This window comes from Canis lupus, chromosome 18 (genome assembly GCF_011100685.1).
Source record: "Canis lupus familiaris isolate Mischka breed German Shepherd chromosome 18, alternate assembly UU_Cfam_GSD_1.0, whole genome shotgun sequence".
Taxonomy (NCBI): domain Eukaryota; kingdom Metazoa; phylum Chordata; class Mammalia; order Carnivora; family Canidae; genus Canis; species Canis lupus.
Window position 1 is genome coordinate 25,402,680 of NC_049239.1, and position 144,179 is coordinate 25,546,858.

At 39.9% G+C, this 144,179-nt stretch overlaps 1 protein-coding gene and 1 pseudogene across 3 annotated transcripts; both read left to right on the forward strand.

Annotated features, from left to right (window-relative positions):
• Positions 1 to 7,650: 7,650 nt before the first annotated feature.
• SEPTIN14 (septin 14) lies at positions 7,651 to 89,122 on the forward strand. Of its 3 annotated transcripts, XM_038562871.1 has the most exons (10): positions 7,653 to 7,785; positions 8,429 to 8,495; positions 36,762 to 36,882; positions 37,250 to 37,445; positions 44,463 to 44,649; positions 46,898 to 47,059; positions 73,204 to 73,300; positions 74,985 to 75,153; positions 78,328 to 78,460; positions 88,708 to 89,120. In XM_038562871.1, exons 2-10 carry the CDS (start codon positions 8,442 to 8,444, stop codon positions 88,885 to 88,887), a joined length of 1,299 nt encoding a protein of 432 aa, XP_038418799.1. In that variant the 5' UTR covers positions 7,653 to 7,785; positions 8,429 to 8,441; the 3' UTR covers positions 88,888 to 89,120. The 3 variants fall into 3 exon arrangements, with proteins under 3 accessions (XP_038418800.1, XP_038418799.1, XP_038418801.1); XM_038562872.1 differs by lacking the exon at positions 78,328 to 78,460 and having other exon boundaries at positions 7,651 to 7,785; positions 88,708 to 89,122; XM_038562873.1 differs by lacking the exons at positions 7,653 to 7,785; positions 8,429 to 8,495; positions 36,762 to 36,882 and adding an exon at positions 43,931 to 44,018 and having other exon boundaries at positions 37,326 to 37,445; positions 88,708 to 89,115.
• On the forward strand, positions 118,543 to 119,481 carry OR4K13BP (olfactory receptor family 4 subfamily K member 13B, pseudogene; annotated as a pseudogene).

The window sequence follows — 144,179 nt, forward strand, 5'->3', positions numbered from 1 at the left end:
TGGAAGTCTCCATCCTTTTCTGTCTTTTGGAACAGCTTTAGTAGAATGAGTATTGTTTCTTCTTTAAACGTTTGATAAAATTCCCCTGGAAGCCATCTGGCCTTGGACTTATGTGTCTTGGGAGGTTTTTGATGACTGCTTCAATTTCCTCCCTAGTTATTGCCTGTTCATGTTTTCTATTACCTCCTGTTCCAGTTTTGGTAGTTTGGGGTTTTCCAGAAATGCATCCATTTCTTCTAGATTGCCGAATTTATTGGAGTATAATTGCTCATAATATGTTATTTCCTTGGTATTGATTGTGAGCTCTCCTTTTTCATTCGTGATTTTATTAATTTGAGTCTTTTCTCTTTTGTTTTTAATAAGGCTGGCTAATGGTTTATCTATCTTATTAATTCTTTCAAAGAACCAACTCCTGGTTTTATTGATCTGTTCCACAGTTCTTCTGGTCTCTATTTCATTGAGTACTGATCCAATCTTTATTACCTCTCTTCTTCTGCCTGGTGTAGGTTTTATTTGCTGTTCTATCTCCAGTTCCTTTAGGTGCAAGGTTAGCCTTGTGTATTTGAGTTTTTTTCAAATTTTTTGTGGGATGCTTTTATTGCAATATGTTTCCCTCTTAGGCCTGCTTTTTGCTGTATCCCAAAGATTTTGAATGGTTGTATCTTAATTCTCATTAGTTTCCATGAATATTTTTATTTCTTCTCTAGTATCCTGATTGACCCTTTCAACTTTTAGCAGGATGCTCTTTAAGTTTTTCTGTGTGTTTGAGTTTCTTCCAAATTTCTTCTTATGATTGAGTTCAAGTTTCAGAGCATTATGGTCTGAAAATATGCAGGAGACAATCCCAATCTTTTGGTAGGGTTGAGACCTGATTTGTGACCGGGTATGTGGTCTATTCTGGAGAAAGGTGCATCTGCACTTGAGAAGAATGTGTATTTAGTTCTGTTTGGATGTAAAGTTCTGTAAATATCTGTGAAATCCATCTGGTCCAGTGTATCATTTAAATTTCTTGTTTCTTTGGAGATGTGCTTAGCAAACCTGTCGATTGTAGAAAGCACTATATTCAAGTCACTAAGTATAAGTGTATTATTATCTAAGTATGTCTTTACTTTGGTTATTAATCGATTGATATACTTGGCAGCTCTCACATTAGGGGCATAAATATTCATGATTGTTAGCTGCTCTTGTTGGATAAATCCTTTAAGTATGATATAGTGTCCATCTTCATCTCTTACTACAGTCTTTGGGGTAAACTTTAATTTATCTGATATGAGGATTACTACCCCTGATTTCTTTTGAGGACCATTTAAATGGTAAATTGTTCTGCAACCTTTCATTTTCAGGCTCTAGGTGTCCTTAGGTCTAAAACGAGTCTCTTGTAGAAAGCAAAAAGATGGGTCTTGCATTTTTATCCACTCTGAAACCCTGCGCCTTTGATGGGATCATTTAGCCCATTAACATTCAGAGTTACTATTGAAAGATATGAATTTTGTGTCATCATAATACTTATTCAGTCCTGTTTTTGTGGATTATTTCTTTGGGCTTCCTCTTTCTTTTACAGGGTCCCCCTTAATACTTCTTGCAGAGCTGGTTTGGTGGTCACATATTCTTTGTTTCTGCCTATCTTGGAAGCTCTTTATCTCTCCTATTCTGAATGAGAGCCTTGCTGAATAAAATATTTTTGGTGCATGTTCTTCTCATTTAAGACCCTGAATATATCCTGCCAGCCCTTTCTGGCCTGCCAGGTCTCTGTGGAGAGGTCTGCTGTTCATCTAATATTTCTCCCCATATAAGTTAGGGATCTCCTGTCTCTTGCTGCTTTAAGGATTTTCTCTTTATCTTTGGAATTTGCAAGATACCTCTCTATTTCTTGGATCTGAAGGCCTGTTTCTCTCCCCAAGTTAGGGAAGTTCTCAGCTATGATATGTTCAAATATGCTTTCTAGTCTTCTTTCCCTCTTGGTGCCCTTTGGAACCCCAATTAAACCTAGACTTTTCCTTCTGAGGCTCATTTATTTCCCTTAGCCTTTCCTTGTGGTCTTTTAATTGTTTTTCTCTTTTTCCTCAGCTTCCTTCCTTCCTATTAACTTGTCTTCTATCTCACTCACTCTTTCTTCTACCTCATTAACCCTCATCATTAGGACCTCCATTGGATTGCATCTCATTTAACTGAGTTTTAATTTCAGCCTGATTAGATCTAAATTCTGCAGTCATGAAGTCTCTTGAATCCTTTATGCTTTTTTCCAGAGCCACCAGTAGCTTTATAATTGTGCTTCTGAATTGGCTTTCTGACACTGAATTTTAATCCAAATCTGGTAACCTGTGGCAGAGAATACTGTTTCTGATTGTTTCTTTTGTGGTGAGTTCTTCTTTCTAGTCATTTTACTCAGTGCAGAGTGGCTAAAAATGAGTTCTACTGGAAAAAGGAAGAAAACAAAAGGAAAAAAATAAAGGAGTATCTTCTGATTCTATATACTGTAAATCCCTTGACTTACCTTGGAGCTTTCCAGTGCTGCTGGGTCAAGAACTTGCTCTTCCCCTATTCTTCCAGCTGGTCTTGTGGGGCGGGGGGGGGGGGGGGGGGGGGGGGGGGGGGGGGGGGGGAGGCGCTGCTGTGCTGATTTTCAGGTTTATGTACCTCAGAGATATGCCCTGACCCCTGCCGGGTGTTGGACTCAGTGGGAGTTGTGTACCCTGTGATGTCCCTGTCCCCTTCCACCCCCCTAGGCAGGGGGTGACACCAGGAGGAATAGCAACACTGCTGGCAGCCAGGTCTCCAGCCCTGAAATCAGCTCCTGCAGTAATACCACAGTCTCCCTGTTCTCACTGGCCTGGATTCTCTGGGGGCTGGGGGATGCTGATCTGCACAGCTTACGGGCACCTGGCAGCAGGAGAGTCCTCGCTGTCCTGGGCCCTCCCCGCTTCCACCTGTCTGGGGGAGCGCAGGATCCTGGACTGTGTCCCGGGGTGCCTTGGTATCCAGGGCCTGCGCTGCCAGAATCGTGCTCCTGGGGCTGTGGTTTCCAAAGGCAGTAGGGCGCAGCCCCTTCTGCCCCCCACCCCCATCCGGAGCTGCAGCCTGAGCTTCTCCTGACGTCCCGCTGGGCGGGCGCTCCAGCCCTTTACCGAGCTTGGCCTTCAGTCTGTGGCGTGCTCTTTCCCAGGGTGCACCTCCTCTGTTAGTGACCCTGGGAGACTGGAGACTCCACTGTCTCTCCTGCGGTTCTGCTCAGTTTTCCTGCTAAGTGCCTTTCCATCCGGTTAGTATCTGGTGTGGATTTTTAAGTCCCCGCTCCTCCAGGACTGGGCTTTCCGGCCCCAGAGGCTTTGCTGCCCGGCTTTAGCCTGGCTCCTCGCGGGGGTCCCTTCCCCACTTGATTCTTTTTTATTTTTCTTTTCTGCCTTCCTACCTTGTTAGAAGTGCAAACTCTTCTCTCTGTACATTCCAGCTGTCCTCTCTTTAAATCTCAGGTCGAATTCATAGGTTTTCAGGATGATTTGAAAGTTATCTAGGTAAGTTTGTGGGGACAGGTAACTTGGGGACCCTACTCCTCCGCCATCTTGCCCCCCTCCCCTTAAGTGGTTTTTAACTACAGTCCCAAAAGCATTCAATGGTAAAGAATGATTTTTCAACAAAGAGTGTTGGGAAATCTGGATATTCATATGCCAAAGAATAAAGTTGGATGCTCACCTTCCACCATTTACCAAAATTAACTCAAAAAGGATCAAATACTTAAACGTGAGAGCTAAAATTATAAAAGTCTTAAGAAACAATAGGGGTATAACTTCATGACATGCTCTTGGAAATGGTTTCTTGCATTTGATATCAAAAGCACATGCAACAACAACAAAAAATCAGATCCCAACATTATTTAATACTTTTGTAGATCAAAGGACACTATTAATAGAGTGAAAAGACAACCAAATGGGAGAAATTACTTGAAAATAATTATATCTGATAAAAGATTAATATCCAGAATATACAAAAACTCCTACAAGTCAACAACAAATAAGAGACAATCAGATTTAAAAGTGGACAAAGGGGGTTGAATAGACATTTCTTTAAACATGGTATACAAATAGCCAATAAGTACATGAAAAAGTATTCAACATCATTAATTTTTAGGGAAATGCAAATCAAAACCATAAGATGCCACTTCATACTCACTAGGATGGCTACTATTCAAAAAACAGAAAGTACAAGTTGGGAATGATATGGAGAAATTGGAACATTAGTGCATTACTAGTGGAAATGTAAATTGGTGCATGTACTGTGGAATACAGTTAAGCAAGTTTTTCAATAATTAAACAGAATTACAATATAATCAAGCACTTCTACTTCTGGGCATATACCCCCTCCCACATTGAAATCAGGGTCTCAAAGAGTTATTTGAGTTTTTATGTTCATTGCAACATTGTTTACAATAGCAAAAATGTGGAAGAGACCCAGTGTCCATTGACAGATGAATGGATAGATAAAATGTGGTATGTGCATGCTATGGAATATCATTCAGTCTTTAAAAGGAAGAAAATTATACGTAATGAGCACTGTTGTAATATGCAACTGATGAATCACTAAGTTTTACCCCTGAAACTAATAATACACTATACATTAACTAAATTTAATTTAAATTAAAAATTTTGTAAAAGGAAGAAAATTCTGACAGATGCTACAACATGGATGAATCTTGAAGACATTAAAATAAGTGAAATAATTCAGTCACAAAAGGACAAATATTGTATGATTCCACTTATATAGGATACCTAGAGTATCCAAATTCTGACATTCACAGTAAATACAGAAATTTGCTAGGGGTGGGGGTTGCAGTGAAGGGGATGGGATGGCCAGTTACTGTTTAATGAGTATAGTCAGTTTGAGAAAATGAAGAGTTCTGGAGATGAAAGGTGATGATGATTATATAACACTGTGAATTTACTGAATACCACTGAACTTAAAATGGTAAATTTTACATTATCTATATTCTAACTTAAAAAAAGGGGAAAGATAAAAGGACAGCTCAATGACTGAATCTGCTTCTACATTCAATCTCTTGAAATATGTTGCTTTGGTTGATGTTTCTGAAGAAAATATGGTTTCATATAGATATGTAGTTGGAAGAAAGGAATACTTAGTTTTTCCACATAATTTTTAAAAGATTTTATTTTATTTATTTATGAGAGACACAAAGAGAGAGGCAGAGACATAGGCAAAGGGAGAAGCAGGATCCCTGGGTGGGGGGGAGCTTGATGCAGGACTCGATCCCAGGACCCCAGGATCATGCCCAGAGCTGAAGGCAGACGCTCAACCACTGAGCCACCCAGGTGTCCCAGTTTTCTCACATAATTGTTAATGTTTTTCTTTGATAGTCCACCAAAATGTGACAAGATTGGCAGCAATGAAGAATCTGAAACCATATTAATTTTTTTGTTTTGTTACATTAAAATTTGTTATTCTATCTCACTCTCCAAATGGATCTTAAACTCATGTATTACTTTGTAATGTAATGTATCAGTCATTTGGAAAATATCTGTTTATTGGGATATGCAACCCAGTGTTTCTTAGCTGGAGGTGATTTTGCCCTTTAGGAAATATGGCAATGTCTGGAAACAGGTTTGGTTGTCACACTCAAGGCTTTCTAATGCTGTCTAACTAAGTAGAGGCCTGAGATGCTGCTAAACATCTTATAGCCCCTTCACAACAAAGAATTATACAACCTCAAATGTCAATAGTTGGAAGACCTAGTCTATTTAATGCTGACATACTTCATTATACAATATCAACATTTTATATTTGTTAATATTATCACTAATATTTGTAAGCATTAAGGAATCTGTCAGGATCATGATGGTATACATAAATTCACTAAAAACTTAAGGACTCAAATTTTACTATTTGCAGTGTGTATTTCCAGTTATTTTCCTTCATGTTACAAAGCACATTTTATCCATTTTCTTTTTTTAAAAGATTTTATTTTATTTATTCATGAGAGACAGGCAGAGACATAGGCACTAGGAGAAGCAGGCTCCCCATGGAGAGCCTGATGTGGGACTCAATCCCAGGACCCTGGGATCATGACCTGAGCCAAAGGCAGACACTCAACCGCTGCGCCATCCAGGTGTCCCCATTTTATTTATTTTCGAGAAAATGTCCTAGATATATTTTAAAAAGTCTGAAAACTAATTATCAGTTGTTTTTTTCAAAGAAAATTGTGTTCCTTGACAAAAGGAGTTATTTCTCACAATCATATAACTTGTTTTACCTAAGACATCCATCATATTTGTATAGTACAAATATTTATGGGTATTCACCTTCTATTTCTTTTCCTGTGAATGTGTGAAGTGACTAACACAATGACTAATAATACAGTTTGGTGCTACTGCCTTGATTAAAGTAGCCGCAGTTTTGCCTACCATTGCTTTAGAACCATCAGTGCAAATGTCAACACATTAGAAAAACCAAATCACCTTCATATCATTAGAAAAAATTTTGACCTTATGAATTCTCTGAAAGAGTGTCAGTGATTCCCAGAGTCTTAGGGAACATACTTTGAGAATTTTTGCTCAAGGCTTATGTGACATAAGTAAGCTCTAATTTGTTTAAGGTTAATTAGGTTTTATAATGCAAGAGAGGGATTCCTGGGTGTCACAGTGGTTTGGTGCCTGCCTTTGGCCCAGGGCGCGATCCTGGGGACTTGGGATCGAGTCCCGTCGGGCTCCCTGCGTGAGGCCTGCTTCTCCCTCTGCTTGTGTCTCTGCCTCTCTCTCTCTCTCATGAATAAATAAATAAAATCTTTAAAAAAATGCAAGATAACTTGTAGTTTTCAAGCCATCTTGTATAGGCTTACAAAAACTTAGCAGTTAGAAATGCTATTTTTCTGAAAATATTTGTCTCTTTTTTTAAGCTTTATTAAGATGTGACTGACAAAAACTATATATTTGAGGTGTACAATATGATATTTTGAGATACATATACATTGTGAAATGATTATCCCTATAAAGCTAATTAACATATACATCACCTCACAGTTACCATTGTGTGTGTGAAGAATACTTAAGAACTACTCTTTTAACAAATTTCAAGTATGCAATACAGTATTATTAACTACAATCACCATGCTATAGAGTAGATCTCCAGAACTTTTTCATCTGCCTAACTAAAACTTGAGATACTTGAATTTATAGTAATTTATTTCAAATTCTGAGGAAGATTAGGCAGAAGAAGTTAAGAAACACTTATTTTTAGTGGTTTAGATATGTGTTGTTGATTGCAGTTAAAGACTGGAAATCACTGCAATACCTATCATTAAAGTTCTGCTAAGTCAGATAGAACCTACATATATACTGGACTAAATCATACCATAAAACAGAACATTATCTATCTGCATTAGAGGACAATATTAGGTATAAAAGAAAAAAATGAGGTTAATATATATACAAAAGAGAAATAATCCTCAGGATTATTAGTGAAGAAACCATGGTACAGAGATATTCTTTGGTTCTGCTTTTCTTTTTCTATATTTGTATATAATATTTCCTTTTAAATCATTCCTCATATTCTTATATCTTTGTGCTGACTCAAAAGTAGGGTAGCATGTCCTTCTCAGGCAGTTCTGCTTAGAAATCAGCACAACATGCACCTTAGTCCTCTCCTCCCTTGTTCCAGGGAGTTGCAAACAGTGTTGCAAACATAATGAATATTTGGTCCATAACTTGGGACAGTAGAAAGAACACCAGCTTTGAAGTCAGTTCAGACCTGTGTCTGCTGCATAGTTGAAATTGTGAGCAAGTAAGTTACTTAATTTTTCTGACTCTGAATTTTCTCACTTGGCATATGGCAACAAAATATGTATATATCTACCTACTATGAGGATTAAAGGAGCTGAAGCACATAAGCACCAGCACAATGCTAGGTGCATAAGAGCTTCATAAATGACAATTATTATTAATTTAGTTCACTAAGGGACTTGTTTAGATTTTATCAGCTCTTCTTTCCCAATTCTTCTTGCATAAGTATCCTGTGGCACCTTAGTCTTCCCTGGTAAGCTACTGTAGAAAGTTAAGTAATTATGTGCTTTCCTGGTTCTTTTAAGCACATTTTAAAGCAAAATTAGCTATTTTGCACCCAGATAGTACTTTAAATAAGAATGCTCCCTGTTGTCTTGATTTCAAAAGAGAGTTTACATTTCTTTGGATGATTTTGCATGTTTATGATTAAATGTATCATATAGAGTGTAAGTTAAATATTACATTTTATTTATTAGATAGGATCCTGTCTAGCAAAACAGCCACAATTTAAAACAGATCAATTGTGTGGACTGAAATTCAAAATCTGAATGTCCTATTAGACTCCCTTACTGATATAAAAATATATTAAATGTATCTAGCATTCTAAAGTAATTTTTAAAAGACTTTTGTTTTTTCATTTTCAGCTTTCAGCCTGGTATGGCAGAAAAACCAATGTGTATGCCCATACAAATACCCCATGATGAAGATATGGTTGAGTATATCTTTCAAATAGAACTTTTCATTTTGTACTTTAATGAGATTGGGTATTTTTAAAATATTGACTCAGTAAAATAATATAAGCATAGATGATAAAGACTCATGTTTGTTGTTTGCACATGAATTAACTTTTATATTGATTGGAGTTAAATATCAATGATGGTTTAAATAACTGTTGCTTATTTCTTGAGTTTGCAGACTGTTTTAGTAGTGCAAAAGAGAACACCAAAGAATAAAAAATTAAAACTCAAGAGCCTCCTCTTAGGTGAAGAGTATTATTTTGATGCGGGTACTTGTAGAAATTTATGTTATGATAATAACTTTTATTTTTATTTTTTTTATGATAGTCACACACACACACACACACACACACACACACACACACACAGAGGCAGAGACATAGGCAGAGGGAGAAGCAGGCTCCATGCACCGGGAGCGTGACATGGGATTTGATCCCGGGTCTCCATGATCGCGCCCTGGGCCAAAGGCAAGCGCCAAACCGCTGCACCACCCAGGGATCCCAATAATAACTTTTAAATGAAATCATTTTAGGAAGTGATTGGGTGATTACTTGTTTATTTCTTTGCTAAGTTTCATTTTAAGATGATCCTCTGTGCCAGGGACAACATATAATAATTCACATAAAAATTTACACTAAAACAGAGAGTAGTATGTCAAAATAGATGAAAACTTGGCTTTAGAATTCTTTTTGAGCAGAATTTCAAAGGTATACATGAGTATTGATCTATGTTAAATAGTGTTCATTTATGTCTTAATAACTAATGCCTCCTTCCTGGTATTTTCTCTTCCTCCAAACATGCAGCTTTCTTTATATCCAAAATACAATGTTTTTCCTTTTCTCCTTCTCACTGATACTCCTTTGGTGGGAATGGCTTATACAATCTTTTTCTATCAGTCACACTTTTAAAATCACAACTGATCCACCTTTCATCTTCACTGCTTTTTAAACTACTGTCAAGTTCATATTCAGAAATGAAACCACTGACATGTCCATTCCATATTATTTTTGGCTACCCTTTTGCATTAAATCATGGTGAACACTCCTTTGTTTACATGATATTAAAATAATAAAATTTTAGAATTAGAAGGGATGCCAAAAGCCAATAGTCAAACTGATAAAATCTGATACATAAATGCTTGTGATACACACTTTAGGAAGTAATCTTACAGTCCATTTTATTTAACGCTTTTGCAATTGGCACCTTAGTTTATTCTCACATTTAAATATTAAAAATATCATGCTCAAACAGTAGGAAAGAGAAAAACTTTTCTCAATCTAGGCTTGTTTGTTTTTTCCTCAGCAATAACTAATTTTTGGACAACTTTTCAGACCACCAAACAGATCAACCTTATTCTTTGCTTTTTGTTTTAGTTTCTAATGAAGTTTAATTTGCAAACATATAGTAAAACACCCAGTGATCACCCATCAAGTGCCCTCTTCAGTGCTTGTCACCCTGTTACCCAACCCCCACCCATCTCCCACAAACTTTTGTTCATTTCCCAGAGTTAGGAGACTCTCAGAGTTTGTCCCCCTCTCTAATTTTTCCTACTCATTCTCCTTCTTTCCCTCATAATCCCTTTCACTATTTTTTATATTCCTCGTATGGTTATATAATGATTGTCCTTCTATGATTGACTTACTTCACTCATCATAATATCCTCCAGTTCCATCCACGTCGAAGCAAATGGTGGTGATTCACCTTTCTCATGGCTGAGAAATATTCCATTTTATACATAGACCACACCTTCTTTATCCATCTGTCTTTCAATGGACACCGAGGCTCCTTCCACAGTTTGGCTATTGTGGACATTGCTGCTGTGAACATTGGGGTGCAGGTGTCCCGGTGTTTCACTGCATCTGTATCTTTGGGGTAAATCCCTAGTAGTGCAATTGCAGGGTTGTAAGGTAGTTCTATTTTTAACTTTTTGAGGAACCTGCACAGAGTATATCAGAGTGGCTGCACTAGTTCACATCCTCACCAACAGTGCAAGAGGGTTCCACATCCACATCCTCTCCAACATTTGTTGTTTCCTGTCTTATTAATTTTCACCATTCTCACTGGTGTGAGGTGGGATCTCATTGTGGTTTTGATTTGTATTTCCCTGATGGCCAGTGATGCAGAGCATTTTCTCATGTGCTTGTTGGCCATGTCTATGTCTTCTTTGGTGAAATTTCTGTTCATATCTGTTGCACAGTTCATGATTGGATTGTTTGTTTCTTTTGTGTTTTATATGTACAGTATCGTATCATCTGCAAAGAGGGAGAGTTAGACTTTCTTCTTTGCCAATTTGAATGCCTTTTATTTCTTTTTGTTGTCTGAATGCTGAGGCGAGGACTTCTAGTACTATGTTGAATAGCAGTGGTGAGAGTGGACATCCCTGTCGTGTTCCTGATCTTAGGGGAAAGGCTCCCAGTGTTTCCCCATTGGGAAGGATATTTGCTGATGGCTTTTAAGATGTTGAGGAATGTCCCTCTATCCCTACACTCTGAAGAGTTTTGATCAGGAATGGATGCTGTATTTTGTCAAATGCTTTCTCTGCATCTATTGAGAGGATCATATAGTTCTTGTCTTTTTTAATTTTCTTGTTGATATAATCTATCCTGTTGTTTTATGAGTGTTGAACCAACCTTGAATCCTGGGTTTAAATCCCACTTGGACATGGAGAATAATCTTCTTAATGTACTGTTTGATCCTATTGGCTAGTATCTTGGTGAGAATTTTTGCATCCGAGTTCATCAAGGACATTGGTCTATAATTCTCCTTTTTTATGTGGTATTTGTTTGGTTTGAAATCAAGGTTATGGTGTCCTCATATACTGAGTTTAGAAGTATTCCATCCCTTTCTATCCTTCGGACCATCTTTTTTTGAATAGGTATTATATCTTCTTTAAACATTTGATAGAATTCCCATGGGAAGCCATCTGGCCCTAGACTTTTATGTCTTGGGAGGTGTTTGATGGCTAATTCATTTCCTCACTGGTTACTGGCCGGTTCATATTTCTATTTCTTCCTTTCCAGTTAGTAATTTGTGGTTTTCTAGAAATGCATCCATTTCTTCTAGATTTCTGTATTTGTTGGCACTAGCTGCTCTTAATACATTTTTAAAATCATTTGTATTTCCTTAGTATTGGTTGTGATCTCTCCTCTTTCATTCATGATTCTGTTAATTTGAGTCTTTCTCTTTCCTTTCATAAGGCTTGCTAGGGGTTTATCTATCTTATTAATTCTTTCAAAGAACCAACTCCTGGTTTTGTTGATCTGTTCTACAGTTCTTCTGGTCTCTATTTCACTGAGTTCTGCTTAAATCTTTATTATCTCTCTTCGTCCTCTTGGTGAATGCCTTACTTGCTGTTCTTTCTCCAATTCCTTTAGATGCAAGGTTAGCTTGTGTATTTGTGTTTTTCCAATTTTTACAGAGTGGCTCATATTGCAATGTATTTCACTCTTAAGACCATTTATGCTGTACCCCAAAGATTTTGAATGGTTGTATCTTCATTTTTATTCGTGTCCATGGATCTTTTTAATTCTTCTCTAATTTTCTGGTTGACCAATTCATCTTTTAGCAGGATGCTCTTTAACTTCCATGTGTTTTGGTTTCTTCCAAATATCTTCTTGAGATTGAGTTCTAGTTTCAAAGCAGTGTGGTCTTAAAATATGTAGGGGACAAGCCCAATCTTTTGGTATTGGTTGATACCTGATTTGTAACCCAGTATGTGGTCTGTACTCAAGAAAGTTCCATGTGAACTTGAGAAGAATGTGTATTCAGTTGCATTGGGAAGGAAATAGAAAACTTTCTGCATACATCTGTGAAATCTATTTAGTCCAGTGTATCAGTTAAAGCCCTGTTTCTTTGGTGATTTTGTGCTTAGAATATCTGTCATTTGCATAAAGTGCCATGTTGAAGTCTCCTACAATTAGTGTATTATTATCTAAGTATGTCTTTACTTTTGGTTATTAATTGTTTGATATACTTGGCAGCTTCCATATTAGGGATATAAATATTCATGATTGTTAGGTCTTCTTGTTAGATCGACCCTTTAAGTATGATATAGTGTCCCTCTTCATCTCTTACTACAGTCTTTGGGATAAACTTTAATTTATCTGCTATGAGGATTGCCAGCCCAGCTTTCTTTTGAGGACCATTTGAATGGTAAATGGTTCTCCACCCTTTCCTTTTCTGTCTGGAGGTGTCCTTAGATCTAAAATGAATCTCTTGTAGACAGCCAACAGATGAGTCTTGCTTTTTTATCGAGTCTGATACCCTTCATCTTTTGATGGGATCATTTAGCCCATTCACGTTCAGAGTAACTATTGAAAGATATGAATTTAGTGTCATTATAATACCTATTCAGTCTGTTTTTGTGGATTGTTTCTCTGGGTTTCCTCTTTCTTTTACAGGGTCCTCCTTTAATATTTCTTGCAGAGCTGGTTTGCTTATCACATATTCTTTCAGTGTCCACCTGTCCTGGAAGCTGTCTCCTTCTATTCTGAAAGACAGTCTTGCTGGATAGAGTATTCTTGGCTGCATGTTCCTCTCATTTAGGACCCTGACTATATCCTGCCAGCCCTTTATGGCTTCCAGGTGTCTGTGGAGAGGTCTGCTGTTAATCTAATATTTCTCTCCATATAAGTTAAGAATCTCTTGTCTCTCTGCGTTAAGGATTTTATCTTTATCTTTGGAATTTGCAAGTTTCACTATTAAATGTGAGGTGTTGAGTGGTTATTCTTGACTTTGGGTGGAGAGGTCCTCTCTATCTCTTGGATCTGAATGCCTGTTTCCTTCCTCAGATTAGCCCAGTTCTCAGCTATGATTTGTTCAAATATACTTTGTGATCTTCTTTCCCTCTCAGCATCCTCTGGAACCCCAGTTATATGTAGATTCTTCCTTTTCAGGCTATCATTTATTTCCTGAAGCCTTTTAATGGTTTATTAATTGTTTTTTTCTTTTTCCTAGCTTCCTTCCTCACCACCAACTTGTCTCATATGTCACTCACTCTCTCTTCCACCTCATTAACTCTAGTAGTTAGGATATTCAGTTTGGATTGCATCTCTTTTAATATATTTTTAATTTCGGCCTGATTAGATCTCAATCCTGCAGTAATGAAGTCTCTAGATTCCTTTTTGCTTTATAATTGTGCTTCTGAATTGACTTTCTGACATCGAATTGAAATCCAAATTCTGTAACTCTGTGGCAGAGGGCATTATTCCAGTTCTTTCTTTTATGGTGAATTCTTCCTTCTAGTCATTTTGTCCAGTGCAGAGTGTCTGTATGAGCGGGATGAGTCAAAAATATGAACCACGACCTAAGTAAAATGCACCCTAGATGATTCTGAAGAGGTCAGAGGCCAGGAGCTAAAAAAGAGAAACAGAACAAAATAAAACAAAAGGACAACTAAAGTGGAAAATAAATTTTAAAACAAAGTAGTAAAACTAAAAGGCCAAAATCCACAAAGAAAAAGAAAAAAGAAAAAGTAAAGGAAAGTGGGAAAAGAGAAAAAAAAGAAACGGGGGCTGGCGAGATGGTGATGGTGAAGTAGTGGTAGTGGAGAGAGAATGTAGTCAATCTGAGAGGTCCTAGAGGGTGATCCTTTTGGTTCAGAGTGTATTTTGTTATGTATGTTAGAAGATGCTCAATCCCAAATTTATATAAACCACCAATACTTATAGAAAGCCCCAACATTGACCACCAAAACATAAACAAGATAAAAGAGGGGAGCAGAATGGGAAGGAAGAGAGAATACAATCTCACAGAATGAATGAGCACAGTGTTCCACTTGGTTCTGGGTGCATACTGGTCATGTTTTAGAAGGTATTAACTTCCACCATTGTAAAACAAAACAAGGCAGAAGAAAAAAAAAAGAAAAACACAAAATAAAAACCCATATCTTGTATATCTACCAAAATTAAATTGAGTATGTTGAAGGGAATCTAGAAGTGAAAAATCTATCTAATACATGTAATTGTAGAAATATGAAAGTCAAAAAGAAAAAAACTTAAAGAGCTGTTAAAATATTAAAGTGAGAAAAGAGAATAAATATTGGAAACTTTTAGTCTGATTAAAAACAAGTCATTATTAAAAAGAAATATAAAAGAAATATAAATAAGGACCCTCTAGTTATATATATTATTTTTCCTCAGTCCTGAAGCTTTCCAGTGCTGTTTGGTCCAGAACTTGCTCTTCCTCTGTCCTTCCAGTTGGTCTTCTGGGGGCAGGGCCTGCTGACTTGCCCAGCTCGGGGGGCCCACAACAGGAGAGTCCTCACTGTCCTGTGCCCTCCCCACCTCTGCTGTCCCAGGGAGAGTGCAGGATCCTGGGCTGTGTCTGCTCGGCACCCGGGGATCTGGGGCCTGTGGGCTGGACCCGTGCTCCCAGGGCATGGCCCCCGTGGCTATTGGGGCTCAGCCACCTCTGTCTGGAGCCCCTGCCTGACCCACTGACTTCTCCCCGATGCCCCAGAGGGCTGTGCACTCCAGCCCTTTACCAAGATGGGCCATAGGTGTGCAGTGAGCTCCCCCCATGCTCCTCCTCTCATAGTGACCCCTGGGGAATCTGGAGACTTCCCTGACCCTCCTGAGGTCCTGACCGATTTCCCTGCTGAGCACTTTTCCATCAGGGAAAATTCCCATGAGGATTTTTAAGTTCCCACTTTTCCAGGGCTGGGCTTTCCTGCTCTGGAGGCTTTCACTCCTCTGCTTTAGCCTCCCCATCTTTTTTCAGTTTATTTTATTCCCTCCCCCACTTTATCCTATTTCATTTTATTTTTATTTTTTCGCCTTCCTACCTTGTTGAAAGTGAAAACTTTTCTCTCTGTAGTGTTCCGGCTGTTCTTTCTTTAATCTCAGGTCGAATTTGTAGGTGTTCAGGATGTTTTGAAAGTTATCTAGGTAAGTTTGTGGGACCAGGTGAATTGAGGACCCCTATTTTTCCACTATCTTCCCCCTCCTCCAACCTTATTCTTCTTAATAGCTCCCTACTTCCAGGTACAGAGCTGTTATGAATGTACTTTTTTTTAAAGATTTATTTATTTATTTATTCAGAAAGAGAGAGGCAGAGAGACAGGCAGAGGGAGAAGCAGGCTCCATGCAGGGAGCTGACGTGGGACTCGATCTCGGGTCTCCAGGAACACACCCCAGGCTGCAGGCCGTGCTAAACCACTGCACCACCGGGGCTGCCCTGAATGTACTTTTCTTCAATAACTGATCCCTTCTAGGTAGCAGTAAGGTAACTTCTGTTTCCACCCCCCCCATCTCCTCATCCTCCTCCTTTCTTCTTCTGAATTCTGTATAATGCTGCATTGAATATCTTTCTATGTGCTTCTTCATGTATATGTTTGAATACTTTGCTACAAATGGAAATGTTGGGTCAGAAATTAAACACAATTTAAAATTTTATCATAATGACCAAATCACTCTATAAAGATATTATGCCAATTTATACTATAACCATCAATATGTGTGAATATCTAGGTTTTTTTAGATTTTATTTATTTATTAATGAGAGACACAGAGAGGCAGAGACATAGACAGAGAGAGCAGCAGGCTCCCTTCAGGAAGCTTCATGTGAAACTCCATCCCAGGACCCTTGGATCATGACCTGAGCCAAAGGCAGATGCTCAATCACTGAGCCACCCAGGTACCCAAGATGCCCAGATTTTAAAAAAATATAATTTCTCTCCTGTATTGGAATTCAAGGCTTAACTATACTCACTTAATAGTTTTTATCAAAGTATAATTAATATAGTGTTATATTAATTTCAGGTATATAATATGATTCAACGATTTGATACATTACTCGGTTCTCAGTTCTCATAATGATAAATGTACTCTTAGTCCCTTTTCCTTATTTCATGTGTTTCCCTACTCCTTTTCTGATAACCACCACTTTTCTCTCTGTACTTAGGAGTCTTTTTTTTTGCTTGTCTTTTTTGTGTGTGTTTTTTTTCTTAAATTCCAAATATAAGTGAAATCCTATCATACATGTTTTTCTCATAATGGCTTATTTCACTTAGCTTTATACTCTTTAGATCCATCCCTGTTGTTGCAAATGACAACACTTCATTCTTTTTCATGGCCAAGTAATATTCTAATATATATAAATAATATATATTCTGCTATATATATATATATCCCATTATATATAAATGATATTCATATATATATCACATATTTTCTCTCTCAAGCTATTATTTAAACTCTAGTTAGTTAACACACAGTTTAATATTAATTTCACATGTAGAATTTAATGATTCAACATTTATGTACAATACTTGGTGCTCATCAAATACAAGTGCCCTCCTTAATCCCCATCACTTATTTATCACATCTTCCCATCCAACTCTCCTCATAACCATCAGTTTGTTCTCTATAGTTAATGGTCTGTTTCCTGGTTTCCTTCACTTTTTTCCCCTTATGTTCATTTGTTTTGTTTCTTAAGTTCCATATGGTATTGTCTTTCTCTAAACTGACTTATTTCACTTAGCATAATACTCTTTAGCTCCATCCATGTCATTGCAAAGGCAAGATTTCATTCTTTTTTTTTTTTTTAAGATTTCATTCTTTTTAATGGCTGAGAAGTATTCCACTATATATATATATATATATATATATATATATATATATATGATGAAGATTGAAAATGACACAAAATATATATACCATTTCTTCTTTATCCATTCATCAGTCGATGGACATCATTTGGGCTCTTTTCATAATTTGGCTATTATTGATAGTATTGTTGTAAACATTGCAGTGCATATATCCCTTCAAATCAGTATTTTGGTATTCTTTGTGTAAATACCTAATAGTACATTGCTGAATCTTAGAGTAGTTCTATTTTTTTACTTTTTGAGTAATCTCCATTACTGTTTATCAGAGTGGCTTTACCAGTTTACATTCCCACTGACAGTGTAAGAGGGCTGCCCTTTCTCCATATCCTCACCAAAACCTGTTGTTTCCTATGTTGTTATTTTAAGCCCTTCTGCCAGGTGTGAGGTGATATCTCATTGCACTTTTGATTTGTATTTCCCTGAAGATGAGTAATGTTGAACATTTTTGCATGTTCCTGTGGTCATCTGGATATCTTCTTTGGAAAAAATGTCTGTTAATGTCTTCTGCTCAATTTTAACTGGATTGTTTGCATTTCAGGTGTTGAGTTTTATAGGTTCTTTATATATTTTGGATACTATCCCTTCATCAGATATTCCACTTGCAAATATCTTCTGTTGTTCCATAGGTTGCCTTTTCATTTTGTTGATTATTTCCATTGCTGTGCAGAAGCCTTTCATTTTGATGAAGTCCCAATAGTTTATGTTTACTTTCGTTTCCTGTGCCTTATATCTAACTTTGCTAGAGCTGATGTTAAAAAGGTTACTGTCTATATTATCCTTTAGGATCTTAATGGATTCCTGACCCATATTTAGGTCTTTCATTCATTTTGAATTTATTTTTGTATATGGTGTAAGGAAGTGGTCCAATTTCATTCTTTTGCATGTGCCTATCCTGTATTCCCAACACCATTTGTTAAAGAGAATGTCTTTTTTTCCATTGGATATTCTTTCCTGCTTTATTGAAGATTAATTCACCATAAAGTTGTTTGTTAATTTCTGGGGTTTCTATTTTGTTCCATTGATCTATGTGTCTATTTTTGTGCTAGTATCATACTGTTTTGATGGCTACTGTTTGTTACATAACTTGAAGTCCAGAATTGTGATGCCTCCAGGTATGGTTTTCTTTTTCAAGGTTGCTTTGCTTATTTTGTGGTTCCATACAGATTTTAAGATAGGTTAGTCTAGTTCTGTGACAAATGCTGTTGGCATTTTGATAGGGATTGCAATAAATGTGTAGATTGTTTTGGGCACAATAGATATTTTAACTATATTAGTTCTTCCAATGCATGATCATGGGATGTCTTTCCATTTCTTTGTGTCATTTTCAGTCTTCTTCATCAGGGTTTTATAGTTTTCAAAGTACAGGTCTTTCACTTCTTTCTTGAGGTTCATTCCTTGGTATCTTATTGTTTTCAGTGCAATTATAAATGAGATTGACTATTTGATTTCTTTCTGCTGCTTCATTATTGGTGAATAGAAATGTAACAGGTTTCTGCTTGTTGATTTTGTATCCTGTGACTACTGATATTGTATGTCAGTTATAACAATTTTTGGTGGTCCTTCATTTTTTCTACACAGAGTATCATATCATCTGCAAATAGTGAAAGTTTGACTTCCTTCATGCTGGTTTGGATGCCTTTTATTCCTTGTTGTCTGATTGCCGTGGTTAGGACTTCTAATCCTATATTAAGCAACAGTTCTGAGAGTGGATATCCCTGTCTTCTTCCTGATAATAGGGGAAAAGCTCTTAACTTTTCTTATCCCATTGAGGGTGATATTAGCTGTGGCTTTTTCATAGATGGCCTTTATTATGTTGAAGTATGTTCTTCCTAAGCCTACTTTGTTGAACCTTTTATCATGAGTGGATGTTAAATTTTGTGAGATGCTTTTTCTGCATCTATTGAAAGGTTAATGAAAAAAAAAGAAAGGCTGATATGGTTCTATTTTTCTTTGATATGGTTCTAATGCTTTCTCCTATTTATGTGATGTGTCACATTGATTGATTTGTGAATATTGAACCACCCTTACAACCATGAATAAATCGCACTGGATTGTGTTGAATGATTCTTTTAATGCACTGTTGGATTTCACTTGGTAGTAATTTACTGAGAATTTTTGCATCTGTATTTATAAGGGATATTGACCCATAGTTCTCTTTTTTAGTGGAGTCTTTATCTGTTCTTGGTACCAGGCTAATATTAACCTCAGAGAATGAATTTGGAAGTTTTCATAGCATTTCTAATTTTTGGAATAGTTTGATAAGAACAGCTATTAATTCTTCCTTAAAAGTTTGGTAGAATTCACTTGTGAAGCCATGTGACCCTGGACTTTTGTTTATTGGGAGATATTTTATTACTGATTTAATATCTTTGCTGGTTATTTGGTCTGTTCAAATTTTCAATTCCTTCCTGTTTTGGTTTTGCTAATTTATATTCTAGGAACTTAACCATTTCAGGTTATCCAATTTGTTGGGATATAGTTTTTCATAATATTCTCTCATAATTGTGTTTCTGTAGTGTTGGTTGTTATCTCTATGCTCTCATTTGTGATAGTATTGATTTGTGTCCTTTGTCTTGTCTTTTTTGGTAAGTCTGGTTAGGGGTTTATCAATTTTATTATTTTTTTTCAAAGAACCAGCTCCAATGATTTCATTGATTGGTTTTATTATTATTATAATTATTTTTTATATCACTTATTTCTGCCTAATCTTTATTCTTTCCCTTCTTCTGCTGGCTATAGGCTTGTTTGTTGTTCTTTTTTGAGCTCCTTTAGGTATAAGGTTAAGTTGTTTATTTGAGATTTTCTTGCTTCTAGAGGAAGACCTGTATTACTCTTTACTTCCCTCTTAGGAACACTTTTGTATCATCCCGAGGCTATGGGCCATTGCGTTTTCATTTTCATTTCTTTCTATGTATTTTTTTCTTCTGTTATTTCCTGGTTTGCCTATTCATTTTTCAGTAGCTTTAATTTCCATGTAGTCTGTTCTTTTCAGTCTTTTTTTGACTTTTTCTTGTGGTTTTCTTCAAGTTTCATAGCATTGTGGTCTGAAAATGTATATGGAATGATCTCCATCTTTTTGTCCTTGTTGAGGCCTGATTTGTGACTAGTATGTTTTTTTTGTTTGTTTGTTTTGTTTTTTATTGGAGTTCAATTTGCCAACATATAGCATAACACCCAGTGCTCATCCCATCAAGTGCCCCGCTCAGTGTCCATCACCCAGTCACCCTCACCCCCTGCCCACCTCCCTTTCCACCACCCCTTGTTCTTTTCCCAGAGTTAGGAGTCTCTCATGTTCTGTGTGACTAGTATGTTATCTATTTTTGAGAATTTCCCATGTGCATTAAAAAGAAAGTGTATGCTGCTGTTTTAGAATGGAATATTCTGAATATATCTGTGAAGTCCATCTGGTCTAGTGTGTAATTCAAAGTCATTGTTTTCTTGTTGATTTTCTATTTAGATGATCTGTCCATCAAAGTGAGGTTTTAAAGTCCCCAACTATTATTGTATTATTATCAATGGGTCCCTTTATGTTTGTTGTTAACTTTTTATATATATTTGGGTGCTCATGTTGGGTGCATAAATACACACAATTGTTATACCTTCTTGTTAGACTTTCCCATTTTATTATGATTTAGTGCTCTATCTTGTATTTTGGTACAGACTTTGTTTTGAAGTCCTGTTTTCTACTAAAATCTTGCTACTCTGCTTTCTTCTGATAGCCATTCATATGATAAATGTTTCTGCATCCTCTCACATTCAATCTGCCAGTGTCTTTACGTATAAAATGAGACTCTTGCCAGAAGCATACAGATGGGTCTTCTTAAAAAATTAATTCTGGGGCAGCCTGGGTGGCTCAGCAGTTTGGCGCCGCCTTTAGTCCAGGGTGTGATCCTGGAGGCCCGGGATCGAGTTCTGCGTTGGGCTCCCTGCATGGAGCCTGCTTCTCCCTCTGCCTGTGTCTCTCTGCCTCTCTCTCTCTCTCTCTTTCATGAATAAATAAAATATTTTAAAAAATTAATTCTGATAGCCTATGTCTTCTGATTGGAGCATTTAGTACATTTAAATTCAAAGTAATTATTGATAGATATGCATTCAGTTCCATAGCATTACTTGCTCTGTCATTGTTTCTGAATATTTTCTCTGATCCATACTTGTCTTTATCACATTTGGCTTTCTAATCAAAGAATCTCCTTTAATATTTCTTGTAGGGCTGTTTTAGGAGTCATGAATTCCTTTAGTTTTTATCTGTCTGGGAAACTCTTCATCCCTCATTCTGTTCTTAATGACAGCCTTGTATATAGAATATTCTTGGCTGCATATTTTCCCATCCAGTCCTTTGGATATGTCATGCAAGTTCCTTTTGGTTTTCTAACTTTCTATACAGAAGTCTTCAGCCAGTCTAATGGGTTTTCCCTTGTAAGTTAAGGACTTCTTTAGTCCTAGTCTATTTCATGTGTCTTTTTTGGAGAAAAGTCCGTTCGTGTCTTCTGCCCATTTCTTGACTGGATTTTTTTTTTTTTTTTGGTTGTTGAGTTTGATAAGTTTTTTTCATAGATTTTGGATACTAGCCCATTATCTGATAAGACATTTGCAAATATCTTCACCCATTCTATAGGTTAGTATTAATTAACTGTTTTCTTTGCTGTACAACAGCTTTTTACCCTGATGAATTCCTGATAGTTCAATTTTTCTTTTATTTCTATTACCTTTAGAGATGCCCAGCAAGAAGTTGCTGCAGCCTAGGTCAAAGAAGTTGCTTCCTGTGTTCTCTAGGATTATGATGGATTCCTGTGTCACATTTAGGTCTTTCATTTGAATTTATTTTTGTGTATGGTGTAAGAAAGTGGTCCACTTTCGTTCTTCTGCATGTTGCTGTCCAATTTTCCCAATATCATTTGTTGAAGAGACTATTTCTTATTGGATGGTTTTCCTGTTTTTTCAAAAATTAGTTGACCATATATGCTAAGTTAATTTCAGGGTTATCTATTCTGTTCCATTGATCTATGTGTCTGTTTTTGCACCACTACCATACTGTCTTGATGACCACAGCTTTGTAAAAGTTTGAAGGGGGAGATTGTGATGCCTACAGCTTTGATATTCTTTTTCATTATTCCTTTGGCTATTCAGGGTCTTTTCTGGTTCCGTACAAATTTTAGGATTTTTGTTCCAGCTCTATGAAAAATGCTGGTGGTATTTTGATAGGGATTGCATTGAATGTATAGATTTCTTTGGGTAGCATAGATATTTTAATAATATTTGTTCTTACAATCCATGAGCATGGAATGTTTTTCCATTTCTTTATGTATTCCTCAATTTCTTTCATAATTGTTCTATAGTTGTTAAAGTAGAGATACTTTGCCTCAATGGTTAGGTTTATTCCTAGGTATTTTAAGGTTTTTGGTGCAATTGTAAATGGCATCAATTCCCTGATTTCTATTGCTTCTGCCTCATTGTTAGTGTATAGAAATGCAACTGAATTCTGTGCATTGATTTTATATCCTGTGACTTTGCTCAATTCCTGTATTAGTTCTAGCAACTTTTTGGTGGAATATTTTGGGTTTTCTACATAGAATCATGTCATCTGTGAAGAGTGAAAATTTGACTTCCTCTTTGCTGATTTGGATGCTTTTTATTTATTTTTGTTGTCTGATTACTGGGGCTAACGCTTCCAGTATTATGTTGAACAACAGTGATGAAAGTGGACATCCCTGTTGTATTCCTGACCTTAGGGGAAAAGTTCTTAGTTTTTCCCTGTTGAGGATGATATTTGCTGTGGGACTTTCATATATGGCTTTTATAATGTTGAGTTACATTCCCTTTATCCTTACATTTTGGAGGGTTTTTATCAAGAAAAGATGCTGTATTTTGTCAGATGTGTTCTCTGCATCTATTAAGAGGATCATATGGTTCTAATCCTTTCTCTTATTATTGTGGTGTATCATGTTGATTGATTTGTGGATGTTGAACCACCCATGCAGCCCAGGGATAAATACCTCTTGGTTATGATGAATAATCCTTTTAAAAGTACTGTTAGATCCTATTGGCTAATATCTTGGTGAGATCTTTGTATCCATGTTCATCAGGGATTTTAGTCTGTAATTCTCCTTTTTTATAGGTCTTTGTCTAGGTTTGGGAACAAGTTAACACTGGCCTCATAAATGACTTTGGAAGTTTTCCCTTCATTTCTATTTTTTGAAACAGTTCCAGAATAATTGAAAGAATAAATAATTCTTTTTTTTTAATAATTCTTTAAATGTTTATTAGAATTTCACTGTGAATCTGGCCCTGAATATTGTTTGTTGGGAGATTTATTTTTATTTTTATTTATTTATGATAGTCACACAGAGAGAGAGAGAGGCAGAGACACAGGTGGAGGGAGAAGCAGGCTCCATGGAGGGAGCCCTACGTGGGACTCGATCCCGGGTCTCCAGGATCGTGCCCTGGGCCAAAGGCAGGCGCTAAACCGCCGCGCCACCCAGGGATCCCTGTTGGGAGATTTTTGATTACTGATCCAATTTCTTTGCTGTTATGGGTCTGTTCAGGTTTTTTATTTCTTCCTGTTTCAGTTTTGGTAGTATAAATGTTTCTAGGAATGCATCCATTTGTTCCAGATTGCCTAATTTGTTGGCATATAGTTACTCATAGTATTCTCTTAGAATTGTTTGTATTTCTTTTGTGTTGTTTGTTATCTCTCCTCTTTTACTAATGATCTTATTTATTTAGATTCTCTCCTTTTTCCTTTTGATAAGTTTGGCCAGGGATTTATTGATCTTATTAATTCTTTCAAATAATCAGCACCTAGTTTATTTGATTTGTTCTACTTTAAATATATATGTATATATATATACAAAAATAAAATTCAATACAGAAAGAAAGCCAAAAAGGATATATCTATATAAAATGTAAATGTAGAAATGAAAGTTAAAAAGACTTAAAAACAAAGAGTTGAGGGGGATCCCTGGGTGGTGCAGCGGTTTAGCGCCTGCCTTTGGCCCAGGGCGCGATCCTGGAGACCCGGGATCGAATCCCACGTCGGGCTCCGGTGCATGGAGCCTGCTTCTCCCTCTGCCTGTGTCTCTGCCTCTCTCTCTCTCTCCCTCCCTCTCTGTCGATCATGAATAAATAAATAAAAATATAAAAAAAAAAAAAGAGTTGATAAAAAAGAAACTATTTGAAAAGAAAAAAAAGAAAAAGAAACAGGAAATTTAAACTGAAAGACTAAAGACGCATGTAAAAAAGACTAATTCTATATACTATTTTCCCCTAGTGCAGGAACTTTTTTCTTTCTTTCTTTCTTTCTTTCTTTCTTTCTTTCTTTTTCTTTCTTTTTCTTTTCTTCTTTTAATATATATATTTTTTAATAAATATATATTTACAATAAATAAATATATTTATATTATAAATAATATATATTTTAATAAATACATACATTATTGAAGTTGTATTTGCCAACATATAGTATAACACCCAGTGCTTATCCCATCAAGTGCCCTCCTCAGTGCCCGTCACCCAGTCATCCCATCCCCCCACCCACTTCCCCTTCCATAACCCTTTGTTTCCCAGAGTTCTGAGTCTCTCATGGTTTGCCTCTAATTTTTCCTACTCATTTTCCCTCCTTTCCCTTATAATCCCTTTCACTCTTTCTTATATTCCCCATTTGAGTGAAACCATATGATGATTGTCCTTCTCTGATTGACTTATTTCACTCAGCATAATATCCTCTAGTTCCATCCACATCAAAGGGTATTCATCCTTTCTGATGGCTGCGTAATATCCCATTGTATACAGAAATCACATCTTCTCTATCTATTCATCTGTTGAAGGACATCTAGGCTCCTCCCACAGTTTGGCTATTGTGGGCATTGCTGCTATAAATATTGTAGTGCAGATGTCCCAGCATTTCTGAATGATCTATAAACTTGGTATTCCACTGAGGATCCTGCTTGTCTTTTCAGGGAGGAGCCTGTTGCACTGATTTTCTGGGGTGTTTGCCTGGGCTGTGTTGTACTTTCCTTGCCAGAGGGCCAGGCTCAGTGTAAGCTGCTTCTGGTTCCTCTTTGTGGCTTTTGTTCCCTGAAGGCTTTCTGGGCCTTTTCGGGAGATGAAAATTAAAATGGCCGCTTTGGATCTCTTGCCCTGGAGCTGAAAGATCACAGCTGGTAGTTCAGTAAACTCTCAGGGATAAGTAGTTTTCACTTGTGTGTGTGCCAAACTCTGGAGATTTCTGTGGTGTGGACCTGCAACCTATCCCACTGGGGGAAAGTGGAGGGCCACTAAGTTTCTGCACTTTGTAGGGCCCCTGCATGGAGAGTGGTTGGATATTCCAACATGCACCTGTGCTGTCCCTCCTGGGATAAGGTGGATGGTCACTATGTTTCTGCCCTTTACAGAGCCCCTACATGGAGAGCAGTTGCCCAATCGCGTGAGGGGTTTTCTGTTTATTGCTAACCAACCCCAGAAACTTGCTCTGATCTCACTGACTGATACTAGTTTCCCAGTCCAATGCTTGGTAACTCTGCTGCATCAGGCATTCCCATTTTTTTTTCTTCTGTGACTGCAGGGATCCTGAAACCACATTTCCCACCTAACATTCTGGCCCACTTTGCCACCTGAGCATCTTTCAGGCAGGGATCTCTCTTACTGGAAAAAAAAAAAAAACAAACATGTAAAAGTTGATTTTCTGCTCTGTGGCTACTTCTCTTTCTGGTAGCTTGTTTCTGGAAAGCCCCCACCCTCCACTCTATATATTCTTATATATCCCCTTGAATTCACTTCTCTGAAACTCCTACCTTGGAAAAAGTAGTCTCTTCAATTCGTAGAATTCCATCAATTCTTTTCTTACATATCAGATTGAATTCATAGGTGTTCAGAATGATTTGATAGTTACGTTCAAGGGATCAGAAGAAATAAGGTCTCCCACTCTTCTGCCATCTTGATTCACCATCAAAGACTTTATTTACTTACTTGAAAGAGAGAGAGCACCAGGGGGATTGGGGGAGTGGCATAGGTAGAGGAAGAAGCAGACTCCCTGCTCATCAGGGTGCTCAATGCAGGGTACAGTCCCAGGACCTGGAGATCATTACCTGGGCTAAAAGCAGATGCTTAATTGATTGAGCCACCCAGGCGCCCCTACAAGCATTTTTTAAAATTCTAGTTCAGACATCTTATGCCCATATTGGTTAAATCGCTGGCAGTGAGTACAATCTGTTCTTTCTTTTGGGGTAAATTTCTCTGTCTTGTCATTTTGTCCAGAAAAGAATACAAGAAAGAAAAAGAAACAACAGTAATAACAACTAGAATAGAAAAAAATAGAAAAAATCAAAAACAAAATAAAATAAGAAAAATTCAGGACGCCTGGGTGGCTCAGCAGTTGAGCACTCCCCTTCTGCCCAGGGTGTGATCTTGGAGTCCTGGGTTCGAGTCCCACATCAGGCTCCCTGCATGGAGCCTGCTTCTCCCTCTGCCTGTGTCTCTGCCTCTCTCTGTGTGTGTCTCTCATGAATAAATAAATAAAATCTTTTTTTAAAGGAAACTTCAAAGAAGAAACAAAACAGAATGAAACAAATAAGTAGATCTTGAGTGTGTTTTGTTCTGCTTATTAAAAGAAACAAGATCCCCAGAAAGGAAAGAAAAACATATATACAAAAATAAAATAAAATAGAGGCAAGATGGTGGAGGAGTAGGGTCCCCACCTCACTTGGCTCCACCAACTTACCTGGATAACTTTCAAATCATCCTGAACACCTACAAATTCAATCTGAGATTTAAGAGAGAATGGTCAGAAGCTACAGAGAGAAGGGTTTTTGCAGACAAAAGTAAAATAAAAAAGAATCAAGTGAGGGAGGGGCCCCGGGAAGAGCCAGGCTAACGGGGTACGGGCGGCAGGAAAGTCCAGCCCAGGAGAAGCGGGAAATTTAAAAAATCAGCACCAGATTCCTCCTGGAGGGAAAAGCACTTAGGGAAATGGGGCAGGACCGTGGGAGGGGCGGGGAAGCCTCCAGATTCCCGAGGTCAGTAAGAGAGGAAGTGCACCCAGGGGAAAGCTCAGCACACACTGCGGGCTGATCTCTGGGAGGCCTGGGCGTGCCGGTGGGGAGTCGGGGAGAGGCCGGGTGGTCAGGTGGGCAGCTCCGGCCGGAGGCGTCTGCACCCCGCGGCCTTGGGAGCCACGGCAGGACCGCGATTCCAGCCCACGGGCCCCAGAACCGAGGGAATCCTGCACACCCCCCCCCCCCCGCACAGCTGAGAGTGGGGAGGACCCAGGGCAGCAAGCCTCCCCTGTCGCTTGGCGCCCTGGAGTGTGCGGGTCAGCACCCCTCCCCGGGAGCACCTGGGCCAGGGCGGACTGGAAGCTGCGGGCGGTTCCCCAGGGGAGCTGGCCTCCGACCGTGTTGGTATTCCTCCTGGTGTCCCCTTGTGCCTGGCGGTGGGGCAGGGACCGGGTCCTCACGGGTACGCAGCTCCCACTGAGCCCAGCACCTGGCAGGGGGTGGGGCATCCCCCCCAGGTACACATACCTGAGAATCAGCAGAGCAGGCCCGCCCCCAGAGACCAGCTGGAAGGACAGAGGAAGAGCAAGTTCTGGACCAAGCAGCGCTGGAAAACTCCAGGGAAAGTTGAGGGATTTACAGTATATGGAACTAGAGGTTCTTCCTTTTTGACTTCGTATTTCTACAATTACAGGTCCTAGATATATTTTCCACTTCTGGAGTCCCTTCAACATAATCAACTTAATTTTGGGAGAAATACAAGATATGTTCTTTTTGTTTTGTGTTTTTTGTTTTCTCTGCCTCATTTTCTTCTACAATGGCAGGAGTTACCACCTTCTAAACATAACCAGCACGCACCCAAACCAAGTGGAATACCATTCTGGTTCATTCTGTGAGATTATATTCTCTCTTCCTTCTCAACTGCCCCCCTCTTTTATCTCATTTATGTTTTGGTGGTCAATGCTGGGGCTCTCTACAGGTATTTCTGCTTTATATAAATTTGGGACTGAGCATCTTCTAACATACAGAACTTAATACACTCAGAACCAAGAGGATCACCCCCTAGGATCCCTCAGATAGACGACATTCTCCCTGCACTACAATTTCGTCACCACCACCATCTCCTAGTAACCCCCTTTTTTCTCCTTTTATATTTTTCTTTTTTTCTCTTTGCTTTTTTCTCTTCTTTTTTCTCTTTTATTTTTTTTTCTTCTTTAAGATTCTTGATCTTTTATTTTTTACCACTTTGTTTTAAAATTTGTTTTTTCACTTTAGTGGTCCTTTTGTTTTATTTCATTCTGATCTTTGTTTTCAATTTCCAGTCTCTGACCTCATCAGAATCATCTAGGTTGAAGTTTACTTAGGTCTTGGTTGATATTCTTGACTCAGCACACTCATACAGCCACTCTGCACTGAGCAAAATGACTAGAAGTACTCACCACAAAAGACAGAATGAGAAAGAGTACTCTCTGCCAGAGTTACAAATTTGGATTACAATTTGATATCAGAAATCCAATTCAGAAGCACAACTATAAAGCTACTGGTGGCTATGGAGAAATCATAAAGGATTCAAGAGACTTCATGACTGCAGAATTTAGATCTAATCAGGCCAAAATTTAAAAATCAAGTAAATGAGATGCAATCCACACTGGAGGTCCTGATGACAAGGGTTAATGAGGTGGAAGAAGGAGTGAGCAATATAAAAGACAATTTTATGGCAAGGAAGAAAAGGACAGCTGAGGAAAAAAATAGAAAAACAATTAAAAGACCATAAGGAAAAGTTAAGGAAAATAAATGACAGTACCAGAAGGAAGATTCTATGTATAATTAGGGTTCCAGAAAACACCAAGAGGGACAGAAGGCCAGAAAGCATCTTTGAACCAATCATAGCTGAGAACTTCCCTAGTTAGGGGAGGGAAACAAGCATTCTGATCCAGAAGATAGAGGAGTCATCCCCAAATCAATAAAAACAGTTCAACACCTAGACATTTATACTGAAACTTGCAAATTCCAAAGAAAGATAAAATCCTTAAAGCAGAGAGAGACAATAGATCCCTAATTTATATGGGGAGAAATATTAGGTTAACAGCAGACCTCTCCACAGAGACCTGGCAGGCTAGAAAGGGCTGGAAATATATTCAGGGTCCTAAATGAGAACATGCAGCCAAGAGTACTCTATCCAGCAAGCCTCTCATTCAGAATAGGAGAGATAAAGAGCTTCCAAGATAGGCAGAAACTGAAAGAATATGTGACCACCAAACCGGCTCTGCAAGAAATATTAAAGGGGACCCTGTAAAAGAAAGAAGAAGTCCAAGGAAACAATCCACAAAAACAGGGACTGAATAGATATTACAATGACACTAAATTCATATCTTTCAATAGTTACTCTGAACGTGAATGGGCTAAATGAACCCATCAAAAGACAGAGTACTGGACTGGGTAAAAAAGCAAGACCCATCTTTTTGCTGTCTACAAGAGATTAATTTTAGACCTAAAGACACCTACAGCCTGAAAATGAATGAGTGGAGAACCATTTACCATTCAAATCGTCCTCAAAGGAACGCTGGAGTAGCAAACCTCATATCAGATAAATTGTTTATCCTAAAGACTGTAGTAAGAGATGAAGAGGGACATTATGTCATACTTAAAGGGTCTATCCAACAAGGAGACATAACAATCATGAATATTTATGCCTGTAATGTGGGAGCTGCCAATAATATCAGTTAATAACCAATGTAAAGAGATACTTAGATAATAATACACTAATAGTAAAAGACTTCAGCACAGCACTTTCTGCAAATGACAAGTATTCTAAGTGCAACATCGCCAAAGAAACAAGAGCTTTAAATGATACACTGGACCAGATGGATTTTGCAGATATATATAGACCTTTGTATCCGAATGTAACCTAATACACATTCATTTCACGTGCACATGGTACTTTCTCCAGGATAGACCACATACTGGGTCACAACCAGGTCTCAACCGATACCAAAAGACTGACTGGGACTGTCCCCTGCATATTTTCAGACCACAATGCTTTGAAACTAGAACTCACTCACAAGAAGACATTTTGGAAGAGACTCGTGGAGGTTAAACAAAATTCTGCTAAAAGACAAATCGGTCAACCAGGAAATTGGAGAAGAAATAAAAAGATTAATGGAAACTAATGAAAATGAAGATGCAACCATTCAAAATCTTTGGGATACAGTTAAACAAAATCCTGCTAAAAGACAAATCAGTCAACCAGGAAATTGGAGAAGAAATAAAAAGATTAATGGAAACTAATGAAAATGAAGATGCAACCATTCAAAATCTTTGGGATATTTCTAAGAGGGAAATAGATTATAATACAAGCATCCCTCAAAAAAATTGGAAAAAACTCAAATACAGAAGCTAACATCACACCTAAAGGAACTAGAGAGAGAGCAGCAAATAAAGCATTCACCAAGAGGAAGAAGAGAGATAATAAAGATTTCAGCAGAACTCAATAAAATAAACACCAGAACTGTAGAACAGATCAACAAAACCAGGAGTTGGTTCTTTCTTTGAAAGAATTAATAAGATAGATAAACCATTAGCCAGCCTTATTAAAAAGAAAAGAGAAAGACTCAAATTAATAAAATCATGAATGAAAGAGGAGAGAACACAACCTAAACCAAGGAAATAAAAATGATTTTAAAAACATATTATGAGCAGCTAGAAGAAGTGGATGCATTTCTGGAAAACCACAAACTACCAAAACTGGAACAGGAATAAATAGAAAACCTGAACAGGCCAATAACCATGGAGGAAATTGAAGCAGTCATCAAAAACCTCCTAAGACACAAAAGTCCAGGGCCAATTGGCTTCCCAGGTGAATTCTATCAAACGTTTAAAGAAGAAACAATACCTATTCTACTAAAGCTGTTCTGAAAGCTAGAAGGGGATGGAGTACTTCCAAATTGTTTTATGAGGCCAGCATCACTTTAATTCCAAAATCAGACAAAGACCCCACCAAAATGGAGAATTGTAGATATTGATCCCTGATGAACATAGATGCAAAAATTCTCAACAAGATATTAGCCAATAGGATCCAACAGTACATTTAAGAAGTTTATTCACCATGACCAAGTGAGATTTATACCTGGGATCAAGTGTGGTTCAACACTCATAAAACAATCAATGTGATAGATCATATCAACAGGAGAAAAAACAAGAACCGTATGATCCTCTCAATAGATGCAAAGAAAGCATTTGACAAATACAGCATCCATTCCTTTTTTTAAAAAGATTTTATTTATTTATTCATGAGAGACACTGAGAGAGAGAGAAGCAGAGACACACACAGGCAGAGGGAGAAACAGGCTCCATGCTGCTGGGAGCCCGACATGGACTCGATCTCGGGACTCCAGGATTACGCCCTGGGCCGAAGGCAGGTGCTAAACCACTGAGCCACCCAGAGATACCCTACAGCATCCATTCCTGTTCAAAATTCTTCAGAGTGTAGGGGTAGAGGGAACATTCCTCAGCATCTTAAAAGCCATCTACAAAAAGCCCACAGCAAATATCATTTTCAATGGGAAAACCCTGGGAGCCTTTCCCCTAAGATCAGGAACAAGATAGGGATGTCCACTCTCACCACTGCTATTCAACATAGTACTAGAAGTCCTCGCCTCAGCAATCAGACAACAAAAAGAAATAAAAGGCATTCAAATTGGCAAAAAAGAAGTCAAACTCTCCCTCTTTGCAGATGACATGAAAGGGTATGTAGAAAACCCAGGCCACTCCACCCCAATATTGCTAGAACTCATCCAGCTATTTGCCAGTGTGGCAGGATTCAAAGTCAATGCCCAGAAATCAGTGGCATTTCTATACACTAACAATGAGACTGAAGAAAGAGAAAATAAGGAATCAATCCCATTTACAATTGCACCAAAAAGCACCGATACCAGGAATAAACCTAACCAAAGAGGTAAAGGATCTGTACCCTAAAAAACTACAGAACACTTCTGAAAGAAATTGAGGAAGATTCAAAGAGATGGAAAAACTTTCTTCAGAGAGTTGGAACATATCATGTTAAGATTTGTATGGAATCAGAAAAGACCCCAAATAGGGGACTATTGAAAAAGAAAACCAGAGCTGGGGGCATCACAATGCCAGATTTCAGGTTGTACTACAAAGCTGTGGTCATCAAGACAGTGTGGTACTGGCACAAAAAAAAAGACACATAAATCAATGGAACAGAATAGAGAACCCAGAAATACCCCCTCAACTCTTTGGTCAACTAATATTTGACAAAGCAGGAAAGACCATCCACTAGAAAAAGGACAGTCTCTTCAATAAATGTTGCTGGGAAAATTGGACATCCACATGCAGAAGAATGAAACTAGACCATTCTCTTCCACCAGACACAAAGATAAACTCAAAATGGATGAAAAATCTCAATGTGAGACAATCCATCAAAATCCTAGAGGAGACACAGGCAACACCCTTTTTAAACTTTGCCACAGCAAATTTATATCTATGAAGGCAAGGGAAACAAAAGCAAAAATGAATTATTGGGACTTAATCAAGATAAAAAACTTATGCACAGCAAAAGAAGTAGTCAACAAAACTATAAGATATCCTATAGAATGGGAGAAGATATTTGCAAATGACAGATCAAAAAAGGGCTAGTATCCAAAATTTATAAAGAACTTATTAAAATTCAACACCCAAGAAACAAGCAATCCAATCATGAAATGGGTAAAAGACATGAACAGAATTTCACCAAGGAAGACATAGACATGGCCGACAAGCACATGAGAAGATGCTCCTCATCACTTGCCATATAAATCAAAACCACAATGAGATACCACTTCACACGTGTGAGAATGGGGAAAATTAACAAGACAGAAAACCACAAACGTTGGAGAGGATGTGGAGAAAGGGGAACCCTCCTGCACCGTTGGTGGGAATGTGAACTGGTGCAGCCACTCTGGAAAACTGTGTGGAGGTTCCTCAAAGAGGTAAAAATAGAGCTGCCCTACGACCCATCAATGGCACTACTGGGGATTTACCCCAAAGATACAGATGTAGTGAAATGCCAGGACACCTACACCCCAATGTTTATAGCAGCAGTGTCCAGAATAGCCAAACTGGGGAAGGAGCCTTGGTGTCCATCGACAATGAATGAATAAATAAGATGTGGTCTATATATATAATGGAATATTACTCAGCCATTAGAATCAACAAATACCCACCATTTGCTTCGACGTGGTTGGAACTGGAGGGTATTATGCTGAGTGAAGGGAGTCAATCAGAGGACAATCATCATATGGTTTCACTCATACAGGGAATATAAGAAATAGTAAAAGGGATTAAAGGGGAAAGGAGAGAAATTGAGTGTGAAATATCAGAGAGGGAGACAAACCATGAGAGACTCCTAACTCTAGAAAACAAACAAGGGGTAGTGGAAGGGAAGGTGGGCAGGAGCATTGGGTGACCTGATGATGGGTTCTGAGCTGGCACTTGACAGGATGAGCACTGGGTGTTATACTATATGTTGGCATATCGAACTCCAATAGAAAATATACCAAAAAAATTAATAAAATAAAATGAAAGGAAAGGAAAGAAAAAAATAAAAATTATAACATATGTGTAAAAAACAAAACTCATCATTAAAAAGTAATTGGAAAAATATGAAAATAACTGAAAAACCGAGAGACTAAAGAATTTAAAAAAAAACAAAACATGAATGCTATATCTGTTTTCTCCAAAACCTAAGGTTTGCATCTCCCTATGTTCAGTACATTGTGTTGGCCAGTTCTTGCTGCTGATGTTCAGGGGGATGGACTGTTGCCTTAATTCTCAGGTGCCCTTGCCTTTGTGGAAAGGTCCCTCCCTTGCCAGGGGGCTGGGGTTAATGTAGGCAGCTCTGCATTGCATTATGTGTTGCTATTTCACTCCTGCAAGCTCTCTACACTGAAGGGCAGCATGTGGATGGCAGTGGCCTGCTCTCTAGCTCTGTAGCTGAAGGTCATGCCCCCACTCCTCAGTGAGTCCTCACAGAAAAGCAGTCAGTCACTCTTGTCTCCTTGGTTTTCATCCAAACTTTGTGTTCACCCAGCCTGTGACCGTTTTTTTTTTTTTCCTCAGGCATGCAACTGAGTTTCAGGTTTCTAAATTTTATAGACTCCTGGATCGTCAACCCATGCCATTTCTCCTAGGGGACAAAGGGGTCTTGCTATGCCTCTGCCTTTTGCTGGGCACCTGTGTGGAAAGCAGTTGTTCAATCATTCAGCTGCTCACAGTTTATGGCAACACAGAGCAGAAAGCTGGTGCAGAAACTCACTGTTTTCAGTGGCCTTCCCCTCTCCTAAGTGTGAGAACTCTGCCACACTCAGGCACACTTGTTCTTTTTGTGACCCTGGGGATCCCAAGACCACGATGTCACACCTGGGATTCCATCCCACACCACCCGAGCACCTTAAGGCAGGCGCATCTCCCACTGTTGCAGACTTCTAAAAGTTCTGACTTTGCACCCTGCAGGTTATATTTTGTGAAAGCCTCCTTAAGCAGGCTCCCTCCCTTTCACCGTATCTTCAGATATATCTTCCTGGATTTAAGTCTCCACAACTCCTACCTTCCAAAAAAGTGGGTGCTTTTCTGCTTATAGAAAGGCAACATTTTTTTCCTCAGATATCTGATTGATTCCACATGTTTCAGAATGACTTGCTAACTCCCTAGCTGTATTCGATGGACCAGTGAAACTTAGGGTCCCCTACTGCTCTGTCATCTTAACTCCACTGGCCTGCTCTACTTGATTTTGATGGGAGTTCTCTGTGCCTCCTGGATCTGGATGTCTATTTTCTTCCTCAGATTAGGGGCATTTTCAGTTACTGTTTCTTCAAATAAAATGTCTGCCCCCTTTCTCTCTCTTCTTTTCTAGGACTCCTATAATATTCATGTTATTACATTTGATGGAGTCACTGAGTTCTGCAAGTCTATTCTTGTGTAATGCTTTCTCTATGCTGTTCAGCTTCTTTAATTTCTGTTACTTTGTCTTCTATGTCATTAATTAATTCCCCTACTTCTTCCAGCCCACTGTACATTGCATCAGGCCGGTTTCCAATCTCATTTATTGTACTCTTCATCTCTGACTTTTTTTTTTTTACTCTTCTCTCTCTGCAGTGAGGCCTCACTGATCTCTTATATTCTTTTTTTTTTAAGCCCAGAGAATATCCTTGTGATTTTTGCTTTAAATTCTCCATCAGACATGTTACTTCTATCTGCTTTGCTTAGATCTCTGGTTGTGAACTTATCTTGTTCTTTCACTTGGGATGAATTCCTCCGTTTGACATTTTATCTAAGGTTTGCCTTATTTTGTATGTTAGAAAAGCCCATTATGTTTCCTGGTCCTGATACTCTCAGGACCCCTGAATGGGTCATGCTGTGTCCAGGGTCTGATGCTTCAGGGAGTGCCTCTGGTTTGTGCTCCATGCATTTGCTTTTGCTCTATTCTTCACACCAGTGGTCTGCAGAGGCTTTCCTTGCCTGCAGTGGGCAGTGCTTGACCCCTGGCCAAAATGGTTTTAACTAAGTGTGCTCTGGTCTGCTTGTTGACTGAGACCTGATACTACTTCCACTAGGACTGAAGTCCTGCAGAACTTTCAGGTCAGGAGACATAGTGTGGGCAGGGTTTCTGCTGGTCTTCTGTAGGTGGAGCCTGCCACATTGTGCTTGAAGCAAGTTTGACTTGGAAGGGTATTCCCACCAGAGTGCAAGGGGTGGGGCTTTGTGCAAGCAAGTTTAGACAACCAGTGGTGGCACTGTGCTGCTTCCAGCAGCTCTGTGTTTATGCTGACTGACAGATGAGGGAAATGTTGCCAGGCAGCTCTTTTGTTCCCAAGATGCATCTGCGAACAATGCCTTTTTGGTCTGTACTTGGAGAAGAGTAAATAATCTGCCCCCTGTGTGCCCTAGGCAATGATCAGAGTGCTATTTCCATGGGATCTGCTACTGAGTTGTTTGCCTGCCCTCTCTCCAGGAGCAGCACAGTGCCCTTGGAGCTCTATCCTAGCCAAGGCAGCTCACCTTCAAAACTGCAGGCTTTAAGCCCCACTGGTTGCAAGAACTCACGAAATTCAGCCCTTCTAGATTTCCAATCCCATACCTTTTGCAAAACATTCTCTTTGTGTGTTCCCCTGTGTGCTCCTCTTTCATTCTTCCCTGCAGCTCTGGCTCTCTTCTTACAGCAGCACCTATGATCTTTTTCTCCCCTCTACCACTTCTCCACATTTCCTGCCTTCTTTGATGTGGCCTGTTCTCTCCCTTTAGTTGTGGAGTTTGTTCTGTCATTCTTCAGATTGATTTCTGGGGATATTTAGGATGATTTCATAGTTATCCATTTATATTGATGAGACAAGATGAGCAAGATGAGCCTAGGTCCTTCTACTCCACCACCATCCTCCTCTTCTTCCTCTCTATTTACTATTTTTTAAGTTGAAGCAAAATTTATGTGTCTGGAAAAAGACTTATTTGCTCACAAATTTGCTTCATTTGAATATTGTCTGAATTATGATAATCAAATGATAACTGTAATTTCTTCAACATGTTAAAATCGTATTTCAAATGATATTACTAATTCTAATTAATACTTTTTCATTTTTATTTTTTTAAGCAAAAAGGAGATAGTGTCCGTTGCTTAACAATGCTTGGTCATTTTGGTTTTGAATGTTTGCCTCATCAATTGGTGAACCGATCTATCCAACAAGGATTCTCTTTTAATATTCTGTGTGTGGGTAAGTGCCTGACTCCTCTTCTGAATTATTAATTTTCTCAAATGCTCATTTCAATTTATCTTAAGTAGTGTAACACTGGTGCTGTTACTTCAAGACTGTGTCTTTTCATCTGTGTTTGTTTCCATCATGTTAGTCATATTACTTAGACTTTTTTCTTTAAATGTTTCAGTGCTCTTCAAAATCTGATGTATCTTTATGTATATATTTTTCTATATTATATTAATGACTGAGTCAAGAGAAGCATGTATACTTTAAAGGACATTATAGTCATTGATGTATTTGAGACCCTTTAAGCCACTTTAAGAGTTAAGAGTGTTACTTCTCAGCCATCTTATGCCCCTAGATAATGTATCTATGTTTATTACAGGAGAAACTGGGATTGGAAAATCAACACTCATTGACACATTATTCAATACTAATTTGAAAGACAAAAAATCCTCGCATTTTTACTCAAATGTTGGACTTAAAATTCAGACATATGAACTTCAAGAAAATAATGTTCAATTGAAATTAACTGTTGTGAGAACTGTGGGATATGGTGATCAAATAAACAAAGAAGCCAGGTTAGTGATTTCTTATTTTGATAATAAAAGATTTTCTTATTTCAAGGAATTTAGTATCTTTGTTGATATTTCCGTGTCTATATCACTCCCTTCTGCCTCTATCTTCACACAGCTTTCTCTGCTACCTTTATATCTCTTTTAAAGACATTTGTTGTTGCATATGAGTACCTAGATAATGCAAGATAATCTTATTTATATACTCTTTACTTTCAAGAAGATTAAGTCCTAGGGTAGCTCTATTTTTAACTTCTTGAGGAACCTCCATGCCATTTTCCAGACTGGCTGTAGCAGTTTGCATTCCCACCAACAGTGTAAGAGGGTTCCCCTTTCTCCACATCCTTGTCAACATTTGTTATTTCTTGACTTGTTAATTTTATCCATTCTGACTGGTATGAGGTGGTATCTCATTACAGTTTTGATTTGTATTACCCTAATGATAAGTAATGTTGAACATTTTTTCATGTGTCTGTTGGCCATTTGTATGTCTTCTTCAGAGAAATGTCTGTTCATGTCTTGTCCATTTCTTGACTGGATTATTTTTGGGGTGTTGCATTGAATAAGTTCTTTGGAGATTTTAAATTCTAGTTCTTTATATGATGTCATTTATGAATACCTTCTCCTATTTCATAGGCTGCCTTTAATTTGGTTTATTGTTTCATTTATTGTTCAACAGCTTCTTATCCTGATGAAGTCCCAATAATTCATTTTTACTTTTGTTTTTCTTACCTTTGGAGATATGCCTTAGAGAGAAATTGCTGCAGCCAAGTTCAAAGATGTTGCTGCCTGTGTTCTCCTCTAGGATTTTGATGGATTCCTGTCTGGATTCACAGTTAGGTCTTTCATCCATTTTATTTTATTTTATTTTATTTTATTTTATTTATTAATTTAATTTAATTAATTTAATTTTTGAAGCTTTTATTTATTTGTGAGAGACCCAGAAAGAGAAGCAGAGGCAGAGACATAGGCAGAGGGAGAAGCAGACTCCCCAGGGAGCCCGATGTGGGATTCGATCCCGGGACTCCAGGATCATGCCCTGAGCTGAAGGCAGACACTCAACCACTGAGCCACCCAGAGGCCCCTTTCATCCATTTTAAATTTATTTTTGTGTATGACATAGAAAGTCACCTTGTTTATTTTATTATTTTTAAAAGATTTTATTTATTTATTCATAAGAGACGAGAAAGGCAGAGACATAGACAGAAGGAGAAGAGACTTCCCTGTGGGAAGTCTGATGAAGGATTCAATACCAGGACCCTGGGGTCATGACCTGAGCCAAAGGCAGATGCTCCACCATTGGGCCACCACGTGTCCCTAAAGATGGTCCAGTTTAATTTTTCTGCATGTGGCTGTCCAGGTTTTCCAACACCATTTGCTGAAGGGAATGTCTTTTTAATTTTTTTTTAAATTTTTATTTATTTATGATAGGCACACAGTGAGAGAGAGAGAGAGGCAGAGACACAGGCAGAGGGAGAAGCAGGCTCCATGCACCGGGAGCCTGACGTGGGATTTGATCCTGGGTCTCCAGGATCGCGCCCTGGGCCAAAGGCAGGCGCTAAACCGCTGCGCCACCCAGGGATCCCGGGAATGTCTTTTTATATTGGATATTCTTTCCTGCTTTGTCAAAGATTAGTTGATCATAACGTTGATGGTCCATTTCTGGGTTTTTTATTCTGTTCCATTTATTTGTGTGTCTGTTTTTGTGCCAGTATCACACTCTTGATGATCATGGCTTTGTAATACAGCTTGAAGTCTGGAATTATGATGTCCCCCAGTTTTGCATTTCTTTTTCAACATTCCTTTGACTATTTGGGGTCTTATCTGGTTCTGTTCAAATGTTAGGATTGTTTGTTCCGGCTCTATGAAAAACGCTGATAGTATTTTGTTAGGGATTGCACTGAATATGTAGATTGTTCTGGGTATGGCCTCTTCCAATCCATGAACAGGGAATGTTTTTCCATCTCTTTGTGCTTTCCTCCATTTCTTTCATGAGTGTTCTGTAGTTTTTAAGGTATAGATCCTTTACCTCTTTGGTTAGGTTTATTCCTAGTTATCTTATGCTTTTGGGTGCAATTGTAAATGGAATTGATTCCTTGATTTCTCTTTCTGCTACCTCACTGTTACTGTATAGAAACGCAATTAATTGGGACACCTGGGTGGCTCAGCGGTTGGGTGCCTGCCTTTGGCTCGGGGCGTGATCCCAGGGTCCCAGGATCGAGTCCCATGTTGGGCTCCCCACATGAAGCCTGCTTCTCCCTCTGCCTGTGTCTCTGCCTCTCTCTGTCTCTCATGAATAAATAAAATATTTAAAAAAACAAAAGAAATGCAACTAATTTTTTTGCATTGATTTTATATACTGTAACTTTGCTGAGTTCTTGTATGAGTTCTAGCAATTTTGGGGTAGAATCTTTTGGGTTTTCAACATAGAGTATCATGTTATCTATGAAGTTTTGTTCTTCTGAATGTCTTTTATTTCTTTTTGTTGTCTGATTGCTGAGGCTAGGACTTCTAGTACTATGTTGAATAACAGTGATGAGATTGGGCATCCGTGTCATGTTCCTGGCCTTAGGGAATGGCTCTCAGTTTTTCCCCATTGAGGATGATATTTTCTGTGGGTTTTTTGTATATGGATTTTATGATATTGAGGAATGTTCCCTCTATCTCTACACTGCAGAGGTTTTATCAAGAAAGGAAGGAATGTTGTATTTTGTCAAATGCTTTTTCTGGATCTACTTAGAGGATCATATGGTTCTTGTCCTTTCTTTTATTAATGTGGTTCATCACATTGATTGATATGTGGATGTTTAACCACCCTTACAGCCCAGGAATTAATCCTACTCGGTCATCGTGAATAATCCTTTTGATGTATTATTGGATTGTATTAGCTAGTGTGTTAGTTAGATTATTTATATCTATATTCATCAGGAATATTGGTCTGTAAATCTTTTTGGTGGAGTCTTTGTGAGATTTTGGGATCGAAGTAATGCTGGCCTCATAGATTGAGTTTGGAAGTTTTCCCTCCTTTTCTACTTTTTGAAGCAGCTTCAGAAGAAGGAGTCCTAATTTTTCTTTAAATGTTTGTTAGAATTCTGCTGAGATGCCATCTGACCCTGGACTCTTGTTTATTGGGAGATTTTAAAAAATATTTATTTTATTTTATTTGTGTATTTTTTATTGGAGTTCGATTTGCCATCATATAGTATAACACCCAGTGCTCATCCCATCAAGTGCCCTCAGTGCCCATCACCCAGTCACCCCTTCTCCCCACCTGCCTCCCCTTCCATTACCCCTTGTTCATTTCTTAGAGTTAGGAGTCTCTCATGTTTTGTCTCCCTCTCTAATTTTTCCCACTCATTTTCCTTCCTTTCTCCTATATTCCTTTCACTATTTCTAATATTCCCTGTATGAGTCAATCAGAGGACAATCATTATATGGTTTCACTCATATGTTGGGAGATTTTTGATGACTGCTTCATTTTCTTTGCTGGTTACGGGTCTGTTCAGGTGTTTTTATTTCTTCCTGTTTCCGTTTTGGTAGTCTATAAGTTTCTAGGAGTGCATCCATTTCTTTCAGATTGCTAAATTTGTTAGCATAGAGTTGCTCATAATATTGTCTCAGAATTGTTTTATTCTTGATTATTGGTAGTGATTTCTCCTCTTTCATTTATGATTTTGATTTTTGGGTCTTTTCTATTTGAAAAGTCTGGGTAGGGGTTTATTTATCTCAATTATTTCAAGGAACCAACCCTACTTTCCTTGACCTGTTTTACTGGCTTTTTAAAAATTTTTTTGATTTTTTTTTTTAAATCGTTGATTTTTTTATTTCTGATCAAAAAAATTCTGATAGATTTGATATCTGATCATTGATTTCTGCCCTAATCTTTGTTATTTCTCTTCTCCTGCTGGAGTTAGGCCTTATTTGCTCTGTAATGTTCTGTTATATATTTGAGACTTTTCTTGTTTTTTGAGAAAGGCCAGTTTTGCTATATGCTTCCATCTTAGGATCACTTTGCTGCATCATAAATGTTCTGAAATGTTGTATTTTCATTTCCATTTGTTTCCATGTATTTTAAAAATTCTTCCTTAGTTTCTTGTTGACCCATCCATTCTTAGTAGGATTCTCTTCCATGTATTTATGGTCCTTCTATGTTTTTCCTGTAGTTGCTTCAAGTTTTAAAGCACTGTGTTCTGAAAATATGTATCATATTATCTCAAACATTTTGTACTGGCTGAGTCCTGATTGTGACCTGATATGTTATCTCTTCTGAAGAGTGTTCCATATGCATTTGAGAAGGATGTGCATCTGCTGGTTTAGGATTAAATGTCTGAATGTATATGTGAAGTCCATCTGGTTCAGAGTGTCATTTGAAGTCTTTGTTTCCTGGTCAATCTTCTACTTAAAAGATCTGTCCATTGCTGTGAGGGAGCGTTAAAGTACCCTACTATTATTGTATTATTATCAATGAATTTCTTTAGGTTTGTTTTCCTTAGCTAGGATCACAAATATTTATGTGTTAGATCTTCTTGTTAGATAGATGCTCTTATTATGATATATTATCCTTTTTCATCCAGGATGGATGACTCTGTGTAAGTGGCTGTATTGTACTATGTGTTGGTGTTTTGTTCCCTGAAGGCTTTCAGCATGGGATGGGATAAAAAAGGCTTTCAGCATGGTGGGATAAAAATGATGGTGTCACAGTAGTCCATGATGGTCTGCTTTTGTTGATTTTGATCCAGTTCTCTGTGCCTCCTGGATCTAGGTATCTGTGCTTTCCCTCCAGATTAGGGAATTTTTCAGATATTATTTCTTTCTCTCTTTTTTAAAGATTTTATTTATTTATTCATGAGGGACACACAGAGAGAGGCAGAAACATAGGCAGAGGGGGAAGCAGCCTCCCCTGTAGGGAGCCTGATGCAGGACTCGATCGCAGCATTATTACCTGAGCCAAAGACAGACACTCATCCACTGAGCCACTTGGGTGTCCCTCAGCTATTATTTCTTGAAATAAATTTTCTGCTTCCTTTTCTCTCGTCTTCTTCTGAGAGTCCTGTACCATGGATGATATTATGTTTGGTGTAGTCACTGAGTTCCATAGGTCTATTCTCCTTTTGCATAATTCTTTTTTTTTTTTTTTTTTTTTTTTTTTTTTGTTCAGCTTGGTGACTTTCTTCCATTACTCTATCTTCTAGGTCACTAATTCATTCCTCTGCCTTTTCTTTCTGCTGTTCATTCTGTCAATCATTAATTTAGTTTATTGTGCTCTTCCTTTCTGCTGTTTGTTCCTTATCTCTTTGTTAAGGTTCTTACTCATGTCTTGGACTTTTCTCAATTCCAGTGAGTCCTCATGCTCATTGCTTTAAATTTTCTATGAGGCATATTACTTTTATCTGCTTCGCTTTGATTGGGTTGTCCTATTCTTCCAATTTGCATAAATTTCTCTGTCTCCTCATTTTGTCTGCTTCTTTGTGTCTGTTTATGTGTGTTAAGAATGTCAGCTATGTCTTTTTCTCTTAAAAGTAGTGACTTTATGAAGAGGAGGTTCTGTGTAGTGTTCCCTGTGCACTGGAACCTGGCACTTGAGTAGAGTATCCTATGTGTGTTGCTTACATCCTGCTTTTGTGTCATAGTCATTTTTCCTTTCAGTTCAGTCACCTGCACTGACTCTTTGCCTGTTGTGGACACTGCTTGTTCTCTGTACTTAGTAGAACCCAGGTAAGGCAACTCTTAGGGGTTGTGCCTGCTGGAGAACTTGGGGGTAGGGTAGTAGTTTTAGCCAAATTTTCTTTGTGCAACTAGTCTTATGCTGGATCCCTTGAAGTGCTGAGGCAATGGGAGTCTTGGCTTCAGTGTGAGAGGATGTGGGTTGCTGGGCATGGTGTGTGATGATAGGTGTGCATGCTGGTTCAGGTGTGCAATGGTGGCTGTGCACCCAGCAGCTGGGCAGGGATTATATGCAGCTTAACAAAATTTTCCCTGAGCTCAGGGCTGAGGCTGGCAGGCTTGGAATGTGGGGGTCCTCAGGAAAACTTGTGGACATGGCACATTGCTAGCAATTTGGTTAGCTACTGTCTGTGCAACCCAAGGTCCTGCAGATGGCCCTGTGTTTATGCTGGGGAATGGGAGAGCAAAATGACACCTGTTGGGTCCTTCATTTTCAGTGACATCTCCTAACATGCTCTGAAATCAGTATAAATGGATATGTCTCCTGTTTGCCCTCAGCACTATGTAAACTACCATATTTTTAAAGATTTATTTATTTATTTATTCATTTATTTATTTATGATAGACGTGGAGAGAGAGAGAGAGAGAGAGAGAGAGAGAGGGAGGCAGAGACACAGGAGGAGGGAGAAGCAGGCTCCATGCTGGGAGCCTGATGTGGGACTCGTCCCAGGCTCCAGGATCGAGCCCTGGGCCAAAGGCAGGCGCTAAACCACTGAGCCACCCAGGGATCCCTAAACTACCATTTTTTATGTTACCTCCATGCACAGGTTGCTGAATCTTTAAGGGGAATGATACAGCTATCACTAGTCCTCTAGGCTTGCCCAGGGTCAAGTCAGTGGGCATTTAAAGCTCCAGGTAGGTTTTAAGCCCCATTGGTTATACAAACTCATAGAATTCAGCCCCTCTGGCTTTAAAAATCAAAAGCTACGTGGGTTTGTCTTCCCTGTGTGAACTCCCTGGCACAAGGATCTGTTTCTCTCCCCTCTCTGCACATGCAGGTCCCTCCCTCTTATGAACAGTCTTCCTCCCCCTTTCTGACCTTCCTAAACATTCAGATGCAGCTTCTTTTGTGTATTAAGTCATGGAATTTGTTTTGCTAGCGTTTGGATCACTCTCTGATTTATTAACTTGGATGTGGGTGATATCTATTTGTAAACATGGGATACAGTGAACTGTGTCCTACTCTGCCATCATCCCAAGCTCCCCCGTATTAATTATATTAATTAAATGGTTAAAAGGCAGAGTATAGGTGTTATTAATCTGTCATGCTAATCTGTTGAAATAATCTTTTTTTTTCAGCTACCAACCTATAGTTGACTATGTAGATGCTCAATTTGAGGCTTATCTTCAAGAAGAATTGAAAATTAAACGTTCCTTCACTGACTACCATGATTCCCGTATACATGTGTGCCTTTACTTCATTTCACCTACAGGACATTCTCTGAAGTCTCTTGATCTATTAACAATGAAAAACATTGACAGTAAGGTGTGTTAGATAAATCCATCAGCCTATTAAGATTTGATAATTATTTTGTGATAATGTATAACTTGAAGGTATTTGAATACAAGAATTTATATGTTAATGTTAAAATATAATTTTTTCTATTAATCTTTAAAGCACTTCTCTTAATTTCCAAAGTATAGCATTGCAACGTACCACAGACTTAGTAGTCTAAACAGAAATTAATTTTCTCAGTTATGGAAAGTAGAAGTCCAATATGAAAATGCCACCAAGGTATTTTTTTCTTTGAAAACCTATTTTTTTTTTTAAATGATAGTTGCCTTCTCACTGTGTCCTCACATGGTGTTTCCTCTGCACATATCTGATGTCTGTATGTCTGTTTCTTACTGGGGGTTTGGGCCTCAACATAGGCACCGGGGTGGGATGATAATACATTCAGCCCATAGCATTTGATAAACTTCAACCTTAGTTTGCTTTCCAGAAAAATTTAATTAGGTATTAGGAAAATAAGATACAGGTTAAAAAATAATAAGATAAAAATTTACAGTTTTTTTGTGATTTAAGATAACAGAGATTGTGGTAATTTATCTGTAATTTTCAAATTGAATTCATTCTACATCACTATAAAGCAATCCCATTAACATTTATCCGTTACCACTGATTATGTGAAACATGAAGTTTTCATGATCTTGGTTAGTGGTCTATCACAGAGGATTCAGAATGCAATATGTATGAATATATTTTTTCCAGTAGAGGGTAAATATATATATATGAAAGAAATTTTTATGCCATGAGTTCTTTTTTATCCTTTATTAGGGTAAAGAGAGAAAAAGTACAAAATCTGGTTTCTTTTTATCAAAGAAGTCTTGGCTTTTGCTCTATATGGTTCAAACTGGAAAGAAATTTTGTATTTTAATGTTACATGTCACCAAGTTTTTAAAAAGAAGTTAGACTTCTAGTTAAAATCAAGAGCTGCCTCAATTTCTTTATTATTAGTATATTCAATTGCCAGGGACACTCAGTTTTATTTTTAATATTATGGGTAGCTCTTATCATGAAGCAATTTCCAGATATAGAAAATTGTTAATTTTTTTTTACAAGAACATACAGGAACAATGGGGTGGGCAATGGTGATTTTGTGTGTCTATTGTCTTCTCTTCTAGGCTGCTCAGTTCCCTTCTGCAATAAGTGACTTTCATTCCTCAAGTCTAAATATCTAAATTATTAACATGGAAATTTTCCATTTATTATATGTTAAGGTTTTACTATCATTAGAAGATAGCTTTCTTAGCAATACAATCCAAGATATTTGAATCTACCTTAGAAGTTGTATGCTTTTTATTGTGGAAGGAATTATTTAAGATTCTAAAATTAGGTAAAAATTTGAACATCCGTGTTATTATTGAAGCCCTAGATTTGTACAAGGATTTTTTAAAATGTGCTTTGAAGAATCTAAAACAAAAACAATACACCTGGAGCTTATTTTTATGCATTCTTACCATATCACAAAACTTGATATTATGTAGCTATGATTTAATAAGATAACTTATCATAATAATAATAAAATGTATCTTAGAATTTTGCAAATTTTTTTATTTCTACAAAGTTTAATTATTAAAATGTAGGAAGAGAGGAGTGATCATATTGTAGAACTAGGAAAAAAGTTTATGAATAAAATTTCAACCTCAAATATACAATATAGAAATAATACCTTTTTACAAATTACAGATATATTTGTGAGCAAAGTGTTATACACATGTATACATGTCGTCAGCCTTCAGAGTATGGTAACAAAAGAAGGGTCTATTATTTTTAGATGGCCTTTGGAAAACACAAGCAAATCTATCTACAAAGGCATGGATTTATGGAGAAAGGGATGCAAATGAATGGCAGGTAGAAGGACAAAATTAATTTAGGGTACAGTTTTGATGAAAGCACTCAGTTTAATAAGACATCAAATTGATAATGAATTAATTGGACTATCTTATTCTACTACTTACATTTTACAAACTCAAATGTGTTGAAAGTGTAAGAAAGCTTGAGAAAAGAAATTTGAAACCTCTATACCTGAATTCTAACAAAAGGTTAATCTTCAAAAGTATTGATGAAAATCAGTACTTGGAAAGCCATTTTGTGAGGAAGGTACAGTAGTAGCCAGTGATTATCTAGTTGTAAAAATTTATTGTCAGAGCTTGTAAGGTTTTGATGTAAAAATTCCAAGATTAACAACAAATCCTCAATGGTAGGATTTTGTTTGCTACCTTATTTACAGGTGAACATTGTACCATTGATTGCCAAAGCAGATACAATTTCTAAATATGATTTACAGAAGTTCAAGTGTAAAATAATGACTGAATTGGTTAGTAATGGCATCCAGATATATCAGTTTCCAACAGACGATGAACCTACTGCTCAGGCGAACTCTTCAATGAATGTAAGTTTTTTTTTTTTTTATGAATGTAAGCTTTTAACTATTGCATATCAATTCTATTTTGTGCAAAAATAAAAATATAATTTATAAGTAACAATATTAGTAATAAATTGTCACTTGTATCTGACAAAGATACTTTAAAACCTATTGCAAAATCTCTTTTCTTTCCTCTCCTCACTTCTCTCTTTCATCTCTCCCTCCCTCCTTTTTCTTCTTTCTTTCTTTCTTTCTTTCTTTCTTTCTTTCTTTCTTTCTTTCTTTTCTTCTTTCTTCCTTCCTTCTTTTTTCTTTCCTTTAGTTATTCTCCTCTACTACCTCTAAGACCTCCTCTCACCAATATAGGCAACCACTAATCATCTTCCCTATTGTAGATGATTTCTCTGTTCTGAACACATCATATGAATAGAATTAATGATACTTGATCTTTTCGTGTACTTATTGGCTATTAGTATATCTTCTCAGAGAAATATTTGCTTGTATTTCTTTTAAAGGTTCTGGAAAATGGAAAAAAAGATTCATTTTTAAGTGAACTTTTGTCTTTTTATCATTGGTCTGTAGATTATTTATATATTCTAGACACAAGTTTCTTATATGTTCCTCAATACAACTTGGAAGTATTTTCTCCCAAGCTGTTGGTCATTTCCTCACTTTCTTTTTACCATCATTTGAAACACAAAAGGTTTAATTTTGATGAAGTCCAATTTATCTGTTGTTGTTGTTGTTGTTGTTGTTGTTGTTTACAGTTTTGGTGTCATATCTAAGACTACCTTGCTAAATCCAAGGTAATAAATTTTTATGTTTTCTTCTAAGAGTTTAAAAAATTATGGTAAAATACACATAACATGAAATTTACCATCTTACATATTTTGCAGTGTACAGTGGAGTGGTATTAATCATTCACAGTTTTGTGCTCCCGCCATCACATCTATCCACAGAACCCTTTTCACAGTGCAAAACTGAAAGCCTGTATGTAACTCCACATTATCCCTCCCCATAGCCCCTGGAAACTACCATTGTACTGTCTGTCTATAAATTTGACTGGTCAGGATAATTCCTGAGAAGAGAATTATGCAATATTTGTCCTTTAATGTTTGTACAACTATTTCTTGGAGTCCTATATTTGATTACTCTGAGTATATTTCAAGAAGTGGAATTGTTAGATTTTATGGTAATTTTATGTTTAATTTTTTGGAGATCTGTCATACTGTTTCCATAGTGTCTGCACTAATTTTCATTATTAACTGCAGTGTGCAAGTATTCTAGTTTCTCTACATCCTAACCAATGCTTGCTCTTTTCTGTTTTTTTTTTAAATAATAGCTAATCTTAATAGATGTGAGGTGTTATCTCACAGTGGTTTGATTTGAATTTTCCTAATGATTACTGATGTTGAACATCTTTATATGTGCTTTTGACATTTGTATATTCTCAATGAAGGAATGTCTAAATATCCATTGTATTTAGTTGTCTCATTTGTTGGTGTGCAGTTGTTAATAGTATTTATTTATTTTTATTTTTGTTTCTGCAAAGTTAGCAGTAATGTGTCTCTTTCATATCTGATTCTAGTAACTTGAGTCTCTTCTTTTCTATCTTGGTTGATCTGACTAACGGTTGTCAATTTTTTCAAAGAATCCATTTTTAATATCTTTCATTTTTCTGTATTTTACTGTTCCTTATTTTTTCTTTTTTTGTATATTTTTATTGGAGTTATATTTTCAACATATAAGACTGAGTGTTCATCCCATCAAGTGCCTAACTCAGTGCCTGTCACCAATCACCCCATCCTCCCGCCCACCTCCTCTTCCACTACCCCTTGTTCATTTCCCAGAATTAGGAGTCTCTTCATGTTTTGCCACCCTCTCTGATTTTTTCCACTCATTTTCTCTCCTTCCCCTATGATCTGCCCTATTTTTTATATTCCCCGTATGAGTGAAACCATAAGATGATTGTCCTTATTTCATTAATTTGCACTTTACCCAGTATATTGCCTTCCTTCTGCCTGCTTTAGGTTTAGAATTTTTTCCTTTTTTAGTGTCTTAAAATAAGTGGTTAGGTTGTGGATTTGAAAATTATCTTTTTTCTTTTGTAAAATTTAAAATTAAATAACAGGGATGCCTGGGTGGCTCAGCGGTTAAGTGTCTGCCTTCAGCTCAGGGTGTGATCCTGGAGTCCCAGGATCGAGTCCTGCATCGGGCTCCCTGTATGGAGCCTGCTTCTCTCTCTGCCTGTGTCTCTGCCCCTCTCTCTCTCTTTCTGTGTCTCTCATGAATAAATAAATAAAATCTTTAAAAAATTAAAAAATTAAATTAAATAACATAGAGTGTATTATTAGTTTCAGAGGTGGAGTTTAGTGATTCATCAGTTGCATGTAGCATCCAATGCACACTAATCAAGTGCCCTCTCTAACATCCATCACCCAGTTAATTGCCCCATCCCCCATCTATTTCCCCTCCAACAACTCTCAGTTTGTTTCTTATAGTTAAGGAACTATAGGAACTATAGAAACTCTTATGGTTTGTTTCCATCTCTGATTTCATCTTATTTTATTTTTCCTTCCTTTCCCTTCTTTTCATCAGTTTTTCTTAAATTCCAACAGATGAGTGAAATCATATGATATTTGTCTTTCTCTGACTGATTCATTTTGCTTAGCATAATACTCTCTATTTCCTTCCACGTCATTGCAAATGGTAAGATTCCATTTTTTGATGCCTGAGTAATATTCCATTGTATACATATCACATCTTATTTATCCATTCATCATACAATACGTATTTGGGCTCTCTCTCCATAGTTTGGCCATTGTGGACATTGCTGCTATAAGTATCAGGATGCATGTACCCCTTTGAATCAGTATTTTTGTATCATTTGGGTAAATACCTAGTAGTGCAATTACTGGATCTTAGGGTAGTTCTGTTTTTAACTTTTTGAGGAACCTCCATACAGTTTGCATTCCCACCAACAGTGCAAGAAGGTTCCCCTTTCTACACATCCTTTCTAATACCTGTTGTTTCTTAGGTTGTTAATTTTAGCAATTCTCTCAGGTGTGAGGTGGTATATCATCATGGTTTTGGTTTGGTATTTCCCTGATGATGAGTGACATTGAATATCTTTTCAAGTGCCCCTTAGCCATTTATATGATCTTTGGAAAAGTGTCTATTTCTGTCTTTTGCCCATTTTTTAACTGGATTATATGTTTTTTTGGTTGTTGAGTTTGAGAAGTCCTTTATAGGTTTTGGGTAGTAACCCTTTACAGATATGTCATTTGCAAATATCTTCTCCCTGTTGGTTGCCTTTTAGTTTTGTTGATTGTTTCCTTTGTGGTGCAACAGCTTTTTATCTTGATGAAGTCCCAATAACTCATTTTTGCTTTAGATTCCCCTGCCTCAGGTGATATGGCTAATAAAAAGTTGCAAGGCTGAGGCCAAAAAGATTTCTGGCTGTGTTCTCTAGGATTTTGATGGTATTCTGTCTCACATTTAGATCTTTCATCCATTTTGAGTTTATTTTTGTTTTATGGCATAGGAAAGTGGTCCAGTTTCATTCTTTTGCATGTTGCTGCCCAGTTTTTCCAACACCATTGTTGAAGAGACTTTTTTCCCTTTGGATAGTCTTTCCACTTGTTTGAAGATTAGTTGATCATAGAGTTGAGGGTCCATTTCTGGGTTCTCTATTCTGTTCCATTGATCTGTCTGTTTTTGTACCATACTGTCTTCTTTTAAAAAAGATTTTATTAAAAGAAAAGATCTTATTTATTTATTTATTTATTTATTTATTTAACACAGAGAGAAAGTAAGAGCACAAGCAAGGGAAGTTGCAGAGGGAGAGAGCCTACAGAAGCAGACTCCCCACTGAGAAGGGAGCCTATTGTATGGCTCAAACCCAGGACCCTGGCATCATGACCTGAGCTGAAGGCATCACACTTAACTGACTAAGCCACCCAGACACCCTAGTATCATACTGTCTTGATGGCTAGCTTTATAAAATAGCTTGAAATCCAGAATTGTGATAGCTCCAGTTTTGTTTTTCTTTTTCACAATCATTTGTCTATTTGAGGTCTTTTCTGGTTCTGTACAAATTACAAATTACAGGCTTATTTGTTCTAGTTCTGTGAAAAAGGTTGGTGGTATTTTGGTAGGGATTGCATTCAATATGTATATTTCTTATGTATGCTAAAATATAGACATTTTAACAGTGTTTGTTTTTTGAATACATGACCATGAAATATTTTTCCATATATTTGTGTCCTCTTCAATTTCTTTCATAAGTGCAGAGATCTTTTACTTCTTTAGTTAGATATATTCATAGGTATCTTACAGTTTTTGGTGCAGTTGCAAATGGGATCGATTTCTTGGTTTCTTTATCTGCTGCCTCATTATTGGTGTATAGAAATGTAACAGATTTTGGAGGAAGACGGTGGAGGAGTAGGGGACCCTAGTTTTATCTGGAATTCAGCTATATAGCTATCAAATCATTCTGAACACCTATGAACTCAACCAGAAATTTAAGGAAAGAATTGTTGCAATTTTTCAGAGAGAAAAGAGACCACTTTTTGCAAAGTAGGAGGTGTGGAGATGTGAATTCCAGGCTATATATTGGAAGATAAATGGGTGGAGGCAGGGGAGGGTACCTCCAAAAGCGGGGTACCAGAAAGCAATATAGCAGCAGAGTGTAAAATCAAAACCTTTACAAGTCTGCTCCAGTGAGGGACATTCCTGCCTGAAAGGCACTCAGGTGGTGAGCAGGTGGAACCTTAAGAGGGACAGTGTGGTCTCAGGATCCCTGGGATCATAAAAAGAACACGGGTGTCTGAGTGTGGCCGAGCTCCCAAGGATTAGAGCAGGGAAGCTAGCTGCAAACATAGAGCCCAGGAATGGGCTTTCAGCTCTGTGTTGCCATAAACCACAAACTGTGGCAGGGTCTGATGACCACTCTCAGCAGGGGTCTAGCAAGGGGCAGAACCATGGCAAGACCCCTAATCATCCCCCAAGAGGAGTGGCACAGGTGCACACCACCAGAGTCTTTAAAGTTTGGAGACTCAAAACAGGTCGCAAGCCTGAGATAAAAGTGCTTGGTCACAGGCTGTGTGAACATGGAGTGTGGATGGAAACCAGGGACACAAGAGTGATTGCTTTTCTGTGAGGGCTCACTGAATATTGGGGGTGCAATCTTTCAGCTCCAGAGCTGGAGATTGGGAGACTGCCATTTTCATTTTAATCCCCTAAAGTGGTATGGGAAGCCTCCAGGGAACAAAAGCAAAGAGAAATCCTGAGCCATTTACACTGAACCTGGCCCCTGACTAGGGCGGTGTAATTCCCACCAGGCAAAGCCACCTGAGAATCAACACATCAGGCCCCTCCCCCAAAAGACCGCAGGAACATCTGGCTAACACCAAGGTTACAGATCACACAGAACTGCAAAACTGCAGCACGAGGGGCAAATGGTATATAGAATTCATGTGTTTTTTACCTCATGATTCTTTAGTCTTTCAGTTTTAATATATTTTCCTTTTTAACTAATTTCTCATTTTATCAACTCTTTTTTAAAAGTTTTGTTGAATTTTCATTTTTACAGTTATATTCTATCTTTTCATTGTATATAATTTAATTTTTGTAAATGTGTAAGTTTTTCTTTCTTTACAATTGCGGGATCCAGTTTTCTTCTAAAAGAAGAAGAAAGAAAGAGAGGGGAGCAGTAGGTATATTTGAGTAAATTATAGCTCATAAATTCCCCAATCTGGGGAAGGAAATAGGCATTCCAGTCAAGGAGGCACAGAGAACCCCCTTCAAAAAATTAGGTCAACACCTTGACAGGTAATAGTGAAGGTTGCAAATTTCAGAGATAAAGAGAAAATCCTGAAAGCAGCTCAGGCAATAGGTCTTTAATCTACAAGGGTAAAAATATAAGGCTGGCAGCAGAGCCATCCACAGAGACCTGGCAGATGAGAAAAGACTGGCATGATATATTCAAGTGCTAAATGAGAAAAATATGCATCTAAGAATACTTTATCCAGCAAGGCTGTCATTCAGAAAGGAAAGAGAGATTAAAGAGCTTCCAGGACAAACAGAAACTAAAACAATTTGTGATCACTATATCAGCCTTGTAAGAAATATTAAAGGGGATCCTTTAAGTAAAGAGAGAGTCCAAAAGCAACACAAACCAGAAAAGGAAAGAGCCTATATCCAGAAACAGTGACTTTACAGGGAATACAATGGTATTAAATTCATAGTTTCAATAGTTACTCTAAATGTAAACAGACTAACTAATCCAATCAAAAGATACAGGGTAGTAGATTGGATAAAAAAAAAAAAAAAAAAAAAGCAAGACCCATTGATATGCTATCAACAAGAGACTCATTTTAGACCCAAAGGCAACTCCAGGTTAAAAGTGCGGAGATGGAAAACCATTTATCATGCCAATGTCCATCAAAAGAAAGCTGCAATGGCAATCCTTATTTCAGAAAAATTAGATTTTAAACCAAAGAGTGCAATAAAAGATGAAGAAAGACACTATATCATAGCTAAAGTGTCCATCCAACAAGAAGATCTAACTATTGTAAATATTTATGCCCCTTAAATGGGAGCATCCAATTATATAAACCAATTAATAGCTAAATTAAAGAAATACATTGATAATAATACCATAATAGTAGGAGACTTTAACACCCCACTCAAAGATTAGAAGATCAACAAAGATCAGAAGATCTAAATTAAAGGAATACATTGATAATAATACCATAATAGTAGGAGACTTTAACACCCCACTCAAAGATCAGAAGATCAACAAGGAAATAAAAACTTTGAATGACACACTGGACCAGATGGACTTCACAGATATATTCAGAGCAGTTCATCATAAAACATTCTTTATGATACACATTCTTTTCCTGAATGCATATGGAACATTCTCCAGAATATGCCACATAATGAGTCACAAATTTCGTTTAAAGTAGTATCAAAGGCCTGAGATCATACAATGCATATTTTTAGACCATAATGTTTTGAAACTTGAACTCAATCACAAGACGAAATTTGGAAGGAATTCAAACACTTGGAGGTTAAAGAATGAATGGGTCAACCAGGAAATTAAAGAAGTTAAAAAAATTATGGAAACAAATGAAAATGGAAAAAAAACAATGGTTAAAAACGCTTGAGATGCAGCAAAAGTGGTTCTAAGAGGGAAGTATATAGCAATGCAAGCCTTTCTCAAGAAATAAGAAAGGTCTGAAATACAGAAGCTAACTTTACACCTAAAGGAGCTGGAGAAAGAATGGCAAATAAATCTTAAACCAAGCAGAAGAAGAGAATTAATAAGGATTAGAACAGAAATAAATGAAATAGAAATTAAAAGAACAATGGATCAATGAAAGTAGGAGCTGGTTCTTTGAAAGAATCAGTAAACTTCTGGCCAGACTTATCAAAAAGAATAGAGAAAGGACTCAAATAAATAAAATCATGAATGAAAGAGGAGAAATGAAAAAAAAAAAAGAAAGAGGAGAAATAACAAACAACACAAAAGAAATACAAATAATAAGAAAAACATATTATGAGCAACTATATGCCAACAAATTAGGTAATCTGGAACAAATGGATTCATTTGTGGATTCATTCCTAGAAACTTATAAACTACCAAAACTGAAACAGGAGGAAATATAAAACATTAACAGACCTTTAAACAGCAAAGAAATTGAAGCAGTAATTTAAAATCTCCCAAAAAAATGAAATTCCAGGGCTGGATAGCTTCTCAGGGGAATTCTACCAAGAATTTAAAGAACTAATACCTATTCTGAAACAGCTCCAAAAAATAAAAATGGAAGGAAAACTTACAAACTCATTCTATGAGACAAGCATACCTTGATCCCAAAACCAGACAAAAACTTCACTAAGAAGGAGAATTATAGACCAATATCTCTGATGAACATGGATGCAAAAATTCTGAGCAAGATACTAGCTAGTATGATCCAACAGTACATTAAAAGGATTATTCACCACAGACATGTGGAACTTATTCCTTGGCTGCAAGGGTGGTTCAACATCCTCAAATCAATCAATGTGATACACTACATTAAAGAAAGGACAAGATGCATATGATTCTCTCAATAGATGCAAAAAAAGCATTTGACAAAGTACAACGTCCTGTTTTGATTAAACAAAAACAGTCCATAGTGTAGGGATAGATAGGTGCAATTGCACCCAAAACCATAAGATACCTAGAAATAAACTTAAACAAAGAGGTAAAGGATCTGTACTCTGAAAATTATAGACACTTATGAAAGAAATTGAGGAAGACACAAAGAAATGGAGAAATATTCCATGCCCATGATTGGAAGAATAAATATTGTTAAAATATCTATGCTACCCAAAGCAATCCACAGATTCAAAGCAGTCCCTATCAAAATACCATTAACATTTTTCACAAAGCTGGAACAGAAATCCTAAAATTTGTATGGAGCCAGAAAAGATCCCGAATAGTCAAAGTAAAGTAATGTTGAAAAAGAAAACCAGACCCAAGGGCAATACAATGCCTGACTTCAAGTTGTACTACAAAGCTATGATCAGCAAGACAGTGTGGTGCTGGCACAACAACAGACACATAGATCAATGGAACAGAATAGGGAACCCAGAAATGGCCCCTCAACTCTATGGTCAGCTAATACTCGACAAAGCAGGAAAGAATATCCAATGGAATAAGGACAGTGTCTTCAACAAATGGTGTTGGGAAAATTGTACAGCCATGTGCAGAAGAATGAAACTGGACCTTTTTTTGTTGCATCACACAAAAATAAACTCAAAATGGATGAAAGATCTAAATGTGAGATGAGAACCCATCAAAATCCTAGAGGAGAATACAGATAGCAACCTCTTTTAGGTTGCTTCCACCAGACAGCAGCTTTTTGCTATACACATCTCCAAAGATAAGGAAACAAAGGCAAAAGGGGACTATTAGGACTTTGAGATTAAAAACTTCTACACAGCAAAGGAAACAGTTGACAAAATCAAAAGACAACTTACAGATTTGGAGAATGGATTTGCAAAAGTTTTATCAGGTAAAGGGTTAGTATCTAAAATCTACAAAGAACTTATTAAACTCAACAGTCTAAAACACATAATCCAATCAAGAAATAGGCAGAGGACTTGAACAGACTCTATTTCTCCAAAGAATACATACAAATGGCCAATAGACACATGAAAATGCTCCACATTACTTGGCACCAGTGAAATACTGATTATTGAATATTAATTTCAAAACTTTGAAAAGATACCAGCTCACATAAGTCAGAATAGCTAAAATTAACAGATCAAGAAATGCTATATGTTTGCAAGGATGTGAGGCGTGGAGAGAAGGGAACCCTCTTATGCTGTTGGTGAGAATGCAAGCTGGTACAGCCACTCTGGAAAACAGTAGCAAGATTCCTCAAAATAGGAATAGAACTACTCTAGGACACAGCAATTGCACTGCTAGGTATTTACCCAAAAGATACAAATGTAGTGATCTGAAGGAGCACATGTTTCCCAATGTTTATAGCAGCAATATCCACAACAGCCAAACTATGGAAAGAGCCCAGATGTCCTTTGACAGATGAATAGATATATATAAATAGATAGGGATATAGATAATAGATATAGATACAGATAGATATATACAGTCAGAGATCCAAAAATGAATCTTGCCATTTGCAATGTTGTATATAGAACTAGAGGGTCTTATGCTACGTAAAATACGTCACTCAGAGAAAGATAATTATCATATGATTTCACTCACATGTAGAATTTAAGAAACAAAACAAAGGATCATAGAGGAAGTGAGGGAAAAATAACACAAGATGAGATCAGAAAGGGAGATAAATCATAAGACCCTTAAGCATAGGAAAGAAACTCAGGGTTGCTGGAAGGGAGGGAGTAAGGGGATGGGTTAAGTGGGTGATGAGCATTAGGAAGGGCCCATGATATAATGAGCACTGGATGTTATATACAACTAATAAACTGAATTCTATCTTGAAACTAATAATACACTATATGTTAATTAATTGAATTTAAATAATAAGAAATGTAACAGAATTCTGCACTTTGATTTCATATCCTGAGGCTTTGCTGAATTCCTATGAGTTCTAGCAATATTTTTGTGGAGTCTTTTGGTTTTTCTATATAGAATATCACATAATTTGTAAATCGTGAAAATTTGACTTCTTCCTGCTAATGTAGATGACTTTCATTTATTTTTGTTGTCTGATGGCTGAGGCTAAGACTTTCAGTAACGTGTTAAGTGATAATCATTAGAGTGGACATTTTTGTCTTTGTACTGATGATAGGAGAAAGACTCTTATTTTTTTATTTTTTATTTGACAATGACCTGTAAAACATTTATTATTGCCCTTTTCATGTCATCTTGATTTATATTTCTACTTAAAAAGAATAACAAACTTCTAAAATATAATACTTCCTTTGATTTGATTTTTTGTATATTTTTATTGGAGCTTGATTTGCCAATATATAGTATAACACCCATGCTCATTCCATCAAGTGTCCCCCTCAGTGCCAGTCACCCAGTCACCCCATCACCTCGCCCACCTCCCCTTCCACTACCCCTTGTTCTTTTCCTAGAGTTAGAAGTCTCTCATATTCTGATATTTCCCACTCATTTTCTCTCTTTTCCCCTTTAATCCCTAATTAAGAATGATATTAGTTGTGGGTCTTTCATATATGACCATTAAGATGTTGAGTTGTCTTCCCTCTATTCCAACTTTGTGGAGGGTTTTAATCAGGAAAGGATGCTGTATTTTTGTCAAATGATTTTTCTTAATCTAGTGAGAAGATGGTGTGGTTCTTATCCTTTCTTTTTTTAATGTGATGTCTCACGTTGATTAATGGATGTTGAACTGCTCTTACAGCTAAGGAATAATCCCATTTGGTTGTGCTGAATAATCCTTTTAATGTACTGTTGGATCCCATTAGCTGGTATATTTGCTGAGAATTTTTACATCCATATTCATCAGCGGTATTGCTCTGTAATTCTCCTTTTTAGTGGAATCTTTAGTTTTAGGTTCAAAGTGATGCTGGCCTCACAGAATGAGTTTGTAAGTTTTTCTTCCATTTCTATTTTTTGGAACAGTTTTAGAACTGGTATTAATTCTTTAAATGCTTGATAGAATTCCCCTGGGTAGCCATCCAGCCCTGGAATCTTGTTCATTGGGAGATTTTTAATTACTGTTTCATTTTCTTTCCTGGCTATGTGTGTCTTCGGATTTTCTATTTCTTCTTGTTTTAGTTTTAGTAATGTGTAAGTTTCTAGCAGTGTGTCTATTTCTTCTAGATTGTCTAGTTTGTTGAAAGATAATTTTTCATAGTACCCTTTTATAATTGTTTGTGTTTCTGTGGTGTTAGTTGCGATCTCTTTCATTTGTGATTTATCTATTTGTATCCTTTTCCTTTCTTTTTGAATATCTGACTAGGTGTTTATCAATTTTGTTAATTCTTTTGAAAAATCACCTGTCAGTTTTGTTAATCAGTGCTACTGTTTTGTTTGTTTGTTCCCATATCATTTATTTCTGCTCTAATATTTATTATTTTCCTTCTTATACTGACTTTAGGCTTTATGTACTATCCCTTTCTTAGGTGCTTTAGGTGTAAGTTTAGATTTTGTGTTTGAGACTTTTCTTGCTTCTTGAGGTAGACCTGTATTGCAAAATACTTCCCTCTTAGAACTCCTTTTGCTACATCCCAGAGATTTTGGGCTCTTGTGGTTTCATTTTCATTTGTTTCTATGTATTTTTAAAATTCTTTAATTTTTTTGTAAACCCATTTATTCTTTTTGAAGATTTTATTTATTTGAAAAGAGAGAGAGTAAGAAAAAGCACAACCAAGGGGTGGTGCTGAGAGAGGTCAAGCAGAATTTCCACTGAGAGATGAGCTTGATGTGTGCTTTGATCCCAGGACCCCAAGACCATGACCTGAGCTAACGTCATATAATCAACTGAGCCACCCATGCCCCAATTCATTTATTATTTGGTGGGATGTTCTTTAATCTCCATGTATTTGAAGTCTTTCCAAATTTTTTCTTGTGGTTGACTTCCAGTTTCATATTGTTTTGGTCTCAAAATATGCATAATATGATCTTGATCTTTTTGTACTTGTGGAGGGCTGATATGTGATGCAGTATGTGATCTATTCTATAGAATGTTCCATGTGCGTTCAAGAAGACTATGTATTCTGCTGCTTTAGGATGAAATGTTCTGAATATATCTGTTTAGTCCATTTGTTTCATTGTGTCATTCACAGCCCTTGTTTTATTGTTGCTCTTCTACTTAGATTATCCATCCATTGCTGTGAGTGGGGTGTTAAAGTCCCACACTGTTATGTGTAATTATTAATGAGTCTCTTTATGTCTGTTATTAATTGGTGTATATATTTAGGTGCTCCCAAGTTGGGGGCATATTTACCATTGCACGTTCTTGATGGGTAGAAACCTTAATTATGATATATTTCCCTTATTCATCACATGTTATAGTCTTTGTTTTAAAATCTAGTTTGGATAGGCAGGGAAAAATGGCAGAAGAGTAGGGGTCCTTAATTCACCTGGTCCCACCAACTTACCTAGATAACATTCAAAACATCCTGAACACCTACAAATTCGACCTGAGATTTAAAGAGAGAACAGCCAGAAACTACAGAGAGAAGGGTTTTTCGCTTCTAGGAAGGATCATCTAGAGTAAAATTTACTTAGGTTGTGGTTGATATTCTTGACTCAGCCTGCTCGTACAGCCACTCTGCACTGAACAAAATGACTAGAAGCAAGAATTCACCACAAAGAAAGAATCAAAAACAGTATTATCTGCCACAGAGTTACAGAATTTGGATTACAATTCGATGTCAGAAAGCCAATTCAGAAACACAATTGTAAAGCTACTGGAAGCTCTGGAAAAAGCATAAAGGACTCAAGAGACTTCGTTACTGCAGATTTCAGATCTAATCAGGCCAAAATTAAAAATCAATTAAATTAGATGCAATCCAAACTGGAGGTCCTAATGATGAGGGTTAATGAGGTGGAAGACAGAGTGAGTGACAGAAGATAAGTTTATGGCAAGGAAGAAAGCTGAGGAATAAAGAGAAAAACAATTAAGACATCATGGGGAAAGGTTAAAGGAAATAAATGACAGCATCAGAAGGAAGAATCTACATATAATTGGGGTTCAAGAAAAGGCCAAGAGGGCCAGAGGGCCAGAGAGTATATTTAAACAAATCATAGCTGAGAACATCCCAATATGGGGAGGGAAACACGTATTCAGATCCAAGAGATAGAGAGGTCTCCCCAGCCAAAAAAAATGAAGAAAACAGTTCAACACCTTGACATTTAATAGTGAAACTTGCAAGTTCCAAAGCTAAAGAGAAAATCCTGAAAGCAGCAAGAGACAAGATACTCTCAACTTATATGGGGAGAATATCAGACCTCTCCACAGAGACCTGATAAGCCAGAAAGCACTGGCAGGATATATTTAAGGTGCTGAATGAGAAGAACATGCAGCCAAGAATACTTTATCCAGCAAGGCTCTCATTCAGAATAGAAGGAGAGAGAAAGAATTTCCAGGACAGGCAGAAACTGAAAGAATATGTGACCACCAAACCAGCTCTGCAAGAAATATTAAAGGGGATCCTATAAGAGAAAGAGGAAGCCCAGAGAAACAATCCACAAAAACAGGGTCTGAATAGGTATTATGATGACACTGAATTCATATCTTTCAATAGTTACTCTAAATGTGAATGGGCTAAATGATCCCATCAAAAGACACAGGGTTTTGACTGGATAAAAAAGCAAGACCCAACTATTTGCTCTCTACAAGAGACTCATTTTATTTATTTTTTATAAACTTACTTTTATTGGTGTTCAATTTGCCAACATATAGAATAACACCCAGCGCTCATCCCAACAAGTGCCCCCCTCAGTGCCCATCACCCAGTCACCCAGACCCCCCGCCCACCTCCCCTTCCACCACCCCTAGTTCATTTCCCAGAGTTAGGAGCCTCTCATGTTCTGCCTCCCTCCCTGATATTTCCCACTCATTTTTTCTCCTTTCCCCTCTATTCCCTTTCACTATTTTTTATATTCCCCAAATGAATGAGAGCATACAATGTCCTTCTCTGATTGACTTATTTCACTCAGCATAATACCCTCCAGTTCCATCCACGTCAAAGCAAATGGTGGGTATTTGTCGTTTCTAAAGGCTGAGTAATATTCCATTGTATACATAAACCACATCTTCTTTACCCATTCATCTTTCGATGGACACTGAGACTTCTTCCACAGCTTGGCTATTGTGGACATTGCTGCTGTGAACATTGGGGTGCAGGTGAAGAGACTCATTTTTAGACCTAAGGACACCTCCAGCCTGAAAATGAACAGGTGGAGAACCATTTACCATTCAAATGGTTCTCAAAAGAAAGCTGAGGTAGCAATCCTCATATCAGATAAATTAAAGTTTATCCCAAAGACTATAGTAAGAGATGAGGAGGGACACTATATCATACTTTAAAGGGTCTATCCAACAAAAAGACCTAACAATCATGAATATTTATGACCCTAATATGGGAGCTGCAAGTATATCAATTAATAACCAAAGTGAAGACATACTTAGATAATAATACATGTATAGTAAGAGACATCAACACACTGCTCTCAGCAAATGACAGATGTTTTAAGCAGAACATCACCAAAGAAACAAGGGTCTTAAATGATACACTGGACCAGATGGATTTCACAGATATTTACAGAGGGAAATAGATTGCAGTACAAGACTCCCTCAAAAAATTGGAAAAAACTCAAATACACAAGCTAACTTCTCACCTAAAGGAACTGGAGAAAGAACAATGAGTAAAACCAACACCAGGCAGAGGAAGAAAGATAATAAAGATTGGATCAGAACTCAATGAAATATAGACCAGAAGAGCTGTAGAACAGATCAACAAAACCAGGAGTAGGTTCTTTGCAAGAATTAATAAGATAGATAAACCCCTAGCCAGCCTTCTTAAAAAGAAAAGACTCAAATCATGAATGAAAGGGGAGAACCACACCAATACCAAGGAAATACAAACGATTATAAAAACGTATTAGGAGCAGCTATACTCTAATAGATTAGGCAATTTTGAAGAAATGGATGCATTTCTGGAAAACCACAACTTACCAAAACTGGAACAGGAAGAAATAGAAAACCTGAACAGGTCAATAACCAGGGAGGAAATTGAAGCAGTCATCAAACACCTTCCTAGACACAAGAGTCCAGGGCCAGATGGCTTCCCAGGGGAATTCTATCAAACGTTTATAGAAGAAACAATACCCATTCTACTAAGACTCTCTGAAAGACAGAAAAGGGATGAAGTACTTCTAAACCCATTTTATAAGGCAGCATCACCTTAATGCCAAAACAAGACAAAGACCCCACCAAAAAGGAGAATAATAGACCAATATCCCTGATGACGTCAGATGCAAAAATTCTCACTATGATACTAGCCAGTAGGCTACAACAGTATATTAAAAGGATATTCACCATGACCAAGTGGGATTTATCCCCAAGATGCAAAGATGGTTCAACACTCGTAAAGCAATCAATGTGATTCATCATATCAACAAGAGAAAAAACAAGACCCTATGATCCTCTCAATATTTGCAGAGAAAACATTTGACAAAATACAACATCCATTCCTTTACCTCTTTGGTTAGGTTTATTCCTAGGTATCTTATGCTTTTGGGTGAAATTGTCAACGGGATTGACTCCTTAATTTCTCTTTCTTCAGTCTCATTGTTAGTGTATAGAAATGCCATTGACTTCTGGGCATTCATTTTGTATCCTGACACACTGCCAAATTGCTGTATGATTTCTAGCAATCTTGGGATGGAGGCTTTTGGGTTTTCTATGTAGAGTATCATGTCATCGGCGAAGAGGGAGAGTTTGACTTCTTCTTTGCCAGTTTGAATGCCTTTAATGTCTTTTAGTTGTCTGATTACTGAGGCTAGGACTTCCAGTACTATGTTGAATAGCACTGGTGAGAGTGGACATCCCTGTCTTGTTCCTGATCTTAGGGGAAAGGCTCCCAGTGCTTCCCCATTGAGAATGATATTTGCTGTGTGCTTTTCGTAGATGATTTTTAAGATGTCGAGGAATGTTCCCTCTATCCCTACGCTCTGAAGAGTTTTGATCAGGAATGGATGCTCTATTTTGCCAAATGCTTTCTCTGCATCTAATGAGAGGATCTTATGGCTCTTGGTTTTTCTCTTGCTGATATGATGAATCACATTGATTGTTTTACGAGTGTTGAACCAGACTTGTGTCCCGGGGATAAATTCTACTTGCTCATGGTGAATAATTTTCTTAATGTATTGTTGGATCCTATTGGCTAGTATCTTGCTGAGAATTTTTGCATCCATGTTCATCAGGGATATTGGTCTGTAATTCTCCTTTTCGGTGGGGTCATTGTCTGGTTTTGGAATTAAGGTGATGCTGGCATCATAGAACGAATTTGGAAGTACTCCATCTCTTTCTATCTTTCCAAACAGCTTTAGTAGAATAGGTATGGCTTCTTCTTTAAACGTTTGATAGAATTCCCCTGGGAAGCCATCTGGCCCTGGACTCTTGTGTCTTGGGAGGTTTTTGATGACTGCTTCAATTTCCTCCCTGGTTATTGGCCTGTTCAGGTTTTCTATTTCTTCCTGTTCCAGGTTTGGTTGTTTGTGGCTTTCCAGGAATGTGTCCATTTCTTCTAGATTGCCTAATTTATTGGCGTATAGCTGTTCATAATATGTTTTTAAAATCATTTGTATTTCCTTGGTGTTGGTAGTTATCTCTCCTTTCTCATTCATGATTTTATTAATTTGAGTCTTCTCTCTCTTCTTTTTAATAAGGCTGGCTAATGGTTTATCTATCTTATTAATTCTTTCAAAGAACCAAGTCCTGGTTTTGTTTATCTGTTCCACAGTTCTTCTGGTCTCGATTTCGTTGAGTTCTGCTCAAATCTTAATTAACTCTCTTCTTCTGCTGGGTGTAAGATCTATCTGCTGTTTTTTCTCTAGCTCCTTTAGGTGTAAGGTTAGCTTTTGTATTTGAGTTCTTTCCAGTTTTTGAATGGATGCTTGTGTTGCGATGCATTTCCCCCTGAGGACTGCTTTTGCTGCATCCCAAAGATTTTGAATGGTTGTATCTTCATTCTCATTAGTTTCCATGAATCTTTTTCATTCTTCCTTAATTTCCTGGTTGACCCTTTCATCTTTTAGCAGGATGGTCCTTAACCTCCACGTGTTTGAGGTCCTTCCAAGCTTCTTGTTGTGATTTAGTTCTAATTTCAAGGCATTATGGTCTGAGAATATGCAGGGGACGATCCCAATCTTTTGGAAATGGTTCAGAACCGATTTGTGACCCAGTATGTGGTCTATTCTGGAGAAAGTTCCATGTGCACTTGAGAAGAATGTGTATTCAGTTGCGTTTGGATGTAAAGTTCTGTAGATATCTGTGAAATCCATCTGGTCCAGTGTATCATTTAAAGCTCTCGTTTCTTTGGAGATGTTGTGTTTAGCAGACCTATCAAGTATAGAAAGCGCTAGATTGAAGTCACCAAGTATAAGTGTATTATTATCTAAGTAAGTCTTAACTTTGGTTATTAATTGATTAATATATTTGGCAGCTCCCACATTCGGGGCATATATATTGAGGATTGTTTTTTTTTTTTTTTTTTTTTTTTTTTTTTTAAATTAACTTTTTTTTTTTTTTTTTTTTTTTTTATTTATTTATGATAGTCACAGAGAGAGAGAGAGAGAGAGAGAGGCGCAGAGACACAGGCAGAGGGAGAAGCAGGCTCCATGCATCGGGAGCCCGACGTGGGATTCGATCCCAGGTCTCCAGGATCGCGCCCTGGGCCAAAGGCAGATGCCAAACTGCTGCGCCACCCAGGGTTCCCTATATTGAGGATTGTTAAGTCCTCTTGTTGGATAGATCCTTTAAGTATCATATAATGTTCCTTTTCATCTCTCACTACAGTCTTAGGGGTAAATTTTAGTTTATCTGACATAAGGATGGCTACCCCTGCTTTCTTTTGAGGACCATTTGAATGGTAAAATGTTCTCCAACCTTTTATCTTCAGGGTGTGGGTGTCCTTCTGTCTAAAATGAGTCTCTTGTAGACAGCAAATCGATGGATCCTGCTTTTTTATCCAGTCTGACACGTTCGCCTTTTGAATGGGTCATTAAAGCCATTCAAGTTCAGAGTTACTATTGAAAGATATGAGTTTAGTGTCATCATGATATCTATTCAGTCCTTGTTTTTCTGGATTGTTCCACTGGACTTCTTCTTAAAGGGGAATTTTAAGAGTCCCCCTTAAAATTTCTTGCAGAGCTGGTTTGGAGGTCACATATTCTTTCAGTTCCTGCCTGTCTTGGAAGCTCTTTATCTCTCCTTCCATTTTGAATGAGAGCCTTGCTGGATAAAGTATTCTTGGTTGCATGTTCTTCTCATTTAGGACCCTGAATATGTCCTGCCAGCCCTTTCTGGCCTGCCAGGTCTCTGTGGAGAGGTCTGCTGTTACCCTAATACTCCTCCCCATAAAAGTCAGAGATTTCTTGTCTCTTGCGGCTTTAAGGATCTTCTCTCTATCTTTGGAATTTGCAAGCTTAACTATTAAACTTCCAGGTGTTGAACGGTTTTTATTTTTTTTAGGGGGGGATCTCTGTATGTCCTGGATCTGAATCCCTGTTTCCCTTCCCAGATTAGGAAAGTTTTCAGCTATGATTTGTTCAAATACATATTCTGGCCCTCTGGCCCTTTCAGCACCCTCAGGAACCCCAATTAAATGTAGTTTTTTCTTCCTCAGGCTGTCATTTATTTCCCTTTATCCTCATGGTCTTTTAATTGTTTGTCTCTTTTTTCCTCAGTTTCCCTCTTTGCCATCAACTTGTCTTCTATGTCACTCACTCATTCTTCCACCTCATTAACCCTTGTCATTAGGACTTCCAGTTTGGATTGCATTTCATTCAATTGATTTTAATTTCTGCCTGATTGGATCTAAATTCTGCAGTCATGAAGTCTCTTGAGTCCTTTATGCTTTTTTCTAGAGCCACCAGTAGCTGTATAATAGTGCTTCTGTATTGGCTTTCTGACATTGAATTGTAATCCAGATTTTGTAACTCTGTGGGAGAGAGGACTGTTTCTGATTCTTTCTTTTGAGGTGAGGTTTTCCTTCTAGTCATTTTGCTCAGTGCAAAGTGGCCAAAAACAAGTTGTATTGGGAAAAGGAGAAAAAGAGAGGAGAGAAAGAAGGAAAGAAAAGAGAAAAAGAAGAAAGGGAAAAAGAGAAAGAAAAAGAAAGAAAGGAAAAAGAAAAGGGTGGTGGAAGCAAACAGAAATCAAAAATCAAAAAAACAAAACACGGGGGAGTATCTTCTGATTCTGTATACTTTAAGTCCCTTGACTTCCCCTGGAACTTGTCCGTCTAGCTGGTCTTCTGGGGGAGGGGCCTGTTGTGCTGATTTTCAGGTGTTAGCACTTGGGGGAGCTGCTCTGCCCCGTGCCTGGTGCAGAGCTCAGTGAGGGTTGTTTACCCAGTGAGGCCCCAGGAGGAACAGTCGCAGTGGCGGGGCCAGCTCTGCAGCGCTGGAGTCAGCTCCCGCAGTAACTCCGGAGCTCTCCGTCTGCAGGGCCTGGAGGCTCCGGGGCGGGGCCGCTGATCTGCTCAGCTCGGGCCAGGAGTGTCCTTGCTGTCCTGGGCCCTCCCGGCCTCTGCCTGTCCCGGGGGGAGGCCGGATCCTGGGCTGTGTCCCAGCGCCCTGTGCTCCCGGGCCTACGCTGTTGGATTCACGCTTTGGCCGCGCATCCCCCTCCGCAGAGCCACCGCCTGAGCCCCTCCGAGGCTCTGGGTCCCGCCGTGCGCGCTGCAGCCCTTCAGGGAGCTCGGTGCACTCGCCCGGGGCGCAGGTGCCTGTTAGTGTCCCAGGGAGCTTGAGGGCATCCCCACCCTCCTGGGGTCCTGCTCTAACTCCCTGCGGGCGCCTTTCCACCCGGGAAGGTTGATGCAGCTCTTTGCTTCTCCGGGAGGGAGCTCTCCTGTCCTGGGGACACTCGCCCAGGCCTCAGCCCGGCTCCTCGCAGGGCCCCTCCCCTTTGGAGGCCTTTTGTTTCTTTATTTCTTTTTCCCCATCTTCCTTCCTTGATAGAAGCGTGAAGTCTTCTCACTGTAGCATTCCAGCTGTTCTCTCTTTAAATCTCAGGCTGAATTTGTAGATTTTCAAGATGATTTGAAGGTTATCTAGGTAATTTGGTGGGGACAGGTGACTTGGGGACCCTACTCTTCCGCCATCTTGCCCCTCCCTCTATAATTTTATCTTCTATATCATTGAATTGTTCCTTTCCTCGACCATCCTTGTTTTTATGGCTTGAATTTGTGTTTGCATCTCAGTTATAGCATTTTAAAATTCCAATGTGACTAAATTTTAATTCTTTTATCTCTGCAGTAAGGGATTCCCTAGTTTCTTCTATGCTTTTTTTCAAGCCCAGCTGGTATCCTTATAATTGTTATTTGAAATTCTCATTCAAACATCTTTTTTATATCTGTTTTTATTAAATCCCTGGCCATTGGTCCTATTTTCTGTTTTTTCTTTTTGGGTGAATTCTTCCACTTTGTCATTTTTGCAGAAAAAAAATAAAACAAAGTAAATCCTATTGTGTTTCAATCTGTTTGTTAAAAAGAAGTTAGATCAACAACAACAACAACCAAGAAGCAGCAGCAGCTAGGTACAAAAAAAAGAAAATTAAAAGAAAGATAATATATAAAAATAGTTTAAAAATAAACGAAAGAAGAATAATAAATAATAAAAATAATAAATAGAAATAAAAAAGAAACTACATCCTATTCCCCCTAGAGATGAGGCCTTACAGCTCTCTATGATCAGTAGACTTGTGTGCAAGTTGTTTCTGCTTGTGTTATGGGGGTGGGGCCTCATGCTGATTCTCAGGTGGAGACTTGCTCAAGTGAAGATGTGCCTGGAGGATGTGGGGAGTCTAGGAGGAGGGAAAGTGAGGGGGGCAGAGCTTGGTGTAGGGTGCTCCAGCCTCCACTAGATAGAGTTTTGCTCTCTTAAACCTTTAACACTGATGGGCAGGGTGAAAATAGTGATACCCTGCTCTCTAGCCCTGGAAATGAGAGTTCACACCCACCATTCTTCAAGAAGCCTTAACAGAAATTCAAACAATCATCCATGACTTGGTGGCAGCTAACTTCTAAAACTTAATATTTTATGTTTTGCTGCTTATACTACCATGTGGAGTCTCTGTAAGAGGGATCCCTCCCCTCCAGAGCCCCTGTAGTTCTTATCTCCCCCAGATCTTCCCTCTGAACTTCTTACCTTCCAGAAAGTGGTTGATTTTCTACTTATAGTCTTGCAATTTTGTTCTTTCAGTCCTTAGAGTGATTTATTTGGTGTTCAGATTGTTTTGATAATTATCTAGCTGTGTTCAAGGGATGGGGCAAATTTAGCTTACCCCTATTTTTCTGTCATCTTAGATCCTCAAATCATACCTGAAAAGATAAACATGGTAGTTAACTTAAATTTCAAAACTACCATCTGTACTTAAAAACCATAGCATGCTTGGAACAAACAATTCTAAAATCTGTATGGAATCACAAAAGACCCCAAATAGTTAAAGTAATGTTGAAAAGGAAACCAAAGCTAGAGGAACCACAATTCTGGACTTCAAGCTGTATTACAAAGCTGTGATCATCCAGACAGTATGTTACTGGCACAAGAACATACACAAAGATCAATGAAACAAAATAAATAACCCAGAAATAGACCCCCAATTCTATAGTCAACTAATCTTTGACAAAGCAGGAAAGAACATCTAATGGAAAAAAAACAGTCTCTTCAAAAAATGGTGTTGGGAAAATTGGACTGCCACATGCAGAAGAATGTAACTGGATCACTTTCTTATACCGTATACAAAAATAAATTCAAAATGGATGAAACATCTAAATATGATTCGGGAATCCATCAAAATCCTAGGGAGCAGAGGCATCATCCTCTTTCAACTTGGCCCCTGCTATTTCTTCTTAGACACGTCTCCAGAGGCAATGGAAACAAAAGCAAAAATAAACTATTGGGACTTCAGGAAAAAAAACAAACAACAAAAACCCAAACCTTTTGTGAAGCAAAGGAAACAACCAAACTAAAAGGCCACCTACAAAATAGGGGAAGATATTTAAAAATGACATACCAGATAAAGGTCTAGTATCCAAAATCTATATAGAAGTTCTCAAACTAAACACCCCAAAAACAAAAAAATCTAGTCAAGAAATGGGTAGAAGTCACGAACAGACTTTTCTCCAAAGAAGATGTAGAAATGGCTAGCAGACACATGAAGAAATGCTCAACATCACTCATCATCAAGGAAATATAAATCAAAACCACAATGAGATACACCAGTCAGAATAGCTAAAATTAACAAGTCAGGAAATAACAGATGCAGAGAGGATGTGAAGAAACCCATTTACACATATGATTTCACTCATATGTGGAATTTAAGAAACAAAGCAAATGACTTTAGGGGAAGGGAAGGAAAAATAAAGTAAGATAAAAACAGAGAGGGAGGCAATTTACAAATGACTCTTAACTAATTAATGAATTCAAGGTTGCTGGAGTGGAGAGGGGAATTATTGGGGTGATGGGCATTAAGGAGGGCACTTGATATAATGAGAATTGGGTGTTATATACAACTGATGAATCCTGAATTCTACTCCTGAAACTAATACACTATATATTAGCTAACTTCAATTTAAACAAACAAAACAAAACGAAAAAAAAAAAAAAAACACGTATCACATATCATCCTATCCACAAATATGAATCAAGGAATTAATAAAATAAAAAGATGTAAAATATAACACATTTAGAATGTAGAGAGGGGAAATAGAAATTTAGCTTTTTAAAGATGGGTTAGTGGTGCACCTGGGTGGGTCAATGGTTGAGCATCTGCCTTCAGCTCACATCATGAACCTGGGGTCCTAGGATTGAGTCCCACATCGGGCTCCCTGTAGGGAGTCTGATTCTCCCTCTGCCTATGTCTCTGCCTCTGTTTCTGTATGTCTCTCATAGATAAATAAATAAATAAATAAATAAATAAATAAATAAATAAATAAATAAATGTAAGTTTTAAAAATATGGGTTAGAACTTAAGTGACCATCATTTTAAAATAAACTACTATACACATAAAATGTTATATGTAAACATAATGAATGATAAACAAAAATAAAAAACCTATAATAGACATAAAAATTAAAAAATAGAAGAATAACACTAGAGAAAAACATGAAACCACAAGGAAGAATGAAAGAGAAGGAGGAACAGAGAAGAAGTATAAAACAACTGTAAAACAACTAATAACTGGCAATAAGTACCTATTTATCAGGATGCCTGGGTGGCTCAGAGCATGATCCTGGAATCCCAGGATCGAGTCCCATATCAGGCTCCCCACGAGGGGCCACCGTCTCCCTCTGCCTGTGTCTCTGCCTCTTTCTCTGTGTCTCTCATGAATAAATAAAATATTTTTTAAAGTACCTATTTATCATTAATCACTTTAAAGGCAAATGTTTTAAATGTTCTAATCCAAAGACATAGAATTACTGAATGGATAACAAAGTAAGACCCATATGTTGTATATAAGAAATTCATTCAGACCTAAAGACACACTCAGATTAAAAGGAGGAGATATGAAAAAAACATTTAATATGTAAGTGGAAACAAAAAGAAAATCATAATTTAAGAAACAAAATAGGAAAACAGTATGTAAATTCCTCAGAAATTTAAAAATAGAACTATCCTATGATCCAGGGGTTACACTATTTGGTATTTATCTCCAAAATACAAAAACACTAAATCAAAGGGATGAATGCACCTCTATGTTTATAATAGTATTATTTACAAGAGCCAATTTTTAAAAAGATTTTATTTACTTATTCACAAGAGACACAGACATAGGTAGAGGGAGAAGCAGACTCCCCGCAGAGAGCCAGATATGGGACTCAATCCCCCAGACCTGGGATCATGCCCTAAGCTGACGGCATATGCCTAACTGCTGAGCTATCCAGGCGTCCCTACAAGAGCCAATTTTTAAAAAGATTTTATTTATTTATTCATGAGAGACACACAGAGAGAGAGGCAGAGACATAGGCAGAGGGAGAAGCAGGCTCCATGCAGGGAGCCTGATGTGGGACTCGGTCCTGGGACTTCAGGATCACACCCTGGACCAAAGGCAGGTGCTAAACCACTGAGCAACCCAGGGATACCATACAAGAGCCAAATTATGGAAGCAGTCCAACTGTCCATCAGTAGATGAATGGATAAAGAAGATGTGGTATATCTATATAATGGAATATTATTCAGTCATAAAAGATGAAATCTTGCTATTTGCAATGGCATGGATATAGCCAGAGAATATAATGCCAAGGGAAATAAATCAGAAAAAGACAAATACCATATGGTTTCACTCATGTGGGCTTTAAGAAACAAAACAAATGATCAAAGGAAAATAGAGAGGGAAGCCAAGAAACAGACGCTTAACTATTGATAACAGATTGGATATGAGAAGGGAGATGGGTTTGGGGGATGGGTTAAATAGGAGATAGGGATTAGGGAGTGCACTTGTGATGAGCACCAAGTGTTGAATGGAAGTGTTGAATCACTATATTGTACACCTGAAACTAATACTACACTATATGTTAACTGATTTGAATTTAAATAAAAACTTTATAAAGGAGTAAAACTATTTTAAAAATCCATAAGATCTTGTACAATTCCTATCCTCCTTGAGGCCGTTAACTTATATACACTATGGGATCACTGATATGGCTATTAAGGCTTCTTGTGAGGTTTAAAGGCCATAATCTTTGCAAAGTGCCTGATACACAGGGTCTAGATACAACAAATAAGTAATAAGTACTAATTCTGTGTCTTTAAATTCTCTTTTGTTATTTTTCATACACCATTTATTTTAAGATTTCACAAACTAAACAGTTTTCTGAATTGAAAAGCTGAGTATTGTAAAATTTTTATTTATTCTTCCATGTTATTTTTTTAGTTTTGTCTTAAAGATTTTGGCCTCTCTAATTGTACCTGTAGGAATTCATAGGGAATACTTTTTATTTTTATTTTTTTAAAGATTTATTTATTTATTTATTTATTTATTTATTTATTTATTTATTATAGACATAGAGAGAGAGAGAGAGGCAGAGACACAGGAGGAGGGAGAAGCAGGCTCCATGTCAGGAGCCCGATGCGGGACTCGATCCCGGGACTTCAGGATAGCACCCTGGGCCAAAGGCAGGCGCCAAACCGCTGAGCCACCTAGGGATCCCCACTTTTTTTTAACCCAATTTAATTAATAAATTAAATACTGTTAATTATTAAATACTTAACATGATGCCTAATAATTTTTATTTTAGATACTTTTTGTATATCAACTCTTCTATTCAGACAATCTATGCAACTTCTGACAGACCATGAATTTATCTTGCATATTTCTGCTGTCTTTACATCCTGCTCAAAGCCTTATTTTTACTTATGATTATTCTTCTTACTTTGCTTATCATCTTCCCAAATCTCCCTTGAGTTGCACATTAATTTTCAAATCTCAGAGTGACCCTTTAGTTTTGTTTAGAATTAACTGAGACATATATAGTACTATTTACTAATATACTCTAATTGTATATCCATTAACTGGTTATTAGAGTTTTTTTCCTTAATACTTCCCATTTTAACTTCTGTACTGGAGTTAAAAGTGGTTTATTTATTCTTTCCTCAACATTTTTTCATTTCAGGGTAAAGATAATATGAAAAATATTGCATCTCATAAAAATACTTTTTATTTGTATTTCCCACAGCAGAACCCCTTGCTTTTGGCTTTACTCAGCAGACAGTTCTCAGTTGTCTGCATGGCTTGATGATAATGCTTGAAAAAATTAATTTGCACATATTTACTACCAAGGCATAAAATCTGTGACAGGGTAGATGCCTTATTGGAATAAACTTATTATGATATTCTTGTCTCTATAGATTTCCAAAACAGAAATAATTAACAGAGTAGGCCATATTGGTATACGGGAACATGATTAAAGTTGTTCTTACTTTTAGGGACAATTACCATTTGCTGTAGTAGGGAGTATGGATGAAGTGAAAGTTGGAAAAAGAATGGTCAGAGGCCGTCAGTACCCTTGGGGAGTTTTACAAGGTAAATGTGATGGAAGTGAGCAGGCTTGCTCAGGAAAGTGTCTGTGTGTGTGTGTGTGTGTGTGTGTGTGTTGTGTGTGTGTTTGTGTGTGTATTCTTAGAGTCTTAAAATATTTTGACTTGAGTCAGCGCTGGTAATTGTTGCTAAACAGTGAATTAAGAGTTACTAATGAAAAACACAAATTCTTTTTCATTTAAGCTAATTCTTACTTTGACTATAATTCATTCTCATAGGAGTTTACTAGGTAGTTCTTTAGACAAAAATTCACAGAGGTTTGCTATAATCTCTTCATTTACCCCAACCTGACATGCATAGTATCTCTCTGTGCATAAATTATTACATTCAGAATGTTGGAAAATGCTTTGAACAAAAGATCTTTGAACAAAATTAAAGCGCAAATACTAGTGTTTAAAACCTGTTACATATATTAATTACTACTTAATTTACAAGACATTTTTAAATGGTCAATAGACAAAAAGTATGGTAAACTATTTTTAAAATAATGAAATGTAATTTATCTTTGGAAAAATTATACTTTTTAAAAAGATTTTATTTATTTATTCATGAGACACAGAGACATAGGCAGAGGGAGAAGCAGGCTCCTCGCAGGGAGCCTGATGTGGGACTCGATTCTTGGACTCCAGGATCACACCCTGGGCCAAAGGCAGATGCTTTTGCTGAGCCACCCAGGCTATCCCAGAAAAATTATACTTAAATATTTATATAAACTATCTAACATTGGGGATCCCTGGGTGGCTCAGAGGTTTAGCGCTTGCCTTCGGCCCAGGGCGCGATCCTGGAGTCCCAGGATTGAGTCCCGCGACGGGCTCCTGCGTGGAGCCTGCTTCTCCCTCCTCCTGTGTCTCTGCCTCTTTCTCTCTCTCTTTCTCTCTCTCTCTATCATGAATAAATAAATCTTTTTTAAAAAACTATCTAACATTGTGATGAGTTGAAATATTTTAACAGGCACTTATCTCTGGTTTATATAATTTTAATGGAAATTACTGGAGATTGGATTATATCCACTTATACTAGTTTCCAAAATGTTGTTTTATTAATTGATACATTAAAAATTAAATTTATGAAACACTTAAAAACAATATATTTTAATTAATATGAAATTTGGTTACAATGTCATGCACAATAAAATATATATTGTGCTCAGTAGCCTGGATATGACACACAGGAAAGAGCCATGCAAATTTATTGATTGATTTTAAATAGTAACTAATTTGGTCTCATAAATATGGGGTATAAATAGTATTTGAGAATGAAAATATGCATAATTTTTGGTGCCTTCATAGTAGCAGGATTAACATTATGAAACTATTTACTTTAGTGAAATTATGTGTTAAACGTTCTTTGTAAGTGCTCTGTGAAATACCTTGGGGGCAGTTGTAAAATACCAACAATTATTAACAAAAAACTATACCATACACTAATATAACATGTTAATTCACTCTTTCCTATTTATTCTTTGGCTAATAAATTTCAGATAAACTTCCTGATCCAAAAACAAACTCTGCTTATAACAGATAAATTACAAAGAATTATATCTATTAATCATAACGATCTCTTAGTTATTACTTTAAACATGTTTCTCATGCATACATTCACTCAAGAATACTTATTGAGTGCCAAGAGTTGATGATAAGTGCTGTTGCTTTCTTATTTTCCTGCCTAGTGGAAAATGAAAATCACTGTGATTTTATCAAGCTCCGGGATATGCTTCTTTGTATAAATATGGAAGACCTGAAAGAACAAACCCACATTCAGCACTACGAATGGTACAGATGCTGCAAACTGAAGAAAATGGGCTTTACTGATGTGGGTCCAGACAACAAGCCACTTAGGTGAGTGGAAGAGATCTTGTCAGAAGAAGCTAACAAGATTTAGAAATCCTGTAAAACCATGAGATTCAATCATTTGGGAAACAGAGTAACTGTACATTTCACATTCTGGTCATCCTGAATTGTATTTTTTGAATCATCATCAGACTTAGATGGAGAGAATTATTAACAGCAATGTAATTCAATGACCCATTTATATGCTCAAATAGGAGTATTCAATATGTGCATATGTTGAAATGTGTATCCAAAAGAAAAATATTACCTTGTTTTTACTTTTGTATTTTATATGAAATAGATGTTCATGAAGGAGATTTTAAATATTGGCAAAGAGGGATCCCTGGGTGGCGCAGCGGTTTAGCGCCTGCCTTTGGCCCAGGGCGCGATCCTGGAGACCCTGGATCGAATTCCATGTCCGGCTCCCGGTGCATGGAGCCTGCTTCTCCCTCTGCCTATGTCTCTGCCTCTCTCTCTCTCTCTCTCTCTCTGTGTGCGACTATCATAAATAAATAAAAATTAAAAAAATAAATATTGGCAAAGATAGATAAAGGCTAGCGGAGGATATTGAGAATGGCAAGGGACATCACATTGAGTGCTGGATGAAGGAAAGAGGAAAAGCAGCAGTAATGTTGGAGAAGTCAAGTGAAAATAGTTTGAGAGCAGATGTATTTAGTTATTTTAAGAGGACTAGGATTTGTACTGCAAAGGATGACAGTGTATACCAGTGATACTGGTATATCAATTTTTTTAGGTATTTGAAGACAGCCAAAAGTGAACTGATTTAAATTTTGAAAGATGCCGGACTTAAATTTTAATTTTAATTTTGAGAGGCAAGAGAGATTGTTTTTAAAGAAAGATGGTAAGAAAAACAGATTTTTTTTCAGTCTTAAAATCATTTTAAAAAGAAGTATAGTTGATACCTGGTATTACAATAGTTTCAGGTGTACACATAATTGTTTTATAACTTTATATATTATGCTATGCTCACCCCAAGTGTTGCTACCACTTGTCACCATACAACACTATTATAATACCACTTACTATATTTCCTATGTTGTGCTTTTCATCTCCATGACTTATTTATACTGTAACCAGAAGCCAGTACCTCCCACTCCCTTTCACCCATTTTGCCCATCTCCCATTCCCCTTCCCTTAGCAATCACCAGTTTGTTCTCTGTATTTATTCTTCTGTTTCTCCTTTTCTTGTTTATTTGTTTGTTCCTTTGCTTAGTTTTTAGATTCCACACACAAATGAAATCATATAGTACTTTTCTTTCTATGTCTGTCTGACATTTCACTTGTGTCATACTCCCTAGGTCCATCCACATCATAAGTAGCGAGATCTTATTCTTTTTTAAGATTGAGTAATATTCTTAACACACACACACACCACATCTTGTTTATCCATTCATCTATTGATGGAAACTTAGGTTGCCTCCATATCTTGGCTAAGATAAATGGTGCTGAAATAAACATAAGGATTTATTTATTTTTTTCAAATTAGTGTTTTCATTTTCTTTTGGAAAATAACCAGTAGTGGGATTACTGGAACGTATGGTATTTCTATTTTTAATTTTTTAAGGAAACGTCATGATTTTTTTCCACGGTGGCTTCACCAATTTACATTCTACTCAAGAATGCATGAGAGCTCCTTTTTTGCCACATCCTCACCAACATTTTACGTTTTTATTTTTTTGATTCTAGCAATTATGTCAGGAATAAGAGGATATCTCATTGTGGTTTGATTTGCATTTCCTGATGATAGAAATGTTGAGCATTTTTTATGTGTCTGTTGGCCAGCTGTATATTTTCATCAGAAAAATGTCTATTCACTTTCTCTGGCCATTTTTTAATCAGTTTTTGGGGTTTTTTTAGTGTTGAGTCATAGTCATATAAGTTCTTTATATATTTTGGTTATTAACCTTTTATCAGAGATATCGTTTGCAATTTTTTTTCCATTCAATAGATTGCCTTTCATTTTCTTGATGGTTTACTCCACTGTACAAAAGCCTTTTATTTTGGTGTAGTCACAATAGTTTATGTTTGCTTTTATTTCTTTTGCCTGAGGAGACACAGGTAGAAAAATGATGGTCAGTGTCCAAGAGACCACTGCATATGTTCTCTTCCAGAAGTTTTATGGTTTCAGGTTTCACATTAGGGTATTTAATTAATTTTGACGTTGTTTTTGTGTATGGTATAAGAAACTGGTCCAATTTCATAATTTTGCATATAGCTGTATAGTTTCCCAGTACTATTTTGAAGAGACTTTTTCCATTGTATATTTTTGCTTCCTTTGTCATAAATTAATTAATCATATAAACCTGGGTTTGTTTTTGGGTTCTCTACTATGTTCCATTTTTATATGTGTTCCATTTATCTATGTGTCTATTTTTGTGCCAGTACTATATGATTTTGATTATGATGCTTATTATTATAATTGATAATAATATTATTATTATATTATGGTGCCCAACATTATTTTTTAAAGATTTTTTTTAGATTTTATTTATTTATTCATGAGAGACACACACAGAGGCAGAGACAGAGGCAGAGGGAGAAGCAGGCTCCATGCAGGGAGCCTGATGTGGGACTCGATCCTGGGTCTCCAGGATCATACCCTGGGCTGAAGTCGGAGCTAAACTGCTGAGCCCCACAGGCTGCCCTAAAGATATTATTTATTTATCAGAGAGAGACAGAGCACACAAGCAGGAGGAGCAGCAGAAGAAGAGGGAGAAGCAGGCACCCTGCTGAGTAGGGAGCCCAATGTCAGCCAGATCCCAAGATCCTGGGATCATAACCTGAGCTGAATGCAGCCTTTTAACCTACTGAGCCACCCGGGCACCCTGCCTGGCTTTATTTTAAATAAAAACCTTATAAAGTAGAGGTTTTCCCAAGTTTTATTATCAAAAGTTCTAAAGAAGTGTGATATATTGAAAGGTGGTGGTAACAAGCAATCACTAATATCGTTTCAAAATTCTAGTATTCTTTAGGCACACTGTCTATATATTCTACAATATTGTACCTCACTTTTTTTATACCTCATGATATAGAAATTTCTATTCAATACATGAAGAAAATGTTGGTAAATGCCCTCACGTGGGACTTAACCTACAGTATATATTTTTACTGGGTTATTTATATTACCATTTTAATATGAGAGTAATAACATATTTTTTATAGTTTTCAAGAGATCTATGAAGCCAAAAGACAAAAGTTCTATGATCAATGTCAGAGGGAAGAAGAAGAATTGAAACAAAAATTTATGCAGCGAGTAAAGGAAAAAGAAACAACATTTAAAGAATCTGAAAAAGAGGCAAGTTCACTAGTCTGGTATAATTTGTATTCATTTGTAGGTGTGTTTTTAGTTTGGAGTTTTAATCTCAAGGGTTTAGTTGATGAGTTTGGAGAATATTTGCTATTTTTCTAAAGATAGCTATTTACAATATGGATTTAGAATATAAGCTTTAAAAATTATTGCCAGCAATTTTATTTTTTTAGAACGTATAATTTTATTTTTTACATTTATTTTTTATTGGAGTTTGATTTGCCAATCAAAGATATAGATGCAGTGAAAAGCCAAGACACCTGCACCCCAATGTTTATAGCAGCAATGTCCACAATAGTCAAACTGCGGAAGGAGAATTTGCCTTTTAAAAAATGAAAATAATTTTGTAAATCCTATTTGCTTTTATTTTATAATTGGAATTTTCACATAAATTTTAATTTATAACAAATTCAAGCTATTAACTTCTGTGAAGAGTCATTACTTTCTTTTTTAAGGTTTTACTTATTTGAGAGAGAGAGAAAGAACACAAGCAGGGAGAGAGGGAGATAGGCAGAGGGAAAGGAAGAAGTAGACTCCCCACTGAGCAGAGAGCCCGATGTCTCAATCTCAAGACCCTGAGATCATTTTTTCTCCTTTCCCCTTTATTCCCTTTCACTATTTTTTATATTCCCCCTCCAAAAAATGAGTGGGAAATATCTGAAAGGGAGACAGAACATGAAAGACTCCTAACTCTGGGAAACGAACTAAGGGTGGTGGAATGGGAGGTGGGCAGGAGGTGGGGGTGACTGGGTGACAGGCACTGAGGTGGGCACTTGACGGGATGAGCACTGGGTGTTATTCTATATGTTGGCGAATTGAATACCAATAAAAAATAAATTTATAAAAAAAAGACCCTGAGATCATGACCTGGGCCAAAGGCAGATGCTTAACTGATTGAGCCACCCAGGCACCCCAAGAGTCATTACTTTCTAACACTACTACTGAAAATTTTTCTTCCCTTTATAAATAAGTTAGTGAATGTTGACTAACACAAGACTTATTTAGAAAGCTTTTGGTTGGTGAACTATGTTAATTTCTTTTTCATTTCATTCTTTTATGTTTCCAAAGAAATGGGAAAAGAAGACTACTATAGTCTTTTTATGGTCTATACTATAGTGTTGATTATTTGCACCAATACCTTTTTAACAAAAAAATATGCTTGGAATCATAAATATCATTCTCTCAAGTGGATGTGGTTTAACTTAAGAATTTAGTTTTGAGCAGAAATAAGTAAATTGAGACATCATTTTTTCTTTTATTTTTGTAAAGATTTTTTTTATATTTTTGTAAAGATTTTATTTATTCATGAGACACACTGAGAGAGGCAGAGATATAGGCAAAGAGAGAAGCAGGCTTCCTGCAGGGAGCCCAATGCGAGACTTAATCCCAGGACCGCAGGATCATAACCTGAGCCAAAGCAGATGCTCAACCACTGAGCCACTCGGGTGTCCCAAAACATGAATTTTTTTCAATAAAAGCAAAATAGTGACTAGGTGTTGTATACCAGATGTCTCAATCATGGACATCTTGGACATTTGAATCATGGACAATTGAACTATAAGTAATACAAATTCTAGCAGCTTAGGTATAAAGGTTAAGTTTTGAAAGTATCCAAGGGTTTCATATGGAATCCAAGAATAAGAAGCATAGCTGGGTCTCCTGATAACCTAAATCCAGAGTAGGAAGTGACCAGAAACCAAATCAATCATGTAAATTCTCCTCTACCTTATTCCCTTTGGTTATGGACCTTATCTATGTACATCTGCTTCATTTTTGCTCTCTGGACATCAGTTTTTCTTCTATTCTTCAGTTATATGTTCCCTCAAGAAAAACCAAAAACAACCTAAAATTGGTTGTGCAAAGTGATGAGTAGATGAAATTCTTTTTTTCTTTTAAGACTTTATTATTCATGAAAGACACACAGAGAGAGGCAGAGACATAAGCAGAGGGAGAGGCAGGCTTTCCGCAAGGAGCCTGATGTGGGACTCAATCCTAGACCCAGGATCACGGCATGAGCCAAAGACAAATGCTCAAGTGCTGAGCATCTGTGTAGCTGAAATTCTTAACAAAGACTAATAAATGACTTTAGAAAAAATGCTGGTAGAAATAAAATGACCAAGATTGTAAAAGCATCCACACAGGACAAAGTGACAGGAAACAGATGTACAGGCTTTCTCAGAAAAGGAAAAACTTAATTATTGAAAATATGATAAGTACGCAGCAACTAGGATTAGCTGACAAGGAAAGTGGAGGCTCACAAGTAAACTTTTAAAGCACATCTAGCCGATAGATTAGTCAGAATTCAAAATTACAACTTTACAATTTTCAAATACTTAAAAACTGAGACGCTTGTACATTTCCCACATTACTAGAGATCATCTTTCTTTTCATTTTTTAAAGTCTTTTATTTTAATTTCAGTCAGTTGACATACAGTGTTATATTATTTTCAGGTGTACAATATAGTGATTCAACACTTCCATATGCCACCCTGTGCTCATCACAACAACTGCAATCCTTAATTCCCATCACTTATTTAACCCATCCTCCCCAGTTCTTCCCCTCTGGTAAATATCAGTTTGTTATCTATAATTAAGAGTCTATTTCTTTCTTTTCTTCAAAAAATTGTTAGTTAACATAGAGTGCAATATTGGTTTCTGGAGTAGAATTCGGGGATTCACTATCTACATGCAACACCCAGTGCTCATCACAGCAAGTGTCCCCTTTAATAGCTATCGCTCATCTAGCCCAATTCCCAACTACCTCCATCCATTAACCCTGTTCATTCTAGAACATTAAGAGTCACTTATGTCTTGTTTCCCTCACTCCCTTTTTTCTTTTCCCTTTTCCCATATGTACATCTGTTTTTTTTATATTCCACATATGAGGGAGATCATGTTACCTGTCTTTCTCTGACTTAATTCACTTAGCATAATACACTCCAGCTTTATCTAACTCATTGCAAATGGCAAAAATTCATTCTTTTTGATGGCTGAGTAGTATTCTATTGCATGTATATACCACTTCTTTATCCATTCATGAGTTGATAGATATTTGGCTGCTCTCTGATTTTAGCTATTGCTGAAAATACTGCTAAAACACCAGAATTCATGTAACCCTTTGAGCCTGTATTTTTTTCTTTTGGGTAAATACTGAGTAGTGCAATTGCTGGGTCACAGGGTAATTCTATTTTTAACTTTTTGAGAAAACTCATACTCTTTTCCAGAGTGGCTACACCAGTTTGCATTTCTGCCAACAGTGCAAGAGGGTTCCCCTTTCTCTGCATCCTCACAACCTCTGCATCCTCTATTTTCCAGAATTCCTGCACCAGTGTGGATTCTTATCAAAACTGTAAAAGGGGGGATCCCTGGGTGGCGCAGTGGTTTGGCGCCTGCCTTTGGCCCAGGGCGCGATCCTGGAGACCCGGGATCGAATCCCACATCCGGCTCCCGGTGCATGGAGCCTGCTTCTCCCTCTGCCTGTGTCTCTGCCTCTCTCTCTCTCTGTGACTATCATAAAATAAATAAATAAATACCTTAAAAAAAATTAAAAAAAACTGTAAAAGGGTTCCACTTTCTCTGCATCCTTTCCCCATCTCTTATTTCCCAGGTTGCTAAATTTATCCATCCTGAATGGTTTGAGGTAGTATTTCATTGTGGTTTTGATTTTTCTCTAATGATGAGTGATGTTTCATGTCTGTTGGCCATTTGTATGTCTTCTTCGGAGAAATGTCTGTTCATGTCACTTGCCCATTTCTTGACTGGATTTTTGTGGGTTTTTTGGCTTTGAGTTGATAAGTTCTTAATAGATTTTGGATAATAGACCTTTATCAGATATATCATTTGCGAACATCTTCTTCCATTCTGTAGGTTGCCTTTTAGTTTGGTTGATTATTTCCTTTGCTGTGCAGAAGCTTTTCATCCTGATGCAGCCCCAATAGTTTTTGCTTTTGTTTTCATTGCCTCTGGAGACATGTCTAGGAAGAAGTTGTTGCAGCTGAGGTCAAAGAAGATGCTGCCTGTGTTTTTTTGTAGGATTTGATGGAATCACATTTAGGTCTTTCATCCATTTTGAGTGTAAATTTATCTTTGTGTATGGTGTAAGAAAGTGGTCCAGTTTCATTCTTATGCATGCGGCTGTCCAATTTTCCCAACACCATTTATTGAAGAGACTGTCTTTTTTTCCAGTGCATTTTCTTTCCTGATTTGTCAAGGATTAGTCGACTATAAATTTGAGGGTCAATTTCTTGGTTCTCTATTCCATTCCATTGATCTATGTGTCTGTTTTTATGCCAATACCACACTGACTTGATGATCACAGCTTTGTAATAGAGCTTGAAGTCCAGAATTGTGATACCTCCAGCTTTGGTTTTCTTTTTCTACATTCCTTTGGTTATTTGATTCCATACAAATTTTAGGACTGTTCTTGCTCTGTGAAAAATACTGGTGGTAATTTGATCAGGATTACATGGAAGGTGTAGATTGCTTTGGGTAGCAGAGACATTTTAACAATATTTGTTCTTCCAATCCATAGCATGGAATGGTTTTCCATTTCTTTATGTCTTCCTCAATTTCATTCATAGTGTTCCATAGTGTTCAGAGTACAGAAATTTTATCTCTTTGGTTAGGTGTAATTCCTAGGTATGTTATACTTTTTAGTACACTTTAAATGGCATCAATTGCTTTATTCCCCTTTCTGTGCTTCATTGTTGGCATATAGAAATGCAACAGATTTCTGTACATTGATTTATATCATGCCAGATTACTGAATTACTGTATCAGTTCTAGCAATTTTTTTTGGTGGAGTCTTTTGGGTTTTCTTCATAGAGTAAGTATGATGCCATTTGTGAATAGTGAAAGTTTGGCTGCTTCTTGGCCAATTTGGATGTCTTTTATTTCTTTTTTGTTGTCTGATTGTTGAGGCTAGGACTTCCAGTATTATGTTGAACAACAGTTGTGACAGTGTACATCCCAGGCATGTTCACGATCTTAGGGGGAAAGCTCTCTGTTTTCCCCATCGAGGATGATATTAGCTGAGGTTCTTTCATATATACCCTTTATGATGTTAGGTTATGTGCCCTCTATCCCTATTTTATAGAGAGTTTTAACAAGAAATTATGCTGTAGTTTTTCAAGTGCTTTTTATGCATCTTTTGAGAGGGTTATGTCACTATTATCCTTTCATTAATGTGGTTTATCACATTGATTGATATGTGGATGTTGAACCCCCAATGCAGCCCAGGGATAAATTCTACTTAGTTGAGGTGAATAATTCTTTTATTATACCATTTGATCCAGTTAGCTAGTGTCTTGTTGAGAATTTTTGCAACCATGTTCATCAGGGATATTGGCCTGTCATTTTCATTTTTAGTGAGCCCTTTGTTTAGTTTTGGGATCAAAATGATGCTGGTCTTATAGAATGAGTTTGGAAGCTTCCCATACGTTTCTACTTTTCAGAACAGTTTCAGAAGTATAGGTATTGATTCTTTTCCTTTTTTTACATTTTTTAATTTGAATTCAATTTGCCAAACATAAAACAGTGCTCATCATACCAAGTTCCCACCTCAGTTCCTGTCACCAGTTACCCAATGCCCACCCACCTCACCTTCTGCAACCCTTTATTTGTTTCCCAGAGTTAGGAATCTCTCATTAGTTGTCTCCCTCATTAATTATTCCTATTCAGTTTTCCTTGTTTCCTTTATAATCCCTTTCACTATTTCTCATATTACCCATAGGAGTGAAACCATATGATGATTGCCTTTCTCCAATTGACTTCCTTCATATAGCATAACACCCTCCAGTTCCAACCATGTCGAAGCAAATGGTGGGTGTTCATCCTTTCTGATGGATGAGTAAAATTCCAATGTATGTATAAACCACATCTTCTCTATCCATTCATCTGTAGAAGGGCATTGAGGCTCCTTCCACAGTTTGGTTATTGTGGACATTGCTGCTATAAACATTGGGGGGGGGCAGGTGTTCTGACGTTTCAATGCATCTGTATCTTTGGGGTAAATACCCAGTAGTGTAATTGCTGGGTCATAGGGTAGCTCTATTTTTTAACTCTTTGAGGAACCTCCACACTGTTTTCCAGAGTGGCTATATCAGTTCCCATTCCCACCAACAGTGCAAAAGGGTTTCCCTTTCTCTACATCCTCTCCAACATTTATTGTTTCCTGTCTTGTTAACTTTTGCCATTCTCACTGGGGTGAGGTGGGATCTCACTGTGGTTTTGATTAGTATTTCCCTTATGCCAAGTGATGCAGAGCATTTTCTCATATGCTTGTTGGCCATGTGTAGGTCTTCTTTGAAGAAATTTCTGTTCATGTCTTCTGCCCATTTCATGATTGGATTGTTTGTTTTTTGGGTGTTGAGTTTGATAAGTTCTTTATAGATCTTGGATACTAGCCCTTAATCTGATATGCCATTTGTAAATATCTTCTCCCATTCTGTAGGTTGTCTTTTTTAAAATTTTATTTATTTATGATAGTCACACAGAGAGAGAGAGAGAGAGAGAGAGAGAGAGAGGCAGAGGGAGAAGCAGGCTCCATGCACCGGGAGCCCGACGTGGGATTCAATCCCGGGACTCCAGGATCGCGCCCTGGGCCAAAGGCAGGCGCCAAACCGCTGCGCCACCCAGGGATCCCTGTAGGTTGTCTTTGAGTTTTGTTGACTGTTCCTTTGCTGTGCAGAACCTTTTATCCTGAATAAGTCCCAATAGTTCATTTTTGCTTTTGTTTCCCTTGCCTTCATAGATGTCTTTTGCAAGAAGTTGCTGTGGCCAAGTTCAAAAAGGGTGTTGCCTCTAGGATTTTGATAGATTCTTGGCTCACAGTTAGATCTTTCATCCATTTTTAGTTTATCTTTGTGTCTGGTGAAAGGGAATGGTCCAGTTTCATTTGTTTGCAGGTGGCTGTCCAATTTTCCCGGCACCATGTATTGAAGAGACAGTAACTTTTTAGTGGATAGTCTTTCCTGCTTTGTTTAATATTATTTGATCATAGAGTTCAGGATTCATTCCTGGGTTCTTTATTCTGTTCTATTGATCTATGTGTCTGTTTTAGTGCCAGTACCACACTGTCTTGATGATCACAGCTTTGTAGTACAACCTGAAATCTGGCCTTGTGATCCACCAGCATTGGTTTTCTTTTTCAATATTCCTCTGGCTATTTGGCATCTTTTTTGACTCCACACATATCTTAAGATGATTTGTTTCAACTCTCTGAAGAAAGTCCATGGTATTTTGATAGGGATTACTTTGAATGTGTAAATTGCCCTGGGTAGCATTTGACATTTTCACAATATTAATTCTTCCAATCCATGGCATGGAATATTTTTCCATCTCTTTGTGTCTTCTTCAATTGCTTTCAGAAGTTTTCTGTAGTTTCTTTTAAAGATTCTATTTATTTATTCATGATAGACAGAGAGAGACAGAGAGAGGGAGGCAGAGGAGGAGGAGGAGAAGGAGGAGGAGACACAGGCAGAGGGAGAAGCAGGCTTCATGTAAGGAGCCCGATGTGGGACTCGATCCTGTGACTCTGGGATCATGCCTTGGGCTGAAGGCAGGCGCTAAACCACTGAGCCACCCAGGGATCCCCTGTGCCCTAGTTTTTAAGGTATACATCTTTTACCTCTTTGGTTAGGTTTATTCCTGGGTATCTTATGCTTTTGGGTGCAATTGTAAATGGGATTAACTCCTTAATTTCTCTTTCTTCAGTCTCATTGTTAGTGTATAGAAATGCAACTGATTTCTGGGCATTGATTTTGTATCCTGCCACACTGCCGAATTGCTGGATGAGTTCTAGTAATCTTGGGGTGGAGTCTTTTGGGCTTTCTTGTTCTTGTACAGTATCATGTCATCTGTGAAGAGGGAGAGTTTTACTTCTTCTTTGCCAATTTGAATGCTTTTTATTTCTTTTTGTGGTCTGATTGCTGAGGCTAGAACTTATATGCTATGTTGAATAGCAGTGGTGAGAGTGGACATCCCTGTCTTGTTCCTGATCTTAGGGGAAAGGCTCTTAGTTTTTCTACATTGAGAATAATATTTGCTGTGGGCTTTTCGTAGATGGCTTTTAAGATGCTGAGGAATGTCCCTCTATCCCTACACTATCAAGAGTTTTGATCAGGAATGGATGCTGTATTTTGTCAAATGCTTTCTCTGCATCTTTTAGGAGGATCCTAAGGGTCTTGTTTTGTCTCTTGTTGATATGATCTATTACGTTGATTGTTTTATGAATGTTGAACCAGGCTTGCATCCCAGGGATAAATCCCACTTGGTCATGGTGAATAATCTGAATGTACTGTTGGATCCTATTGGCTAGTATCTTGTTTAGAATTTTTGCATCTGTGTTCATCAGGGATATTGGTCTATAATTCTCCTTTTAGGTGGAGTCTTTGGTTTTGGAATCAAGGTGATGCTGGTCTCATAAAATGGGTTTAGAAGTATTCCATCCCTTTCTAGCTTTCGGAGCAGCTTTAGTAGAATAGGTATTTTTTCTTCTTATATGTTTGATAGAATTTCCCTGGGAAGCCATCTGGCCCTGGACTTTTGTGTCTTGGGATGTTTTTGATGACTGCTTCAATTTCCTCCCTGGTTATTGGCCTGTTCAAGTTTTCTATTTCTTCCTGTTCCTGTTTTGGTAATTTGTGGATTTCCAGAAATGCATCCATTTCTTCTAGATTGCCTAATTTATTGGCATATAGCTGCTCATAATAAGTTTTTTTAAATCGTTTGTATTTCCTTTGTATTGGTTGTGATCTCTCCTTTTTCATTCATGATTTCATTAATTAGAGTCTTTTCTCTTTTGTTTTTAATAAGGCTGGCTAATGGTTTATCTATATTATTAATTTTTTCAAAGAACCAACTCCTGGTTTTATTGATCTGTTCTACAGTTCTTCTCATGTTTAAGTGAAGGCTTTTCTCATTGATTTTACCCTTATTTATACATACCACACTCTCATATCCCCAGATCTTTCACTTGTGTGTAGATATTCATTTCCTTCTCAGGCATGAAAATGTAATTAAGAGACATGCAGCTTCAGCAGAGGAAAAATAATTTTTATTTAAAACCATGGATCTCAAACTTTGCTGCACATTAGTCACCTGAGGAATTTCTAATAGTGGTGATGCTCAGGTTTCCACTCCAGAGAGTGTGATGCAACTGACCTGTGTGCATCCTATGCTTTGGGAAACTTGCAACCTTACCAAATTATTATAATGGCCATTTAGAGTTGAGAACCACTAGTCTTAACATGCTTGTGTTCTTCACAGCCATATAAGCCAGCTAATTAATATTGTGGCAGTTTAAACTCCTAGTCTGTTTCTCAAAAAGTTAACTGAAAATAAGTTTTCCCTCATACTTTTTATGCCATACTAGCCATAGCTTTAAAAATCATACTTCCTCTGATGTATACAAGCAATCTTTTTTTTAAAGAACCCTGATTTTTTAAAAAAATTTTATTTACGTTTTCATGGAGACACACACACACAGAGAGGGAGAGACACAGGCAGAGGGAGAAGCAGTCTCCATGCAGGGAGCCCGATGCGGGACCTGATCCCGGGGATCCAGGATCACGCCCTGGGCTGGAGGCAGTGCTAAACCCGCTGAGCCACCAGGGCTGCCCACAAGCAATCTTTATATTGAATGAAGTCATGCTAAAAAATCCAGGGCTTTCTTTAATGGAAACTAAGATGATATTATCTGCTTCTTATAGTTAATTAGGCTCATTTTAAGTCCCAAAGATTATAAAAGCAAATAAAAGTAACTGAATGAGGTTTTTGTTTCTTCCTATAATTATGCTAACCTTACTTAACTGAGGAAATTATCTGACTTTCTTTCAAAATACCTTCACCAAATAAAGTGTCAAGAAATATTTTATATTCCATGTCATATTTTAATGTATGTATTTTTAGTGGACATGAATCTATCAAATTTTACTCAAAGAAGTTTATGGGAAATTGTAGAGTTAAAAATATATACCTCATTAGGAAATTTTTCTACAATTGAGTGTTTTTCATAACTGTGTTTTATTACATTTGGTTCAATGGTTAAAATTAAAAGTAAGAAGGAAATTCCATATCTAATTTTTTACTTTAAATATGAAAATTTGAGGCAATTAAGATCAAGCTCTATTCTAATGACTAGGTTATGTTTGATAACCAGTAGGAAAGACAAGCATGTTCCTGGGCATGTTCTACCATAGTGTGCTTTGAGTCACAACTGCACGTTTGTTTCACAGCTACAGAAAAAGTTTGATCATCTTAAAAGAGTCCAACAAGAGGAGACAATGAAACTTGAGGAGGAGAGAAGACAACTGGAAGAAGAAATAATAGATTTTTATAAAATGAAGGCTGTTTCTGAAACATTACAGACTCAAGTGTGCACCAACATAAAGAAAGAGAAAGATCGTAAGAAATAGTCCTCTCTTACTATTCTGTGCATTGTAGAACCCTATCATGCTCAGTTCTACATTCCTATGAGATTACCTTCATAGTACTTAATTGTACTAATTTTTAAAATTTGTATTCTTATTGTATATATTCCCCAACTAGAATGTTAACTCCTCAAGAGCAGGTACCCTGATCATCTTGTTGGATTCTGTATCCTCAGTGTTTACAATAAAGTTTCCATTCAATAAATATTTGCTAAAAAGAAAAAAATAATCATTTTTAAAGACTATTTATTTATTTATTTATTTATTCATGACAGACTCAGAGAGAGAGAGAGAGAGAAAGAGAGAGAGGCAGAGACACAGGCAGAGGGAGAAGCAGGCTGCATGCAGGGAGCCTGACATGGGACTCGATCCTAGGACTCCAGGATCATGCCCTGGGCCAAAGGCGGTGCCAAACCATTGGGCCACAGGGGCTGCCCAGAAAAAAAACAATCAAAAGAATATATAGCACAGTGTAAGTAATGTAGATTAGCTATGGGATTTTTTTTTTACCATAACTCCGGCTATGATTCCAGTGCACACTTTTTAACATATCTAAATATACAAGTAGGAGATTTTTTAAAAAAGAAGTAGGAGATTTGTTCATGAGCCATATGCATAAAATATGGTATAAAAAGCTAATCTTAGGAGAGAGTAGTTAAGATGGTGAAGAAGTAGGGAGATTCTGGGCTTTCCCTGTCACTTAAACACAGCCATATTGAGGTCAGATCACTTGGAATACCCAGGACATTGATCCGAGGATTGGAAGAAGGATCTCCACAGTTTGAGGGAGACAGCATGGCAGGTGAGAGGTACATGGAAGTGAATTAGGGAGATAAAAACTTTTGTGCTGCAGAGGAGACAGAACTGTTTCCACAAAGAGAGAAAAGGGAGAGTGAGATAGAGGAATTAAAAGAGTGAGGTATTGGGTTCTCACAAGAAGAAAACCTCTTGGACCAAGACTGAGGAGCTTGGAAACTGAGTGGCATTAATGTTTCACAGTGTGTGGAGCTCACACTCAGAGGTTTTGAAAGCATGTGACTTTCATAGGAGCAGACCTGTAACATGCACTCCGGAGAGAAGGAGGGCTCTGGTCTTGGAATGCACACAGAATGGTGTAGGGATCACCAGGGTAACAGAGATTGTTCCCCCTCCTGCAGTACATTTGGAAGAGGGTATATTGCTTCTCCAAGGAAAAAGATCCTGCAGGTACCAGCAAATGGCCTTTCATAAGCAGGGGACAAAGGCGAGGGCAGAGGGTGGATATTCTGGTCACTGCTTTTTGAGGTGGACATATCATAGCTTCTGAGCACTATAAAGGCAGAAGACTGATTTTCTGGGGCAAAGGGCACTAGTCAGAGCACAGCTAAGCTCTAATCCAGAAAAAGGAGTAGATCTGAGTGGTTGGCTCCTTTAAGATTTGGAGTTTTGAATCCCAGCCCTGCCAAAGATAAAATGCAGAAGTGGGCTCTGGGTGTGCTAACAGCTTTCACTCTTCTGTGATGGCTTCCTGAACAGCAAGCAATGTGTGATCCCATCTGAGGAAGAGAGAAGGGAATTTCACCATTTTACTCCTGCTACCAACACAGACATCAGAGAGCAACAAAGTGGCCACCAGTGGAGGTGGGAGCTGCTTATATCAATCCCAACTATCCCCCCATCCTTTCTTGGCAACTGTTTTGTTTTTTTTTCTACAAGGGCAGGATTGACTCTGAGCCAGCACAGAAGGCCTCTCCTGCAGAAGACCAAACAGGCAGCAGGCCACATGCACCGAGTCTATTAATCATGCAGTGCTTCAAAGCATCCCTTCAATTCTGGTAGAAATAGCCAGACTGTGTGTGTGTGTGTGCATGTGTGCGTGTGTGTGTGTGTGCGCGCGCGTGTGTGTGTATTATATAAAGGGCTGTATATATATATATATGTACACACACACATATATATTCTTTTTACTAATTCTTTTGTCTCTTCTCTTTGGAATCAGGCTTATAGTTTTATGTGTGCTTGTTAGTCTGTGTTTAAATTTCTTTTTCTCATTTTTCTTTGGATCAGGCTTCTTTTTTTCTTTGCTTTATTTTTCCTTTCTTTTTCTTTGGAATCAAGCTAATTGTTTTGATTGTCTGTTTGGTTTTCTTTGTTCTCTTTCCTTTCCTTTTTTTGAGCAGGCTTTCCTTTTTCTCTTTTATCCCTCTCTCTCTTTTCTTTCTTTCCAGGATTTTTTTTTCAACAAACAAATCAAAGTATACTTACATAAATTAAAGGTCCAAGAACTCTCCATTGCAAATGAGGAAGAACTCTGCAGAGGACTGACCAAGTTATCAGCTAGGAATACTTCATACAGCAAGGCCTTCATTTAGAAGAGAAGGAAGATGAAGAGTTTCCAGGGCAAAAAGAAACTAAATGAGTTCATGACCACTAAGCAAGCCCTGCAGGAAATTAGAGGGGACACTTTGAACAGAAAGAGAGACAAAAGGTAACAAAGACAAGAAAGGAACAGAGACAATCTACAGGAACAGGGACTTTACATGTAATACAGTGGCACTAAATTCATATCTTTCAATAATTACTCTGAATGTACATGGACACAATATTCCAAGCAAAAGACACAGGGCATCAGAATGGATAAAAAAATAAGACTACTTTCCATGCTGTTTACAAGAGACTCATTTAGACCCAAAGACACCTCCAGATTGAAAGTGAAGGGACATGGGCAGCCCAGGTGGCTCAGAGGTTTAGCGCTGCCTTTGGCCCAGGGCATGACCCTGGAGACCCAGGATCAAGTCCCAAATCGGGCTCCCTGCGAGGAGCCTGCTTCTCCTTCTGCCTGTGTCTCTGCTTCTCTTTCTCTCTATGTCTCTCATGAATAAATAAATAAAATCCTTAAAAAAAAAGTGAAGGGGCAGAGAACCATCTATCATGTTAATGGACATCAAAAGAAAGCTGCAGTAGCCATCCTTATACCAGGAAAACTAGATTTTAAAACAAGGACTGTAATAAGAGATGAAGAAGGGCACTATATCTTAATATAGGGTTATTTCCAAAAGGAAGATATAACAGTTGCAAATTTTTATGCCCCTAACTTGGGAGCAGCCAAATATATACAGCAATCTAATAATTCATATTAAAAAATCCATTGATAATAATACAATAATAGTAGAGGACTTTAACACCCTGCTCACAACAATGGACAGATCACCTCAGCAGAACAACAAGGAAACAAGGGTTTTGAATGCCACACTGCACCAGATGGACTTAGCAGATATATTCAGAGCATTTCATCCAACATCAACAGAATACACATTCTTTTTGAGTGCACATGGAAAATTCTCCAAAATAGATCACATCTTGGGTCACAAATCAGGACTCAACTGGTCCAAAGAGATTGAGAGCATACAATATGTAGTTTCAGACCGTAATGCTATGAAATTTGGAGTCAACCACAAGAAAAAAGTTGGAGGGATCACAAATAACTGCAGGTTAATAAACATCCTCCTAAAAAATTAATAGGTCAAAAGTAAATTAAAGAAAGACATAAAAATACATGGAAGCAAATGAAAATGAAGAAATGATATTCCAAAACATTTGAGGCATGCAAAGGTGACCCTAAGGGAGAAGTATATAGCAGTACATACCGATCTAAGAAGCAAAAGAAGTCTCAAATACACAACGTAATCTTACACCTAAAGAAGCTGGAAAAAAACAGCAAATAAAGCCTAAATCCAGCAGAATAGGGGACATAAAAAAGATTTGAGAAGTAAACAATAATATAAAATTTTAAAAGCCAGTAGAACACATCCACCAAACTAGGAACCAGTTATTTGCAGGAATTAACCAAATTGACAATCCCCCCTAGTCACACTTATCTAAAAGAAAAGAGAAAAGGCCCAAATAAATAAAATCACAACCACACCAAAGACATACAATTGTGGGAGAATACTATGAGCAAATGTATGGCAACAAATTAGGCAATCTAGAAGAAATGTATGCAGTCCTAGAAACATATAAACTTCTAAAACTAACAAAACTCAAACAAGTAGAAATAGAACAGCTGAACAGATCCATAAACAGCAAAGAAATTGAAGCAGTCATCAAAATTCTCCCAACAAACAATATTCTAGGACTGGATGGATTCCCAGGGGAATTCTACCAGACATTTAAGAAAGAATTAATATTATTTTTCTGAATATATTCCAAAGAACAAAAATGGAAGGCAAACTTCCAAACTCATTCTATGAAGCCAGCATCACCTTGATCCTGAAACTAAAGACCCCACTTTAAAGGAAAATTGCAGTCCAATATCCCTGGTGAATATAATTCAAAAATTCAGAACAAGATTCTACCTAATATGATGCAACAGTACATTAAAATGATTATTCATCACGATCAAGTGGCATTTATTCCTGCACTGCAGGTGTGGTTAAACACCAACAAAACATTCAGTGTGACACACCACATCAATAAAGAAAGGAAAAGAATCATATAATTCTCTCAATGGATTCAGAAAAAGCATTTGGCAAAATACAGCATACTTTCTTGAAAAAATTCAGTGTAGGGATAGTAGGAACATATCTCAACATTATAAAGGTCAGATGCAAAAGACCTTCAGCTAATATCTTACTCAATGGGGAGGAACAGGATAAGGATGTCCACTCATCACTGTTGTTGAAGTTAGTACTTGGTGACCTAGTCTTGGCCATTAGACAACAAAGAGAAATCAAAGGTATTCAGAAGAGGAGAGAAGTTAAAATTTCATTCTTTGCAGATGACATGATACTCTATGTAGCAAACCCAAAAGATTCCACCAAAAAATTTCTAGAACTGTTAAAGGAATTCAGCAAAGTCGCATGGTATAAAATCAATGCACAGAAGTCTGTTGAATTTCTATATACCAACAATGAAACAGAAGAAAAAGAAACCAAGGAATTAATCCCATTTACAATTGCACCAAATAACATGAGATACCTAGGAATAAACCTAACCAAAGAGGTAAAGGTGTGCTCTGAAAACTGTAGAACACTTATGAAAGAAATTGAGGAAGATACAAAGAAATGGAGAAATATTCCATGCTCATGGATTGGAAGAATACATGTCCTTAAAGTTTCTATGCTACCCAGGGCAATTTACACGTTCAGTGCAATCCCTATCAAAATACCAGTAGCATTTCTCAAAGAGCTGGAACAAACAAGTCTAAAATTTGTATGGAACCAGAAAAGACCCCAAGTATCCAAAGGAATGTTGGAAAAGAAATGCAAAGCTATGGGCATCACAATGCCTGACTTCAAGCTGTCTCACAAAGCTGTGATCATCAAGACAGTGTGGCACTGGTACAAAAACAGACATGTAGATCAATGGAACAGAATCGGAACCCAGAAATGGACTCTCAACTCTATGGTGAACTCATTTTCAACAGAGTAGGAAAAGATCCAATGGAAGAAATCTCTTCAACAAATAGTGTTCAGAAATCTGGGCAGCCATATGCACAGGAAAGAAATTGGTCCACTTTCTAACACCAAACACAAAAATAAACTCAAACTGTATGAAAGACCTAAACGTGTGACCAGAATCCATCCACATTCCAGAGGGGAACACAGACAGTAAACTATTTGCCCTCAGCCGAAAAACTTCTTCCTAGACACGTCTGCAGAGGCAAGGGGAAAGAAAGCAAAAATTTAAGTATTGGGACTTCATAGGGATAAAGTCTTCTGCACGGCAAAGGAAACAGTCAGCAAAACTAAAAGGCAGCCTACAGAATGTGAGAAGATATGTTCAAATGACATATCAGAAAAAGGGCTAGAATCCAAAATCTATTAAGAACTTATCAGACTCAACACCCAAAGACAAGAGGGCGGGGCAAGATGGAGGAAGAGTAGGGTCTCCAAGTCTCCTGTCCCCACCAACTTACCTAGATTACTTTCAAATCATCCCAAAAACCTACGAATTCGGTCTGAGAGTTAAAGACAGAATAGCTGGAACGCTACAGAGAGAGGAGTTTGCACTTTTAACAAAGTAGGAAGACTGAAACAAGTAAAAATAAATAAAAAAGAATCCAGTGGGAGAGGGGCCACCGCGAGGGGCCGGGCTAAAGGCAGGCTGCGAGAGCCTCCAGGACAGGAAAGCCCAGGCCCAGAGGAGAAACTTTAAAAATCTTCCCAGATGGAAAGGCGCCCACAGGGAACTCGGGCAGGAGCCCAGGAGGGGCAGTGGAGCCCCCAGGTTCCCGGAGTCCCTAACAGAGGAGGGGCGCCCCCGGGAAAAGCAGCCACATGCCGCAGGCCAAGCTCCCTAAAGGGCTAGAGTGCGCCCTTCAGGGCCCCGGGAGCGGCTCAGGGGGTGGTTCCGGATGGAGGGGCTGCGCAGCTGCGGGAGCCCGATTCCAGAAGCACAGGCCCTGGATACCTGGGCTCTGGGGGACATAGCCCAGGATCCTGCCTCCCCCAGAACAGGTGGAGACCGGGAGGGCCCAGGACAGCGAGGACGCTCCAGGCTGTGCAGATCAGTGTCAAGCCCCCGGAGCATCCAGGCCAGTCCGGACTGGGAGACTGTGGTAGTTACTGCTGGAACTGACTCTGAGGCTGGAGAGCTGTCTGCCGCCACTGTTGTTTCTCCTTTTGTCACCCTGTGCCTGAGACTGAGTGGGGCCGTGAGGGAACAGATGTTGCACAGGATAAACATCTCCCACTGAGCTGTGCACCTGGCAGGGGGCGGAGCAGCTCCCCCAGGTGCACACACCTTGAGAATCAGTAGAGTATCCCCTCCCCCAGAAGACCAACTGGAAGGACAGGGAAAGAACAAGTTCTTCACAGAGCAGTGATGGAAAGCTCCAGGGGAAGTTGAGAGATTTACAGTATATAGAACCAGAGGATAGAACTCCTTGTTTTGTTTTAGTTTTTGCTTTCTGTTCTTTGCTTTTTTGTTTGTTTTTTCTCCTTTGTTTCTCTTTTTTTCTTCCTTTTTCGAGTACAACTGGTTTTTAGCCACTCTGCACTGAGCAAAATGACTATAAAGAAGAACTCACCACAAAAAAAAAGAATCAGAAACAGTACTCTCTCCCACAGAGTTACAAAATTTGGATTACAATTCAGTGTCAGAAAGCCAATTCAGAAGCACAATTATAAAGCTACTGATGGCTCTAGATAAAAGCATAAAGGATTCAAGAGACTTCATGACTGCATAATTTAGATCTAATCAGGCCAAAATTAAAAATCAATTGAATAAGATGCAATCCAAACTGGAGGTCCTAATGACGAGGGTTAATGAGGTAGAAGAATGAGAGAGTGACATAGAAGAAAAGTTGATGGCAAGGAAGCTAACCGAGGAGAAAAGAGAAAAAGAATTAAAAGAATATGAGGAGCACATGAGAAAATGCTCCGCATCACTTGCTATCAGGGAAATACAAATCAAAACCACAATGAGATACCACCTCACACCAGTGAGAATGGGCAAAATAAACAAGGCAGGAAACCACAAATGTTGGAGAGGATGCGGAGAAAGGGGAACCCTCTTACACTGTTGGTGGGAATGTGAACTGGTGCAGCCACTCTGGAAAACTGTGTGGAGTTTCCTCAAAGAGTTAAAAATAGATCTGCCCTAAGACCCAGCAACTGCGCTGCTGGGGATTTACCCCAAAGATACAGATGCAGTGAAATGCCGGGACACCTGCACCCCGATGTTTATAGCAGCAATGTCCACAATAGCTAAACTGTGGAAGGAGCCTCAGTGTCCATCAACAGATGAATGGATAAAGAAGATGTGGTTTATGTATACAATGGGATATTACTCAACCACTAGAAACGACAAATACCCATCATTTGCTTCGTCATGGATGGAACTAGAGGGTATTATGCTGAGTGAAATAAGTCAACCGGAGAAGGACAAACATTACATGGTCTCATTCATTTGGGGAATATAAAAAATAGTGAAAAGGAATAAAGGGGAAAGGAGAAAAATGAGTGGGAAATATCAGAAAGGGAGACAGAACATGAAAGACTCCTAACTCTGGGAAACGAACTAGGGGTGGTGGAAGGGGAGGTGGAGAGGGGTTGGGGGTGACTGGGTGACAGGAACTGAGGTGGGCACTTGACGAGATGAGGACTGGGTGTTATTCTATATGTTGGCAAATTGAACACCAATAAAAAATAAATTTATAAAAAAAGAATATGAGTAAAGGTTAAGGGCAATAAATGACAGCCTCAGAAGGAAAAATCTACGTTTAATTGGGGTTCCCAAGGGCATCGAAACGGATAGAGGACCAGGAAGTGTACTTGAACAAATCATAGCTGAAATCTTCCCTAACTTGGGCAGAGAAACAGGCATTCAGATCCAAGAGATACAGAGATCGCCCCTAAAATCAATAAAAGCAGTTCAACACCCCGACATTTAATAGTGAAACTTGCAAATTCCAAAGATAAAGAAAAGATCCTTAAAGCAGAAAAAGACAAGACATTCCTAACCTTTATGGGGAGAAGTATTAGGTTAACAGCAGACCTCTCCACAAAACCTGGCAGGCCTGAGAGGACTGGCAGGATATAATCAGGGCACTAAATGAGAAGAACATGCAGCCAGGAATACTCTATCCAGCAAGGCTCTCATTCAGAATAGAAGGAGAGATAAAGAGCTTCCAAGAAAGGCAGAAACTGAAAGAATATGTGACCACCAAACCAACTCTGCAAGAAATATTGAGGGGGACTCTGTAAAAGAAAGAGGAACTCCAAAGAAACAATCCACAAAAACAGGGACAGAATAGGTATTATGATGACACTAAATTGATATCTTTCAATTGTAACTCTGAACGTGAATGGGCTAAATGATCCCATCAAAAGGTGCAGGGTTTCAGACTGGATTAAAAGCAAGACCCATCTATTTGCTGTCTACAAGAGATTCATTTGAGACCTAAGGACACCTCTTGCCTGAAAATTAAGGGGTGAAGAGCCATTTATCATTCAAATGGTCCTCAAAAGAAAGCAGGGGTAGCCATCCTTATATCAGATAAAGTTTATCCCAAAGACTGTATAAGAGATAAAGAGGGAAACAATATCATATTTAAAGGATCTATCCAACATGAAGACCTAACAATCATGAATATTTATGCCCCGAAAGTAGGAGCTGCCAAGTATAACAATTAGTAACCAAAGTTAAGACATACTTAGATAACAAACTTGTGGTCATCAAGAGAGTGTGGTACTGGCACAACCAGACACAAATCAATAGAACAGAATAGAGAATCCAGAAGTGAACCCTCAAATCTATGGTCAACTAATATTCAACAAAGCAAGAAAGTCTATCCACTGGAAAAAAAGACAGTCCCTTCAATAAATGGTGCTGAAAATTGGACATCCACATGCAGAAGAATGAAACTAGACCACTCTCTTGTGCCAGACACAAAGATAAACTCAAAATGGATGAAGGATCTCAATGTGAGACAAAAATCCATCAAAATCCTAGAGAACACAGGCAACACCTTTTTTGAATTTGGCCACAACAACTTCTTGCAAGATACATCTGGGAAGGCAAGGGAAACAAAAGCAAAAATTAACAATTGGGACTTAATCAGGATAAAAAGCTTCTGCATACCAAAAGAATGTCAACAAAACTAAAAGACAGCCTACAGAATGGGAGAAGATATTTGCAAATGACAGATCAGATAAAGGGCTAAGATCCAAGATCTATAAAGAACATATTAAACTCAACAGCAAAGAAACAAACAATCCAATCATGAAATGGGACAAGGACATGAACAGAAATCTCACAGAGGAAGACATAGACATGGCCAACAAGCACATGAGAAAATGATCCACATCACTGGCCCTCAGGGAAATACAAATCAAAACCGCAATGAGATATCACCTCACATCAGTGAGAATGGGGAAAATTAACAAGACAGGAAACAACAAATGTCCAAGAGGATGTGGAGAAAGGGGAACCCTCTTGCACTGTTGGTGGGAATGTGAACTGGTGCAGCCACTCTGGAAAACTGTGTGGAGGTTCCTCAAAGAGTTAAAAAAGTTATGCCGTATGACCTAGCAATTGCACTATTGGGGCTTTACCCCAAAGACACAGATGCAATGAAACACCGGGACACCTGCACCTCGATGTTTATAACAGCAATGTCCACAACAGCCAAACTGTGGAAAGAGCCTCGGTGTCCATCAAAAGATGAATGGATAAAGATGTGGTCCATATATACAATGGAGTATTACTCCGGCATTAGAAATGACAAATACCCACCATTTGCTTCAACGTGGATGGAACTGGAGGTATTATGCTGCATGAGGTATGTCATTCGGAGGAAGACAAACCTTATATGGTCTCATTCATTTGGAGAATATAAAAATTAGTGAAAGGGAATAAAGGGGAAAGGAGAGAAAATGAGTGAAAATATCAGTGAGGGTGACAAAACATGAGAGACACCTAACACTGGGAAACGAACAAGGGGGAGTGGAAAGGGAGGTGGGAGAGGGTTGGGGTAAGTGGGTGACAGGCACTGAGGGGGGCACTTCATGGGATGAGCACTGCGTGTTATGCTATACGTTGGCAAATTGAACACCAATAAAAAATAAATTTTTTTTAAAAAAAGAACGAAGCTAGTTAAAAGCTGGCTTCAAGACATAAAATGAAAACCCAACAAATTAGAAAGAAATATGTAAAATCAATGCTATTTGCAGATACACAATACCCTATATATACAAAAAACTAGACTCTAGAAAAATAAGTGAAAACTAATAATCTAATAAAGTTGCATGATACAATATTTTTTTAAAAAGACATACTTCGATAATAATACACTGGGAGGCTTGAACACGGCATTTTCTGTAAATGACAGATATTCTAAGCACATTTCCAAAAAAACAAGAGCTTTAAATGATACACTGGTTTAGATGGATTTCACAAATTTTTACAGAACTTTATATCCAAACACAACTGAATACATATTCTTCTCAAGTGCACATGGAACTTTCTCCAGAATAGACCACATCCTGGGTCACAAATCAGGTCTTAACTGATACCAAAGATTGGGATTGTCCCCTGCATATTTTCAGACCATAATGCTTTGAAACTAGAACTAATTCATGAGAAGAAATTTTGAAGAAACTCAAACACGTGGAGTATATCCCGCTAAACACGTGGAGTATATCCCGCTAAAATATGAAAGGGTCAACCAGAAAATTAAGGAAGAATTAAAAAGATTCATGGAAACTAATGAGAATGAAGATTCAACTGTTCAAAATCTTTGGGATACAGCAAAAGAAGTCCTGAAAGGGAAATATACCACAATACAAGATCCCTAAAAAACTAGAAAAAACTCAAATACAAAAGCTAACCTTGCACCTAAAGGAACTGGAGAAAGAACGGCAAATAAAGCCTACAACAATCAGAAAAAGAGAGCTAATAAAGATTCGAGCAGAACTCAATGATACAGAGACCAGAAGAACTGTGGGACAGATCAGCGAAACCAGGAGTTAATTCTTTGAAAGAGTTAATAAGATAGATAAACCATTAGCCAGCCTTATTAAAAACAAAAGAGAAAAGACTCTAATTAATAAAATCATGAATGAAAAAGGAGAGATCACCACCAATACCAAGGAAATATAAATGATTTTAAAAAATATGAACAGCTATACGCCAATAAATTAGGCAATCTAGAAGAAATGGACGCATTTCTGAAAAACCACTAACTAACAAAACTGGAACATGAAGAAATAGAAAACTTGAACAGGCCAATAACCAGGGAGGAAATTGAAGGAGTCATCCAAAACCTCCCAAGGCACAGAAGTTCAGGGCCAAATGGCTTCCCAGGGGAATTCTATCAAACATTTAAAGAAGAAAAATACCTATTCTACTAAAGCTGTTCCAAAAGCTAAAAAGGGATGGAATACTTCCAAACTCGTTCTATGAGGCCAGCATCGCCTTAATTCTAAAACCAATGACTCCACCTAAAAGGAGAATTATAGGTCAATATCACTGATGAACACAGATGCACAATTCTAGGATCCAGCAATACATTCAAAAGATTATTCACCATGACCAAGAGGGATTTATCCCTGGGATGCAAGGCTGGTTCAATACTTGTAAAACGAAGTGATGGATCATAAAACAAGAGACAAAACAAGACCCATAGGATCCTCTCAAAAGATGCAGAGAAAGCATTTGACAAAATACAGCATCCATTCCTGATCAAAACTCTTCAGAGTTAGTGAGAGAGGGAACATTCCTCAGCATCTTAAAAGCCATCTATGAAAAGCCCACAGCAAATATTATTCTCAATGTAGAAAAACTAAGAGCCTTTCCCCTAAGATCAGGAACATGACAACAGGGATGTCCAATCTCACCACTGCTATTCAGCATAGTACTAGAAGTCCTAGCCTCAGCAATCAGACCACAAAAAGAAATAAAAAGCATTCAAATTGGCAAAGAAGAAATAAAACTCTCCCTCTTTGCAGATGACATGATACTGTACATTGAAAACCCAAAAGGCTCCACCCCAAGATTGCTAGAACTCATCCAGCAATTCGGCAGTGTGGCAGGATACAAAATCAATGCCCAGAAATCAGTGGCATTTCTATACACTAACAATGACACTGAAGAAAGAGAAATTAATTAATTAATCCCATTTTCAATTGCACCCAAAAGCATAAGATACCCAAGAATAAATCTAACTAAAGAGGTAAAGGCTATATATGCTAAAAACTACAGTTCACTTCTGAAAGCAATTGAGGAAGACACAAAGAGATGGAAAAATATTCCATGCTCATGGAATTAAGAATTAATATTGTGAAAATGTCAATGTTACCCAGGGCAATTTACGTTTAATGCAATCCCTATCAAAATACCATGAACTTTCTTCAGAGTTGGAACAAATCATCTTAAGATTTGTGTGGAATCAGAAAAGACCCCAAATAGCCAGGGCAATATTAAAAGAAAACCAGAGCCGGGGGGCATCACAATGCCGGATTTCAAGCTTTACTACAAAGCTGTGATCATTAAAAAGATGTGGTCCTGATACAAAAACAGCCACATAGATCGATGGAATAGAATAGAGAATCCAGAAATGGGCCCTCAACTCTGGTCAACTAATATTTGACAAAGCAGAAAAGACTATCCACTGGAAAGGAACTCTCTTAAGTAAATGGTGTTTTAATTTTGGCTTACATAGTTTTAATATATAATTATTAATTCTTGCTTTCCATGCTGTCTTCCATAATATCATTTTCTTGTTTTATGGATATATTGTTGCCCTCTTACTTCTCTGAAAGGATCATTTATTTTTCTTTTGCCTATTTCTTTTGATTCAACACATCGATTTCCTAGGAGCATGCTCAATTAGAATGGAGCTAAGTTCGAACTGCCATACATGAGAGGCTACTTGAAATCTGTACCAAGGCCTACTTTCTTCAGATAATTGAGCTCATCACAGCACCCTCCCAAATCCTGAATACCTCTAGACTTAGCTCCCAACATCCTTATGTTCAGAAAAGCATGTGAAAGCTGCAGACCCAGGCGCCTTGTGTTTCTGATTCAACAAAGCGATTTGCTAGTAGTATGCTCAGGTTGAAGGGAGCAAGGTTCTAACTGCCATACATGAGAGGCTAGTTGAAAACTGGCTTCCAGGCCTTCTCACTTCTGAGAGTTGAGCAAACCTGCTGTCCCTAGCAGGACCACACTGCCGGGGGATTTACCTTCTAATATGCTCATTTTTGAAGAGTGTCAGAAGCTGCGTGACAGGCAAGCAGCAAGCTGCTGCCCCAGAAGGCTTGTGCCTCTGAGTGGAGTAGAGCACTTTGCATTGAACCTCCTCACCTAGAAGAGTGCAAGGGCCTAAGTCCATTTTGAAGGAAGCTAGTTGAAAACCAACTGCAAGACCTACTTATTTCTGAGTGTTGAGCAAAGCGCCCATCCCTCTCAGTTCCACACTGCATGTGTACTTAGCTACAAACTGCCTTCTGTTACGTGAGTGTCAGAAGGTGTGGGACGGGCAAGTGGCAAGTTGTAGAAAACGAAGGCCTTTTTCTCCTCATTCAGGACAGCGCATTCCGAGTCAACCAGAAATTAGAAAATAATTCAAAAGATTAATGAAAACTAATGAAAATGAAGATAAAACCGCTCAAAATCTTTGGGATACAGCAAAAGCAGTCCTAAGAGGGAAATACATTGCAATACAAGCATCCTTCAAAAAATCGGAAAATAACCTAAAACCAAGCTAACCTCACACTTAAAGGAACTAGATAAAGAATAGGAAATAAAACCTACACCAAGCAGAAGAATGGAGTTAATAAAGATTCGAGCAGAACTCAATGAAATATAGACCAGAAGAACTGTAGAACAGATCAACAAAAGCAGGAGTTGGTTTTTTGAAAAAAGTAATAAGATAGATAAACTATCAGCTAGCTTTATAAAAAAAAGAGAAAAGACTCTAATTAATAAAATCATGAATGAAAAAGGAGAGTTCACCACCAATACCAAGGAAATACAAACAATTAAAAAATATTATGAGCTGCTATATGCCAATAAATTAGGCAATCTAGAGGAAATGAACACATTTCTGGAAAACCACAAATTACCAAAACTGGAACAGGAAGAAATAGAAAACATGAATAGGCCAATAACCAGGGAGGAAATTGAAGCAGTCATCAAAAACCTCCCAAAAAACAAAAGTCCAGGGCCAGAGGACTTCACAGGGGCATTCTAACAAACTTTAATGAAGAAACAATACCTATTCCACTAAACCTGTTTGGAAAGATAAAAAGAGTATTCCATGTACTTCCAAACTCGTTCTATGAGGCCATAATCACCTTAATTCCAAAACCAAATAAAGACTCCACCAAAAAGGAGAATTATAGACAAATATCACTGATGAACATGGATGAAAAAAATTCTCAGCAAGATACTAACCAATAGGATCCAACAATACATAAGGAGATTATTCACATGACCAAGTGGGATTTATTCCCGGGATGCAAGGCTGGTTCAACATTCGTAAAACAATCAATGTGATTCATCATATCAGCAAGAGAAAAAACAAGAACCCTAGGATCCTCTCAATAGATGTAGAGAAAGCATTTGACAAAATACAGCATCCATTCCTGATCAAAACTCTTCAGAGTATAGGGATAGAGGGAACATTCCTCAGCATCTTAAAAGCCATCTATGAAAAGCCCACAGCAAATATCATTCTCAATGGGGAAACACTGGGAGCCTTTCCCCTAAGATCAGGAACATGACAGGGATGTCCACTCTCACCACTGCTATTCAACATAGTACTACAAGTCGTAGCCTCAGCAATCAGGCAACAAAAAGAAATAAAAGGCATTCAAATTGGCAAAGAAGTCAAACTCTCCCTCTTTGCAGATGACATGATACTGTACATAGAAAATCCAAAATACTCTACCCCAAGATTGCTAGGACTCATACAGCAATTTGGCAGCATGGCAGGATGCAAAATCAATGCCCAGAAGTCAGTGGCATTTCTATACACTAACAATGAGACTGAATAAAGAGAAATTAAGGAGTCAATCCCATTGACAATTGCACCCAAAAGCATAAGATACCTAGGAATAAACCTAACCAAAGAGGTAAAGGATCCCTAAAACTATGGAACACTTCTGAAAGAAATTGGGGAAGACACAAAGAGATGGGAAAATATTCCATGCTCATGGATTGGCAGAATTAATATTGTGAAATTGTCAATGTTACCCATGGCAATGTACACATTTAATGCAATCCCTATCAAAATACCATGGAATTTCTTCAGAGAGTTGGAGCAAATAATCCTAAGATTTGTGTGGAATCAGAAAAGACCCCGAATAGCCAGGGGAATATTAAAAAAGAAAACCATAGGGGATCCCTAAGTGGTTCAGCGGTTTGGTGCCTGCCTTTGGCCCAGGGCATGATCCTGGAGTCCCGGGATCGAGTCCCGCATCGGGCTCCCTGTGTGGATTCTGCTTCTCCCTCTGCCTGTGTTTCTGCCTCTCTCTCTCTCTCTCTCTCTCTCTGTCTCTCATGAATAAATAAATAAAATCTTTAAAAATAAAAAAAAGAAAAAAGAAAACCATAGCTGGGGGTATCACAATGCCAGATTTCAGATTGTACTACAAAGTGTGGTCATCAAGACAGTGTGGTACTGGCACAAAAACAGACACATAGATCCATGGAACAGAATATAGAATCCAGAAGTAGACCCTCAAGTCTATGGTCTATAGTATTCGACAAAGGAGGAAAAATTATCCATTGAAGAAAAGACAGTCTCTTCAATCAATGGTACTGGGAAAATTGGACATCCACATGCAGAAGAATGAAACTAGACCATTCTCTTACACCAGACACAAAGATAAACTCAAAGTGGATGAAAGATTAAATGTGAGACAAGAATCCATCAGAATCCTAGAGGAGAACACAGGCAACACTCTTATTGAACTTGGCCACAGCAACTTCTTGCAAAATGCATCCATGATGACAAGGAAAACAAAAGCAAAAATGAATTATTGGGACTTCATCAAGATAAAAAGCTTCTGCACAGCCAAAGAAACAGTCAACAAAACTAAAAGACAACCTACAGAATGGGAGAAGATATTTGCAAATGATCTATCAGATAAAGGACTAGTATACAAGATCTATAAAGAACTTATCAAACTCAACATCAAAGAAGCAAACAATCCAATCATGAAATGGGCATAAGACATGAACAGAAATTTTACCAAAGAAGACATAGACATGGCCAACAAGCACATGAGAAAATGCTCCATGTCACTGGCCATCAGAGAAATACAAATCCAAACCACAATGAGATACCACCTTACACCAGTGAGAATGGTGAAAATTAACAAAACAGGAAACAGCAAATGTTAGAGAGGATGTGGAGAAATGTGGTAAAAATGTGAACTGGGACAGCCACTCTGGAAAACAGTGGGGGTTCTTCAAAGAGTTAAAAATAGAACTACCCTTCGACACAGCAATTGCACTGCTGGGGATTTACCTCAAAGATACAGATGCAGTGAAATGCCAGAATAACTGCACCCCAATGTTTATAGCAGCAATGTCCATATCCAGACTGTAGAAGGAAACTTGGTGTCCATCAAAAGACGAATGGATAAAGAAGATGTGGTCTATGTATACAATGGAATATTACTCAGCCATTAGAAATTACAAATACTCACCATTTGCTTCCACATGGATGGAACTGGATGGTATTATGTTGAGTGAAATAAGTCAATTGGAGGAGGTCAAACATTATATATTCTCATTCATTTGGGGAATATAAAAATTAGTGAAAGGGAATGGAGGGGAAAGAGAGAAAATGAGTGAAAATATCAGTGAGGGTGAGAAAACATGAGAGACACCTAACTCTGGGAAATTAACAAGTGGAAAGGAGGTGAGCAGGGGATTGGGCTGACTGGGTAGTGGGTACTGAGGGGGGCACTTGGTGGGATGAGCCCTGGGTGTTATGGTATATGTTGGCAAATTGAACTTCACAAAGAAAAAGGGAAAAGGGAAAAACTGGAACAAGAAGAAATAGAAAACTTGAACAGGCCAATAAACAGGGAGGAAATTGAAGCAGTCATCAAAATTCTCCCAAGACACAAAAGTCCAGGGCCAGATGGATTCCCAGGGAAATTCTATCAAACGTTTAAAGAAGAAACAATACCTATACTACTGAAGCTGTTCCAAAAGATAGAAAGGAACGGAATACTTCCAAACTCGTTTTATGGGGTCAGCATCACCTTAATTCCAAGACCAGACAAAGACCCCACCTAAAAGGAGAATTATAGACCAATATCCCTGAGGAACACAGAAGCAAATTTCTCAACAAGATACTAGCCAATAGGATCCAACAATACATTAAGATGATTCTTCACCATGACCAAATGGGATTTATCCCCAAGATGCAAGGCTGGTTCAACACTTGTAAAGTAATCAACGTGATAGATCATGTCAACAAGAGAAAACATGAGAACCATAGGATCCTCTCAATAGAATTACGAATTATTATTAAATTTTAAAATGTCATATTTTAAATATATTCTTATAACATTTTATTGAAAATTATTCACCCACATACAGTTTTCATACAAATCTCAGAGAAACATAGATGTGTTAATGTGTCAAGAGTGCTTACACCTGGTATATTAGCTCATAGGGTTAGTGCAGATTCCAATTTTTATAAATCAAGTTCTGTAAAATTTAATAAAATGGAATTAGATTCCAGCCCTGGATGAATGCTCCCCCAAATGTAGTTGGTATTTAGCTAGCTTTGAATCAGAAAATCATTTATGTTACATGGAGCCATTAAGAAACTTACAAAATAATGTGTAAATAACCTGCAGCTTGTGATAGTAACAGGCTATACTGGTTTATCATTTACTACCTAAAACATTTAGAGTTGCAGCAGCACTACATTTGATGTTATGGATTTGGCAACCTATTATAGATAGCCAGGATTGGAAGTACATTCTAAGTCATATACCCACTAGAGACAAAGCAACTTCACCAAGAAAGGTGGGAAGATGTCTTCCACCCTCTTTTCCCACCAGCCCTTCCAAAGAGTCCTCTGAAAATTCTTAGGAAAACTAGAAAAGGAGAACAATGAGGGAGACAAGTCTATTCATATTAAATTGTGTTATAGAGCTAGGGAAGTGGAAAGATACTTTACCTTCCTAAGAATAGACAGAATAATAAATAGATATAAAAAAACTAAGACTTAGGCAGCCCCGGTGGCGCAGCGGTTTAGCACTGCCTGCAGCCTGGGGTGTGATCCTGCGGACCCTGGCTCGAGTCCCACGTCAGGCTTCCTGCATGGAGCCTGCTTCTCCCTCTGCCTGTGCCTCTGCCCCCCTCTCTCTCTGTGTCTCTATGAATAAATAAAATCTTTAAAAAACTAAGATTTTAGTGAAACAGTCATATACTGAAAATATACTGCTTAGGATAAAGTCACAGTTACTTAAGAATGCTTGGGCTGGTGAGTTACATTGTCTTGAATAAAAATGAATTCAAATACTCTAAATAATAACAGTTTAAGCAATAAAGGATAGAACTATAGAAGTGAATCGCATGCTTTGTGGTATTTTATAATATTGGCTTATGATCATGACAAAGGCAGAAGCCATGGAAGTTCAGGTTACTCTATTTTATTCAGTGAAGATGAGCAAGCTCTCTATTAACTCAAAAACATATTCTAATTCTAAGAGGCAAAAGCTGAACTGGAGAAAAATAGCCAAGTATCTAATATTAATATTCCTTAATATCAAATTCTTATAAACTGTTATGGAAAATTTCAAGAGCCCTATATAAAAATAAGCCAAGGTAAAATACAAAATATTTAAGAAAAGATATGAATAATGGTTGAATATGTGAAAAAGAGAGTATATTTCAGTAAAATATAGCCTGAGGTCACACACATCAAAGAGTTTCAGTGTTTATTTTGGGTGGCATAATTATACATCTGGTGTATATTTTTCTCTATTTTTATCGTATTATCCCAAAAATTGTATATTAAACATATTCTACATTTGAAATTGGAAATTTTTAAATAAATAATTTATTTAATGAAATGCAAACAGAAAAATCTTTAGCTTTTCTTCTCCATACCTTTTCCTTGCTCTTGGAGTTGTGACTGAAAGTCCCTACAACTCCTTCACTTGCCCCCACTTCCTTCCATGTTCCTTTTCTGTGTCCTGTTCTAAGGAAGTAGCACTCTCTTTTATTTTGGAACTGCAGAAGACAACATGAGGAATTTGTCAATTAATGACCCTGGGAAAACCTTGCATCTTATAAATGAATTCCCTCAGCAATTAAAAGCCATACATTTGGCAAGCTAGATTAGTTAGGGTCTCTCATTAGTGCATAGCTTTTCCCCATAAAAAAAGATACAGAAAGAAGGCCTTACCAAAATATTCATGTTTCCATGAACAGACACAGATATACAAACTGTGTGTCTCTTTAAAATGTAGATAACTTTGAATTTTCAAAACTCCAATGTAAGAAGAATTTAGAAACATAGAGATAAGATTCATTTATAATATTTCATTTTATTGTAGAAAAATTCCTGTAAAACTTTGATGGTCACAAAAACCTGTTTCCATAGTACTATCATCTGAATAAGGGTGAAGAGAAGAATACCATTTACTTGGAAAAACTGGAGATAACTGATTCCTAAGAGGCATGTATCTCTGACACTTTTCTAATTTTCCTCTATAATTAGTTCCTCTTGGATTTGCGAGCTCTGTTGTTATTGCATTGTGCCAGAATATTTCATGATTCAAATGATGCCAATTTGCCTTTGTTCATTTGATCTCTTCCTTGTTAAGCAATAGCTAATAATTTCTTCTCTCTCACATTGGGCTGCCTGTGTTTATGTAGTCAACAAAAGGCCTATTCAACCAACTATTTTGTCTAATTGTCTATTTTGCTAGTATTTCAGTGAACATCTTGGTCAGCAGTATCTAAAACCACATTATTTTTGTCATATCTGAATTTATTATTTCACCCATTGATTACTTCATACATTTGTAGCTCAGACACTTAAGAAAATAACATATTTATTAATGGAGTTCCTGTATTATTTCCACAGCTGCTATAGTCATTCTTGTATATTACTTAGGGGCATAATCACTCAGTAGTATTAGATATATAACTTGGAGTAGAATTACTGGATCATGGGGTAGATGTGTCTTTTAGAAAGTGCCAGAAAGTTGCACATAGTTGTACTGATTTTCACTCCCACTAGCAGTGTAAAGAGTTCTGGTTGTTCTACATCCTTACCAGATTTTGGTATTCTGAAGCCTTTTTAATTTGAGCATTTTTTTTAGATACATGCAATCTTCATAGTGGCTTAATTTATATTTCCCTGATTATTCATGATGTAGAACATCTTTTCATATAGTTATTAACTTTCTGAATATTTCCTGTTGTAAAGTATCTACTAACCTCTTTGTGTCCAAAGCTTGTGAGTACTTGCCAAGAGAGAGGCAAACCAAGAAACACTCTTAACTATAGAGAACACACTTATAGTCACCAGAGGAGAGGTACATGGGAGGATGATTTAAATAGGTGATGGGGATTGAGGAGTGTACTTGTTGTGATGAGCAATTGATGTTGAATGGAATTGTTAAATTATTATATTGTACACCTGAAACTAATATGACACAGTATATTAACTAATTGGAATTTAAATAAAAATGTATATAAAAGGAAATGAAGAGGTGATATGTACCAAAGAAAACATTTCAAATACAAACTTCCAACAATGTTCATATTTTAAAAATATATTAAAATATAATGTAATACTCATAATGTATGGCAGAGTTTCTTAACCTTGGCACCATTGACGTTTTAGGCTTGATGATTCTGTTTTGTGGAAGATTGCCTTGAGCATAGTTTGATATTTAGCAGCATTCCTGGCCTCTATAAATACATGACAAGAGTAGTCTCTATGAGTGACATACAAAAAGTCCTCAGATACTGCCAAGTCCCTTGATTGGGAACTACTGATATGTCCCATTAAATCAATAATAAATACAAGTATAAATATTTAAATATTAAATTTAAAAATATGAACAGAATTTTAAATATGAAGTATTAATAATGATTGCAAGAAAAGTTATGACCTATAACCAAGAGAAAAATAGCCAAGATAACCATATTTAGAAATATTTAGATGATGGAATTTTAAAATTCTAAAAATCCATATCTTTAAATAGTCAGAAATTTATAAGAAAAGATAAACATTAGAGAAAAAAATACAAGATGTAAAAAAAAGAGTGAAATGAAATTTTTAGGGCTATAAAATACAATACAGAAACTGAGAAATTCCATTTCAAAGACAAAGAGAAACATTAGTAAGAGAAATATCTGGAAAGGAAATAGGAACCACTTAAGCTAAAGCAAAAGCACCCCCCAAAAAATGTGGAAAAAAAAACAGAGCCTTGGTGACCTAAAAAAAATATCAAGTGATCTAACACATTATGGTACTGAATTCAGGGATGACAGAAAAAGATATTTGAAGAAATAACATTTTAAAAATTCTATGAAAAGTGTAAATTCACAGAACAAAATTAGGTTTGAATGCCTTAGGGAAAAAAAGGAAAATCACTTCAAGACATAAATGCTGAAATTGAGCAATTTATAAAATCTTAAATCTGTCAGAGGAAAAAATACCTTATATACAGAAGAACCAGAAATTGACAGCTCTAGACTTTTTTCAGCAACTATGTACACTATCTTTAAAACACACACACAAAAAAACCCTCTCAAAGTAGAATTCTATACCGAAGTTCTTTTCAAACTTAAGATGAAATAAAGACATTTTGAGTAAATAAAAGATTAAATATTTAATTGCCATCAGAAATGAAGCTGTAATGACAATTTATTACATTTGTAATACGTACAAATAAAAGTATGACATGACAATACAGTAGGAGTAAGAGGGTAGAGAACTTTAGCATGTTACATGTGAAATGGTATAATATTATTTGAAGAGACTAGAATGTGATCATTTAAAATTTCATAATATAAACTCTAGAGGAACCATGAAAAAGAGGAAGTGGGTTGGAATGATAGAATAACAGAATGAAAGGAGGAAGGAAGGAAGGAAGGAAGGAAGGAAGGAAGGAAGGAAGGAAGGAAGGAAGAAAGGAAGCAAGGAAGGAAGGAGAGAAAGAGTGAAGGAAGGAAGAGAAAGAGAAACAAAGAAGTTTCTAAAATAATCATGCCTGTCCAGTGGCTACTAACTTGGACCTACCCCAGGTTTAAATCACTTGGTCCTTTCCTGGTCAAATAAAAACACACTGCTTGGTTTTTGGTATAGTTTCCAAAGTGAAGGCTGTTGTTCTTTATAAATCAGCCCCAGGAAGGCCTGAAGCCAGTCAAGAAGGTGAATTCCTCCTTACTTCATATTCAAGGAGGAATCAGGCTCATGGCTCAATGAAACCTTTAGATGTTGAGAGTCACTTAAGCCAGGGGTCTTGCCGTTCGGGCAAGTAAATTGGCTGTAGGTAATTGGAAAATAAACCCCCCTCATTTCATACATTCAACCTTGCACACACTTATGGGAATGTAGAGGAAGATTAAGACAAGTCATGTAGGAACCACCCAAAAAAGACATGGTACTAGGCAGGAGGTTGGAATGCTAAGGTTTTTGTCAGATTTTAGGGATTCCTGAACCATCTGCAAGGGATGATGAGATAAGATAACATGGAAACATCCAAACAGAGAAAAGGTGGGTGTACTTCTCTCAGACCCACTAAAGCCACTCGTCTGCACACTGTGGACTTATCTCAGTGCCATGGAGAGAAGTCACCTGATGATGATTTTAGGCATATTTCTCTGAAGACAAGGGCCTGCACAGAAGCAGCAGATGGATCATCTGGACCCCTTGCAGAAACCCCAGGGATCTAAAAATGGGAATTCAATGGAACTGACACCTATTCAGCTCTAGGACTTGCTAATGCTCTTCTTAGCAGGTCTTCTTGCTGGACTCTGGACCCTGACAGTTATCTCTTATTGCACTTCCCTGAGGCATTGACAATGAGGGAAACATTCCATCCTCCAGACCAAATCAGCTCCATCTCATAGCAATGGAGTGCCTAGAAGACCCCCTCCCCAGGTCCTCTTCCCTGCTCATGACCAGGGCTAAACATGTACCGACCTCTACCTGGGATCATGTGCTCCCTGCCTGTTCTCTTGCAGATTTCCTCCTAAACTTCTCCTAGAAAACTGTAGGCATCCATCGTGCAGGCAGAGGGGCCTGTTGTGAAGGCTAGAGCTTGCCACCTCACCCAGCTGCAGCACCCAAACTAAAGTCTTCCCTCTCTTCCATACCCTTATCTCTTGAGCTATGGCTTCTCTTGCCATGAGTTCATCTGAATTTGTTTGGCAGTAGTGTTGGCAAACCCAGGCAGGATCTATGCTCTCAATTTGTGCAACCCTGTCAGGGTTCCCTGGGACAGAACAGTTGGCCCCATCACGACACTGGTCTCATCTGTTCATTTCCTGAGTCAGTGGCTGTGATACATGACTCCATAACAGTTTTACAGAAGCAGCGCCAAGAATACAGGGAAAGGTTTATCATTGTATTTCAGGGTGTCTATCATTGTATTTCACATGCAGTAATTCCTCTGATCAGGAAAGGCACTTGACTATTGCTGATCCACAAAAAGGACCCAAGAAACATCAGGTTAGTTGATTATATTGCATGTCTTGTCACTCTTGGAGAAGTGGTCTCACTGAAAATGGTACAGGCAATTTTAAGTTACATCAAATAGAAGTGGAGAGTCATGAACGTCCAGCTAGTCATATTGGGTAAATGTATTTCTCAATTGGATATGGAAGAGAGTCCAGGGGATACTCTGCAGCAAATACATTGTTTCCCGGAACTGGAAGTGGGATTAAGGAAGTGATGGGACTACAATTCCTGGCTTGATATCTTTGTCTTTCCTGTTTTGATAGGCCCAGTTATGCTTACAGTAGTGCCAGTCCTAAGGTTAATATACAGTAAATGTAGTTATGTGTTTGTGATTGGTCCTTCGTAATATTCTTCAAGTAATTTCCATATCAGAGCACTGCAAACCTGATAGTGGTTTCATATTTCCTTGATAAAACATATCAATTTTGGTAAGTAGGCCATGCCAGAAAAAGTTTTCTTTGTTGTAGTACAGGCAAAGCAGCATGGCATCTTTAATGATTCCCATTGGTGTTTGATCATCAGTTGGGTATTGTTGGGTCCCAAAATACGTCATTTCTTTATTACCACCTTCTCAATATATATATATATATATATATGACTTATTTTAGAGGAAATATTCCTATTTGTCATTATTTCCAGGAAATACCATTATTTTTGGAAAAAGAAGCTCTCCAGATTTTAGTGTGTCTGACTCAAGGAATGTTCTGAAATGCTGCAGAACTGGTAAGTCATAGGGGAAATTTTAGCATACATTAAAACAATATGGAACCATTTCTAGGTAGTGGCATTTAATCCCATTGTTCATAGCGTAGAATCAAATGTGAAGAGTCCTTTAGAAGCTGTACACTATAATAACATTAGAGAGTTCTGGAAGGCATTATTCTAGTCGTCATATAAACACAGCATCTTCTCATTGTAAAGGTGGTAACGTGGATCAAATCAAATATTGAGCACAATTTGTTACACTTCATTTCATTTTCCATCTGCCAATGAGTTTCCATGTCAAGCTTCATGATGTCAATGTCATTCCCAATAAACATTCAAGAGCATTTCCAATCCATGCGAGGGGCTCCTCAGGAAGTAAGTGGCTGAATGATTCTTTGTTTTCAAAGAAATGGATTATTCCTTGTGCTTATAAACCTCCCAGACCTAATACTTCAAGCTATCCTGTTCTGGTCAACAGGCAAGCAAACGAAAATCATCTAGTTGACCAGTGTAATGTGGACAAGAGCATTATTTTTGGCAAGTCAGACCTAAGCCATAATTGCTTTCATTTCATATTCTTCTGTATTAAGATTACAAGTGCTTTTTAGAAAATACATTTTTATAGTCTAAACCAATCCTTTTTTCTTAAGTAGTTGGATGGATTGTTCCTGTAGAAGAAGCAACTAGTACATCAATCATGATTTGTCTTTTTTCTTCATAATTTTGATTCATATGATCTCCTGTGAGTAAATTTCCACTTCTAATAGTTTAACTGCTGTCACTCCCCTCTGTGTGTGTGTGTGTGTGTGTGTGCTCTCTCTCTCCCTTAAATGAATGAATGAATGAATCTTTGAATAAAGAAAAAAGGAAGTGTGATGTAAGGGAAAATTATAGATTAATACAAAATATACTATCAAAACAAACAAAACATGAAAAGCAGAAATAAATTCTTTAAGTTTCAATAAACCTATTTCATAGTTATATATCACTAGTATCTTATCCCAAAACATTTTTGGAATAATAATGATAAAGTTAACATTTCTATTGTTGCTAACAAACTTTATCTTTATTTTTTTTAAAGATTTTATTTATCCATTCATGAAAAACACACAGAGAGAGAGGCAGAGACACAGGCAGAGGGAGAAGCAGGCTCCATGCAGGGAGCCTGACATGGGACCTGATCCCGGGTCTCCAGGATCAGGCCCTGAGCTGAAGGCAGGCGCCGAACCACTGAGCCACCAGGGATCCCCCAAACTTATCTTTAGAACAGTGTTAGATTTACAGAAAAATTTCATATAGAGGAGAGGGAGTTCCCATATACCTTGCATCTAGTAGGCAACTAATGAATTGGTATTGATACATTATTATTAACTAAAGTCCACACTTTATTCAGATTTCCTCAGTTTTTACTTAATGTCCTTTTCTCTGTTCCAAGATCCCACCCAGGATACCACATTACATTTAGTCCTCATGTCTCCTCAGGCTCCTCTTAGCTGTGACAGTTTCTCAGACTCTTCATTTTTGATGACCATGAAGGTATTAAGTGTTACTGGTTGAGTATCTTATAAGATGCCCCTGCTTTGGAATGCGTCGATATTTCCTAATGATTAGACTGGGGTTATAGATTTTGGGAAGACCACAGAGATAAGTGCCATTTTATCCTATCAAGGGTACTACTGACAGAGAGATTAACCACTGTTGCTAATGTCGACTTTTATCACCTGGGTGAGGCTGTATTTGTGATGCTTCTTCACTCTCAAGTTAACCTTTTACCTTCCTATTATACTTTCCTTTGAAAGGAAGTTATGTACAGGAAACACTTAAGGAGTGGGGTGCTAGGCTTCACATCTTTGAACTCGAAATATTTACATAAATTATTTGAAATTCTCTTTCATGGGAAATTTTTCTCTTCTCCACTTATTTGTTGGATTATTTATTTATACCAGTGTAGACTCATGAACCTTTATTTTACACTCTGGGTTATAATCCAATGCTACTTTATTTATTTGAATTACCCAAATTGTTCCAGCTTTGTCACTTGGGAGTTCTTTTAGTTGGTTCTTATGTCCCTTTGACATGTCCCATCACTGTGTTTTGTTTTCTTTTGTTTTGTTTTAAGCGACCTGTTTGCTTTTTTATAGATTTTGTTTGGTCCAGTAGTAGGTATAAATAATATTTAGCTTCATTATTCTGTGAGCATTTCTATTTTCCATTATTAAAGTAATAGACAACAATGAAGATTGAATGATAGATAAAAGTAGAAAGAAAATGTGCAATTCATTTTTTTTTTAAATGTGCAATTCAATCTTCATTACTTGAGTGTGTTCTCTTGAAGTGCCCTCTTTTTTCTTTGCATACTCTTCACCATTTCTTTTTTTTTTTTAATAGGTCTAATCATTCTTTGTGAATAATTTCATATTTAGGATTTTTCTATTTAACAGTACATTATGAACATTTTCCTGCCTCACTAATATATATCACTTAAAATGTTCTACATAGGCCAATTACTCTTTCCTTTTCATTGATTAAAATTGGTCCATAAATATCTTCAGTGTATTGCATAATTCTGGATGCATAGCAGGTCTTTAACATAGAGATGGAATAAATTAGCTATTTAGAAAGTTTCTATATTTTTAAATTATAAATAGTGATGAAAGGAGTGTGTTTGTGTATAAGTCACGTAAGTACTTTTACCTGTTTAAGATTTCTAGTAGTTGAGCTGAGTCCAATAATAGCTTCAATATTTTTTAAAGATTTTATTTATTTATTCATGACAGAGAGAGAGAGAGAGAGAGAGAGGCAGAGGGAGAAGCAGGCTCTGTGCAGGGATCCCAACATGGGACTCAATCCCAGGTCTCCAGGATCACAACCCAGGCTGAAGATGGGGCTAAACTGCTGGGCCACCAGGGCTGCCCAATATTTTTGAAGCCCTTAATTCATGATTAGATTTATAATATAATTGTATAAAGCTAACCCAATGAAAGAAAGAGAAAAATATTAATATTACATACTTAATAAGACTCTGCATCAATCTAAAGTTTTTAGAATAGGGAATTGACTAGAGGTTATGTGAACATAGGGAAAAATAGATCCCTCGTTGGAAAAATTTACCCATGGGATTGTCTCAGAGAAAGAGTGTTCAGCATCACGATGCTTCTTCCTTATGTTTCTGATGTTTGGAAATATAAATCACAGGAAATGAATGGGTATATAGGAAAAGGAGATACAAGGCTATTCCTGGGATTAACATGAGGCATTTTCCCATGAAAATATTTTCTCCACTCTGGTAATTATCAATGGCACAAAAGGAAGGCTAAACTTTATTTACTGCTTTATAAGAATCTAGATAATTGAGAAACCATTAGTGATGACAAAAATTTTTTAGAGCAAAACCAGTAAAACCATTGTTGTTATAAGCATGGGGTGATGGGAAAGTTATGGCACAAATTTAGATCACTATATTGAAAAAACTGTATTTCTGTTAACCACATAAATCAGTTACCTCAAGCTATCTCATTTTGTCATTTTGAAGCTTGTGATGAATAAAAATGTGCAATCCAAACAGCAATCCTCTTTTTTATAAGATTTTATTTATTTATTCATGAACAACACAGAGAAAGAGAGAGGCAGTGACACAGGCAGGGAGAGAAGCAGGCTCCACACAGGGAGCCTGATGTGGGACTCCATCCCAGGTCTCCAGGATCACACCCTGGGCTGCAGGTGGCGCTAAACTGCTGCACCACCGGGACTGCCCAGCAATCCTCTTTATAGCCATAAATAAGAGAATGAATGAATACAAACAGAAAATGAGATAAGTTCAGTTCCATTTGGCTGTGGACTTGTGCATCCTTGGTACTTTCTGCTTAAATCCTAAAAGAGATATATATTAATATATTATAATAGTTAATATTATTAATATAATAAATATATTATTTATATATAAGTATATATTACAATATATGTAATATTTTAAATAGATTTTATATTATATTAAATAGATTATATATTATTATTTTAAATAGATTATATATTATTTACATATTATATATGTGATATATATATGTATATATAATTACATTGTTTGACTCTACAAAGTGTGCAATGACCATAACTGATGCTACTATGAGCTGTGAAAGATTAATGCAAGAATGGAGCATAGATTTCTCATGACCTAAAAGCTTAGAAACAGAACTTAATTTAAGGCTTAATTAATAGTTCTTTAACAGAATCACTTTGAAAATATGGGTCTTTAGAATTCTTGCTGTATTTTCCACATTTATCATTTCTAGGTTAAGAAACTCAATGTTATTCTGTGAATGTAGAACCCACCATGATCATTATCTTATTTATGGAGATTTTTATAAAACACAAAGAGACATTCAGTATCATGTGTTTTACTGAGGAGGAACCTTAACTCTCAAAAGGAGATACTTGTCCTATGTTGCCCCAGTTAGTAACTGCAGGTAGGTATTATATCAAGATCTTTGGACTCCAAGTTCACAACCTATATGATTGCTATTTCACCTGCTGTTTCTATTTTTATCTTTCAGAAATATATATTCTGAAGTCTCCTTGCTATTTGGTACACTTATCTGGGCCATATCAGAAATCACTGACCAACAAAATCTCCCAAAAGTGAGAGGTGCTTAAAGTTCAGGTACCCAGTCTAAATATCAAAATTAGACACCAACATGAGCCATCCTTTCTGTATACATAACTTTTCCACCCATGATTCTCACTCAATTTGATTATGATTGGGATAATTTGACAACATGGAAAGTGCAAACCATTCAGTGGTGTCTGAATTCATTTTGCTTGGACTTTACAAATCTCAGAACCTTCAGATTTTGTTCTTTGTAGGATTCTCTGTGGTCTATGCCGGGATTGTGTTATGAAACCTCCTTATCTTGGTCACTGTGACCTTTGACTCACACCTTCACACACCAATGTACTTTCTGCTTATCAATCTGTCCTGTATAGATATGATCCTAGCTTCTTTTGCTACCCCTAAGATGATCATGGACTTCCTCCGAAAACAGAAGACCATCTCTTGGTGGGGATGTTATTCTCAGATGTTTTTCATGCACCTCCTAGGTGGAACTGAGATGATGTTGCTTGTAGCCATGGCAATAGACAGGTATGTTGCCATATGCAAACCCCTCCATTACATGACCATAATGAGCCCACGAGTGCTTGTTGGGCTGCTGTTATCTTCCTATGCAGTTGGCTTTGTGCACTCGTCTAGTCAAATGGCTTTCATGTTGCATTTGCCATTCTGTGGTCCCAGTGTGGTGGACAGCTTTTTCTGTGACCTTCCCCTTGTGATCAAACTTGCCTGCGAGGACACCTACCTGCTACAACTGCTGGTTATTGCTGACAGTGGCCTCCTGTCTCTGATCTGCTTCCTCCTCTTGCTTGTCTCCTATGTGGTTATCATATACTCAGTCAGGCACCGTGCTGCTGGTGGTTCAGCCAAGGCCTTCTCCACTCTGTCAGCACACATCACAGTTATCACTCTCTTCTTTGCCCCATGTGTCTTTATCTATGTATGGCCCTTTAGCAGATATTCTGTAGATAAAATTCTTTCCGTGTTTTATACAATTTTCACACCTCTCTTAAATCCTATTATTTATACATTAAGGAATCAAGAAGTAAAAGCAGCCATAAAGAGGATAAGAACTCGACATATAAATTCAAAACACACTTTGTAGATGATGCTTCTGAAGAAATAACCTCTTGTATGGATATTTTAAGAAATAAACTTTTAACCTGTTTCAAGTTCTCTAAAAGGAAACTGTAGGTATAGTTGTTAAAGAGCAAATCCCATTTTTGTCACTGTCAATGGTTAAAGGCATGACAAGTACAGTCTAAAAGACATGCGTTTAAATAATCTCTTTACTACTTCTGAAGTAACTTGAAAGAATGAATAAATTCTCCTTAAGTACTTTATTTATCTACAAAAATTTATGTGTTTCTTTGTTATTTTGGCGTGGTTTTCATTTTTATAATTATTATTACTATTTATATTATGCTTGAAGTTATTATTGCTGCTATTATAGTTGTAGTTATTATTGGGAATCTATATGTAGGATGTGCACACAGATGAGATCTCACATAACCATTTAGCTGAGTATCTGATTAACTGTTGTTTGCTACTAGAAAATACATTTTGTAGATAATCCCTAGTTAATGTATATTAACATTTTTTTACTAGTTGCCCCAGACACAGTCCTCCAACCATTCCTCACATATTTTGTGAGCCCACAATGTGCCAGAAGGTATATCCAGGGTTTCAAGAAGTTTACATGGTTGGAAAGAGTAAACTAAATGTGCAACCACATTGTGGCAGGAACAGTACTATATTACAAGGTTGCATGTCCAGCAAAAGTTTATCAGTAATAACACTAATATTTGTCTCTTCCTTTTTTTCTGAATCCATGGGTAAATTGATTCAGAGCCCACAGAGGGGAAGAGATGATTGCTACTCCTGAGAAGTCTACAGTTAATTCTTAGTAATTAGTATCAAGCTTTTACTTTTATTTTAAAAATAGTTTACAAATTGCAAATAATCTTTATTATTTATTTTTTTTTGAGGGAGAGAGAATGTGTGCATGCATGAATGGTGGAGGGGCAGAGGAGGAGGGAGAGACAGAACCATAAGCAGGCTCCATGACCAGTACACGCCTGACCTGGGGCTTGATCTCAGGACCCTGGGATGATGACCTGAGCTGAAATCAAGAGTCAGATGTTTAACCAAGTGAGGCACCCAGGTGCCCCCAAAATCACTTTCCTTAGTGTAGAATTCTGTGAGTCTTGACAATTGCATGGTCATGTAATCATCACAGTGAGAATATAGGGGAGTTTCATCAACCCTCAAATTCCCCTGTGCTCCTTTGTGGCCCACCTCTCTTTCCTATCTTCTGGCTCTGATAATAGTGATCTGATTTTTATGCCTAGTTGCCTTTTCTAGACTATCACATAAGCAGAATCATATGGTGAGTAGCTTTTTAAAAAAGTTTTATTTAAATTCCATTAGCTAACATACAATATAATCTCAGTTTCAGGTGTACCACGTAGTGATTCAGCACTTCCATACACCAAGTACTCATCACAAGTGCCCCCCTTACTCTCTATCACCTATATTATCCATCCCCATACCCACCTCCTCTCTGGGAACCATCAGTTTATTCTCTATAGACAAGAATCTGTTTCATGGTTTGCCTGTCTTTCTCTTTTTTCCCTTTGCTAATTTGTTTTGTTTCTTAAAGTCTGCATATGAGTGAAATCATGTTATTTTTCTTTCTCTGACTGACTTATTTTGCTTAGCATAATACTCTCTAGCTCCACCCATGTCATTGCAAATGGTGATATTTTATTCTTTTTATGGCTGAGTAATATTCCATTGTGTATATATATCCTTCTTCCTATCCATTCTTCAGTCTATGGACACTTGGGCTGTTTCCATAATTTGGCTGTTACAGATAGTCATGGTATAAATATTGAATTAAGTATGTTTGCCTTCTTTGGATAAATATCTAGTAGTGCAATTGCTGGATCCTAGGGTAGTTCTTTTGTTAATTGAGGAACCTCCATACTGTTTTCTAGAGTGGCTGCACCAGTTTGCATTTCCAAGAGGGTTCCCCTTTTTCTACATCCTCACCTGCACCTATTATTTCTTATGTTGTTAATTTTAGCTGTTCTTGACAGGTGTGAGGTGGTATCTCTATAGTTTTGATTTGCATTCCCATGATGATGAGTAATATTTGGGATCTTTTCTTTCCATGTGTCTATTAGCCACCTGGATGTCTTCTTTGGAAAAATATCTATACATGTCTTCTGCCCACTTTGTAATTGGATTATTTGAGGTTTTTTGGTTTGAGTTGGATTCCTTTTTCATATATGTTGGATACTAACTCTTTATCAGGTATGTCATTTGCAAATATCATGTCCATTCCATAGGTTGCCCTTTAGTTTACTGATTGTTTTCTTTGCTGTTCAGAGTAGTAAATAGCCTTTTGAGCATGGCTTCTTTCACTCAGCATAATGCCTTTGAAATTCATTCGATAACAAGTTGTGTTTATCATTATAAATCAGTGTTACATTTTAATACCTTAATAGTATCCTCATTGCTATTCTTCCTCAAATTGTCTTGAAACCAGGTCAACTATTCATTGATATTAACTAGAATGATTTTATCAAATGCTATGAATGCTAAGTAATTATATATGCATTACTTTTATACATTGATTTAGGAAGAAATACAATATTGATCTTTTTAATCCTAGAACATGGTTCATTTCTGCATTTATTCAGGCCTTCTTCTTTTATCCCCCAGCAATATTTTATAACTTTTTTCATTAAGTACTTAAAATATTAATCTTATGAATTACTTAATTTAGGGTTTTTTGGAAGCTATTTTTACTTGTAACATTTTGGTATTCATGGAATGTAGAAAATGGATATTTGTATATATATATATATATTTACTTGAAATTAGTCACTAACCTAAATACTAATTCACTGAAATTTTTAGTCAAGTTTTTGGGCTTAGACTATAATGTTTCAACTATGATAATATTATTTTCCTATTATTATTATTTTTAAAGATTTTATTTATTCATGAGAGACACAGAGAGAGAGAGAGAGAGGCAGAGACACAGGCAGAGGGAGAAGCGGGCTCCATGCAGGGAGCCTGATACAGGACTTGATCCTGGGTCTCCAGGATCATGCCCTGGGTCAAAGGCAGCGCTAAACCACTAAGCCACAGGGGCTGTCCTTATTTTCCTATTATTTATGAATATCTTTTTTCATATTTTAGCTCATGATATGTCTAGGACTTAATACCATTTTGAAATTTTTCCTGAATGCCAAAGAACAATATAGATATATGTCATAAAAGGTCTGACACAACCGTACTCTAGTAAGAAGAATTACTTATTTTAATATGTATATATAATATGATGAATATTTTACATATTTTTATTAAAATGACACATATTTTGGATAGTAACAACTACCAATTGCACTTGGATTATTTGACATGGTAAAATCTATGAATTTTAGGGGGCTAATGTTAACATTTCCGGTGGGTAGAGGTAAATCTTTTTTAGTTATAGAAGAAATCTAAGAAAATGAATCCAAAGTTGATTGCTTACCACTCTTAACAAAAACTGGAAAAAGTTTACAAGAAGCTTCCTGCCATCTAGTGGTTGCAGTCTCCCATGTTTTTCCTTGTAGCTTTAGCAATGCCAAGAATTAGGAAGGAGGATTTATAAGAATGGTCTGGAGTCTTTCCAATCCCCCAGTAGCAATCTGTATACAGCCTATACCCTCTAAGGTGGCAGTCAAGGTGATTACCATCTCACCGTTACCAAACATAGACGTTTTCACAAATTTTAATGTTATTCTAAAGGCTTCCTATCTTCTAGTATCCTTCAGCCAAATCCAGAATTCCAGAGGATGTCACACTCATTAAATCATTATTAAGAATTAGAGTATTCTGGAGGAGGGGGCAAGATGGCGAAAGAGTAGGGTCCCCAAGTCACCTGTCCCCACCAAATTACCTAGATAACTTTCAAATCATTCTGAAACCTATGAATTCGGTCTGAGATTTAAAGAGAGAACTACAGTGAGAAGAGTTCGTGCTTCTATCAAGTGTAACTTGTTTTTGGCCACTCTGCACTGAGCGAAATGACTAGAAGGAAAAACTCACTTCAAAAGAAGGAATCAGAAATAGTCCTCTCTCCCATAGAGTTACAAAATTTGGATTACAATTCAATGTCAGAAAGCCAAATCAGAAGCACAATTATAAAGCTACTGGTGGCTCTAGAAAAAAGCATAAAGGACTCTAGAGACTTTGTTACTGCAAAATGGAGATCTAATCAGGCTGAAATTAAAAATAAATTAAATGAGATGCAACCAAGCTAGGGGTCCTAACAACAAGGGTTAATGAGGTAGAAGAACGAGTGAGTGACATAGAAGACAAGTTGATGGCAAGGAGGGAAACTGAGGAATAAAGAGAAAAACAACTAAAAGATCATAAGGATAGCTTAAGGGAAATAAATGACAGCCTCAGAAGGAAAAATCTGCTTTTAATTGCAGTTCCTGAGGACGCCGAAAGGGACAGAGGTCCAGAATATATTTGAACAAATCAGGAAGTTAGAGAAGAATTAAAAAGATCCATGGAAACTAATGAGAATGAAGATACAACCGTTCAAAATCTTTGGGATACAGCAAAAGCAGTCCTGAGGGGGAAATACATCACAATACAAGCATACATCCAAAAACTGGAAAGAACTCAAATACAAAAGCTAATCTTGCACCTCAAAGAGCTGGAGAAAAAAAAAAATAGCAAATAGATCCTACACCCAGCAGAAGAAGAGAGTTAATAAAGATTCGAGCAGAACTCAATGAAATATAGACCAGAAGAAGTGTGGAACAGATAAACAAAACCAGCAGTTATTTCTTTGAAAGAATTAATAAGATAGATAAACTATTAGCCAGCCTTATTAAAAAGAAGAGAGAAAAGACTCCAATTAATAAAAATCATGAATGAAAAAGGAGAGATCACCACCAATACCAAGGAAATACAAACGATTTTAAAAACTTAGTATGAGCACCTATATGCCAATAAATGAGGCAGTCTAGAAGAAATGGACGCATTTCTAGAAAACCATAAACTACCAAAACTGGAACAGGAAGAAATAGAAAACCTGAACAGGCTGATAAGCAGGGATGAAATTGAAGCAGTCATCAAAAACCTCCCAAGACACAAAAGTCCAGGGCCAGATGGATTCCCAGGGAAATTCTATCAAGCGTTTAAAGAAGAAACCATACCTATTCTACTAAAGCTGTTCCAAAAGATAGACAGAGATGGAATACCTCCAAACTCATTTTATGAGGCCAGCATCACCTTAATTCCAAAACCAGACAAAGACCCCACCAAAAGGTGAATTATAGACCAATATCCCTAATGAACACAGATGCAAAAATTCTCAACAAGATACTAGCCAATTGAATCCAACAATACATTAAAAAGATTATCCACTATGACCAAGTGGGAAATATCCCCGGGATGCAAGGCTGGTTCAACACTCGTAAAACAATCAATGTGATTCATCATATCAGCAAGAGAAAAAACAAGAACCATATGATCCTCTCAATAGATGCTGAGAAAGCATTTGACAAAATACAGCGTCCATTCCCGATCAAAATTCTTCAGAGTGTAGGGATAGAGGGAACATTCCTCAGCATCTTCAAAGCCATCTATGAAAAGCCCACAGCAAATATCATTCTCAATGGGGAAACACTGGGAGCCTTTCCCCTAAGATCAGGAACATGGCAGGGATGTCCACTCTCACCACTGCTATTCAACATAGTAATACAACTCCTAGCCTCAACAATCAGGCAACAAAAAGAAATAAAAGGCATTCAAATTGGCAAAGAAGTCAAACTCTTCGCAGATGACATGATACTGTACATAGAAAACCCAAAAGACTCCACCCCAATATTGCTAGAAATCATACAGCAATTTGGCAGTGTGGCAGGATGCAAAATAAATGCCCAGAAGTCAGTGGAATTTCTATACACTAACAATGAGACTGAAGAAAGAGAAATTAAGGAGTCAATCCTATTTACAATTGCACCAAAATCATAAGATACCTAGGAATAAACCTAACCAAAGAGGTAAAGGATCTATATCCTGAAAACTATAGAACACTTCTGAAAGAAATTGAGAAAGACACAAAGAGATGGAAAAATATTCCATGCTCGTGGATTGGAAGAATTAATATTGTGAAAATGTCAATGTTACCCAGGGCAATTTACACGTTTAATGCAATCCCTGGTACAGCCACTCTGGAAAACTGTGTGGAGGTTCCTCAAAGAGTTAAAAATAGATCTGCCCTATGACCCAGCAATTGCACTGCTGGGGATTTACCCCAAAGATACAGATGCAGTGAAATGCCGGGACACCTGTACCCCAATGTTTCTAGCAGCAATGTCCACAATAGCCAAACTGTGGAAGGAGCCTCAGCGTCCATCGAAAGATGAATGGATAAAGAAGATGTGGTCTATGTATTCAATGGAATATTCCTCAGCCATTAGAAACTACGAATACCCACCATTTGCTTTGATGTGGATGGAACTGGAGGGTATTATGCTGAGTGAAATAAGTCAATCAGAGAAGGACAAACATTATATGGTCTCATTGTTTTGGGGACTATAAAAATAGTGAAAGGGAATAAAGGGGAAAGGAGAAAAAATGAGTGGGAAATATCAGAGAGGGAGACAGAACATGAGAGACTCCTAACTCTGGGAAACGAACAAGGGGTAGTGGAAGGGGAGGTGGGCGGGGGGTGGGGATGACTGGGTGACGGGCACTGAGGGGAGCACTTGATGGGATGAGCACTGGGTTTATGCTATATGTTGGCAAATTGAACTCCTTAAAAATATATATAAAAATAAAAATAAATAAAAATATTCCTGTCAGGCTTTAGTTGAAAAGAAAAATATGATAATAATCTATCCCCATGGCAACAAGACTTTTAAGAGTGGTTTATCGTACAATAGTGACCTGTGACAGCTTTTGAAGATGTTTGAGGGTTTGTTTTTCATGACTACCTTGGTGAGAGAGAAAGAATAGAAAGGATACAGAGACGAATATGTGGATTTTTAATTATCAGCTGGGGAAACCTTAACTTCATTATATTCAGAGGTGAACTTAAAAGGTACTCCTGATGATAAAACTGAAAGTCTTTAGAAAGGTAAATTACCTCCTCCATAGGTAAGCTGCCAAACCTCAAACATCATGGATTAGTCTCTGAATAGGAGGCTACATGCAAGTGCTTGATAAGAATAATAAAGGTTTGCAGTTATTTAGAATTCATCTCAAGTCAAAACAAGTTTCCTTGGACCATCTCTTAACAAAGGGAGACTAAGAATTAATCTCAGGTAAAAAGATGTTGCTGTATAAATGGCGGGTTTTATTAGAGAGTGTGCTTCAATGCTGGCTTGCTCCATTTCCCCATGAAAGAGACCTTAATAAGCCAGACTGTAAGATGCCCTTTTGCAGCTCCATGGAATCTGGAGAGGAGTCATGCAGGGGAACTCCTTTTGTGCAACCAGGCTCATCTTCAGGTGACTGTTAGACCAGGTCTGGGGCTCAGTCAATACAAAGGAGGTGACTTTGATGACAAATAAGCACTGAAGCAAGAAAACCAGAGCCCAGACTTCTATTTTAGAATATAGATACATATTGAATGCAACTCAAGACATCCCTTGATTCTTATTATTTTCTGGTTTTAAAGGAGGAAATATCTCTTATTGTTGAAAATTTCAGGATGTACAAAAAAGTATAAGGTAAAAATCATCCATCACCACCAGCCAAAGGTGATGCCAATCTGATTTTGATAATTTTTGGATACACTAGTGACAGAGTTTTAGAAAGGAAAAGTATCTTTAAAGGTTAGGTTGTGGGACCCAGGAAATCTAACAAAAATCCCCTACCCCTGGACAAGCAGAGCAGGACTAACTCCATTCTGTGCTACACCACCCATCTCATGTAAAACCCCTCGCACAACCTGCCTATTGCTTAAGGCACTCCCTCACCCTAGTCTAACTACTAAGCACACTCTTATTGGAAACCAGCCCACATAGGAATGCGGAACCTCTAACCACCAAAAAATATAAACCCCGTCTTTTACCCACCAAACCTGCACGCCAATTTTAACCAAAATGATAGGCTAGTTCAAATGGTTGCTATAGGGTAAATTGTGATTCAACTGGCCACCTGCGTGTGGACCAACATGACTGTGCAACTTTCTATGTGTATTACAATCTCATTGACCACTGTCCCCTATAACACTGCTGTGCTTCTTAGTCTCAGGGTCCAAGTCCCTGCTCTGTTGTATGGAGTATACTTGGACCCAAGCTCAAGCTTGTAAATAAACCCTCATGTACTTGCACTGGCGTCAGCTCCTTGGTGGTTTCTCAGATTCGCAATCTTGGGCAAACAAGATCACCAGCCCCTTGTTTATAGATGAGGATTGTATTCAGGAGGGTTAGCCACTCCTGAGCTCACATAACCAAGGGCACCCAACTTCACAGATTGCTCATCCAGAATGTTCTGCCCAGAGCCATTCTGCCTCTCATGTTCAATTATTTCACTCCTAAGTATTTCAAAGAAAACACTGTACCTTCCAATCCTCAATATTTCCCAGAGAACAACAGCTTGCAGAAAGCAAACTCCTTTATTCAAAGTAACACTCAAAGTCTGAGCTGTTCTAACTGGGATTATCTAAATTCATTTTATAGCTAGGACAGAGTCTTTGTAAAAATACTGATTAATGGCAAAGCTGGACTGTGGAGGCCGAGAAAATTAAGGCCATTCCACTTTAAGTTCAGCGTTAGCACAAGTACAACCATCCCAGGCCCCTGGGAATAAGAGCTGAACTTTACCTTACTTCAGTTACACGAAGAAAACAGTTTACAGCTTAACGTCTTAGAAAGCCCCATATTAGAATAAAAACAGAGCCCTAGCCAAGGGCAGGAAGCCCCTATTAGAATGAGAACAGAGCCCAAGCCAGTGGCAGGAAGCCCCTATTAGAATAAGGACAGAGCTCAATGCCCTTGAAGGCCCCATATCAAAATGTAAACAGAACTTGAGGAATTGCTCCAGCTCTTCTGGAGGTCCCTGAGACCAGCCCTTAAAACTAAGCTGAAAAAAAAAAAAAAAAAAAAAAAAAAACTAAGCTGAAACCCACCTCGGGGTCCAAGTCCCCGCTCCGCTGTCGGGTATACATGGACCCAAGCTCGAGCTTGTGAATAAACCCTCGTGTGTTTGCATCGGTGTCAGCTCCTTGGTGGTTTCTCAGATTCACGATCTTGGGCACAACATTTGGGGGCTCGTCCGGGATCTGAGAAACCCCCAGGACCCCATCCGGAGGGTTTCACGCGTGGTGAGTGCACTCAAATTTTTCCACCTTTTGTGTGCATATTTTCTCAGAGCTCTAAACTGTACTTTTACCTGTAGGAATTCCAATCTGTATTGGGTCGACATTGGTTTAGGCGGACGCGCCAGCAGGCCGTCGACCGGGGGTCTTGAGGAGACATTCCTTGCCCCCACCTGGAGGACTGGGTCCTCATCTGTAAGGAGGACGGGGGTCCTCATCTGTAAGGAGGGCCGGCTGCCAGCCCTTCGGGTTACTTTCTGTTTTGTCTCTGCGGTCGCATTGGAACCTTGGTCTGTGTTACTATGTCCTTGTTAACTGTGCATTTGTCTGTGTTGTTGGGTCCTTGTTAATCATCTTTACTGTCTGTGTCTTGGTGTGGATTGGGGACATAACGGGGGAGACAGAGACCACTCCCCTGTCTCTCATGCTCTCCCACTTCTCGGATGTTAGGGAAAGAGCTCGTATTCTGAGCATAGACATACGGAGAGAGAGATTCCAAATTTATTGCATATCAGAATGGCCAACCTTTGACGTGGGATGGCCCCGAGAAGGAACTTTCCACCTACCTATTATCTTACAGGTTAAGGCCGTAATCTGCAGGGACAAACCGGACAGCCACCCTGACCAGGTGCCCAACATCCTGGCCTGGCAGGACATGACCGAAAATTCCCCTCCTTGGCTAAAACCCTTTTTACCTCCCAAAGCGCACAACTTGGCTGAAGGTAAGGAGAGACCCCGGGTCCACCGCCAGACTCTAGGGGCAGGTCTCCAGGCTGCTGCGTGCAAGCCTGCCAATCTGGTCAAGGTCTATGATGTGAGACAGGGTAAGGATGAGAGTCCAGCACCCTTCTAGAGAGAGTCATAGACTTAGGTCCCTGGAAGGGACCCATAGCCTATCTCTCCAAAAACCTGGACTTGGTGGCTGTTGGATGGCCCCCATGCTTAAAAATTATTGCTGTGGTGGCCACTATGGTCAAGGACACAGACAAGCTGGCCATGGGGCAAGAACTGCATGTTACCACCCCACGTGCCATTGAAGGGTTACTCAAATAGCCCCCAGACCACTGGATCAGCAATGCCCATCTGACCCATTATCAGAACCTGTTGCTAAACCCCACCAGAATTTTATTTAAGCCACTGACAACCCTGAATCCAGCAATGCTACTCCCTAACCCAGACTGGGACCCCCCTCCGCATGACTGTCAAGAAATTTTGGCACAGGTGTATGGAGTTAGAGCTGATCTCCAGGACCAGTCACTGCTGAATGCCGGCACCACCTGGTACATGAATGGCAGCAGTTTTGTCCAAGAAGGAGTCAGATATGTGGAGGCAGCCATAACCACAGAAACGGAGACCGTCTGGGCAGAGCCATTGGCAGCTGGAACTAGGCTCAACGGGCAGAACTGATCGCACTGGTCAAGGCACTGACCATGGGGGTAGGTAAACAAACAAACATCTACACTGACAGCAGGTCCGCCTTCGCCACCGCTCATGTCCATGGACCCCTTTACAGAGAGAGGGCTCCTGACAGCAGAGGGAAAGACTGTTAAAAACAAAACGGAGATTCTTGAACTCCTGAGGGCCCTCTGGCTGCCCAAGGCCCTAGCCATCATCCACTGTCTGGGGCACCAAAAGGCAGACACACCAGTAGCCAGGGGAAACCGGCTAGCCAATTTAAAAGCAAAGGAGGCAGCCCTTTTGGTGACCCAGGTCTTAGCAACCACGCGACCTGATCCCGGGGCACCGACCCTGCCTGACACCCCCAACTATACTGATGCTGATTTACACTGGATCAAACACTTGCCCATGACCCAGTGCTTGCGTGGCTGGTGGAGGGCTGCAGACTCCAGCATCATCCTGCCAGAGGAACTAGGACGGCGAGTCCTATGCAGAATGCATCAGAGTACTCACATGGGAACAAGGTAGATGGAAGACCTCATCCGACATGCAAAGATCACTATTAAAGACTCTGGAGCAAAGATGGAGCAGGTTGTAATGGAGGCCGAGAAAATTAAGGCCATTCCACTTTAAGTTCAGCATTAGCACAAGTACAGCCATCCCAGGCCCCTGTGAATAAGAGCTGAACTTTACCTTACTTCAGTTACACGAAGAAAACAGCTTACAGCTTAATGTCCTAGAAAGCCCCATATTGGAATAAAAACAGAGCCCAAGCCAAGGGCAGGAAGCCCCTATTAGAATGAGAACAGCTCAATGCCCTTGAAGGCCCCATATCAAAATGTAAACAGAACTTGAGGAATTGTTCCACCCCTTCTGGAGGTCCCCTAGACCAGCCCTTAAAACTAAGCTGAAACCCACCTCGGGGTCCAAGTCCCTGCTCCGCTGTGTCGGGTACACTTGGACCCAAGCTCAAGCTTGTGAATAAACCCTCATGTGTTTGCATCGGTCGGCTCCTTGGTGGTTTCTCGGCACAACATGGTGGTTTCTTGGGCACAACATGGACCAAAAAAAAAAGCTATGCACTACAAAGTACATTGGGATGCCTGGGTGGCTCAGCAGTTGAGCGGCTGCCTTTGGCTCAAGGGCATGACCCCTGGGTCCTGGGATCAAGTCCTGCATAGGGCTCCCCTCGGAGCCTGCTTCTCCCTCTGTCTCTGTCTCTGCCTCGCTCTCTATGTCTCTCAGGAATAAATAAAATCTTTTTTAAAACTACATTCATTTTTCTCCAGCTATGTGCTTGATCTCCTGATTTTGGTATTCAAGAGAGAGACCGGGATCCCTGGGTGGTGCAGCGGTTGAGCGCCTGCCTTTGGCCCAGGGCGCAATCCTGGAGCCCCGGGATCGAATCCCACGTCGGGCTCCCGGTGCATGGAGCCTGCTTCTCCCTCTGCCTGTGTCTCTGCCTCTCTCTCTGTGTGTGACTATCATAAATAAATAAAAATTTTAAAAAACTTTTAACAGAGAGGCCATTGGGTCTGCAATAATCAAATAGCCTTTAATCCCCATTACTTATCTTGGGAGATGCCACAGGAACAGTCCTGAGGAATTAGGGACCCACAAATCCTGGAATCTTTTTTTTTTTTTTTATTTCAAAGTCCCATTCTTTACCATATCAAATGTATTTAAATACGTCCACTGTGCATATTACAAATTGTTTTGAGTTATAACATTCATAAAAGGTCTTTTATAAAGTTGAGTGCTGTTAAGGATGCATGGTCTTATTTTTGTGCCCAAGATTGCGAATCCGAGAAACCACCAAGGAGCTGACACCCATGCAAGTACAGGAGAGTTATTAACAAGCTTGAGGTTGGGTCCAAGTGGAGCAGGGACTTGGACCCCGAGGTGGGTTCCAGCTGAGTTTTATGGGCTGGTCTGGGGGACCTCCAGAAGGGGTGGAGTAATTTCTCAAGTTCTGTTTACATTCTGATATGGGGCTTTCAAAGGCATTAAGTTCTGTTCTCATTCTAATATGGGGCTTCCTGCCATTGGCATTGAGCTCTGTTCTCATTCTAACATGGGGCTTTCAAAGGCTTTAAGCTGTTTTTTTTCCCTGTAACTGAAGTAAGGTAAAGTTTAGCTCTTATTCACAGGGGCCTGAAATTGCTGTACTTGTGCTAATGCTGAACTTAAGGTGGAATGGCCTTAATTTTCTAGGCCTCCACATTTCCCCCCCTCAGAGGAATGTAAGGAAGGACCCAATCATGAGTCCAGGTTGCTCTCACAGTGAGCCAGGGGGAATGATTTAACCAGGATTTGAACCAACCTTGTTGCTATTCTTATTCCTATTTACGTCCTAGTGAAGAAGCAACAGCCTACGTTTAAGGCAGCACATAACCCCCACCTTGTTGTAAGAAGACTAAGTCTAATACCCTTCTATTTTGAAGGACAACCTCAGACTAGGGAGTCTTGGAGGTGGGAAATTAGTGAGAACAGCACAGTCTTAGCTTTAGGGGATTGTCCTTGTCTGGTTGGCTTTCCATTCTGGAACAAAGTCCTTGAGTATGGCGAGTGGGTCAGCGGGTCAGATGTGGGTGTAGTGGACCCAGGGAGTAATCCCATTGACCTTGAGAGTGGTGGGAGTGGTCAGGATCACGATGTAGGGTCCCTTCCAGCAAGGTTGAAGCTTCTGGCGTTGGTATCTCCACACGTACACCCAGTCACCCAGACGATATAGATGGGGATCCAGGGGTGGCCCAGTCTCGTAGAGGGCCCTCAGCTTAGGCTACACCTTAGAGACGAATCCTGGTCTATTGTCTGATCCAATCTTAACAGGAAAACTATACCTCGGTAAGATGTCCTCCAGCAGTTTCTTGGTCACGGTCTGTGCCGTTTCATGTTTGGTGGGAAATGCCTCTGTCCATCCTGAAAAAGTATGTATGAACACTAGTAAATACCTGTATCCACATTTTCCAGGTTTTACCTCAGTGAAGTCCACTTCCCAGTAGGCTCCTGGGTGGTCCCCTCAGAGCCAGGTGCCCGGGTTAGATCCATGGGCGGTGGCATTAGTTGACTGGCCTGCGTGGCAGCTTGCCACAATCTGCTCGATCTTTGCTCGAGAGTCTTTAATCTCAGTCTTTGCATGTCATATGAGGTCTTCCATCTTCCTTGTTCCCATATGAATACTCGGATGCATTTTGGATCACTCGCCGTCCTAGTTCCTCTGGCAAGATGATGCTGGAGTCTGCGGCCCTCCACCAGCCACGCAAGCACTGGGTCACAGGGAAGCGTTTGATCCAGTGTAAATCAGCATCAGTATAGTTGGGGGTATCGGGCAGGATCGGTGCCCCCGGATCCGGTCTCCGTTTCCATGGTTATGGCTGCCCCCGGGTATCTGATTCCTTCTCAGACGAAACTGCTGCGTCCGTGTACCCAGGTGGCATCCGCGTTTGGCAGTGGCTGGTCCTGGAGATCAGTTTGGATTCCGTGCCCCTGTGCCAAAATTTCTTGAGAGTCATGCAGACGGGGGTCCCAGTCTGGATTAAGGAGAAGAGAGGCATGGGGTATTGGCGGACCCTGACAGGGTCTGCCCCCAGCTTTAGTTCTATGTATATGGCCAGTCGGTGTCAGGCCAGCCCAATTCCCCCAGTTTCTGCCTATGCTTGGGGAAATTCCTGCAGCCAACGGTCAATGTCAGTGCATTTGGTGAGGCTGAGGGCATTTGGTGGAGATGATATTCATCTTCTAGACTCAGGACAAGCACCTGAATTGGGTGCCTCTCTTTGTTTAGGATTTTTGCTCCTTTGGGAGGGAAGCGAATTTGTGCCCCATCTTGGTGAGCAAATCCCGACCTAACAATGGGTAAGGACACTCAGGGATGACCATGAGGGAGTGGGATACCCGGCCCATGCCGAGATCCCCAGTTCTTCGGGTAGTCCATGAGTACTGTTTGGTGCCCATGGCCCCTTGCACCCATGAAGTCTTGCTTGCCAATTTCCCTTGGGGTTGTAATAAAACCAAATGTTGTGCCCCAGTGTCCACTAGGAATTCAACGGGTTGCCCTTCCACTCTGAGAGTTTCCCTGGGCTCAGGTAGGGGTGCCAAACCCCAATTCCCCTAGTCGTCCAGGTCCTCCATCTCCAAGATCTTGGCAGGGGCCTTAGATCTTTTGTTAGGGCAGCTTTTCACCCAGTGGCCCTCTTTACAAAAAGCACATTGGTTTTTGTTCAACTTAGGGCGCTCCTGACGGGGACCAAGGCCATCCTCCTTACCTTTCCCTGAGGCCAACCTCTTGAGGTGCCTCTGTCTTTCCCATGGGTCGTCCATGGTTGTGGCCAGCAGGATCTTGGCCAGGTTTTGGGTCTGCCGGTCACATAGTTTGGTTTGTTGCTCTTCCGGACTTTCTCTATTATTATAGACTCGTTCTGCTACTATCACTAAGTCCTGCAAGCTCTTCTCTCCCAGTCTCTCTACTCTTTGCAATTTCTTTTTAATGTCCGGTGCTGCCTGGTTAACAAAAGCCATGATAATTGCAGCCTTTGTTTCCGGGGCTTCTGGGTTCATATGGGTGCACTGCCTAAAAGCCTCCATGACTCTCTCTACGAAGGCTGCTGGACTCTTGTCCTTACCCTGTCTCACATCATTGACCTTGGCCAGATCAATAGGCTTGCACAGGGCAGCCTGGAGACCTGCCATTAGAGTCTGGTGGTGGACCCGGAGTCTCTCCTTACCTTCAGCCAAGTTGTGGTCCCAGGTGGGGTGGGATAAGGGGAAGGCAGCATTTATGAGGTCTGGGTTTTGAGTCAGCTGTCTGTCCTCCACCAGGATAGACTTCTGGGCTTCCACCTGAATTTGTTCTCTCTCCTTGGTGGTGAAGAGAACCTGCAAGAGCTGCTGGCTGTCCTCCCAAGTAGGCTGGTGGGTAAATAGAACAATATCTAAAAGCCCGATTAGATCTCTCGGATTATCAGAGAGCTTTGCATTTTGGGTTTTCCAATTATGTAAATCACTGGTGGAGAAAGGCCCATACAACATTAGCTGTCCACCAGTCTCGTCGGTTGGGGGGGTCCCATCGCGCAGAGGGGAAGGGCGGTGGAGTCCGCCCTCCCCGCATTAGGGGGTAGGGCCGCCTGGTGGGTCCCTCCGCGCATCCCCTCTGCTGGCTGGCGCACTCCCTCGTCAGGGAGGGGTGGCGCCCCTTCTGCAGCCCCGGGTGCCTCCAATGGGGGGGGCGGAAGGGGGAGGGGTGTCCGGTAGGGTGACGGGAGGATCAGGTCCTCCGGGGAGGAATCCTGGAAGACCAGATAAAGGGGCGCTTGGGGCATAGAATCAGTCTCCTTGGCTTTCCGCAGGGCTAGAATCTTGGTAGGTCCTGCTTTGGGGGGTAGAAATAGTTTCATCCAAGGAGGAGGATTCTCAAGCATGTTCTGCCAGGCCAGGATATAGGGCATCTGGTCAGGGTGGCTGTCTGGTTTGTCCCTGCAGATCACAGTCTTAACCTGTAAGAGAATAGGTAGGTGGAAAGTTCCTTCTTGGGGCCATCCCACGTCAAAAGTTGGCCATTCTGACATACAGTAAGTTTTTAATTTCCCTCTCCTTATGTAAACAGTTATGACAGTAAACAAAGACACAGTAACACAGACAAATGCACAAACAGTTAACAAGGACATAGTAACACAGACAAACGTTCCAGTGCAGCTGCAGAGAGAAAACAGAAAGTAACCCAAAGGGCTGGCAGCCGGCCCTCCTTACAGATGAGGACTCCCATCCTCCTTACAAATGAGGACCCCATCCTCTCGGCAGGGGCAAGGGATGTCTCCCAAGATCCCCCAGATGAGGACCCTATCCTCCTTACAGACAAGGACCCCGTCCTCCCAGTGGGGGCAAGGGACATGTCCCAAAACCCCCCGGGGTGATGGCCCACCAGTGCGTCCGCCTAAGCCAATATCAACCCAATACAGATTGGAATTCCTACAGGTACAGTACAGTTTAGAGCTCTCAGAAAATATGTGCAAAAGGTGGAAAAAGTTGAGTGCACTCACCATGCGTGAACCCCTCCAGATGGGGTCCTGGGGGTCTCTCGGATTCCGGACCAACCCCCAAATATTGTGCCCAAGATTATTTATCCGAGAAACCACCAAGGAGCTGACACTGATGCAAACACATGAGGGTTTATTTACAAGCTTGAGCTTCGGTCCAAGTATAGCCGACACAGGGGATGGCAGGTCACACTTCATCCTCCGGAGCTGGGTCATGGAGGCCTGAAGGTGTCTGAGCACCACCTTCTCCTCCAGGGCCCAGGGCTGGGCCAGTGAGTCCTGCAGGAACTCCCGGGGACCTTCCAGGGGCAGCTTCAGGAGGCGTTCTGGGTGGTGGGTATGAGTCAGACCCAGAAGGCCCTGCCCTGTGGCCCCTGGTGACCCCAGAGACAGCGGCTGGTGTCCCGCTGTGCCCAGGAGTGCCTTGGGCAGTGCACTGGCCGGGTTGGCCCCTGCCTGCTGCTCCTCTCAGGGAGCCCCGCTCCACCTACCTGCTCTGCCATCCCCCCACCCAAGGTCTGGGTGCTGCTCAGAGCACAGGGTCACTGCCCCTACCCCCCCACCCCGGGCACAGCTGTGCTCCCAGGGGCTCACTTACTTCTGTGCACCTTGAGGATGGTGTAGGCCATGGCTGTGAGCATGCACTCCCCATCCGGGATATAGGCATCCCAGAGCTTCAGGGTGATACAGGAGGGGGTATAGGGGACAGCGGGGTGGGAGGAGTGGCCTGAGCAGGGCCCCTGGGGGTCGCTGCTGGGGCTAGGCTCAGCCTCCCATCTTCCCACAGCCCCTGCCGTCCCCCGGCTGCCTCCAATGAGGCCCCACAGCATCCCCAGTGCCTGCCTTCCTCCCAGGGAGATCAGGGCTCCCGGCCACTCCAGGTTCTGACCCCAGCCAGCACCCCCTGCACACCTGGGGACACAGGCTCTGCCCCCACTTGATGACACCACACCTCGAGAGGACCCCAGGCTGGCCGCCCAATGGGCCAAGGGCCTGGCCATACCCCAAGCTGACCCGGCCTCCCCTGGGGGAGCTGAGGCTGAGATGGCCCGCCCCCCCCCAACCTCCTCCAGGGACCCTCTGGGCTTTTCCAGGATGGGCTGGGCTGTGAGCCTCAGCCTCAGGTCCCCAGGGTTGGGCCTGGCTTGTCTGGAGGGTGGGGCTGAGCTGGGCCCTCCCCTGGGGTCAGGGGGCAGGTCAGGGAGCAGGTTCCTGGGGTGGCCTTACCCGGTCGATGAAGCACTGAAGGAACCACTTGGGGGTGTAAATGCCAGTGCACATCTGTTCCTCATCCTGGCGGAAGGGCAGGAGGTGCTCAGGCCCCACGCTGTGGCCTTGGAGCTGGGTGGACAGGCTCCTCACAGCCTCGCCCAGCCCCGAGGGTGCCCCCGGGCCCCAGGAGGAGGAACGTGACCCCAAACTCTGGGCGGCTCAGAAGGGCTGTGCCCCCCAACCCCTGCCCTGGGCGATGAAGATGGAGTCTGGGAGCTTCCACTCACCATGTGCTTCTTCAGCTTGGGGAGAGCTCTGTCTAGAACGTGCTTGTGATGGGCCTGGAACCTCGGCAGTTTGGGGAACCCTGGAATGAAGAAGCCTGAGAAGGCCCCAGGCCCCCACGATCAGGGCCTCCTCCTGCACCAGGTGGGGTGGGGGGTGTCGGGCAGGGGCTTTCCCCCCATGCCCTGACCCCCGTGTGCCCATAGCTCTCTGAGCCCTGACCGGACATGCTCTTTCCAGAGGGCAGGACTGCCTCCCAGGCCCGGGGTACAGGGCCTGGGGACACTTGTCCTCACAGAGACTCCGCAGGGTGGATTCCCAGGGATGAGGACCAGGTCCGGATGACCCAGCACCCTCTCTCCTGCAGTGGCCACTACAGGGACAGGCGGGTCCCCAGCCCCAAGGGGCAGTGGGTGCAGGCCACGGCGGGGGGAGTGATGGGTGTGCACAGCCCTCTGTGGGGCTTGGGAGTCAGGCTGGGGGCACCCAGGAGGGAGAGACACTGCCCCCTGGGCCCCGTGTGGCTGTGGGCTGGCAGGGGAGCCTGGGGGGCAAGCAGGCAGTGGGACGGGAGGCTGAGGGAGCAGCGGGAGTTCGAGACTGGTCTGCAGATGGTGGGGTGGGTGGCCGTGGCTCCAGGGCCCCGAGGCCACCAGGGAGGCGGGGCCTTTGCCCGTGGGGAGGCGGGCTGGGGGGTCCCTGCCTGCCCCCTGGTGCAGCAGTCTGCAGGGAGGCTCTCCTGAGCTGCCATCCTGTCCAGGCCCCTACCGTGCATGGCATGCCTGTTGTCGGTCATCAGCTGGGCCAGCGCCCAGAAGGCGTCCTCCTCGGGCAGGAACATGAGGAGGATGGCCGCGATCTCGCTCATGCCCTGGCAGTAGCCCACCTCCTGCAAGAGCCAGAGCCCCATGGAGGGCGTGCACCCCGAGGCCCCCTCTGAGCCCTCTCCCCACGGGCGTCAGGGTCCCTTGGCTCCCTCACAGCCTGGGCTCCTGGAGGGGGCTCCCAGAGGGCAGGGGGCAGGTGCAGGGCCACCCAGAAGAGCTCAGGCACCAGTACCCCGGGCCCTGCTACCGAGCCCTGCGGCCACCATGCCAGGGCCCCTGTCCTCAGACCAGGAGGAGGGGCCTCTGTGAGCTGTGCCAGACCCACCAGGTCTGGAGACCCCCCACTGAGGGTAGGTTGGGGGCCTGACTGTGACCCCTGGAGGTCCCACGAGGGGAGCAGGGCCAGGACACCCCACGGGGCCTTGGAGTATGTGAGCTGGGGTTCTCGGGGACCCTTCTGGAACGCGCCATGGAAGGGAGCAGCCTCCTGGTCGACCACAGCCTCGTGCCCCTCAGGGGAGTGAGAGCATTCCTCTCCCAGGTTCTGATTAGTAGTCCCGTCTATCAGGGTCCAGACCCAACTTCTAGGACGGCCGCGGTGCAGGTGCGGGCCCCGGGCAGCCCCAGCCCTCGGGCACACAGGCCCTGCCTCCCCTGGGAGGTCTGCACCCAGCCCCCTGCCCGGTCCCAGAGGAGAGAGACCCTCCCTGGCATCTCGGGGCCGTGGAGCTGGGGCCCTAACTGTGAGTCCCGCTGGTCACCAGCACTCAGGACAAGGCCGCCGGCAGGGCAGGAGGCGGGGGCAGGGACACTCACGGTGTCATACATGGAGTAGGCCGACAGCACAGTGAACAGGGCTCGCTGCCTAGGAGGGGGGACAGCGGGGGGCTCTTCTCAGTCAGCCCCCACCCAGCAAGACCAACGAGGTGCCAACATCCACCCCACAGGCCCCGCAGTCCTCAGGGCCCCTCCGCGGGGGCCAATCTCTGGGGTCAGGTCTGCACAGGGGGACAGGCGGTGACCTCACAAGTGCAGCGTGCCAGGGGTTATGTGCATCCTGAGGTCACCAATGCCTCCGTGCGGCTCCCGCCATGGGGTGTGCAGCTCCTGGCTCCCCCAGCGCTGCCAGCACCCCCTCTATCCCTAGAGCAGCCCCCCTGCACGCTCCCCTGGGAGCCAGCGCTATTCCTGCCCTGCTTCCGGTGGCCCCTGACGCCTCTCCTCCCCTGCCCTGGCCTGTCCCCATGTCCCGGGAACACCACCAGCCCCACGTGGCCGCCTGCCCCGAGCCCACGCAGCCGGGGCATCTGTGGCCCTGAGCGCACCCCCAGGCCTTCCCAGGTGTCCGTGGACTGGACTCTGTGCGGGGGACCCTGTGCCTGCCCATCTCAGAGCATCTTGGGGCTCCAGGTCTGAGCCGCCGTGAAGAGAGCAGGGAACGTCTGTGCAGGTGTGACCCCGATACAGGCTGCGAACCCCTGGGGTCACTATCTGAGCATGTGGGGGAGTACGGGGTGCGGCCCTGCTCACTGCTGCCAGGAGCTGCCCGCCTGCCCCCCACACGGCGGCCTGAGTCTGCACCCCGGCTCCGCGGCCCCCGGCCCGGGCTGCTGGAGGCTGGCTCCCCCTGGGCGGGGTTCACAGGTCAGCCTGATCCAGCCACACTCTGAGGGCCGTGGGGGCCCCAGGGGGGCAGCAGGTTCCCTGCAGGGAGGAGCACCGAGCTCTCATGGGGAGATGGTCCGAGAGGCCCCTGGGGAAGTCCCAGCGCACCCCTGCCTGGCAGCTCCTCAGCCCTGCCCCTGGCGCCCCTGCAGGTCACCCCTGGGGGTCCCAGTCTCCCACACATCCCAACCACTGCACACAGACAGAGCTGCACCCTCTGCTCCACCCACCTGCACCTGCTCTGTCAGAAGCACCCTGCCTTCCCCCCTCCCCGCGGCCCCTGGGGACTCTACAGGACACCCAGGCTTCTGATGGGAGCAGGCTGCCCGGAGAACCCCAAGGTGGCCAGGGAGGTGTGAGCATGTCTCACAGGGGCAGCTGCACCACGTCCTTGCCAGGGGGGTGGGGGGGACAATAGTGTGGGGGATGGCGTGGGGGCAGTGGTTGAGGGGGATGGCGTCGGGGGCCTGCGGACACAGGGCACCCCCTTCTCTAAGGTGCACACGGAGACGTCTACAGATAAATGTGACCCCAGTCTGGGGTTTGCTGTGACCCCTGCCCCTGCCCCTGCCACTGGGGCCCCGTGTGCTCAGTGCAGGGCCTGCCTGGGCCGGGGGCAGCATCTGGGGGTCGTCATACTATGTGTGCTCACCAACTGCAAATTGTCTAAAATCAAATGCACAGAATTCAGAAATACATAAAGCACCAAGGGTGGGTGTCACCCTGACCCGTCTGACCCTCGTCAGTCCATGTGTCCTGGTCCAGCCATGGCCAGGCCGCCTGGCCCCCAGGTCCCCTTACTGCCCCTCGCCCCCAACCCGGCCCCCTGCTCTTCATGGGGCCGTCCCTCACCCCCTTGGGGTTCAGCTCAGACGGTGACCCCTGGAACCCCATCCTCGAAGCCTCCCCATCCCAGAGCCCCCAGGGGTGGGGGCACAGGGTTCATCCCCAGCACCCTACCATGTGGCAGTGTGTTGTTTGCTGCCGTCGCTTCCCCTGGCCTCAGAGACCTCATGTCCCCTGCACAGAAGCCACTGGGCCTCCCTCGGGCCCCTTTTGCCCAGCAGCCTCACCCGGCCCCATAGCAGTCCCAGAACATGGTGTGGCTATGGAACGTCCTGTTGACATCCAGGTCTATTTGCGTAATGTCCCAGGAGGAGACCAGAGCCTCCTCCTTCATTTCCTGTGGGGAGACCCCAGGAGGAGGAGCCAGCATCAGGGACACAGTCCCCAACCTGTCACCAGCTGCCATCCTGAGCAGGGAGCCCTGGGGCCACCATGGGAGTGTGTCCTGCAGAAACCTCCTTCCTTCCCCTGGGAGGCTGGGGATGGTGGGAGTGCCCACCGTGCCCATGGGACCTGTGTGAGGGCCTGTGCCCAGCTGTCGTGGGCGGGGAGGGGACTGAGGGTCAGCCTGGGTGGGAGGGGACAGGGGGTCAGCCCAGGTGGGGAGAGGACATGGGGTTCAGCCCAGGTGGGGAGGGGACACGGGGGGGTCAGCCTGGGTGGGGACGGGACATGGAGGGTCAGCCCAGGTGGGGAGGGGACTGAGGGTGTACGGGGAGTGGACCCCACTTGGTATTTCCCTGGGTTCCTGGCCTTAACCTTGTTGATGTTCAGCAATCACAGCCACACCCGTCCCTGCATCTGCGGCGAGACCCCCTTGTAGACCAGCCACAGCTGCAGGAAGAAAGGCTGGTGAGATGGGCCCAGGGCGGGCCCTTGGAGCCCAAGGAAGGCCCTTGGAGCCCATGGAGCGGGAAGCATCTAGAAGGTTCCGGCTTCAGCTCCACGGTGTCTGCAGAGAGGCTGGGTCTCCCTGGAGCTGGGCACTGTCCCCCACGAGGAGCAGGGGGCCGTGGACCCAATGTGATGCTCCCCACCACTGTCCCAGGGCCTGGGGAGGCTCGGCTCTGCAGCAGACTCTCCCCAGGCAGGGGCTCCCCCGGAGACGGGGCAGGAAGACACTGAGCCCCAGCTCTGTCAGGACGGAGAGCCCTTGGGGGCACCCAGCTTCCCCCTTCTCGCTGGGGAGGTAGTGGTCTCATTGCTTGAGCATTTTTATCCATTTGTCGGCATGCCGGGTCTCCTGGTGATGTTTCTGGAAAAGGACAAGGGGCGGAAGCAGATGAGGCTCCAGCCGTGGGAGGTGGGCCCTCGGGCTGCATCCAGACCCCCGCGGGGACCCGGAGGAGCCAGGAAGGCACAGGGCCCCCCGCGGACCGCGGCTCCAGGTCTGGGGCGCGTTCCCGGAAGCCTGTGCAGCGCTGGGACGGGCGGGGGATGTCTGGGGGATGGGGTGCAGACAGCTGGCCCCAGCCCCACCCCCCCACGTCCTGCCCGGGTCCCAGGATGGGCTCTCACCTTGGCCTTGTGGGGGCTGGGGCTGGGCAGCTCCTTGTCCCTGGAAGGCAAGAGATGCAGAGCCCTGAGCCTCCGGCGGGCCCCACAGCCCGCTCCTCCCGGCCCCGCACGTCTGGGCCCAGGGGCCTGGGGAGGTCAGGGCTCCCCCCAGGGAGGGCAGGAGCTGCCAGCGACCTGTGGGGGGGCAGGGGCGGCGTTCTGGGGGGTCTGAGAAGGGTGGTTGCTGGTGGTGGGCTGGGCAGGACACCTCGGGCCCCCAGGGGGTGACCTGCCCTCCTCCTAGAGGGACCAGCCCCAGAGCTGTCAGCGTGGCCCGGGTGCCCCATGACCATCCTGCTGATTTCCCCCGCCTTCCCAGCGTCCAGCCAGCATCCCCCTGCCCCCTGGCCGTCCCCCTGCTGTCCCCTGACTCCACCCCTCTGCTGTCACCTCTGCCGCTCTAGCCCATTTCATCTCCTGTCCTGTCGGAGCCCCTAAGCACCACCTACCCCTGAGCCATCCCAGCAGCCACTGGGCAGTGAGTAGGGCTGAGGGGGCCCCACCTGGGGTCTCTAGCCTCCTCCAGGTTCTCATGGGGCCATCGACCCAGCAGCCTCCTCTCCTGTGACCAAGGCCCCTGGGCTGTCCAGTCCCTCATTCCCACCCAGGGCAGCCCCCTCCTCCTCTTCCCTCCTCCTGCCCAAGCTGGTCGGCCCCTCCCTCTGTGCCCCCCCACCCCCCGACCTGGCCTGGTCCCGGGCATCTACCTGCAGCCCCGCAGAAGCCTTCGGGACTGTGGGGGCCCTGGCCTGGGGGGTGGGGGTGAGGAGCACCCCTGTGGACTCGCCCCAGCCCAGGCCGTCCCCCTACAGAGAGAACGCCCCCGGCCCCAGAGCCCCTCACCCTCGGGGAGCCCTGCCCCCCGGAAGCAGGAGGCAGACACCTGGGCCTGCCCGAAGCAGGCGTGGAGGCCCCTCCTCTGAGTGCCCAGGGGCCTTCCCCGGGCCCAGCTCCCTTCCTGCCCACATCCCGGGTCGGCCTCTGGGGTCTCTCAGCTGCAGCCCAGCGCAGACGTGGCACTCAGGAGGCTTCAGGGGACGAGGTCCTGACCCTGGGGGAGTGTCAGCCTTGAAAGAGCCGATCCTGCACATGCAACCCCCCCTTAGATGGATGAGGGGGTGTCCAGCGGACTCACTGCAGAAAGCCCTGGTGGTCAGTGACCTTCCACAGTGACAGGTCCTGTGGAGACCCTGCTTGGCATGCCTGCAACAGAGGGTGCCCCGTGGTGGGGACCGATCAGAGCCAGGGACATGGGGACAGGAGGGAGCAGAAGGGCTGCTTCCTTCCCTGAATCCTGAAGGAGCGCCAACCCTCTGAGATTGGCCGGGCACCAGAGAAGGGCCTGTCTGCATGGTGGGCGCAGCCTGACAGCCTCACCTGCTTCTACCAGTGATGATACCCACCTGGACCTGACCTGACCTGGTGACTGTGGTCCCCATCTGGGTCATGCTTGACCTGGTGACTCTTATCCCCACCTGGCCATCACCCAGACCTGGTGACTCTGATCCCCAATTGGGTCTCACCTGGACCTGGTGACTCTGGACCCACCTGGGCCTCACCTGGACCCAGTAGAATGTAATCCTCACATGGACTTCACCTGGACCTGGTGACTCTGGTCCCCACCTGGACCTCA

Bases quoted from the DNA above. Each gene is read 5' to 3' on its own strand.
- SEPTIN14 (XM_038562871.1), top strand. From the start codon at position 8,442: ATGGCAGAAAAACCAATGTGTATGCCCATACAAATACCCCATGATGAA. The intron at 8,496-36,761 runs GTTGAGTATATC...TATTTTTTTAAG, and splicing joins TACCCCATGATGAAGATATG to CAAAAAGGAGATAGTGTCCG. The intron at 47,060-73,203 runs GTAAGTTTTTTT...TCTTACTTTTAG, and splicing joins AGGCGAACTCTTCAATGAAT to GGACAATTACCATTTGCTGT.